The following is a 142,502-nucleotide window of genomic DNA, read 5'->3' as shown; positions in this document are numbered from 1 at the left end:
GGAATTCCGTGATCTCTCCTGAGGGAGAGAAACACCACCGTCGCGATTCTTCCTCGATTCTCATACTTCTGTGCTACGCTTTATTCCTCTCGATTTGCAGTCATCTCTGCTCCAATTACGGATCGACACCTGTGCGAGTCAGTCAGTCAGTCAGTCAGTCTTTAAGAACCACTCTTCCGATACTTGCAAAACACAAAAATACCAGTCAGAGTTGTTCTTAGATGAAGGAGAAGTACGTACCGGTTGGGGGGATGGAGGAGGGGGGACGACTTGGAAAAGTAATTATGAAATCCGCTCGAATAAATTTATGTCCCGTTGGAGGGTCGAATTTAGGGAGTCAAGCAGAGACTTTTTCTTCATTTCTTTTTATCTCTTTCCCTCTCTCTTCGAGTTTACTTCTTCACGTTTGAGAATCACTGGCGAGATAAATATGGGCTCTATCGAGTAAAGATAATGTGTTCTGTAACGGGTAATTTGCCGTCTCTTCCCCTCATTCTTTTCTCATCTCCCATCTTGAAAACTTTGGCATCTTCTTCTTTCTTTTTTTGTTACTCAAGCATCCGATATATCCGCGAACGATATGTTACTTTACGTTTGGGAAAATGAAACGACGGATTTGAATGTCGCAGAATGAAAAGCTTGTTTTATTCGTAGCACGAGAGGATAATGAAGAAATTTAATGAGGGTCTGCGAACGTCGTTGCGAAGCTTCGAAGATGAGCGCGTGCCAAACCGGTTTCAATCTCCTTTTTTTTTGTTTAAAGTCTTCTCGCTCAATCTCGCTCAATCTCTCTCTCTCTCTCTGTCTTTCTCTTACTTCGTTTCAGAGCCGTGATTCATGAGATCCCTCTCGGTTACCCAACGGCCTGTAACATTGCCACCTTATGGCAACGACTTCGCGTCTGGAGTACGAAAGTCCATTTGGAAATAACGCTTCTCTTGCTTTTTTGACGCTTTCTCGGCGGAGAAATTCCTTTTAGCTTGACAACAAAAAATTCCATATGCCATGCCATATGATGAAATAAATCATTAATCGCAAGAAATCCATTAAAATTGATTATACATGTTTAAATAATATTTCGTCGCATATTACGAAACCCGTCATCACAATTTGGCAAATTTTATAAATCGTAAATATTATTTGAACGAATGAACGAACTTATGTTTTAATATATTCGTCAATACGATGAGTTACAGTCGAAAAAACATACAATGAATTCCCCCATAAATCTTGTGTTAACCGAAACGTGGTCGTCATGAATGAATACAAATAGATACATTCCCGAGGTATTTAAATACGTATTCTTAAACGCATTGAAAATATTCGGCTAATCCAATAACAAACGGTGTCAGCGTACCTAAGTATTCGTATGATGTCAAATGAACATCGGCGTACCAGCGAGATCCAATTATTGTGTGGAAGGGTCGGGCTTCTCGATGTTGCAACGGCTTGCAATGCACCCCGCAACGAGAAACACGCAGGAGACACTCTAAGCCTATTACACTGCTATGATAATATTTCGATCCTGGTTTTCCTGTTTGTCCTACTCTGTCCATTCATTCAACCACCACCACCATCTTCTCCCTTATTCGTGAGCTTAAACGCTTGCGGATAAAACTGTCAACGAGTTTATTTTCTCCTTTGATATTTCGATCGTTTTATTTTTCCTATCGTTCAAACAAAACAAAATAAAATAAAATAAAATAAATCTTGCGTTGTTCAGGAAGTCGTAAAAATAAATGAAATTTCGAGAAGAGAAGAAGGGTGACTAAGAGTACCTCTACCTTACGAAAGAGAAAAAAGAAAATAAAACATCGAAAATAGGGAGGCGTATATTCGCGAATAGATGCACTTGTAACACAGCACGAAACAGAATCCACCGAGGAAGGAAGGCTGCTAAAGTACCATCGCTGGTAGATCGTAGAAACGAACGGAGAAGGGTCCTGCCAAAAGAGGGCCCTGACATATGTGACGCTTATGTGCCATCCCCCCCTTAGTTCTTTTTCTTTCTTTCCTTCTATATATTTTTTTTTCTTTCGAGAAAGAACTTCGAACATGTGGGCTGAACCGAAGTACCTAGATGTAGAATTTCTATGACCGAGTTTGTTTGTATTCGCGAACGATTCGTGAAGTAGCACGCTTGATTATTTTTCGTCTTTTCTATCAAAACACCATGACTCGGTGATGATCCTTCTTATACTTGTAGAATCTTAAAACGACTTAAGCAGGAGAGCGAATCACCGCGTCCAATTGATTTCAATAGAATCGAATCTTTTGTACGATTTGCTACCTAAAAATTAACGTTTTACCGCAATACCAAAGATATTCACTACACACCATCGTCTTTTGAAATACGACGAACGAGTTTTTTCGGATGGAATGCTGACGCACGATATTGCTAGAAAAATATCATTAATAAAAATGATCTACATTCGAGTCGTACGATCATGTTCGTTTATACTTGGAGCATTTGGCACGACAATACAGCCTGATCAGCACATCCGTGTACGATTATAATGATAATGCGAAGAGGGGTAAGGCGGGGGCGCGAGCAGAGCAAACCCTCCACACCCTCAGGGATGGTGCTCGAGTTTTTCGGTCCAAGTTTTTCCTACGCAGATGCGCTACCCGAGCTGGGCCCATTTATTAGCACGACCATTCTGACCCTCTTCTTTCTCTCTTTTTCTCTTTACTCCTGCGCTCCCATTCAAAAGGGCTGGACAACAGGTTGCCGCGTCAACGTCATTAGCCGTTGCGTTTTTGTTCCTCCGGTCCTTTGGGGTTTACCTCGATGCCGATAAGAGAACCAGCTCGTTAATCCTTTCCACTTTTCGAGATAAGCTACAATCCGTGATTTTCGCAAGAAAGAAACATGCTTCTTTCCTAAAACGAATTCGACGATATCGTCAACTCAACGGTTCGATAATTGAACGCCAAATTTAAAAGCAAAAGTCGTTAGATCTTCCAACGACAATTCTTATCGATATATAAATATTACAATTTGAAATTTAACTCCGCGGAGTATATATGTATATCGTAATAGTGACATATCATATTACATTAAAAGCAATTAAAATTTAATACAGAGTATCATGAAATTTTCAATGAGAATATTATGTTTAACGTCGCTCAACATTCTAACGGTATTCGAAATGATGCGATAAACGAAATGAAAATCCACGATAGTGTCAAGCCACCGTAGGAAAGTTTGATGCATTTTCTAGCGTCTTCGGGCAAACCGCTTCATGATTTATTCTCAACATACGGAAAGGCATGGATACCTATAGGAAAGAAAATAGGGATCGAGGACGCGTCTGTTTCCATAAACCAAATTATTTTTATATCCGGGGATCTACGTTCGCGTGAATTAGTTATAAGTCAGAACGGTCACTCGACTGACCACGCAACTACTCTACGATCCCCTTTCTATATGATGTATACCTAGCTATCTAATATAAGTGGATATAGGCTATACGTAGTTATGCGTTTTCCATTTCCAATCGTTCCCTTTGTACAGTAATACGAAAGATTTGGTTTCTTTCATATCGAAGAATCTAATATAATTTATCTTTCTGATCTACACCCCTCTCGTATTTATTGTCCTCCTCGAACACGCGTACACAAGTTTTTTATTATATTTTTATAATATTTTTGCAATGAAATAAAAGTATCGCAAATCACTGAAAATGAAATCGTAAGATTATTTCAATCAACAAAAATGAGTTGTCCACGTTGTAACGTTAATTGTAAGCACGAGAGAAATGATTGTGCTGGCAGCATATTCGGGGGTGGTTTTATCGAAGATTCGCGGAGGGTCGCTCGTGGCGTTGGCCGTTAACCGATCATTTTGGGGATGGACAGAGGGAATTCAGCTAGTTAGCCAAAGCTTAACGATGCGTCCAGGTCGAGAGATCGTTCCAGAGAGTGGCGATAGAACAGTACAGGGTAGAAAGGTACTCCGGTTAGGAATAGGATACCCTCGAGAGCCCTACAACTGGCCAAGAGCTGCTTGCTTCGACTACCAGCCTGTGACTTTCGAAGAAAAAAAAGAAAAGTTCACCCAAAATATATAACTTTTCTTGTGAAAAATGATTATCGTCTTTGATACACGTGCCGATATATATCGATCCCGTATATTATATTTAAGTCGAATTTAGGTTAGGGACACATTTATGTTCAATCATTCGCCATACATTTTTCAAATATGATTGGATGGATATGTGAGTGCTATTGTAATAATAATAATAATAATAATAACAAAAAAAGAAAAAAAAAATATATATATATAAGTAGCCAGTTTAAATAATTACTAAAATATAAGTTATTAAAAATTCATGAAAAAAATGGATTTACGATTACCAGTGATTTGGTAAGAAACGTCTGCGACACCGTACATGATTTATATTGTTTAATTCGTAGAGAAATGTCTTTTCGTGACCGTTGATCTCTAACTTATATTTAACACGATTAAAGGATCAGTTTCTCTTAATGTAACCGGACTCGCGTGCACGCTCGTGTAACTTTTCGCATGGTCGATAAAGGAAAGTTTGCGCGAGTGGAAGACGTCGATGCTGGTGTTTCTGCAACGGAGGGAGGTGAACGAGGAGGTGGAAAGACGAAGGTGGAGAAGCTTCCAACATCGTCGTCGTCGTCGTCGTCGTCGTCGTCGTCGTCGTCGTCGTCGTCGGCAAGACGTGTATTCGCTGGATTGCGGCCTCGTTCGAGAAATCTCTTGGGAGGACGCCATCTTGTTCTTCTATGTAGGTACCCACTGCCCGCCAACCCGATGTCCTGCCACCCCTTTTGCATAAACTTACAGACGGACGATGACGTCAAACAGCAAAGAAGACTTCTCTTTTTCCTTTGAATATCGATTCTCTTTCTTCTACCTTCTCATATCGTATCGTTTCGAGAAAAAAGGTCAGATTTTTCACGCTTACGGAGAAATATCGAACCGTTGATTTATAAAGCTCGTATACGACTAAGACAGAAGATATTTATATAAAATCTATAATAAATATTACGCGACAAACCCCCCCCCCTCCCCCTCGTAGATATTATATTTGATCGCGTTAAATATAATTAAAACGCAAATGAAATATCTATTTCCGTAACGATTCACGATGATATCGATATTAATCGTCGTAACGGTCGATTAGTTTAAAGTTATCAAATAGAGATTTATCAAATGCGAGGAGAGCGGAAACATAGATGGCATGAACGTAAATTCGGTGCATTGGTAATGCTTAATTTACCAGATGATACCGATAAATGCACTCTTCTTCCGGTGACCGCCATACCGGGCAACGGCATGCACATTTTATCGGCTTTAATTGGGCGCCACCGCATATTCCCGGTTAATTAATACGAAAAATTGCCAATGTTAATAACGCATGCATTACGCGCTTGAAACGGTTCGCTCGTAGTTGGTGTGTTCGCGAATACATAAGCGATAGTTCAATGTGTGCAGGGTCACCTGACCTGCCGTTCATACGGAGAGAACGATATTAGCGTATTTTGTTATAATTATCGAGCAGTCGTTCTACGGTAAACGCAACCGCGACTCTCATTCCAAACAACCAACGCAATTATCATATTCACCATTTCTCCCACCCCCCCCATTCATTCATTTTCGTCGACTTTTCTTTGGAAATCTCGTAATTAATCTTTTTTTTCTTTTTAATAAATCGAAAAGAAACACCCCAATGACCGTTGCGATCGAATCCGAAACGTTAACGATCCTAGAATTGAAAAAAACATTACTTTCTCAGAAGCGGAACGACGTACAGATCGACGACTCGATCGAACCGCGCAAAATCACTTCTTCCGTTTGAGAACCCCACCGGGGGCGAGTAAATAACGAATTGAAAATCAATGGTATTACGAGATTATGCGTTTATTGGTACAGAGCTAGCGGAGTTATCGAAGCCCAGAGCAGTAATATCGAGTAATTGCGTAAACGCACCCGCGCTCCCCCCGACCCTTTGGCCCATCCCCCTTCTACCCTTCTCTTATACTTCCTATCATTTACTAACTCTATCTGTAAATTCGAAATTTAACGCGGAACACGTTGAAAATAATTAATATTTTGCGTGCTAGTTATTATTATTTACATTGTATATTTAATACCTATCATATATTTTAATTGATCTTTTTACTTTTTACTTTTCTTCCGCTTGTATTTCTTTTTTTCATTTTTTCTTCTCTAATCAAATACAACATCATACAATCTTTCAAATATTTTGCTTTTCGTAACGCGATATAATCGACGTTTAAGCTTCGAACGTTATTTGCACTATAAACTATCAGCGGACATTGGCGTGGCAATATCTCGGTGTTCCCAGCGGGCAATCAAACCACCGGTTTCCAACGAAAGGACAATGCATCACGGTCTCGTCCAACGACGTTCTCGCAATATTAGGTAGAACGGGGATGTGTGTATTTCGCACATTAACGTGTTTGCAGAGGACTGCTTCCATAGCCAGGGCACCGACACATTGCGTGCAATATCCACTGTTTGTTTCACGGCTGGCTTAATTCTGACGCCTCTGCTATTCTTGTTTTCTCACTGCAAATTCATTGTTATATCTATTTATATTATTTCGTAGGGAAAACTCTAGAAAAATTTAACAAGATTTCATCGCGATCACGAATATATATATATATATATTCTCGCGTTAGAATTTTGGAAAATAAAATAAAACGTCGTCGTAGATAAGAAGTGAAATTTTTCTAACAGAGATCGAAATTGGTTCATCCTTCGTTACGTCGTTATAATTTCGTTAGATCATAAAGTTACTTTTTATCGTTCCTCCAACACCCTTTACTACATCAATTCGACGCGAGTTCTCTCTTACTCTCTTTCACTTTTTTCCCTTTCTTCTCATCCTTGAAGATTTCGACCCTCTTCCTTTTTCCTTATACACACACACGCATCCCCAACTTGATTGTTCAGCTTTTATTATCTCTCTTGTGGTCTTCTTCATCTTGCTTGAGAAAACGGTTTAGCGTCTTAGCGCGAACAAAAAAAAACGAAAGGGAGCGAGAGAGTGAAAGAGGAAAGGAACCCTCTTCTCGGTTCTTCAAAAATAAAAAGATAAAAAGAACAATGTAAACAGAAAGTTTGTTCCCTAGTCTTATATACATACGTGCTATATGTTTTCGTCGCGTTCGCGAAATGGAATTAGCAAGCGGTTTAGTTCGTCGTGCTCGCGAAATACGGGCTTGCATTTTTACGGTAGTAATAATACGCCTGGAAACCTACTACGATCGGGCTTGTAATGCAGCCCTGGGGGCCTGTGTGATATAATACATTTGCTTTGCATACAGGACACACAACGTGAGAAAGAGAGAGGAAACGTTTGCGTTAGAGGAAAGGTGTGTACGAGCGTATACGCGCGTGTACGTGTATGCACGTGCGAAAGAGAGAAGGAGAGGATCGTATGGTGAGGAACGACAGGTTGAACGTCCAGAGTGGGAGAAAAAGAGGAAGAGAGAGAGAGAGAGAGGGAGGGAAAGGGAGACACATCACGAGAACGGAAGAGGACGGTGTGTATAGCTACAAGCTCGCGTGCTTGCATTTGGTAACAAGGTACAAATACGCCGAAATACAGGGAACACGGGTGAGGAGGGAAAGCCATCGGTACTGTTTGCTCGTACCTATCGAGGCGATACTCTAGCAATTATGTCTGTTTATTGTCAAGTGTTCATCCGTTATTGAAACATCAACGCGATATTTTTCCCAATTGAAATTATTACGATAAATACCCAATGAAATCAATATCTTGTAAATATCTTCTGTTCCCCGTTACGAGATATTCACTGACGCGTCGTTTGGTAGTCTTGAAAAGAATGTCTTGCATACGAACGAACACCCTAAACCCTCGAAAGCGTCGGAAATAAAATGGAATCGTAAAACTCGGACTTAGGAGGGACAAATCGTTGTTTTCAAACAAACGTCTCGGTCGTTCGGAACGATCCATCTTAGAAAATTGTTCACTGAACATTCCTTCCGCCAGGTGCCATTTAAATGACGCGCTCGCGCGCACATGAACAGCAGGAACAGCAGCAGCAGCAGCAGCAGCAACCACCATAGTATCTCTCTCTCTCTCTTGGTAAAGAAAGGGGGAGAGTAATGGCGCTCGATCGAGTTAGCGCGAACAATGGTACTTGTTACGAAGGCAACGAGACGTCACCGAACGTGAATTAGCGTGCGGCAGTCGATCTCGATCGAAAGGGGGTCCTTCGGGATGTTATACGAACAGGAAAGAACGGGCTGGTTTCGCGAAAAAAGGGCTGGAATTCTTCTTGCGCAACCATGTACGCACGAGTTTGGGCCGAGACCCACATGTTTCCTGGTTTCGAAATGAATGCACCGAATCTTATAAATTAACTCGACGTCTACGAACTAACCAACGTGATATATATTTATCGCGGAGAAAAATCTTTAACCTAAGCCTACGCGCAGAATTATGAATCATTCTTTCAAAATAGATTATGTAACCCGAGAAGATTCGCGAGATTTATGAGGGATTAACGTCGGAATATGACGAACACGGCCCATCTACGGGCTCTCCTCTAATTATCGTTCGGCGAAGAGGATTGACCGGATTAGATCGCCCTACTGTTCTTCTCCTATCGAAAGTCGAGAGTCGTTAATGTTCTCCCCGTTCGGATCTGACTAGTCTACCGGAAATATATATTTTCATTTTACTTATATTATTTTTCTTTGTTTCTCGTTATTTATTAAATGGCAATGACATTAAAAAATCCCATCGGCCCCTGGCGTTGGTATAATTCACCGTGCCGTCGGAGGGTCAATGTTCCGCGATCTTTCTGCAAGAATACAAAATAGAGAAAAACAAATATAAAGATAAAAAAAAAAGTAAAAAAAGAGAGATAGAAGATACGGTGAATCTGTGGGTCTGCGTCGACGGGTACTTAGTCGTCTCTGCACTGGTAGCCGCCTATCCATCGGCGTAGGAACACATGGCGTATGGTTACGGTGAGTGAGTGCGGAACCCTCTGTTTGGATTATGGACTCGTAGCTGCGTTGGTGTCTATAAACAGAGACTAAGGGGAGAGAGAGGCACGCTTTCGCGACCGCTATGACAGATTGAGAGAGAGGTATCGTCCTTTGGTGACCAACGAGGCGTCTCGACGCCTCTACCCCTTCCACCCCTCCTAGCACAAAGCTCGCACAAAGCCGTTCTTTATCCTGTTCCTCTTGTGTGTACCATTACCCTGCGCACCACCATCCCTTGTCATCTCTACCAAACCTCGTACGACATTCGATCTCTTCATCGTTTACGCAAGGTACCTTTACTGATAAAAGAGACAAGCCGATGATCGAACACCTGTCACAAATACGACCAATTCAATGCACAGGGTTAATTCGTTTAACGATTCGATTCGAGTACGCAAATAAAATCACTCGAATGAACAAAGAGACGACGAGTCTGCGATCCCATTTAATATTTTTATTCGATATCTTATGAAAAAAAAAAAGAAGAAAAAGAACGTTAAGCGAAATACAAGATAAAAATTGTTTTCGATATGCAGATACATTTCGCGGTATCCAAGTTTTTACGATGAGTTTGGCCGAAGTCGTAAGAGCATAATCAAAAGTAAGTATTGGGAAATGATATCACGTTTACGATATAACTGAAGGTAGAAAACGGCGAGAGTATGATATTTGTGATATTGTTACTGCTTACGGTCGTTCAGATACTAGAATGACAATGCCTCCAAACCAAAATGCACATTAGAGCCAGCTCTAACCGTCTACTCTTATTGAAACATCATCTATGCTTACCCACGTGAAAACGACCGACGGCATTCCACCATAAAGAGAATGACACTGTAATATCTGTTAGACTAGATCTTTCCTGTCCATTGTCTATACACTAAAAGCTAGGATTTCTCTTTCCCTCGCGATATATTATTCCATTTTGAATAAAATTCAATCATCTTACAGCATCTTTTTTTTAATAGAGAAAGAGAATGAGTATCGATACTCGAAACCAATCGATGTTTAATCACACTTGAAAAATTCTCAATGGTAAGATACACTTTCGAAACGACCACCACCACCAAAGCTGCCATCAAATCGTCAAATTCAAGGCACTTGTTTCAATTGGAAACAGATGCGAGATCACTCCCCTTCCCTTTCTCCTCTTATTCTTCAGTTTGTTCGTTTCCCCTCCCCCTTTATACTTTCTCGATGTCTCGCGGCTATCGTTCAAACTCCCATCCCAACTTTGGATAGATACGCGGGACATCCAAAGTTGTAAGGGCAACGAGCCACGCAGCGACCCATCATTGAAACTGAAAGAGAAAAAGAGATGGACAGTTAGATGGATAGATAGAGAGATAGACCGAAGAAGAGGGTGCTGATCAAGGAGAGGAGAAGAGACGAGAGGAGAGCGTCAGATTTTAGACCACAACAGATCGGACAAGTGCACGCACTCTCCATTATACCAACGTGCCTTCCGGTTGCTACTCCATACGCGTGCAACGAGCCGTGAAGACCTCGTCATATGTGCATTTCCTCTTACTTATGTGATACGCGATACTACTCACCCTCCCCTACCACTTTTATTAAAAATCTTCTACTTCTATCTTCGTATTACAATGGCGTCCATCCCTGGAATACGCTTAAATCCATTAATCATGTCGTAAATGTTTATTTAGGACTCATTTTGAAATTCGGTTTCGTTTCGGTTAGTTATTTTACCATTAATTAATGGGAAACTGATTTTAAAAGAGTATATAGAAATTTGTTTAAATAGAAGCTTTAATTTTCGAATAAAAGGGTAAAAATTTAAATTCGGTTAGACGAAAAGGGATAATAAATCTGACACCAATTATCAGGCGGAGAAAGTAAACTTTCTTTGTAGTCGAAGATATTGATCTTTCTCTAGAAATGGGATAAGAATGAAATGAAATGAATATAAATGAATGTAAATGAATATAGTAATAACACGCTATAACATCGGTTTAACAGTAAGAAACTTGTGTCGAACATCTTAAGACTTTGCTTCTTTGAGTTTTAGATACATCGTCCTTTTTCCCTCAAAGGTTTTTTCCTGAACAAATTTTAATGAATAAACGTATGTGTACTATAAGATTCCATTGCAGTGAAAGGATTTTCTTTTTTTCTTTTCGAAAAGAACTTTCGTGAAATCCAAGGAACAGCTGGGAAGGAGAGAAAGCAGAACAAAGAAAAAGAAAAAAATAAAGACGCTACTCTTTACAAGCTTGTCAACGATTGAAAAATCATATGATTAATGATTCTTAAAAGTCCAAATGACAACTAAATGAAAATCTTGTGTTGAAAGTAACCGGACATCATAGTTTCGAATGACCCTTTTTCGGTTAAAAAAAGAATAATCGAAATACCACTGACTCCCGTTGTCTCATGGTTCCATTCTAGGAAAAAAGAATTTCAACCGTGAAAAGTAGCCCTACAAAATTTTCCTGTGGTCCAATCCTTTTCGGTTTTCTAGGAGATATTCATGAATATAATAGAAAGGTTTCTATAAGTAAGATTAATGATGTTACTGCGGATTTGAAAGAAATACGGATTAATTCGTTTTCTTCCAAACAATTCTTTGTCGATACTTGTATTCTAAAAAATTCGAATTTAAAATGAAAATATGCTTCCTCTCGCCTTTATATTAATGGTTTATTTTTCTTTCATTTTCCTGTTATTGAACGAACACGCATCGTCGCCGTCGTCGTCGTCGTCCGTACCCCCTTCCTACCTACATTTTTAGGAATGTTGTGCACGATTGTGGTAGGGTACAGCAACCACCCGAATAAATCTCATCGCAATCTCGACTTTTAGCATATTTCCCCAATTAAAACCAACAGACGACACTTTACGAGCCGGGCTTTCCTTATACTTCGACCAGGTTCCCAAAGGTGCTTTCGTTTCATTCTACTCTTACCCTTTGCCCTTATATAGAAATTAAGATTATTTGTCTTATATATATATATACTACATAAAGAAAGTATTTCTTCTACTCTCACCGGAAATCTACATCTTTTTAAGAAGAAACTAACATCTCCCTTGAAAGAAATTTAACGATTTAGCCCTGTTACCAGTAATTATTATCAAAGATTTATTTATCGCATCGATGCTCTCTCTCTCTCTTTTCTCTCGCTAACATTTATTGCAAAAAATCGGTTTCTCCCCCGAGCGAGTTGCTACGAAAGATTTAATCTACTAAGACAAATAAAAACGAAGAAGGAATGGAAAGAGAGAGAGAGAGAAAAAATAAAGAAAATAAAGAAAAAGAAAAAAAGAATTGAGAGTAACGTTGCTGGACGACCATAAGGACACCTCGAAAGAATTTAAGAGACTGCCGGGAGGCATCCACCATATCGTCGCCATCATTAATTGGGCCAAGGAAAGCTGGTACGAATGCTTGAGAAAAAGAGACGAAACTAAAGGAAAGGGGAGAGAGAAAGGGAAAGAAAGAAAGGGAGGGAGAGAGAGAGATGTGGTGGATGAAGTGATCCACCGGTAGGAGGGTGAAGAAAGGAACAGAAGTGAGCGAGGTTTAGGGTAGATAGGGGCGAAAGTCAGTGCATAGCTCCTGTGGGGGCCACTAGCCGCCTTCGTGCCTTCGTCGCGACCTCAGGAACTCCTGTTGCCGACTCTGCTGAAAGCTGTACAACCCCAACCTTGCCCTGTTAGAAGAAAGGAGAAAGAACGGAACAGGCGTTGGCTACCTTCGTTTTATCTCGAAACGATGACTTTTCAAGAAACTTCATTCTAAAGCTAACACCTATTGAAGAATACCTGTATAAATAATCTTCGAGTGTAAAAGAGAAATCGATTCTTCATTATTGTGAATTTTATTCTAAATAATAGAATGTGAAACGCATTTTTGAGAGAATTTCTTATTTCTTATTTTGAATTTGTTATTGTGAGATAAAAAATGAACGGTTAGAAATTATTGGTCAATTATTTCGAATAATAAGATCCATAATCTAAGAATAGTTTTTTAAAATTGAATATACTTAACGAGAGATAATTCGCAACGCGTCGAAGAGGAGGAGGACACTCTCCTCCTGTATCATATTCTTCCTTTCTACTCTTGGTACACCGCGGGCGTTAAACTTTATTAATATCCTTATCAAAAACAGCGAGGCAGCTAACTGCGGTAGTTGTAGTTCGCGGATTCGAAAGTTCCACCTACGCTTCGGTGTGTTCGACGCTAGTTCCAGGGGTTTCTCCCGTGGGCACAGTGGCCAGCCGTCGGGTTTGCGAGTCCTTCAGGACTCGTCCGTATCTCTGGCAAACTATCGTTCGGGACGTGTACAAGAGGATAGCAGGGATAGTGGTCGACGTAGTTATACCTATACTTCTACTTGCTTTCCTGCACGTATTCTGCTTCGTCGGAGATGAGAGACTCGGATTAAACTTGTCCGAAGAAGTCTTGGATCTGGGAGTGTCCTGAAACCTGCAACGAATCCTTCCTATTCTCTTTCTTAAATCTAACTGAAAATTTTATTTAGACAAATAGATACTTGTATTATTTATCCAAAAAAAGTTTATACGTAAGAAACAATTATTAAATATCAACGTTTTTTAAGTAAATTTAACGTATGAACAATAAATTACGATCATTAGTTCAACGGTGCTTCCATCGTATTACAATTTTTTGTATAATTTATACGAGCAAACGATTTCAATATCCAGGTTTCAGGATCCACGATTATCGTATAATTCATACATTAATAAAATAAAAAGGATAAAAACTTTTCGAGATTATAAGAGACTACGAGACTGAAGGAAGTTTCGAGAAGAGGAGTGGACATTCCATGTTCGTACTTGATTAAGCTTAGGGACTGGATAGTGGTACGTTAGCATATTACTACCTTGGAGAACACGAAGAGCCTTTAAATCCTGTTACGTGCTCATAAACGAGCTGCTACAGTTCCTTCGCGTCGTGAGAGGTGTATTCGTCGATGTATTTTACTTTCGAAACACGAATATCTTTTTAAGCCGATACTTTAAGGATGAGTTACATATACTTCGATAAAATAGATATGAAATAGTGTTAACGATAAAATAGATAAGAATATTATCAGTAAATCGAATAATTTATATTAAAACGTTAAAAGAATATGCGATTTTATATTAATTATTATTAATTTCTCTGTTCTCGGTGACGTGCGTCCTCCTCGGCGACAAAGACAAGACTGATCGATCGAGCTAATGTTTATAACCGTCATATACGGTATACGTTAGCGCGGAAATATAAACAAAAGGTTATCGATCTAAACTAATCTCGTCTCAACGTATTTCAAAATGTAAATAATACATTATGGTATGATACTTGTTCGCATTGTTTTTTCATAACTTTTTATTCGACGTTTATTTTGTCAATCTTATCTTACGAATAACAAGTTTTTTGTTTCCTTTGGTCACGTATACCTAACAAAACTGATTAAAAATATTATTGTCGACATAAAAAAGATGGCATAATTTTGAGGAGAATTCGAGAATCGATTCGTAAAGGAAATCTACGCGAATGAAATTTGAAGGAAGATGACGTAGGGAGCGGGGGTAGTGATCCACCCTGGGCAAAGTTATGATGGTTTATGAATACCCCCGTAACGAATGCCACACTCTAGCCCCATGAACCCTGAATGAATGGTGCCCCGTTATGCTATAATACGAAACTATAACGCGTGATTTTCTATGCTGAAAATTGTTTTACGCCTATAAACAGGACCTGCTGTGACGCGACAGTTGGCCCGTAAAAATATAATAACGATCTTACTTTTATGAGCGTAAAATGTCGATTAAATGTCCTCTTTTTTAGCAATCGAGAGAGAGAGAGAGAGAACATTCGATCTACGAAGAAGTATATCGATTAAATGTATTACTAACAAAATCAGTAATTTTCATTCGTTTTTACCGAGCTTACTTGAAATGAAATGAAACCGATGTAAATGTTTTTATGCCATTTCCAGACAAAACTTCGATAATTTGAATAATCAAAAATGAATCCCTTTTTACGATACGTGCATTAAACAGTTGGTAGAACGGAACGTCGAAAGAGTCGAAAAGTTGAGATATAAAAAAGTAAAAGGAAAAAAAAGGGGAAAGTATATTCTTCGGAGAATGCGACCCACGCTAACACAATACTCACTAATGTCGAATCCTCCTCCAATAACGCATTCAGAGTGTCATGACGTATCGTTGACATAACTACGGGGGGTAGGCACGATAGGTAGCAATTTGTAAGAGGAGACCCCGCTGAGCGAGCGAACGGCACGGGCTCGCGTTTAGCCCAGGGCGCAATATGCTATGGCACTTGATTAAAACACCATGCTGCATTCTCCAGCGCGTAAAACACTGTTAAATGCTCGCAGGAAGGGACGACTCCTGCGAGGTTAATTTTCACGCTCGTTCAGGATTAAAAGTATAACCGATGAGAACGTTACGAATTAAGTTCACATTTTCAATCTTTTTTTACGTACGATTTATCAAAGATCTTTCCGATAAATTCAAATGAATCATTTTTCCTCTTTTTGTTTTTTTGTATTTTTCGGATAAATAACGGAATCAGTATAAACATTTTAGCGAGTGGAATGAATTTTACACTTGCCATAAGGTCGAAAGCATCGTGTAATATGATGTAGTACCCTTGATGTACGGTAGGTATGTATTCTATGAGTGGAGGGATCTGGCAAGATGTACCGACAGATGGAACTGTTAATAATTGATAGTCGCGCAGCACACCCTTCTCTCATAAATGCTACCTCGTACGGATGATGATTGTACGGTTGCGTTTGCCAGGATGAAGGAGGAACTCTGGTGTTTATTGTTAGTACGAAAGAAGAAATCGAAAGTTCTAGAGTAACGAAGAATCGTGTATAATTGGTCCAGAATTTTGTGCGTGTGCGTGTGTGCGAGCCTTCATTTAATTAATTAGAATAAGAGTAAGGAGAATAATACTCGATATATCTCGTTTGAGTAGAATAAGCCATTTCTTGGTTAAAAAATCATTTGTTTGATTCGAACGTATAAAACTGGATCTGGGAAAAAGTTGAAGAGTTGGAATCGTAAAGAGGGTTAAGATGATATTGCTCGCATTATCCCGAACATTTCCTCTGGTTTTGCGGTCGACGTGAGGTCGTTAGGTCAGGAGAGGAGTACGCACGAGCCACCCACCTCGTGGGTGGTTCAGAGGGGGAGAGGAGGGAACTTGAGGGTCCGGTACTGGGCCGAGGGCAGGACGACATAATGGACACATTAGTGCCTAGCCTCCAGTTTAATTAGTTTACATTACGGTGGCATCGTCACCACCGCGAAGGGGTTGCTTTGCACGAACGAGAAGGAACGTTGGCTAGCAAGAGAGAGAGAGAGATGGATAGAAAGTGAAGAGGAAGCGGAAGAGGAAGAGGAAGTGAGGGACTGGGCGCGCACCGTAGGGCCAAGGCAGCTTGATTAATCGGGAAAGTTTGATGCGAGTTGACGGAGACGCTAATCACGCCTCGTAACCGAATAATACTGCGCACTCTAGCTTGCAATATTCATGAAGTGTTAGGTATACATGAAGGCAAACGGAATTCATCATGAACGATGCCTCGTTAAATATTGTCGTGGAAGGAAACGACACTTGTATTTCAAATTTCGCGTCTACGTTTTCTATCCGCAATTAAATATCAGATTAACAATCATTTATTCTTTCAACAGTATATATATATATATATATATATTATATGTATCGTATTCGACGAAGACGTATTAATATTTTTTCGAGATAGGTACTCTATTCTCCGAGGAATCCACTTTTCTTCAAATTTACTAGAGAACGACGCGATGGCGTTCTTTCTCGAAAAGAAAAACCGCCGGAGAAGGAAGAAATTCTCGCATGGTATACATGCACACCCACGCATACTTTCTCGGTTGTACGAATTGAATTTTGTTGTCTCGTGGTAAACAAGCGGGTGGAAATAAAACGAATCGGAGATTGGGCGGTATTCTGACGACAGTGAGGAGGAGATGTTGAAGGAGGACCGGAGGGAGGAACGGGATGACCCGGTGGCACACGCGAGCAAGAGAGAAAGAGGCGCGGCATAGCTCATTTAATTACAAATTCCATTAAAATGAATACCAGTTCAGAAACAAACTCCACATATCTACATTAAGCCGCGGGGCAACATGTCTTAATTAGGTTAATATAAATATGAAATATGCAGAGCGAGTGTTGGTCCTGGCTCTCTCTTTCTCTTTCCATCTCGGTCTCTCTTGTCTCTACTTCTCTTTCTCTTTCTAACGTTCACGAGTAAAGGGTTCCACGCGCGAACCTACGTATGTATACGCAAACCCACGTACGGTTACGTTACGTTACGTTACGTAACGTTACTCTGGCATAAGCCGGAGCATACGTGTGCCACCACCTTACGACTCCTGGGGGGCGCCTTCATATTAACCCCTTGCATATTAAGCGCGCGATAACCGAATTCTCAAATATTAACGTTGATATCTCGGTAGGTTCGCGAGGCGTCGCCCATCTCGGCGGGTCCTTACGGAAGTGAACTCGACCGGCAAGACGGGGGTGTCCATCTTGAAAAGTGGATAACGCGGGACACGAATTGTCATACGTACGTACGGATGGATTACCGAATGTTTCTTTGTTTCTTTACTCGGTCAGATATTTTTTGATTCCGAGCCGATCGACAACAACGACGACGACGACGAGACCTTTAATCAAAAGCACCTGGAAAAAGGAAGAAAGAAACGAGAGAGAGTAAGTACACCAGAGGCGATAGTAAAAAAGCTAACGAAAAGAAAAAGAGAAAAAATTAGAAAAAAAATGATGAATGCAAACATTTCGACGAACGGTTATTTTTCAATATAACTACCGCGATGCAGAGTTGGTCAGGTCACCAGGGGAAATCTCGCCGAGTCTCTGAGACCGGACGATTTTATAAATATTGGATCGATTAAAAATTAACAATACGTTCGCCGTCGTCCAAGCCTTTCCTCTTTCTCCTCCACCGTCTGCTCCTCTCTAGCTGTCCTCGAACTCCTACTCGTGCGAAACTGCAAAAGTAACGACTTTATAAGTCACGAGGTTCGTGCTCCTGTACGTCTACCTGTACGTGTACCCAAAGACGCGTTTGTGTACGCGCGTACATGTGTTGCTGCCAAATACCACGGACACGTACGGAGAAAAGAGACGAAACGAATGAGAAAAGGATAATACTACGAAGGAAGAAGGAGAAAGAAAGAGAGGGGAAAGAGAGGGGAACGTGGGGAAAGATAGAAAGAGAAGAGGAAAAAAGAGGAGGGACGAGCGAGAAACGAAGAGGAACGCTCGTGCGTGGTCCCAGAGTCCCAGAGCCGATCCTGCCAAGTTATTTAAATTCAAATTCGAAATATCGTCGAGGGTTGCTAACATATTGTTTGTTTCGTTTGGGCCGTGGCGATAGTGAGAGAGGGTGAAGGCTATCTCGCGGTCGAAACCCTTCCTCTCCCTCCTCTTTCTTTATAACAGTTCGACAATCGACAAAAGCTCCAATTTTATTGCGAAAAGATTCTACGAATCTTGTTTCTTTTTTTCTTCGAATAAACGTCGCGTTACGTAAACGTACCAATGGTCTCCGTTCGTCCGCGTTGACGAACAAATTGTCCGTTTTAATTGATTCACTAATTTTCCGGAGAACAGCTAACTTGTAGGAATTCCCATATCTCTTTACCTTTCCGTATCACAATTAACTTCACTGGCTACGTTCAATTTGAGAAACGAAACGGATTTCTTCATTTCTCGTCTGCTTTCGCTGTCTTGTCTTCTATTTCCCTCTCTCTCTCTCTCTGTGCATTTGGTTCTCTCTCAAAGGTTCACCGGACCAGTCCAGAACTTATTTGCATACGTGAGCGAGGGCAATACGTAGGAGAGTGTTCTCACCTCGAATGTCGTGTTCGTGCACACGGTATTCCCTATCCCTTAACAATTTGCTACTAACATGCCGAGGAATTCCTCTCGCGAGCGTTCTCTAAGCTCCTCTATGCCTCTCCTACAGGTCCTTTCAAAGTTTCAAACCATCCGATCGAAAGACAAATTTATCTCTCGTGTTATTTATAATATATTATTAAGAAAAATAAAAGAAAGTAGGAGGGGAGGAAAATAAGGGGTTAGCGTTTTTGTAAAATGAAAAGGTTTCGGTCGTACGCGTCTCTGTCTTTCTCTCTTTCTCTGCGCGCGTCGCGAGAGTCGAAGCGGAAATAAATAAGAGTGAAAAAGTTTGGGGATAAAAATTAATAAATAGGGTGAACCCTTTCAGTATCGTCAAGTAAGTATCTCTACCCAGAGGGTATCCCCAATACGACGCGTCGGTGCGAGCAGGTAGGTGAACTATATGTTTGGATGGGTGGCTTTTTAAGCATTCGCGCTGCCACTTGTGCGGGTCAGTCTGCAAAAAGTCTTAATTAATGACCAGCCCTCTCCCCGAGGGTGTCCATGGGACAGTACGGAGGAGGGACGACGAGTCGAGCGAGAAGTAGCGAGAGATGACGGAGTGCCCTCCGAGGAGCGACCCTCGATGCAAACTCCTCGTATGAATATGTCTCCGCTAATTCAAACTTCGTCCCAGAGGTAGATGCTGCCTGTTTACGGGGAATATTAAAAACTTCAACGTCGTCGTCGTCGTCGTCGTCGTCTTTGTCGTCGTCGTCATCCTCCTTCTCCTCCTCCTCCTCCTCCTCCTCATAGTCTGCTACTTCAACGTACCTAACGAAGAAGAAGAAGAAGAAGAAGAAGGAAAAGATTTGTCTTATTTATCTATTTAACATCATTTCAAAATATTTTAGATAAAAATTCCTAATGATAATTGACACGAGTATTAATATTTTGATTCGATTAGGTGTTAGTTTTGTCCGTGTCATATCTCAGCTGATAGTCTTATCGCATGTTTTTTATCTTCAGTGTCGGCGAGATGCGGGATATATTTTATTTAGGCGATAATTGAAAATTCCGCGAGAAACGACCGATGGATTTGTCACCGAGGAAGGTTTTACGCCTTCTCTAAATTTCCCATAGAGTTTTTCCCCCTCCTCACACCATTTTACCAGAGTTACGTCTTTTGGTCGTTTCCTTCTACTTTCTTTGCCTCTCTCTCTCTCTCTCTCTCCTCTTCCTCCTCTTCTTCTTCTTCTTCTTCTCTTGTAGTCGTAACGTCTTGGGGTAAGAGAGATCGTCCGGTAAGATGGCAGTATCACAGCTTTATTGACCGCCCCACGACGACGTTTCCGTAAGTACGCACCGATCTGGAAAATCTACAGGGGCGAATCTAAATCCAGGGCGCTACCGAACAAATATTTCAACCTTACCACACAAGGTAAACTTCAAAAGAAAAAGATAGATACAAGAGGAACAAATATTTGAGTATATCCAAACTATCGTCACCCATGGAATTAGAAAAAAGAAAAGACAAATTGAAAATATCTTTTTCGTTTGTTACAAACGCGGAGTGGGAGGGATAAATGTCGACTAGTTCGGAACGGATGAAGAAGAAAAGATGCTTCTGATCCTTAGGTAAGTATGGACGAGCGTATAAGTGCGTGGGTGGTGAGAAACCTGCGCGGTCAGGGACGAGGAAGAAAGAAGCGTGGATTGAGGAGACCCCATGGAGTCGTGAAATCCATCAGACCGGGCCGCGACGAGCCCTGTTTGCCGGCGTTACTCACGTTGCTGTGGCGAAAACGGTATCGAGTCTCTTGAAAAGGGAAAGAAGAAAGGAAATAGTAGGGAGGGTAAAGGGCAAGACACGAAGCTGAAGGGCCAAGAATAAAATATCATCCACCGGTATGTCCCCTTTGAGAACGCAGTATCCTTTTCTACGCAGGTATCCTTTTTCCCGATACTTTCGTGTCATACTCCTGATCTTGACCATCTTTCCTAACTCGAACGAGATCGTTTTCATTGTTCGTCGAGGTAACGCATTGAAAAATTGATCGTTAGTTTTCCCCAGAATATCCAATCAAATGAAATTACCTTTATCTAATTCGATCAAAATACGTACGAGGAAACTAGAAATACGTATAAATAGATATACGTTGTAAGAAAAGTTATGATACGACTAACGGTTGAATCTTTTTCTCGAGTACGCGTTCGGAGATCGCAACGCCGTCAGGTCGGGTTGCGTGCTTCCTTAAATCTGAGAAATGAAATTATATCGTCGTAAAGGAGGACGTCGGGAGAGCCATCGCGAATATCGTCGACTTTCTCCGAATAAGAACGGCATTAGTCCGTGCATAATGTATGGGATTATGGCGACGAACGGTTGCTCGGTTGGTTGGTCGTAGCTACTCCTCGCGTACTACATGGTTCGCGCGATACCACTACTACTACTACCCACCTACTACGAACGGAGAAAACGAAGAAGGTAGAAGAGGAAGTAGAGGGGAAGTGGTAAGGGAGCTATACGAGAATGTTGGGAGTCGTAAAGCACTAGCTTACTAGAGCTTCTCCGACCGTTATAATAATTTACTTCGCGAAATTCGTTCTCGTATTCACCGGTGTTGGAAGACGGTTCCGTTTCTGACACTAGAAACGAAGAGTCGTCGTCGAGTCCGTTTTCGCGCGTCGAGGAAGAGAACGAAAGGGAGTAGGGCGAGTGCAAAAGGACAGGAATGAGAAAATGATAGAAGGGATAGTGGGTAAGAACGTTGTCGGCAGGGGAGGAAAAGAGGTATAGGAAAAGATGAAAGGATAAGGATAAGGTACTATAAGGCGAACGTCACCGAAGGATAAAAAAATGTGTTATTACTGGCACGGCAAAAATACCGATTTGATTTATCAAGCGGGAAATCCTATCATCTCCATGTTACAAGACTTTTCACTCCGGGTCTTTGATTAAAATGCGAGCTTAATCATCGCTCTCCGGGTGGCACCTGGGGACTCGGCTTGTCGCCTTCTACGCCGCGAAATATTCCTTCCCCCTCCCCACTCCTCTCCTCCGAACGTCTCTTGATTCTTTTCGTTGGGCCTCTGCTCTTTTTTTTCCCCGGCCTTTTCTCTTTCCCGCCGCAACCGTGCTCGTAGAAACTTCTTGTATCATCTCTACGACGTATGGGTAAATATGTGTGTGTGTGTGTGTGTGTGTACATCGGGAGCTTCGACGAAAGCTCGAAAAAACCAACGGAAGGATAATGCATGACGCGATCTTTTGTTGCTTTCTGAAAAAAGCCACAGCCGTCGTACCTTTCCTTGCTCTTTTTCTCATTCCCTTTCTCTCTCTCTCTCTCTCTGGCGTTTACTCTCGCTCTTCTTCTTTTTCCGCCTGTTTTAAGATATTAAAATGTGTCATCAGCTGATGTCTTCGTTACCACCGCCTAGTGATGGATCCTCCACGTCCATCCCGACCACCCCCGCGACGTCTTTTCACCTCGTTCTCCCCCCTCGTTCAACCTTAATTACGAGAATGTTGCTGCTCCGGTAGAAAGAGAGAGAACAAGGAAAAAGAAGAAGGGAAAAAAAGGAATACGAATTTTAATACATCTCGCGAAAAAGATATTTCACAAATGAAATTATCGAAAGTAAAACGTACGGTTTAAGTAAAATGAACGAATATTCTCTCGATATTACAAATTATTCGAATATTTATCTGTCCTAACGTGGTGGGTTAGGTGGTATCACGTTTACCGTGCTTTCGCGAAATCATTTTCGATTCAGCTTACGTTGTGTTAAAAGCGTCGGATGCAGTGATTGCCGTTTCCGCAATGCTCTCCCGGGTTACCCCCTCATTCCGAGCAGGGTATTTGCGGCTAAAGTTTTGACTTGCCTAAACGCGTTCGCTAACTTTCTACAGCAGATTACGCGTGGCGAATCTACCGGGAGGTTAACGACATGAAGAGAGGGAGAGAGGGAGGAGGAAAATGATCGATCCTATGGGTTGGAATGAAATCGTCTTAACTACAAAAAATCTTCGCAAACTACGATCCTGTTCGCGCGTTCGAATATAACAATAAAGGAAAAATCTTGACAAATGTTCGAAAATAAGAAAAGTATGCGAAAGAAATAAGACGATTCGAGCGAGAGACGTATCGTTTTTTCTTTTTTTGTCGAAACTCGCGAGGAGCGAACGATCGACGATCGTTGCTTTTCCAATTTTCGATAAATCATTTGGAGACGAGAGAGGACGACGACGATAGGCGTCAATAGAATCGCAGCGATCGCGGAGGCGTAAGGCATCGACGAGAACGTCGGATGGAAGGTAGTGGAAGAGGTTGCGTTGGAGGGTTGCGAAGGAGGAGATAGCTATAGGAGAGAGAGAGAGAGAGAGAGAGAGGTGGAAGGAGGCGAAGGAGGAAGGGAGAAGTAGCAAAGGGAAGGGGTGGTTCTCGAAGCTTCGTGAGGGGGTGGGAAGGCGAAGTAGTAGAAGAGAAGGGAAGGGGGATGGGGCTGCAATTTCCGCGGCTCGTGATTGGGGCAGCCTCCTCGGGGAGCAAAAACTCCATCTACAAATGAACAGCCGTGACAAGAGCCATAATTTCTCGGGGCTGAGCCGCAGTCACCGTAGTAGCTTCTGCCACCAGCAGCAACCTTCCTTTTCGCTTTTAATACGATCCTCTCTACGGGAGAAAAGCAGCATCGTTCGTTCCATCGTCGAAGCTACCGAATACGAATGCCGGCGAACCGAAAGATGCCTGCCCGAGAAATCAACACTTTTCATCGAACGTTAGCCCGGAAGTTATCGGTTTTGGATCCGATGATCTAGCTATAGTCTCTTAGGATTAGATCTCTTAGGGTCAGAGCTCGCGTCGAGGAACAAGCATAGAAAGTGTCAGGATGCATTACTTTGCAACGTAACTCTGTTTCTTTTTCAATAACGGATAAGTGCTGGCTTGTTTTTCCAAGCGCGTTGTTCTATTTTCATAGAGAGGTCTTGCCATCGAAATAGACGTCTAACGTCGCTATCGTTACGTCGACAATCTTCCAAATAAGTTTCCGCGAGCGTAGATCCTATCGTATTTCCTTTCCTTTCCTTTCTTTCTTCTTATTTTTACATTTTGAAGTATGTCTCTTAAATTCCTTCGAAAGCTTTCCTATTCTCGATTCGCGATACGGTAGAAGATATCGGTTTATTCGCGCGTTTCCACTTTCCTAGAGAATTTCACCGAAGCGTAATCCTACCACGTCCGTGGAAGCCGGCGAGCAGACCCTACGGATCACGTTGGAGGATGATATATGATACCGGCCGCGAAAAAATTAAACGTACATTTGATAAATAGAGTTGGCAGCAGTGACTATGCTCTCTCGCTCGACGAACGATGCGAGGTGGGAGAAAACGGAAGAGAAGAATTGAAAAGGTCGGTTAGAGTTCCACTGGAAGAGCGTGCAAGCGAGAAAGAATATGAGAGAGAGAGCGAGAAAGAATATGAGAGAGAGAGAGAGAGAGAAAATGAGATGAAAAGGGGTGAGGGGGTTTGTACCTACGGTGGTGGCTCGACCTATCGTACCTTTCGGTTTTCCTCCGAAAATACACCGTCTCATGGGAACACCCGTCCTCGATGCTTCCGCGCACGAGATCGTGCTAGTTCGATCGCGCTTTCCGTAAATCATTAAGCTCTCTTTGCGCGTTTCGTTGGGGCGCTTTGCCGAAGACTCAGCTTTCTCGCTTACGAGCTTAAGGTCCTCTCGAATTCGAACGACTCGTAGAGAAACCGTTCGGAAAGTTTCCTCGAGTATACTAGATCTGTGTGCCATTAGACTTTTCATTACAAACTAATGCGATATCAGCGTTGAATGCGCGAACGAGTACACGCGTATTCAAATACTTTTGCAATCATATATATGAACGGTACGAGTAAACGATAAAACAATCGTAAATTCATACTTGAAAAATAATTCTCCCAAAGGTCCTATCCCGATTTCTTGAAGCGTATTCTTTCGCTACCTTGCTAGAATGATTTTCAAAAAGGACACGCGCACTTGGCTATTTGTTGGCATCGAATAGACGTATAACTTCACCGCGACGATAAAACCCTGGACAAGGCATCTTAAATTCGTCGGATTGTACGGTGCGCAAGATGGTCGTTATATCGAGCCTTGTTTCTTCCTCCTTTATGACTTCTTCTTCACTGGTTTAGAACCCGTACGAACAGATGAAAGAAACAATTTCAGTTAGAGGAATTTATCGCTTTCCGCTCGATTTCCGAGTCATTTCGACGATTGTAAAAATTGAACATTGTTTTTCGGTGTCAATTTTTATTCGCGAGGTTTTATAAAGAAAAAGATCGAGAAAAAAGGAGAAGAAAACAAACATCTCTTCTTTTGTATAGGACAAAAGTCGTTAATAATCTTCCTCGAAGAAAAATCGAAGTAAGTTATTTTTCGACTAGGCGCGTATTTTCCCATAGGACGATTCAATTGCTTCGCGCGAAATCAAAGTGACAATCCTCGCGAAGACCATTCCAAGTTTTCGTCTTCTCCTATTTCTCCTTCGAAGAAGAGAGATACGGAAAGAGAGAGAGAGAGAGAGAGAGAGAGGGAAAGAGAAAGGCCAGTTTCCAAAGTCCGGCCCCGAAGGAGCTGACCTCCATTACGAGGGGTTAACCGCTCTGCCTTCTCACTTCCGGTAGACTTTGATTGGTTTCGCGATTCCATTAATCGCACGATACCATCCCTTACCATCATCTTTCGTAGCTTCCCTCTCTGATCGTCTACGGGAAATGTTCAAGCGTATTTTTATAAAAAAAAATCTTTCTATCATACGCGTGTAACGCCCACCTCCCACCGCCCCACTCTCTCTCACTCTCACTCTCTCTCGCGAATGACGTCAAAATTGAAACTCGATGCTAAAAGATAGAACGAGAGATCACCGGGAGAGAAAAGGGAGTTTGAAAAACTCTATGCTCTTTCCTCGTCGATATATCATTGAACTTCTAGCTTTTCTTTCCTTCAAGCTCCGAAAAAACAGCAACCGTATGAATTATTTTATTCGAAAGTTTTCCGAAGGCGTGCCATACGAACGAACTCTTCTTTCCTCGCGAGAAAGAAAAGCGACTCCTCTTCTTGTTTGTCCGTGTCTGTGTCTGTGTCTGTGTGCGTGCGTGGGTTGAACGTCCCGATTCCTCTTGCACGGCAGTGCTTCCTTTCGAAGCTTTTGGCGTAAAAGAGCGAGAGTATGGATCTGAAGCGTGCGAAGTATCATCTTCTCTTCGTGCATTCCGCATCTTCAAAGTATATGCAGATGGATAGATAGAAACTGTGTGACGTCGGTGTTCGCTTTTCCCACCTACTCTCCGGAGACGCCTCCTGCCTTAGTCGCGACCCTAAATAATGCAGGAGTATATTTTTCTATCGTCGAAGTATGGAACACGTAACACTTTTCTGTCTCGCACCTCGAGATGCGATTGTCACCCTGCCGGTTTACATTTCCCTCTCTTTCTTTTTCTCTCTCTCTCTCTCTCTTTCTTGTCAACGTCCTTCTTTATACCTATTTTTTTTCCTTTATCCAAATTGGTACAAATATATTATAATTCATTTACGAGAACGGGGAGAAAGAAAAACCACGCGCAAACTTTGTTTCCTCTCCTTCGCTCGTTCCCATCTTTTTCTTTTGTATTTTTTGTATTTTTCTTTTTTTTTTTTCGTCGAATAAAGTTCCGTACGGCTAAGGTTATAGTAATCTTAAGAGGAACTTTCGGAGAGGACTCGTAAGAAAAAGAACGAGACGAGAGAGAAGAAGCGCGATAAAACGAGGGGGGCAACGTTTGGCTGGGCGATATTAAAACGGTAGGAAGATAAATATCGTCTCGCTTTGGAACGTGAAAAAATCAGTATTAGAGTAAATGTATGCAAATAGCACACAAGAAAGAACAGAAGACAAACCACACAAAACAAACCAACCCAACAAGAAACAAACCACAAAACACAAACAAACGCAAAAAACACCAACAAACGAAACCACAACCAACAACCCCAAAAAGAACCCCCACCCCAACCCACAAACCACAAACCAAAGAACCACAACACACCCCACAAACCACCCAACAACCAAAAAGAAACACCAACACACAACCCAAACAACAACCACACCAAAAAAAGGAAAACCAAACCAACCAGCAAAAACAACAAACACAAAAGGACAACAACAACCCCAACACCAGAACACCCCCAACAGAACCACAGAGCCAAAAAACAAACCACCAAAAAAACACAAAACAAAACCCGAGATCGTTGAGTTAAACGGGCGTGGTTTGTCGTTGAAAACTGTATAACTAACAAGCAATAATAAACGCTTTGCATTGTAATATATCAAAACTGACAAATATACATATATATATATATTAAAGAAAAATAAAAATGTTCTATTTGACAGGAACCATCGTCTTTCTATTAAAATCTCAGCCATTTTCTTCGGCATTCTTAACGAATCTACACGAATTTTCGCGATTCTTGCAAACTTCTTAGAAGAAAAAGAAGGAAAAATAAAATGTCTTACGCTAACTTTCGAGTTAAAATCTGTCGTCGGGCAACGTAGAAATAAAGAAGAAGACGAGAAGTGTGGGTGTGTGTGTGTGTGTCTACGAGAGAGAGAGAGAGAGAATTTTCCATCGTATGGCTGCAGCATCGTAGAAATCGTAGAGCGCAGGTGCTGTGCAGGGGGTTGGAGCAGTACTCTACAATTAAGAGCGTAGTCCCTGCAAATTAAGAGTTAAGGTGCATAGGTGGCCCCGCGTCTAGGGTGGGGAGTCGGGGGTTGGTGGATTTCACGGGGGTTGCCAGCTGCGAAGGCGGCACCGGACACGCCCCTGGTGGCCGTACGCGCAACCACTGTGCGCCTTTCCTTGCGATATTCCACCTACATAGCTCTGAAAACCTAGTACACCCCTGCTCATCTTTCTCTCTCTTTCTCGCGTCTCTCCCCACTCTCGAGGTTGCATCGCCAAGACGATCGGGGGATGCACTCTGTTCAACGAGTAAGAAGAACCTTCCTGCAGTGGCAGACAACTCTACGTTTCTATCTCTAACATTACCATCTGATGTTTCTCGTCGTATCATCTTCTTAAGATTAATCCGTAAAATGAATCTTTCCGAATCTTAAGTAAAATCAAATATTTATCTATCGATATTGAAGATATATGAGAACATATTATATATTTTCTTTTGTTAAATCCAACGAGATCAATAGGGTACGTTAGCAAATACATTTATCTTATTTTTCAATGACAAGATCATTGACTATTACGATCAGAACTACTCATAGGCAACAGTTTGGTCTACTTATTAGCTCCTAGGTACGGAGGTTACACGAATCCAGTTGAAAACGGTCGCACGTGTCGTACGGAACGAGCACGCGTATGGTTCCCCGATGGTTTTAGGGCGAATTCATGGGGGTACGAGCACTGAACGGTAATTACGGGAGTCGGAAAGTCGTCAGCCTCGGTCATAACTTCGCGGATTCCCAAGGGAACGTCGTTGCAATTTGTCCGTGGGCACGGCCACGGAGAAAAGGACTGTTCGCGATTATTTGGGGTGCAGGATGCAGGATGCAAACAAACGCGGAGAGAAAGAGAAATAGAAGGAGCGAAGAAGAGGGCGAAGGGAAAGGGAAAGGGACGTCGAACAAATGACGTGCGTTCGTTCGCGTATCGATCTCTTTCCGTCGATCGTCGTTAAAGTTGGTCGTTCCTCTTCTCGTTACTCGTTTCGTTCGACGATACAAAAAGCGCGTCTCCCAATGCTCGTAACAGACGGGAGGAGATGCGAGGAGCTACGAAGAAATATCGTATCACGTTTAAATAAAAGTAACTACGGATTTAACGAGAATACCCAAACAATTGCGAATTCCTACATATTTATTATCTTCGATAGATCGTTGCGAGTATTATAATCAACGATATAATATTATATATCGGTCTATCTCGTATATTTCCCACTTTATTAGATCGTAACGAGATGTATATTTACCGGGGACACTACGTTAAATCATTCCGAAATTATATGAGTTTCTAACGCGCAGTTTATTACGCGCAATTAAATATTGACAAGAATTTATAGTAATGTCGTATTAACGCGAACGTTATTAACCGCGATCGCATTATTCTTCGTTTGATATCGCGTTAACGATCGCTACGCTAATCGTAATTTTGCATTAGTTTTATTTCATTTCCAATCCGAACCAGATTTTTTACCTCCCCGAGAGTCGCGTTCGTAATGTCTGATCAAAACTGAATCGTTGCAGAAATATTTCTATCGTATTTTTTCGGTAATAACAAACGAAAAAACTAACGAACGACGATCCACCCTTCCCCCTTTCACCCGTTCATGAAAAATCATACTCGTGCTTCTCGTCGAAGATATCCGCTCGTGGTCCATCAATTATTCAAGCGCAATCTCATTCGGTATGATAATCCGTGAGAGAAGAAAAATATTCATCCTGGCGGTTTTATCGTCGGTTTTCACGGAATTTCAGAGTTTCACGGATACCTTTCTTCATTTCTCTCTTTCTCTCTCTCTCTCTCTCCCATGGTAACTTTCACCTTCGAGAATCGAATCTCGATGGACCGAGTCGTTGGATAACGTGGATCTTTTTATGCGCGAGAGTTTTAACGTGTACTCGTCCTTCGAAAGAAAGAAGGGCCACGAGAAAGAGATATACCCAGAGAAAAGAAAAACAAGAAAGAAGAAGAGAGAGAGAGAGACCGATACAAAAAGTCATGTCTCCCTTTTTTTCCTTTTTATTTCCTTCTTGTTGTCTTTTTTTCTTTTTTTTTTTTTCTTGTTCTTTTTAGAGCAGCAAAGTTCGGCGCTGCCCTCGAGATAAGGGAAGCCATGGGATTACCGAAGGCGAAGGGAGAGATGATACTTTGGTAAGTCGGACACGGATAAATGATGGATCGTCGGCGTCGCACCGTAGAATGTAAAACCCGCGTAAATCTCAACCTCCCGCGACCTACCGACTTTGCACTTCGCACTACTTCCCGTCTACTTTAGCGACTTGTTTTATTTTTACGACCGTCATGGATATCGTATCACGCTACCAGCTACTTTCTCTCTAATCCTTAACGATCTTTTCTAGAATAACCTAAGCCTCGTTTAGAGATATCTATCCTTCGTATGTTTGCATTCCAAGGTAAACGAGAAAAATAGAACGACAACAACAGCAGCAGCAGAAGCAATGGAAAAATGATAAAAAGTAAACTACTAAGTTTTGTAAATTTGTTCGTTTTCCAACTCCATCCGAGACTCCGTCGTCTCTTGTCGCCATTTTAGAACAATCCAGGTGTTGGAAAGACCTTCCTTCGGGAAGCGATCGCAATGATCTCCCGTCTCTAGAGAATTTCCACGAGCAGAGAGAAAGAGAGTGGGTCGAGTGGGGAGGGTGGAACAGTTTGTTACCTGCACGGTAGTGCATCCTTTTCTCGTCTATTTCTTTCTTACCGTTGGACATTGCCTACGAGAGTCAAATATTTGGACGGTTTCGAGTCGAGTCATCTCACGGCGAGCAACAACACGTGAAAAATCGAACGAACGATGCTTTCACGCGTTTTCATTCTTCTCCACCTCCTCGTTCTTCCCCTTCTATCTTTTTTCCTCATCCTCTACAGCAGCGAGTTTTCCTACGACTGCGACTACGACGACTACGACGACGACGACGACGTTAGTGCGAAAAGGAACGGAAGAAGAGAGAAGAAGGAAAGAGAAGTATTGTGCGAATTCAGAGCTCCCTCATGGGACGTGCACTCCTCCGCCTTGCCAACAGCTGATTAATCGTCCTGCTTCCTCCCCAGAGGAAGACCGCGGAGACGCATCGAGTCGGCTTCTTTGTCGTTGCGAATGGCGTTTCGTGCTGACTATTTTTCGTTTACCGTTATAAGGAGCAGACCGCAACGTCTCGTCGAACATGGCGTTTCCCATAACACGCCTCTCGCCCTCTAACTTATATATTTCTCTCTCTCTCTTTCTTTTTCTCTTCTTCTTTAGGACTAAAAAGGAGACCCAAAAAGGGTACGCCCCGTCTTCCATGAAGATGCCAAAGAACGACCCCTAGTTGTGTTTGCGCCTCTTTTCAATCTTTGACTAATGATCTTAGTCCTTTACCCATCGATCCTGACACGTGAAGTCTTAAAGGAACTTTTATTCATTTTTATTTGACGAACCGTTTTACGCGTTTCTCTCGATAGACTAAAACTATATTTCGATTAAATTCCAAAAGTATATTCGTCCAGGTTTCTTCAAACCCTTTCCCCCTGCCCCTTCCATTACTATTCTCCCCAACTATCGCGTACTCGATTCGAACCTGCACTGCGGCACGCTCGGTGCAGAGCTTAATTTGTTTATCCGCGCGACAGAGACGGTGGTAGGAGAAAAGGCCATACGAATAAGGGGGTGAGTTGCAGGGTGATCCAATGTTTTATTTAAATACGTCGCTGCGACCCGACTCGCGGCCCCCATGGGTGTCCTGGACGGTAGCTGCCTACATTTAATACGGGAAGCGACAGACTCATTTTTATTTCTCAGTCCCATGGAAACCGACGTTGGAAAAGCCCTTCTTCCTTCCTCCCCACCCCCCTCCTCTCCGTTACCTATCCCTTCCAACGTTCTCGCACTATGACGATTTACGAGTTTCGTATAAATTTAGATCACCGGTTATAGGCGTTTCTGAACGTCAGCCAATCGGATTATACTTCGCTCCATATTACTACTACCACTACTACCATTACTATTACTTCTATATTACTACTCCTGTTTCTCCTTTTCGGCATAGTGAAAAAACTTGAGGTCAGCTTGTAATACTTGCGAGTAGCACATACATTTTTTGTATAATTCAAAGCTCGCCAGTTACATTTGTTCTCTCTCTCTCTTTCCGCTTAAGGGAGTTAAACAGTCGCGTTAGCGTTAAATCACGAGTGGTTAGCTCAACGAGGAATAATTAGACAGAGAAGGAGTATGAGGAAGAGAGAGAGAAAGAACGATATAGCAACTAGCTAGCAGCGTAGCTTTTGTACGACGCGTGATCACGTTAGGCTCGTTATTATCGGGCACTTCCTTTACGCCGAGCACAATGAGAGATTTTGAAAAGACTGCATGAATTCTGGATCCAAGCTGGGAGCTCGCGTCTGCCCCGCACGCCGTAATTCGAGTTAATTCCGCTGCAGGGAACAGGAGACTCGATTAAAAATCTCCGCTCATTGTCTTATGTTTGCCCTGGGTGCATATTCCGGCCCGAGCCAATTTTCTCTGCCAACTGACTCTCCTTTAAAATTCATAAAAATACGAATTTATATTTTCCTTTTTTCCTTTTCTCATTCTTCATCTTCTTTTTCTTATTCCCCTCTCTCTCTCTGCTATTCTTATTATTCTTAAATATCGAAAACAAATTGGCGAGAATAATTTTCGTCGAATCTAACGAATGAGATAGTTGCGATCGGTAATAAATAAATTCAAAGTTTACCGTAGAGGATAAGGAAGAAAAAGGATTGGAAAGAAGAACGAGAGGTGATCTTTGAATAAGGAACTCGTGAATTCGGACGATTCTTGGAAATACGTAAGGGATCCATTAAATTTTAATGATCCTGGACGAACGTGCGGAAGCATTAGATCGACGAGAGAAGGTAGGCAAATACGGTGGGAACTGTTTGTTCTGGTTTGAATCGGAGTCATATGTGTGGATCTCGAGGACCAAGAACGAAGTCCTTCCACTTTGTGACCTCCTCTCTCGGTTTCCTTCTCGAGCTTCCACTATTCCTCTTTCGTAAGCGCCGAACGCCGGTCCCTCAAGTTAAATAGTATAATGGCCAATTTTAAATGTCCTCGAGTATCTAAGATCCCTGTTTGCTCGTGTGTTCGAGGTGTGTTTGAACGGCAGCTCGTTTCGTAGAACTGAGAGTGGAAGAAAATGGTTGACAAACCCCATGGGCTTCTCTCTCGATCGTCCAACGTCTTGCATTTGCAGATATCTCGAAAGAGTCTTCCTTCACGTACGAGTGTGGCAAAAGAATGAAGGTTGCTTCGCGGGCATTATTGCATTGTCCAGTTTGATAGAATCCCAAAATCCTTCAGGTCCTGCGACGGAACGACGCGAGGTGCCTAGCAATGTGCCCTGCGGCCATTTTCCCTAGGGCACGCGGTAAGCCATCAAACTTTTAGCCGGACATTCCCTACCGTGGCCTCCATCTCGCGCCTCTTCTGCTTTCTTTTTCCTTGGAACGTGCCAGAGGAGTTCTGGCCGCTTCTCGAACTCGGCATGCTGCTGGTACTGTTACCGCTAGTGTTTTGTTGGACGAACCAACGTATACCCACCCAACCCTCTCTCCCCTTCCACCAACCTTCTCTCTTCTTCTTCTTCTCCAGGAAGACTGGCGGTGCTGTGATGAATATGTGCAAGGGGCGCTTATTGTTTCACTCACCAAATCATCCGTCGATGTCGCGCGGGAGTATGCCGCAAGTTTTATTCTTCTCCTAAGAGACCGGCACTTCGACCATCTTCCTCTCGCCCTCCAACCTTTCCTTCTTAGCCCAACGTCCGCCATTTCTCCGTCCTACCGTACCGTACCTAACATTTTCTCTTTCTTCTAACCAAAATAGAAACAAGAAAAACTGTGAATCCTCTTAAATCGTATCTCCGAGGATACATCAACCCCAGCCAACAAACGCGTACCAATAACATACATTTATTGGTATCACCGAAAAGGTTTACGCGAATTTTTCTTCGTTTGACAAATATCACATTCCTCTCGAGTTTCCAAGCGATTCGTTTCCAGACAAAAAAATGTATTTTCTTGTTGTTTTCAGCCCTGATGCGGGCTGGGGGAGGATTTTTTTCTACTGGCTTGCTTGTATAATATCCACACGGATTTATCCGTCGGCGAAATTCTGCCGATCAGGGATTCCACTATCTCGCGCTTCTTATTCCGCGCTATGTTTCGAGAAAGAAACAAGGGAACGGCCCGTATATGTTCGACTTTTTTACGAGGTAAGCTAAATGGAGGTCGGGAAGGGATGCTGAACTCGTTTCTCTAGCTCGCTCCGCCGCCGCCGCCACCCTCGTTCCAATTCGGTAACAATAATTTTGCAAATAGCACACGGAAGAAGCCGCTGCTAAATAATGAAGTATCCTGTCGTCCGTGAAGATTCAATTTGCGGCACCGGCTCGTAAGCAGGAACGTACGTACGTACGTACGTAGGTGTATTCCCTTGAAAAAGAAGCTGCGAGCGCCACTTTTTCTTTTCTTCCTTCTATTTCTTTTCCTCTCCCTCTTCCCTTTTTTATTCCCTTTTACTCCCCTACCGTTTCTTCTCTTTCTCTCTCTCTCTTTACCTCTCGGCAAATAATCTCGCGTTAGAGATGGAAAGAGAAAATGGTATTGTGTATATACCTGCGAACAAAAATCTTTCTTTCTTTTTCAAAGTTTTTCCCTATTTTCTTTTCTTTTTTTCTTTCGCAAACGATATTACAATAGGACGACGACGACGACGACGACGACTAGGAATTCGTGATTTTCAAGTAGATCAAAAAGGTTGAAAGTGGACGGCGTGTTTTATACGGTCATCCCGAACGAACCTGTCCGACGGTTGCCGTAAGATATTCAAACGCAATATTCAAATGCTGACCAGAATCCACAAATTCGATTTTCGTTGTATATAAATCAGAGAGAACGAGAGTATGAGAGAGAGAGATTGAGATAGAGAAAAAACACGTAGGTTTTTCTTTCGGTTCGGTACGTTGTCGAAAATAGAAAGATTCGATATGAAGCTTTCTCGAGGAACATACAAAATGCAAGGCCTATAAGTGAAAGCAATGTAAATAGCGCGGCACCTCGAGCGGCAATCTCGCGACGAAAATTGGCAATACTCTTGCCGCCAGGAGTTCGACTCTCGTGGGAAGTTACGTCACAAGGATTTAGTTTTCTCTTAGAGATAGCGGTGAAGGGTAACGCGCGTATCTCTTCCCGAGTATAAATGTTTAACCGTTTTTCTAACGGTGAAATATACCGTTCGCTAAAATAACGAATTGTTCGTTAAAATCCTAAATATCGATGAAACAATGCTAGGTAGGACGATCTTACGTCGGTCGGATCTTTTCGATAGAACAATTACGAGAATGATTATGAAATTTTGGAACATCGAACAACAGCGAGAAGTTGCGGATTGCCGCATGTTGGGAATGGCAGGGCTCGTCCGAAACGTGTTTACTCCCGGCAAAACTAATTGCGCGTGCACGATTTTATTAAATTTGTCCACAACGTTACCTCGTTTGCATTCGTTAATGAGTTTTCGGTCTGGCGGTCCGGGCCAGGAACGTAACGAGGTTGGGGACGCACCGGTGCTAGCGGGGAGGTGGAATTCGAGTCAGGTGGATGGAAAGTGGGGTGGGTTTCGAACGACAGAGCTGATGGTTATGCTACCGATGCCGTTGCTACTATCACTGTTGTCAGTGGTAGTGGTTAGGTAGGAGGACGGACACACTCGCGAACGTAGAATATATAACATCGGTTTTCACCTACCGAATTTGCATACATTTTTACGGCCCGTTAATTTCCATGCACCTATCCTCTACGCGAATTCTTCTTTTATTTATTTATTTATTCATTCATTCGTTCATTCTTCTTTTTGCCCATTCCTCCGTTGGCTTTGGTTATTCTCCTTTCTTTTATTGCGACATATCGAGATCTCGTGCATTCTACGGGACGCGAAATAAGTACACCGGGTGGATGTGATAGACCATCGTAGATCACTCTGCGGTCCGGCATCTCAAGGGTCGCATTATCCCCTCCTTCTTCTATCTTCCTCTTTCTCGTGCTATTCCGAAAAGGCACCGGCAACAACCCTTTTTGTCGGACCTTCTTCTACAAATTACCCTCCGCCTTTTCTTTTACCCCAAACGCTATAGAGTTTAATCGAGCTTCGTTGGAAAAAAGATGGGTGGCTAAGGTATGCGATCGAACAAGAAACACGCTTACTTTTCTCAACTTGGCCAACGTTAGGTAATCGTTGTGATATACTCGAGTCGAGTTGAATTACGAGAGAAATTTCTTAAATCAAGCTACCTACCTACCTACCGGTAGTAGCATCCTACCGGTGCCTTCCTTTATCGCGTAACCGTCGCGAAACTTTTCCAAGATCCTTCTCCTTTGAGTGGCGAGACGAAAAACTCGCTTGAAACACGGTTGTTCCCTATAATGTCGAGTCTTCGGTCGACGATACGGAATCCCAAGAGAACGAAAACCACTTGGAATATTTACGATAAATACGTATGCGTGCTTGCTCGTCTACCAACCGGATAACAAGGGGGTGCGGAGACTGATAAAGGACATTATTCAAATTTGTCTCATGTATAATCGGCTAGAATAAAGTGGAAGGTAAGGTGAGAGCGACGAAAAGATGAGCTTCGATATAGTTATAACCGTTTACTTTCAAAAAGAGAAAAAACCCTTAGATTTCGCCCTTTAACATCTTTCATCAAGATGTAGGTAACGTCAGAAGGAACGGAAAATCTAATACCCGCGAATATGAAAATGTGTTTACCCCGAAACCCTAAAGATTTGCTAAATATAGTTCGATGGAAAAATATCACGTAGAGAAAAAGGAACAAAAACCTATGGGAAAAAGATGCTCTTGTAAAAGTATTGCCATAGGAAATGGTAAAATGAGAACGAGAGTGAGAGAGAGAGTGAGAGAGATTTTTTGAGATAGGACGACGTAGGCGCAGAGATGACTCGAAGTCTAAGCAATATCACGGGGAGGTGGTTATCTTAATGGAGTCGTCGGTCGTCCAGTGCGATGCCCGTAAACCGAAGATCACGCACCAATGATTTTAATGAGATTCACAAACCGGAAAGGCTGTCTGAAGTGATGATACGGTGGCTACCGGGCACCACGGACCTTCTACGTTAGAATTCTCACTTTGGTTTCCTCCTGCCGCGTGATGAAACGGGAATTAATCTTACGTATAGCTAATATTTATAGACGCGTGCATACATATTTACGATACATAGGTATTATATACATTTATCTATAAATATTAAACAAAAGATTAGTTTAAATAAAGGAAATATTTCACTTGGCTCGCGAAATAACGAAACGTGTTCTTTGTATAAAAAGGAAACGAAGAAAGATTTCTGTAGTTAGAAAGGTATCTCGTAAACGAATTTCAGTCTGCTGCGTACCTTGGCTGTAGAACACGAGGGTAGTTGAGAAGGGATGGGAATGAAAGAGGAAGAGAAAGAGGAGGAGAAAGAGAAGGAGGAGAAACCGGTGGGATTGCGTTCGTGTCGGTTCTGAGTTTCGGACTTGGGAATTTCGGACGGTGGCTCGTTCGCGGGATACAAAGCGGTCTGCCGGACTTAACGTGATTAGCAGAGATACCCCGACAGCAGCTTCCTATTATCCGCGGTCCAGACGCCGCCGCACAACCAAATCCCCTTTCTCCTTTTTCGAATCCGTCAACCCCTTCGCCATTCTCTCGAGCTCCGCCATCGTCCTTGTCTATTCAATTCTTCGATCGTCCAATTGTCGACAGGCCACCTGAACTTTCTATCCCGATCGTCCAGTTTTCAAATCAAAAGTTAAAGATCATTTAAAAGCACCTTTACTCGTGATATTAATCGTACCGGGGTAAAAGCGGTCGACGGATTAAAAACACTTTGGGTCTTCTAAGCTGTTAGCGTGCACAGTCGGATGATCGAGATCAGTCGGCGGCACGCGAGTTTCAAATCAGAGAAGATACGAGAGAAAACGAACGTCGAAAACGGCCTGACGAAGAGACAGAGAGACAGAAAGAGAGAGAGAGAGAGAGAAAGATAGAGAAAGTAAGAGAGAGCAAGAGAGAGAGAGAGAGAGGGTGAACGCGGTAGGCAGGGTGAGAGTCCCTGTGAGTATGAAACTCAATTTGATTCCTGCTTCCCCGAGCTTCTCTCGTCGGAAACGGAGGTGCACGAGGCGGTGGGGAGCTTGCAGGGAGAAGAGGGTAGAGATGGAGGAAGAGAGGAGGAGGTTTGAGGGGTGTCGGTGGGGCAGCGCCACCCCAGAAAAGGGGGGTACTCCCAGGGGCGCGCGACTGACCCGACATCCTGCAGGATCCAGCCACTCATATTGCCAATTACCAACTCTACGACCCTCTCGCTCTTCGCTTGCTTCGGACTTCGGATGATTCCAGCCACTTCCAGGCTGTTCCACTTCCATTCGACGTTCCGTCCTTTCCCTTCTCCTCCTTCTCGCGAAACCAACCAAACGACAATCCTGCTACTATCTACCAAGCTGCTAACCGACTTAACAAAACTCCTAGTAACCACAGACTTCCTCCTGTCAGTTAATTAACTCCACTTCATTTCTTTCCTTAACTTTCCCAAACTTGTGGCATTATACCGTTCAACAAAGCATGCAAAATTCCTACGCGACGGAAAATAATATGACCTACATAAGATTATCTACTAATACGGTAATATCCCGCGACCGACACTTGCGTGCAACCACGCCCTTCGACGCAAAAACTGAATACTACGGCGAGCCAGCAGTTTGTTTTTTTTTTGTGCAAGCTGAAAATCACTTAGGTTTATTGAAACAGAAAATGCGCCGATGTATCGAGATAATCGTGAAATCTATTTGATACACGTTCCTTTCAATATATTCCCGGTTTATGCGTTATAAAGGAAAGATATCATGAATATACTTTGGAATGGAGGAAGGTGAGAATGGTGAGGTGAATGAGGAGAAGGAAAGTAAGAAGAGACTTTAACAAATATTGAAGTCTTCAAAAGTGTGTAGGGCGAGAGAATATGTGTGTGAGAGAGAGAAAGAGATAAACGTCACCCTCCTCAAACTTCTTTTCCTCCTGGCAGGAGGAAGGAAAGAAAGTTCGGAATTTAAACTTGTCTAAATGTTTATACTTTCCGCCCGATATTTTCACGAGACACCCTCTTTCTCGCCATCTTCTCTACGCGCGTGTCCTTCGAACACGATGCCAACTTTAGATATTTTTAGATATACAACGACTTCTTCCCTCGGACTTTCCGTTCCATTTTAGTTTCTCCCTCCCCTTTCCCCCAACTCTCTCATCGCTATTCCTTATTTTCTATACTACGGCATGCAGAAGCTATGCTTTGATGTTGTAACTGCGTGTTCGACTACTTGAGCTTCGATTCACGAAGAAAACGGCAAAGAGTATTATGCATGTATGCCGTGATTCAACGTCACGAGGAAGGGAACATTTTTCTTCTCACTCGAGTTTCCCTTTTCCATTTTTTCTTTTTTTTGTTGTTGTTGTTGTTGAAATGATCGCGCGACGGCTTTCAGTCTACTCGACTTCTTCCTATCAATATTTTCTTCGATTTTAATCTAAGCAATGTTAAAAAATAGTAAGGGGATGAAAATGTGTGAGATATCTCTCGATAGGGTTGATTAGTAAACCCCATTTGGGGTGAGCGTTAAAACAAGAATAAGGAAAACAACGGAACGGGTTAGTAATGCGTAGAGGTGACGTTAGTCGGGTGGTGGTGGTGGTGGTGGTGGCCTCGCACCGGAGTAAGATGTAATTTTCAATACCTCTGCCCGTAGTCTCTGGAGGCGCAAGGGGAGCCACAATTCTGGGGGTTTACCGTGTGCTGTCGACGTAAACTCTCCTCAGTCGCACCCCCGTCGGCCGAAGTCAGCCACGAAGAGCACCACTTATTCGAGCCCCCAGTGACTGTCAATACCGACTTCCGTCGCATCTCCGTCGGTGTTTCCAATGGTCGAGAGATGGTTTTACTTCTTTCCAAAGAAACTTCAATCTATCCGAAGATCCGAACAATTTTTCCAACCAACGTATGTGAACTTTTAGACGCGTTTATTTGTTTTATTAAACGAGAAAACAAATATATATATATATATATATATTTCTGTCATTTGATCTTGACGGGAAAATTAGATCGAAGAGATAAAACGTCGTCGATGATTAATATGCAGAGTGGAGAGCGTCGTACGGATTCTTGACTAATCGTGTAACAAGATGAAAAAAGTTCCAACTAATTAACCGGTATCAGAGCGATCGTACGAGTTTTTTTTTTTCAATTAACCTTAAATGTTATTCCTCGAAGATGGAAAAGGTGGAAAGATGGTAAAAGGAAAGAAGCACACCTAAGTTAACTCGAAACGATCTTACTTTATAATACCTAAGCTTGAATATTCGTAAGGAGAAGGTGAGAACCACATGTGGGAACCTTGATCGAAACCCAAGGGAAAGCTGAGAGTCACACTGATCTTGCTCTTTGTCGCGGGACCTATTGGAGTGCATCCTCCGGCTCTCTACACGCTATCCTTTCCCTTCTCACTTGCTCACCGTACCGAGCCACGCTCTTCCTAGGATCCTCTGGTGCCTTCCTTCCTTCCGGTGGAGTCGCGAGCTACATACCGTGGCTTTCTAAACCTCTCGAGAGGATACGTTGACTTCGATATTCCGTATCGAGTTACGCTCGTTTCCTCTACCAAACAGTTTGCAAGCGAGCGATACTGAGTATGTGCACGAGCCGGAGAGCGGATCATGAAATTATTACGAAAATGTTCTTTTTCCTTCTCTCTCTCCCTCTCTCTCTCTCTCTTTTCATTCAAAGTGTCTCTGAATATTAAACACCGAGATACTAGTTCGGCTAGTTTATTCAACGAACACGCCTCCGTGTTAAGTTACGTTTCGAAACGTTATTAATGTTACTTCTTCGTGACTTTAAACGACAATTTCATTTACAAGAAACAAGGCCATATCTCGGTGCGTGACGGTTATCCTGTATCCTTTATTTTTCTAGTTTAATTACAGAATAGTTCATTATTAACTAGACCGAACGATAATTAAGTTAATGAATGAATATATATATACGTATCATCAAAAAACTATACTTTAGTTAGCATACAAAGAACGTAACTAACTTTATTTGTCTAGAGATTTGTGATAAAAAGAATTCGGTAGAAAAGAGAAAAGAAGAAGAATAAAACGAGACTTTACTATCTAAAGATCTTTACATCGAAGATCGAGGCGATAATCGAGGAGAGCAGCTCGGATGAGAAATAAACGAGCCGCGAATCAAGGAAACTCCCAAAACGGCGCGAATTAGTATTCGTTTGATTTTCCCGTGGGAGATGAAAGTCGTCCTCTTCGTCGACTCGTTCTAGTCGTTCGTCTCAGGTACGGTACGGTACGGTACGGTACGGTACGGTACGGAGCGCAAAAACGTCTTCGGCTAGAAATGCGATCGTCATCTAATTGGAACTCGATATCGAGTAACGAGGGTTACAAACTTTTCCCGGTTTTCTGTCTGCCTCAGCTCCCCCCTCACTAACCCCCCCACCCATCCTCGGAGACTCATCCCTGGAGTCTTCTCTCGGTCACCTCTTCTCGTTTCTCCTTACGGGGGTCGCGTCCCCTTTTTCTCGACGAAGAAAATGTTGCTTGCGAGAGAAAAAGAGAAAAAGATAAAGAGCGAGAGAGTGAGAAGAGAGTGAGAAGGGTGGGAGGGAGGGAGGGAACGGATGAAAAATTGTTATCTTATTTATGTGCGCGAGATTAGACCGGTTGTGTAGGACGTTCCGCGGCACTAACAGGCGTCGGAATGATGAATGCTTTCTCGACGAAGCCTCCAAGAAACATACTTCTTTGAACGCGTATTACATGCATATACATTTATACACACGCATACAAATCTATTTCTCCTCCCGCGTGTACGTATTTATAATACAGGGATCCCTCCCCCCCCATTCGCCACCAAGTTTCTGCTATATCGTACAAATGAATTAATTAAGCGAGTGCATCGAGCGAATCGAACCGACGCTAAAACGTACGACCGGATTATAGAACAGGGTGAGTATAATGAAATCGCGAGTACGAGATGGGTGACACGATGGACCGATAAGACACGACTATCTCTATTACACATTTTCCCTGACCCATACTCGATGGTACTATTAACGTTTATAAACTTTCTCATCGGGTTTCTGACACCTGTAGACTGGGGCACGAGTAAACTACCCAACGTCACGCAAACTTTTTCGTTTTTAAGGGTTCCTTATTAATGTTTCTTCGAAAGGGGTGTAGTCTGGAATGGAAAGGAAATGAATCCATTATACGAGCTGTCAACGATCCGATGATAATCGGGCATCGAGCGTGTACGGACTTTGGATTAATCGTCAAAGAGAAGAACGGGAGAGGGAGAGGGAAAGAGAGAGAGAGAGAGAGGAGTTGTTGTTTCGGTTCTCGCGGCGAAGCCGAGGATACGGGAAATTACTCGTGAGCCATTACGAGCCGTGCTTCGTTTGCAGAGCTCCTCAACGATGCAGACAGCAGTGCATTCGACTGCAACCGGCCAGGAGTCCCCTGGAGGGATGCAACACCAACGAACGGCAAGAACGTTAGAGGAGAAATGGCAGCTTAGGTACGTACCGGCCGTTCCTGCTTTGGAAATCTCTGCGCGGAGATGCGATACGTCTAGAGGGTAGGTTGCAGACGTCACGTGAGGAAGAAACGAGAGAGAGAGAAGAGAAGAGAAGAGAAGAGAAGAGAAGAGAAGGAGGGTAAGGTCGCTGCTTCAGCCTCCGAGTATCCCACGAGGGCTCCGGTGTAATTAAGCGAGTGCACCCTCACATGTCTACGTACGTTCGCATCGCGTCTATCCATCTAACCGTGGCAGGGTTGTTCTCTTCGTCGAGTCTCTCTCTCTCTCTCTCTCTCGCATATGTACGAGTAACACGTAAGGGAAAGCAACTGAGAAAAAGAGGGGGAAAGAGAAAGACGGATAAGGTCGCAAAAAGCTTTGAAACCTCGAACGAGGTCGAACCACGTACGTACTTATATACGTAGTTTACCTACACATTTACTCGACTCGGCTGTTACTCTCTTACTCGTTTAACGGCACGCGCAGAAAAATCTCTGCTTCGCGATGTCCGCCGGGATCCGACGCCGCACGTTACGTTTTTCCGCGTCATTCGCGAACCTCTCGCCTTCTTCTTCTTCTTCTTCTTCTTCTTTTACTTATCATTATTATTATTTCCCTCTACGTTTTTCTTCCCTTTCTTTTTACTCCTTTCGTATCCGACGTTTTCTTCTCGCCGTCTTAACGATGAAAGAGAATGATCTGTAAACGGAATTCTTACGAAAATATCTGTATCGAACTCGTTTATAAAAACTTCACGAACTAAGAAGATAATCCGGATAAACCTTATAGTGAAGTGTTTGATATAGAAAGAAAATAGTAAAACAACTCGGAGTGGTGAATATTTGAGAGAGAGAGAGAAGTTCGATTGTAAGAATGACAATTGTTGGTAAAGATGAGCTTGAAAAAGGAAAGAAATACGCCGATTCAACGGTATCTTCTCCCGGAGGAACATCTTTCGGGCTCCTTTCGGTCGATTTCTGCGATCGTGGCTATTCCGAAGGTGCCGGACGGATATCGTGGAGGACCGCAAGCACGTTAGTGCGCACGGTATATGGTAATGGAGGGCCAATCATGCGGTAACTAGCCACCCTGGGGAAACGGTCAGGGCTGCCAAGCGGCGGTCAGTTCCCGTCAATGTGTCACTTACGTATCCGGAATACCGAGTTCCCTCTCTCTCTCCCTCTCTCTTTCATTCACTCCATCTCTGTCCTTCTCTAGCTCGTCCTATTCTGACAGAACGTTGCACCCCGAACGAGATGTTTCCCCTCGATCGCTCGAATCCGTCAGTTTCCTGTCCAGAACGTTCTGTCCGCGGCTCACGAAACCCAAATCGAAAAATCTTTATCGATCCATATAAATGAAATTGTTATCGAACTTATTTCCAATCGATATTATTCCTAACTCGAACTACGACGATGAGAGTCCGATTGGAAGTTGATATAGCAAGGAGAAGAATTTTTATAAGAAAAGTTTCATTTGGAGTAGTATAGTTTCTACGATGAATCGTTCGATCGGGCAGGAAACTGCGTTACAAGTTCGCATTAAGTTCGGGGAGAAGAATATAGAAGAAAAAGTCGAAGAAAAGGGAAAAGAGAAAAAGAAAGAGAAAGAGAATTAACCGATCGCGAGGGCTCGAGGATGAACGAAAAGCGTGCCGGGCAATTCTTGATACGGGAAGGTCGAAAGAGCGAGACTTGACGAAGGTTCGCACGGAACGAACCTACAGCCAATACCACCACCACCAGCGCGAGCAGCAAAACCAACAAGACCACCGGTAACTGTAGCACCATCATCGACAACACACTACCACTGGAATATCACTATCGGGAACGTCGCACCAACACACATTCATAGTCTATCACCGAGTGATACCACCTTCGCCATCCACCGAACGAACGAACGAACGAAGGGCTGCATGGATGATAGCCATGAGTGCGAGTGCGAGAGAGAAAGAAAGAGATAGGAGATACGGCGATAGAACGAGAGCAAAGGCAGGACGATAAATAACTACAGGATGAAAAAGGGGGCGCGGTGCCCTCCCGGGGCCCCTAAAGCTAGACTACAAACCCCTCGCCACCCCTTCGACTGGCATCCAGCACCGTATAAACCGCACACGCGGGCCCGACCCCGACAATTATACCCTCGCACGCGAAATGTTTTATTACCCACGATGTAGGAACTGGCTGTCGATGTATCAGTGCGCGTACGTGTCTGTGTATACATCTTTATACGTTACCCCATACGAGTATACGTGTAAGCGACTGCGCGTGTCCTGAACTTGGACGCGTCCGTCAACGAGAATATTTCCTCGGTATCCTGGCCCAGTTGTCTTCCACGTTATTTTCTAATAATTCTTCCCCATTTATCTTCTTCCCCGAGATCAATTATAAATCAGATATTCATTTGTCGCGTCCTACCCCATACAAACGGCGTACCTATCTACCTACGAGACGAGGGCTAATAACCGTTTGAACGGTTATGGCGGAGGAATCCTTAACGGTGGTCTGCACGGCCTTGAAGGATGTTCCAGATTGACAGTACACCGGGGGATTTTGTATTACCGTAACGCGTAAGGTAGAAACGAGGACGCCGCTCTTTCGTGCTAATTTTGTAATCCACTCTCGTGCTACCTGCTAACTGCTCACTAAATCGAGGATCCAATCTTCTCCTAAGTTCTCGCTGTCCATCCCGGCGACGCGTTTCACGGGAAACTTCGTCATTCGAACATCCAACTATCTCTGCGTACTTAACCTGAACATTTTCGTCGAATTATGTAATCGTTGAATCGTTTTAAACAATAAATCTGTCACATTTCAATTCGAACTAATCTCATCGTTGTTAACATTTGTCAACAATTCTTTCCCCCCTTTTCTTACGATGAACTACGTACACGCGTGTATCGCGCTTAACGTCTCTTAGATTATTTTTCTCCCGCGTGAGTTTAAGGAAAACGTCGCGTTGAAATTCCAACGTACCGTCGTGCTTCGCCTGCAAATTGACCGTTAATTAATTAAAAAGCAAGAAGGCTGACAGCGTAGCTATTTACCTCCCCTTTCCTGCATTCGCCCTCTCGAAACGAGTCAGCCCCTTAGTCTTCGGTTAATCGGATTAGATTAACTCGGTTAGCTCACGGCAGCTCGCCGTTATACCCTCATAGTTAGCGACTTGTTACGGAAGGAAAATCGACCGTCTTGACGAAAATTCAAACTTCAAAATACGCGTCACGTCGTTACGTCTGATATAACAATATTCCTACTTTATTTTCTTTCCCTATCCGTTATTATATCGTACAATCGTACATCGATAAAGCGCCAAAAGAAGTATAACTTCAAAAAGAAAAAAAAAAGCTATACAATCGAGAAGAAGAAAAAAAAATATCCGGAGGAGAGAATGCAACTTCGGATAGGGAAAGACTCGTTCGCTTATCGCTTCCTATCGGTGGTATCGATTTTTAAATTGCGTAATAAATAAAATTAGCAGAGAGAAGAGGGTGACTTCGGTGGTTGGTCGAGGGGTCGCCTTGTAACTTAATCAGAGCAACTTCCCTCGACTTAATAAAGCTGTCTCAATTTTCGCCTCATTAACAAAATACCTAGCAAGCTTTTTCATTCGATTTCTAACTTGGTGTACTTCGTCAAGAATATATATGTGTGTATGTGTATAGATATATATGTGTTTTTCCAGATATTCGATGAACCATGGGAAAGAAACGTCCTTGAAACTCTCATCGTTTCCGTCGTTAATACGTTTCCATCACTTTTTACCATGTCAGAAGTAAACACTAAATTCAGCGTAAAAGTGAATCAAAAACGTTTGAAATACTTCCCCTCGGGCAATACATTCTTTTCGTCCCCTTTTCCGTCGTTCATTTCCCTCTCTCTCTCTCTCTCTCTCTTTGCATACAACGTAATGTTCTACCTACTCCTCGTCCCCCGTTGTCCTCCTCTCGCTCGCAAACCTCCCTTTTCATTTTGAACGTAGGTAGAAACGTTTCATTATTTCCCGAAAAATGACTGGTGGTGCGTAGCGTAATCTGCCCGGTACATCGCGTTTCTCTCGCGAACGCGCGAAAAAATGCCATCGGTCGGTTCGATTTATTGCTCCTACCCATTGGCCGATGGATAAACGGTGATCGAAAAAAAATACGGCAAATCATTCGAACGTCGAATCATCTCTATAGTGACAAACGACAAAGGACGTAAATAGAAAAGGAAAAAAAAGAATTTGCAAAAATAAAAATACGTTTATAAAATCATATCTTCTTCGTCGATAAATTAATTATTAATTACGTTTAGTCGAATAATCAAGAGAGAGAGAGAGAAGGAAAAAATAGATAGACAGATAGATAGATAGATAGATAGATAGATAGATCGATAAGTAGACTTTGGGAGAGGAGGATATTTGAGAGGAACGTTGATTAGAGAAGGTGGAATTCTCGCAAGGAGGACTCGATTTAGCTCGACAGCCGGTTGATTAGTTACATGAGAGCGAGTAACATCGTTCTACCCTCTCTTCGATCTACACGACACATATCGTATAAGAGAGTGTACGTGTGTACACGTGTGAGAAACAGACGGAGAGAACGATAGGGAGGGAGGGAGAGAGAAAGAGAGAGAAACAGGGAGAAGTACACGTACGCATAGCATCGAACCGCGTCCATCAATGCTACGATGCATCGATGCATCGAGCGAAGTGCTCTTGCTAATTCTACGTCTAAACGTACCAACACGATATGCATTCATGTTGCATTATACGTGACGCGCTACCGTTTTGCTCGACCTACAACACCACGAAGCTTCCAAGTTCGATCCAAGGCATACCACCACCCAATCGACGATCGAGTTAAACGTCGTCTCCAGTGTTTCGTTGCCATAATTGCTAGTCTATTTTCATAGCTAAAATACTAATCAAGATCTACGTAGGTTAAATACGAACATGTGTGTTATCTCGAATAAATTGAACGGGTAATCGCGAAATGTTTGATATTTCGTTAATATTTTGATTTTTTAAACTATAGCCGACAGGAATAGGCAGGTAGGTAGGCAGGTAGGTACTTTTTGACTTTTCGGAACGCGTCGAGGAAAGTAATTATGAAACGCGGTGCGCGAGTAGAAGAAACGGTTGGTCGGATCGGCGAACGTTTCACGAAGCGCAGAAAGAACGAGTAGGAAGTAAAAGAAGGAAAAGGTTCGAGGGAACGAGAGAAGAAGGGGGGCCTCGGAGTTGATAAAGAAATAAAGAATCGTGAAAGTTCGCGTCGAACCTCGTGCTCCCACGAGACCTTATGACTTAAAGTCTCCTTACTCCGTTAATTCCGAACATTAACAAAAGTCTCGCTAAAACTCGCAGCCAACTTTGCCAAGTCTCTCGGGTACCGGCTGGACTTGTTAATGAAAAAAATACAATAAAACTCTCTCTTTCTTCTCTTCTCTTCTCTTCTTCCATTTCCTTCCCTTCGTCTTTTTCCTCTTCTTCTTCTTCTTCTTCTTCTTCTTCTTCATACTTTAACTTTGGAGTTTTCATTCCAACGGAAACCTCGTTCCTTGGCATCCAAGATTTTTCCCCCTGCCTCCCCTCACCTTTCCCAAAAAAATAATTCGTTCGGATTTTCTCGAAAAACTTCGTCATCTTTATAGAATATTTGTCAGTAGGTATATTATTATATTTTCGTTCTCGCGAGAGATAAAACGAGCGTATATCCGATACAAAGGTGATGGTGTAAACCGCTTTATACTTTCAGTTTCATAGTTACCCACCGACGGAGACCCCTACGTTTTTATTTATTCATTTATTCCAACGAGATGAACTTTACGGAGATTTTAATAGCACTCCGACTTCCATGCGAATCCGCGTAACTTGAGCATCCCCTTTATTTCTTTTTTCTTTTTTTGAAATTTTTCCACCCCGTCAACGAGAGGATCGACGAGCATTCCTCTATACCCAGTCGTCGAAGACAAATCCCCTTTTCGTGGAAATTAATTAGAGCACGTGTCGCGAAGTTACGACCTAGTAGTAGTAATCTAATTATACGAGACGCGTAATTATACGAAATAATAGATACGTTAATTCACGTCTGATCGTTTTAACAAAGTAATACGTTCCCCATAACGCGTGTTATATCAATCCGAAATAAACTATTACGAGCTTTATATAATCCAAAGTAAACGATAAGCTTCCGATTGCTCGGGAGAATCCAACGGATTCGAAATACCGCGTTCTCCAGGTGGATAACTCGGATACTCTCACGGCCGATTCGAAGAATTTTTCCCAACGGCCATTACTCACCGCCTCAACTACTTACCAATAATGGTTAACCGTAGCCAAGCCGAGCCAAGCAAAGCCAAGCCAAGCCAAGCGTTACTCTCTTTTCCACCTCCTTTTGGGCTAAACGCAGAACAAGGGAAAGTAGAACAACACTCGGAGGTGGAACGAAATATCGTCCTCTCTCTCTCTCTCTCTCTCGTTGGGAATAAATAAGAACTGTAATACACAAAAGAGAGAAAGAAGATGAAAAATAAGTTTTAAACGTTCTCGGAGAAGCAATATTTTTATGAAAATTCGAAAATCGATTCCAGGGTAAAGGTTCTTCGGTGGAATCAACTTCGAGAACGGATCGATAGTTGTTACTTGGCTCACCGATCGAGTTTCGATCCTTCTCCAGGGATAAGTAAAAAGCTGTAGACTTTGAGAAAAGAAAAGAAAAGAAAAGAAAAGAAAATAGAAGAGAAGAGTAGAGAAGAAAATAAGAAAGGAAAAGATAGAAGTGACCCAGGGGTGATGGCGCACACCTAGTTTTGATTCACCTCATGGCATTCTACCGGTAACGGGGCTGACGGCGCGTAATTGTTCTCTTGTCTGGTTCTCGCACGAAATCCAAACCCCTGCGCCGGTACCCCAGCGATTGCCTTCGCGCCAAGAATGCATAAACAGCCTCCTTTACCGATCCGCAATGCCGCAGAACAGAGTACTCCTCTTTCCGCTTTCGATAGCAACGTGCGAAGTGTTACTGAAAACTGCCAAGTCGCTCTGAAACCCATCGCAATGTCGAAATCGTGATACCGAAGATATCGGCCAGAAGATTAAACTTCCAATGACGTTAATGCCCATTATTCCCGTTAACACCCCCTCGTCGTTTAAAACTCGATCATTCGTCGACCGGAAATTTTAGAAAATCAAATTTATATAATAATACCTACTAAACTTATCGTTTTTCAATCGAATCGTTAACAAATTTCAATACGAACGCGCGATATTTGTCCCCCCGTGATAAAAAGAACAAATATTTTTCCGAACTTAATCAAAAATATATGCAAACTATTTGAAAAAGTACAAAAATGACACATTTGAAAAAAAAGATTATTCCAAACTACTAGTCAACTACTCGTCTTATCGACTAACAACGAAATTCAAATCCCACGATGATAAACTCGAGTCTCGTCGTTCTCCATAAATCGAACTCTAGGTCTAACGATTTCAAAACGTAAAACTTATCTTATCTTAGTATATCGTATTCCTGTCGTCCCGTTTCGCGCATAGATTTTCCGTTCCTGTCGGACGTTCTATTACTATCGAGGAAAGATCGATTTGTACGGATATTAGTGTTAGAGCAAATAATATCGCGATGATTTCTCCCTACATCGAAATGATTGGCACGAGTTCCCGTTAAGCTGGTAGAGTTATTCGCGTTTCCCCGATGCGCCAACGAAACTCTGACGTGTGACGCGCATGGAAGTCCTCCGAGACGCCTCATTCAATTAGTCACTCAGTTACTCGCATCACATCGCATTTATCCCGTCAGTCTACGAGAGAAAGAGAGAGAGATAAAGAGAGAAAATAAGGGAGTCAGAAGGAGGGGGAGAAGGGGGTGTACATTGCGAGAACTTGTCGCTGTTTCTCTGTGGTTCGCGAATTCGTGACACGAACTTTCGACTTCTGGGTTCAGACTTCTCTCCCACCCTCTCTCTCTCTCTCTCTTTTTCTTTTTCATAAGGACAAAGATACGTAGAAGTCATGTCATCCCGCGGAACGATTCCAGTTCTCCCTTCTTTCCTCTCCTCGAGATATTACTTCGGCTTCAGTCTAGCTAGCTCAACTTCGAAATAAGTTTATTTCGCTCGCCACCCCTATCCTCTCATCTAGCTAGCTAGCTAGCTAGCCAGAAGAGATTCTATAAAAGCTTAGGAGAAGAAAGGAACGAAGCAATCACGCGACGAGTAATAAGATTTTCCTTGGAAACGAAAGGAAAATGCGACGAAGACTACGATAACGTAAGATCTTTTCCTAATGTACTTGTTAGATACGACGAACAAATTACGTGTACCAGAGATGGATAGATAAGGGCAAAGATTGCGATGGAAAAGAGATTGAGAAAGAAAGAAAAAGAAAGAAAGAAAGAAAGAGAAGGAGAGACGAAGGGGGACAAGAAGCGGGTAGATTCTGCAAGGGGTGGGGGTGGGGTTGTAGCATGTACGCGGAAGTTGCGGCGAATTCGGTGGCTGGTCGCAAACTCGGCGAAAGGCCGAAACCGCCAACGCCGTCGAATTACTCGTGGGGTAGGTCCCATGGGGATGAACTTGTCCGCGACAATTTCAAACTTATTTTAACATTCATATAAGTCTCGCGCCCTAGCACAAGCCGTAGCCCAGCAGCACCGCCTCGGTTATACGCGTGTACGTGTATGGACGCGCGCGTGTATGCGTGCTAACGCGTGTGTCCCTTTCGTCGTGTAACTCGAGAAGCAACCCCTTCTCCTTCTCTTTCTCTTTCTATCTTTCTATATACCTGTCTATCCATCTATCCATCTATCTATCTATCTCGTTCACTTCTATCTTCCCCTCTCCCTCTCTTTTCCGTAAGAACGTGCAAGCATAAGGGTAACGAAGGATTTACATAAGATTATGCGTAAGCCTTCGTTGCCTTCTTCTCCTCCTCGAAAAGGGATCGTTGAGATAGCGAAGCGACGAAACGGCACTCAAGGGTGCGCTCGTCTTCGACTGATAATTAGAATAAAGTGAGTTTATATGACGCGTCGAGTGGCAGCACGTAAAGATGACGCCGACGTTCATGATAAAAGGGACGAGAGATCTTTCCGTGTCTCTCTTATTTCATACGTGATACTATCGCGCTTTTTCTTTTTTCTTTTTTTTTTTCTTTTTTTAAGAAATTTGGGAAGGGAAAATTCCCCTACGATAAATTTACCTACGTGGGATCGAAGAAAATATCGAAGGTACCATCGTAAAAATTCTAAGATGCTGTTGTAGTAAGTATTACGTACTTCTTCTTATTATTATTATTATTATACTTTTTCTTTTTCTTTTTCCTTTTCTTTTCTTTTCTTCTTCTTCGGACCCGAGAAATTTATTATTTTTCTCCAGAGCTCGTACACCTTGTTAAATCTCGCCTACACCGAAGATTATCCGTTTGGTATTCATAGTCTCCACGCAAAATTCTTCCTAGACCGCGATAAAGGTTTATACGAGCCATAAACTTAAGTCGAATATATTTTTTCTATGTTAATTTCAACCAATCTCTGTGCAGCGGTTTAACTTATAGACGGGGATGATTCCCTTTCTATGCCTAAGGCTTATTTCATTCGATATCTTTCTTTTTTTTACTTTGTATTTTAGTTCGATTATTCGATTATCTTATTGTTCTTTTATTTTTTTTTTAAATAATTTTTTGGGATTATTTTTAAATAAAATATTTGAACAAATTTGGATAACTTTGAATGATTCAAAGAAGATGTAATATACCTGTAGAGTAGATACAGTTCTATGAATAAACACCGAGGGCACTGATCGCAATTTCGAATAGTGCTGCCATCTCTCGTACAAATACCGAACTTTCCTTCTTGCAGAAAACTACTTTACCATCGGTAAATAATACGTACCGTGCACAGTCGGTAAGTTAGAAATCTTCAAATACCATAGTCTCCGTAGACTCAATCTTCTAATTGTTTAAATAAAAAAATCGATCAAAAGAAAATCGTGTATCGCGCATACCTGACAAATGTCAATTCTCTCGATTTCCTTAACCAAATTATTAAGTGATTTTAAATTCAAATTTAAATTCAAATTTCGAATAAAAAAATATTGTATTAAAAAAAGAATAGAACATGTTGCGTACGCGTTTAGGAACGTTTATTCGAAACGATGTCTCCAAAATTCAATCAATCAATTCGATTAATCTTCTTCATACGTCATCGTGTCACGAATTTAAAAGATTGACGAGGAGAAGAGACGACAAATCTTGCGATGTTCCTAAGATCGCTCTAGTGAGTGTGTTAAAGATTTTAATTTCATAACGTTAACTCTTCCCGCACGTAAGTTCGTGACTGTTAAACGGAAGATATTAACGAGCTCGATGAAAATAAAAAGGGATAATAAAAAAAAACCGTACGATTTACGATAAGATCTCGTAAGACTGACACGTTAAATAGAAGATATCTTTCGAATCAGTTTAGTTTCGCATGCAAACGAAAAAGTATATCGGTTATGCACTTTCGCATCGTGATGTAACCGCTACGTTTTCTCGACGCCTCGAGCCAGAAACTGTTAACGTTTCCCTTTATATAGCGATACTGCAAGAAAACGTATCCGAGGTACGCGCGAAAGTCATTACGAGGGAGGCAATTAATTACTTGCCTTTATCTAGCATTTGTAATCTAACGTGAAACGGTAAAAGTCAATATCGAATGAAAGAAAATCAAATGTAAACGAAAGAAAGATTACAAAAAAAAATAAAAAGAAAAAAAAAGGATGTCGTCGAAAGCGACCATTCTCGGATCTTACATTTGAAAAATCTGTAACAGTGTCGTATTATAACCAGATGATCGAAACGATACGAAATGTTTTTTAGAAACTCGTTCGATGTTTTATCCTGTCCCCTATAATAATCGAAATATTTCATTTGATTCCAGGTACTTTCGGGTTGCGGTAATCTAGACGGCACGGAAATATCCGAATGCATGTCGGCGACGTTTCACATATGCGAGAAAGGAATGATGCCAAAGTTTTACGCACCCGACATGGACATATGCGAGGTGATCGATCATTACACGAAAGAGCCCGATTGTAATTCTCCTCCTAGAAACGCATTAGTCGAATCTGCGAGATTAGCTCGTACTTGTATCCAACCGTTATGCGAATGCGAAGCTTGTCATCACGCTGGTTTGGTACTTCCTGGAGGATTCGGTGCCGTACGGACATTGTCAGTACTTCTTTTTTTTCCGTTTAACCATTATCTTATCATCTCCGCTCGTATTTTGATTATTTTATTTGATATTTCATATCATAGAAGCGATTTTGCTAGCAAAGGATGCGACTGTACGGTGATACCCGATTTAGAAAAATTGATTCGAGATTTTACCTGTGACAAAAAACCGATAGGTGCTATGTGCATCACGAGTGTTCTCGTTGCTCGAGTTTTACAAGGCGTTAAAATAACTCTCGGCAAAGATTGTAAGTATATCCTCGAAAAATTGCATGTTTCATCTGTTTAACGAATGAGTATTACGAAAAATGTAGGCTCCCAGGACGACTGGCCGTACGCGGAAGCGATTAACATAGCAAAACAGATGGGTGCGAAGGTGGAGATGAAGGATGTGAAGGGGGTTACGAGGTGTAAAAAGTACAACGTTTTCAGTACACCTGCATGGATGTACAAACATGGATCGTACGCGGAAATACATGCCGGCATCGGGAAACTCATCACGATGTTGAAGAAGTGCATTCGACAGTGAAAGTTTCCGAGTGATGGAAAGTTGCTCGATTCGGTCGACAGTTCAAATTTGTCCGTTTTCCTTTTCTTTTTCTTATCACGTTGTTCTTATCACGCATACATATTTCACGGTGTACAATGAACATAATAAAAGTAGAAGAGGAAGGGAAGAACGAGAGAGACACGAATTTTACGAATATATTATACATACATACGTACATTTTACGTTTCTATTTTTTTGTTGTTCTTATAGATTAATAAACCTAACGATAAAACTAATTACAATAGTCAACAACAAAATGAAATAACAATGCGTTAGAGATCCGCGCGGAATGATCGTGCAAATCAAATTCGCCGGGAATTTCGTCCTCGATGATGAAGAGGAAATCGTCGCATTCGTGATTTCCTGAAGTGTCATGCGATCGATCATACTTCAGATAATAATAATAATAATAATATCAAAGAAAGAAAGAAACAAATTTCTAGGAAGGTCCGGGAGAGTAAAAAAAGAAAAAAAATAATCTCATCAGCGAGAAAGATATTAATAATATTAATAATAATAATAATAATAATAATAATATTAATAATAATACTAATAATAATTCAAATTACTTTCGTAGATCAGAGACGATCGTAAGAGAATTGGGCAGTCTTTATTGGTTAAATCGTTTTATCATCTTCTTCTTTTCTTATTACTTTTTCTTATCATTTTTTTGCTTCTTTTTAACTTGAACGTCGATAAATCTAACGAATACTTACGGCCTATCGAAGGACCTATCAATACACTCTAACGTAAGATACGTTTAATAATATTACGACACAATTATCAACTAAGATCAAATAATCTCTAAATCTTAAATGAAACGAGGCAAACTTACGTCTAACTTATATTTAAGTACGATACTTAAAAGATAAAAGGATCAAACTTAGCGAATACCACGTATGACGTATGGGAAGACATTACAAAAAATCGAAACGAACAAAATTTCGTTCGTAAAAAAGAAACGAAAAGTGTATTTAGTTTTTACGTCGATCGTAGTATCCTTTTTCTTCTTTCTTTCTATTTTTCTTAACATTCCAACCAATCCCATATAAATTTTGACGATTAACAATAATATAAAAGTCTTATATAGATTATTTATTTTTTTTTCTAATTTTCTACCCGCAGTAATTCGAAAAAAAAACGCAACGATGATCGAGCCCGTAGGAAGACCGACTTGCCCGCGGTATCGAATACGATGCAGAATGCATTTCGTTGCATTTGTGCAGCGCCGTGGAAAGTGGATTGAGGTAACATGCAAATAAATCGCTGATGGTTTTTGCGCGGTAGGAGAGCAGTCACGAGCAGAACGACGATAAGTCGCGTGCGTCTGTCTGTCTGTCTGTCTGTCTGTCTAACCGTCCATTCGTCCGTCCGTTTGTCCTGGACTCGTGTATACTCTCGAAGCCCACGTTTTATCGAACGTTCGAAAGAGCGAAAGAGCTCGTGTCGTCGTTCTCCGTTTACTCGTTCACTCGTTCCGGTATTCAGGTGTACTCGAGCGTAACGAAAGTGCATGCGCCACTCTCGCACGATCAATTTGGCGCGTGCCCATGAATCGATAGGTGATGATGATGACGATGACGATGACGACGATGATGATGATAATAATCGTTAGCTTTCATCATTGGATGACACATCTCTCCAATAATATCACACGTATACGCAATATTACGATCATTCCTATTAATTATTTATATCTAATTAATGAATACCTAATACTTTAACTATTAATATAGTTATTATATTATTACGATATTACGTATATATCGTATCATCGATAACGATATTTATATCTTATACTTCCGACCCACTCTGTGTTGGATCCTTCGAGAAATGAGCTAATTTTTCTGAACAAACTTAAGAAGAAATTTCGCAGACCTCCTACAATCGAAAGAGTAATTGGCGGAGGGAGGGAGGGAGGACCTTAGTTATCGATCTTTCTCGAGGGCTAAATTATTTACGCGTAGGACGTTATCCCAAAGTTTGTCGTCCCTTCTCTAAACCGTAAACACTAATAAGTACGAACTCAGTTTTCAACTCAATGCTAAAAGCGGTTCGACCGATACGCGAGATCTTCTCGCCTTATCCTCGTCGTATTGTTTCATCTTGATCAATTTCCTCTTCCCTTTGCTGAGCTTCTTCCTAGGGATCTCGGTGGTCGCCGTTTCCATTACGTTCGATCGTTGTTCCTCTTCCTCCAACATTCTCAGAGTTTCGATGATGTTTCTAGGTTCCGTGATACGTCCCGTGGAACTACCGTTCTTGTTCGCGTATACCACCGAAAGATGAGAGAAACTCGACTTGGGTGGTGCAGTGATGTCCGCGAAATCGCGGAAGTTCGCGAAGAAGTCTCCTCCCCTGACCGGTTGAGGTTTAGGGTTCCTATAGTAATTGGCACGAGCGCGACCAGTCGTACCGTGATAGTAAGGATTATACAGAGTATCTTCAACTGCATACTCTTCGTTCTCTTTATCTTCGGGATAGTAAGTTCCACCCCGAATAACTCCGAAGTTTCCGGAACCCAAAAGAGGATGTTGCACCTCTTTGGACGACGCCGATGCCGATTGGTAGACTCCGCGATCGCGTTGGAAGTAACCCAAGAACCTGTTGGGTCTGTATCTTTGCTGTTGATCGTTCAATGGCAACCTGTGATTACTGAATAATTCAGCGAAAGATGGAAAGAAGTTTTGACTCTCGGTTTCCAAGCTTTTATCGGCATCCTGGGACGGTTGTTGAGCTCGTGGAGATAATTCGGTATTCTTCGTTTCCTGATCTTTCCCATTAATTTCTTCCGTACTCGTGTCATTCCACTTGTCATTTGTTTTCATGGTCGTCGTATCTAACTCGATCCTTTCCGTTGAACTTTCTTCGCGATCATCCGTCATCGTCTCTTCCGCACCATCGGTCTCCATATACATGTCGGAATCATCGCCGTCCGCATAATCCTCGCCGGTTTCCGACGCGGATGCTATGGAATCCTGCAACAGGAAGAAGAATTATTTCCTCATTACCTTGATTTTCTTTCCAGTTGGCATTTCTAACGATAAGAGTTCCTTACAAGTCAGAGAAAGTTCAACGAGTTAGAAAGCTTCATTTATAATACAAATACCTGTACTACTACTCGATACGAGATAAAACATATGAGTATTACTTTACCAAGAATAACTTGATTTTAATAACAAGAGTCCGACCGATTAGATTTTATCTGGATAAATTCTTAAGCAGTTAGTTTTAATCGATAAGAATAAACCGAAGGTCCGAGGGTTCAATCGCGGAGATCTAACGATCTGTCAAATGCATGGAATGCGAATATTTTCAGAATCGAAGGATGAGCGAAAAAAAGCACACCGACGATGCAAAGTTCAGCATCCGGGATTAGCTGATATACGTTTGATAAGAAAAAAAGTGAGAAAGCTAATGCAATTGCAAAGAACAATCTGTCAAATGCGTATAGAATGGGAATATTTTCAGAATGGAAGGATGAGGGAAAAGCACACCGACGATGCAAAGTTCAGCATCCGATCCGACTGGGCCGCGACGTCTTTCTTTGCCTTGACATTTAAGGCATCTTCGTGGCAGCGACCGCCTTCTTCGAAACTAGTTATCCCGTCGGTGCGACTCGCGAATGCGTTGGTGTGTAGGTGCCCACGTCTCTAACCAACCCACCACCATCGCAACTCGTTCTATTACAATCCCAGCCTCTCGCACGTGCGCGCGCGTGCGTGCATGCGTGCGTTCACGCGAGTCGACTTGCGACACATCGACGACACGCCTAGCATTGTTACCGATATATCTCTACATACCTAACTATCACGGGTCAATTATGTTACGATCTATACGTATTATTATTTACCACTCTCTAAATTATATTCCTAATTATTATTATTATTATACGTGGCTGTGATACGATCGAATCAAAATTCCGACAACAATTTTAATCGACGGTTAAACTAATGTTTTTCGTAATTATATTTATCGTTAGATGGAAAAAATATTTTATGAATTATGAAAAATATTTATATATAAATAATATAATAAATATAATAAAATAATAAATATAAATATATATTTATATATATATTTATGAAAAATATTTAATTAAAATAATATTTTAAATATTCTCTCGATTAAAATGTATAATATATAGATAAAAATTAGTTTCCATTAAAAGTAATACTATCTCTAACTCGCGTGTGTCTTAATTAATTATTATGCAAGTAGGAAAGACGAACGGAAGAAATGTGTATTGCAATATAGTTTGCTTGTTATACGTAATAAAGGACCAAGGATTTTACGATCTCCAAGTGAATCGGCTCGTTATAATTTTCCAACTTACAATCCGTTCATAATCTACCATTTTCGTTATCCTTATAGTCTCAACAGGAAAGTCCTTTCAAACGTAAAAACCACGAGTAACTCGTTAAATTATTCCGAAATGTGCGTTGTTCTCTTTACAGCTAATCGTAAATCATTCGTTCTCAACTTATCCTGCTTTTATAATGATTCTAATAATTGAGATCTTTAAAAAAAAAAAAAGAAATAATACATAAAACTATCGTCGTCATCGTCTAAGCAAATTAAACGATAGTATTATGCGCGATTAGATTGGCCATACTTTTACTTCTACTTATCTTATTCTTCGATAATTATTTCTTAGGACTGTTACGAGAGGACATCGAACAACAATAATAATAATAATAATAATAATAACAACGACACTGTTAACGATTTTCATAAAGACAGACGTCGAAAAGAAAAATTCAAATATATATAAGTAGAAAAGAAAAGAAAAAATATAAAAAGAAAGACAGAGGGACGATTACTCGCTTAACGAGCGTTTTAATGCAAAATAATAGGCAATTATTCGAAAGGTAGGAGTAAGAGACTTCTTGCAATAGTCGACACGAAACAGAACGAAGATAACTTTAAGAGAAATAAAGAATATAAAAAGATGCAAAAGGGAAAGGGAGGGGAGGAAGGGGGAGGGGGGAAAGAGAAAGAGAATGAGAAAACAAAACGTGTATACCTGTACACTTTGGAATATTACAAATGGCCGAGAGAACGGAGACGCGATCCTTGCCGAGCTTGAGAACGGAAGACGAATCGCGAAAGGGAATGGGAGAGAAGGAAACGTTATTATTACGCGATTACGGAGACGTAAATTAGTCTCGCACGGTGATCTCGCAAAACGTGCGTTACGACCTGAGGATAATATTATTAGCCTATTCTACGTTTGTGAGAGATGCGCACGCGCGCTGCCCTATTAGCATCGTCGTCATCGTCGTCATCGTCGTCTTCGTCGTCTTCGTCGTCGTCCATGTATTATATTATGGTATTTATGTATTATTTACTATTTTCTTTTTTCTTTTTACATTTATCTACTTACTGTGCGTTACTACTAATATAATTATAAGTTTAATAATAATTACATAATTTTAATTTTTGTTTTGTTTTATCTATACATTATATTGTACTGTATAGTTTATTACTGTATTATTTACTATATTACTATATTACTTTTTAACTTATATTACTGTTTATTACTGTATATAGTATTACTGTATAGTTTATTATATTATTTATATTAGTAATTACAGTATTGTAATTAATGGCCTTTAGGGAGCCTAGGCTCTAGGGTCAATAAAATATTATTAAATAAAAAAAATAAAAATAAAATATACCATAATGTATATTACTCATGGTCATTCCTCTCCTCTACTTCCAACTGACTCGGTATGAATTATATGTGAATTAAGGGCAATCAACTCGTCGAATAAATGATCGTTTGTAAGAACGACGAAGATAGAAACGAAGTTTTCTATACGTTATTAGTCCTTTCTATCTCGAACAGAGAAAAGATTCCCCCATTGAGATATATATATATAACTAATCCGTCTTTGATTCACCATTCCAGCCGTCTTGTCCAACGTTCGAAACGTTTCGTTTAAATAATGTTCGTAAGGAGTGCACGAACGTGCATTTTAAAATAAATGTAGGAGTAAAAATTCTTTAGTCCTTTTTCTTTTCTTTTCTTTTTTTTTTTTTTTCGAAAGTCGTCTCGTGTCGTTAATCAAAAGATACGGATCGTTGATCCCGTACAAAGTAGTTGCATGCACGTTAATAAATAATACTCATTTACGTACGTTATACTTATAAAATATAAATACATGAAAATGTTGTGTCGCGCCTTGTTTAATTCATTATTATGTGTGATTAATTAAACGTTAGATATAATGTTGGACGTATTTTCGTGGAGATTCTGTTCGTAGTCTTGGTATAGTTGTTATTATTGATAAGATCTAATAAAAAACTCTGATTCTCTTTCTGAACGCTTATTAAAGACCATGAATCCGGTCTTTTGGACGAGATTAACGTCACGTGAAATTATATCTGACGTAAACTTCGCGTATCGCGATAATGCGTCTCTTTTTATAAGTAAAAGAAAAGAGAAAAAAAAAAAGGAATGAAAAAAATATTAGATCAAATTTACGTTCTCGTTTTCTAGGTATTAAGAAATGTATACACGGTTGGTGCTCGATAATTATGGTCAAATTATAGTTCGACTAAATACTAATCGGCCGGCTAGTTTTATTCTATCCCGTTCGTTTTCATTCTAGTTTAAGATTTTCTGATATTTTTCGTCGTGTCTCGATAATGTCCTTGAATTTGAACTAGCTTTCACCATTTTTCTCACCTCGTGCACGACTGCGTCCTCGGGAACCGGTGCACCATCTGAAAAAGAGAACAAATATTAATAGTAATAATAGTATTCGATTTTGTATCGTTAAGAGACGAAATGCGATCTCTCGTATTAAATTAGATCGAAATTTACGATCGATTGGAACTCACCGAAGGTAATAGGGATTATTCATTTTCGTAAAGTATTCTCGAAGGTTTCTCCTGTCGTATGAATATATTTGTGTCTTTCGAAAGATAAACGAGAAAAAATGAAAAAAAAGAAAGGTAGATTGGTATTCGAAAAATTTCAAGTGTCTTAGACTCGGCGAATTAACGACTATCCTTGTATGCAAATTACTCAACCGGTCGTATTTATCATCACCGTGTTCCTTAACGTCTCTTTTAACGTTAAATTAAATATTTCAAGTTCGTTGAATAATTATTAGAAAGATATTTCGATGATAGGTGTCGTCCTTCGTGAACGAGGAAACGACTTAATTATATCTCCTAACAAAATAAACCAAAGAAAAAGAAGTATAACTTGAAAACCAGACCAACGACGACAACCACAATTTTATTTTTCGTATAAAATGAATAGGAACGCAAAACTTTTGAAAATGTAGTCGACTAGTCTCGAAATTAGGCCAATCACGATTGAAAAGAGAATGAAAACTACTTTCTATCGAAACGAAACATTGTACGAGACAACAAATTACCATGACGAGAAAGTCAAACTACTTTAGAAGCACGTGAATCGATTTCAATTAACTTTCGCGAAGGTCGAATGTCCTTAATTAATACGAACCTTTTTAACCGGGCACATTTTGTTTTCATTTTTAGAGAAAGTCAATTATTGAATATTACGTCGATGACCAAAAGTGAACGGCACGTGTGTGTGCGTGCGTGCGTGCGTGTATGTATGTGAAAAAGATTAAAAGGTCCCCTACGCGTAAATTACAAACACCTGCTGCTGCTAGCATCGTACAGAAACAACTGGGAAAGAAAAATCGCTCGTAACTTTGGAAAAACGTTAAGTACGATGGCTTTGTAATAGAATAAGAGATGGCTCCGAGCGATACGTCGAAGAGAAATAGTTTTTCTATAGTCTTCGGAGGTATAAAACCTATCGAGGATGTCGCACGTAGTATCACCGTAAAAGGAGATTCTAGTATTTTCCTGTATTTCCAAGAACCTCTACCTATTTGGCACGTATCAAACGTATTGTCGATGTCGAACACCCTCTCTCCTCTCTTCTCGTCTCGTCTCGTCTCACTTTTTCTCCATTTATTTCTTTTCTTTCTATCTCCTTTTTTCAAACGATCCTCTCGTCGAAGTCTTCGAGAACTCGACAAACTTAGCAAACACTTCCGACATTCTAACGCATACTTTTTACTATCTCAAAGCAGCGAGCATCGTCCTTACGCGAATGGAAATTTCGTGCATAGTTTGAACGCAATTAATATTTGTCCGTGTAATAGTTTTTTTTTACGTAAGGGAAGAAAGTGTCGCTAATGTAAGAAACAAGAAAGTCGCGAATAATTCTTCGATTTATGATCGATCCGTCCGAAGAATATAAATCTCGTCCCATTGCAAAACTTTCATAACTAAACGTGAATTGGTATTTTTAATGATAACCAACGACGATGATACGATTATCGTTGTTATCGAATAAAGAAACAACGCGAATATGAAATAGAAAAATGTTAGGATCGAGATTAGCGAGGTGCTTTATATTAAATAATAAAATTTGTTTGAGATAAAGGAACGTTCGTCGAGATAGATGAAAAATCGTTCGTAAAACGTTCTCTCGCGGATAAAAAAGTATTAGTTTAGTCTCTTATTATGGCCGAGATTCAATTAGAACGGTATTTCGATCGCAATGCTGGCCGTGGATGGTTCCGTGTGGAGCAAGACCTCCTCTTCGTCCTATGATTAATGAGAAAATGTGCCATTAACGAGATCGAGTTAATTACTACTCGTAAATGTTGCAAGTGAGATTCGGATTTCCCGCGACAGGAATTTAACTAGTTTAGTTCTCTTACGATTCCGATACGTATATATATAAATGCGTGTGCGCCTGTGTGCTGCCACGTGTATACTTTAAATCCGTTCTCTTGACCGCATCAAATGCATTCTATTTCCCAATTACGCGCGACACGGTGGTGAAAAGCAACGATAGGTAATAGTGTACGTACAATCGTGCGTTACTTACTTCTGCGTATGTTGCAAGCTTATTTTAAACAGACCTGTTCAAACTTCGTCAGACTGGAACGCTTCTGATCTTGCTTCTGGCCACGATCTTTCAGAAGAATTAAGAGCGCTGACGTTGCGATTTGAATTTGAAACTCTTACTTTATCTATTTTGCCTATTCGCTAGGAAATTTACATGCTCGAACGTTTCGACGTAAAGCGAACGACGAATATCTTGCAAAATCTTTTCCGAGATCTACACTTCGATAATCTCAACGTGTACGCATTAAATCTACTGACTTTGCGATCTAAATTTCAAGGAGATCAAACTCTATACGTAATATAATGTATTACCGAACGATTAATAAAGATGCCGACGTTCCAAGACATCTCTATCGTGGATCGTACCTACCAACAACATTCTCTATTTTCTAACAATCGAATAGTACGGCTAAGGGTGCAATTAGGGGAACAATCGCACGTTAATAGCGAGTCGTTGAACGAACAATGTGCAATATTCTCTCTCGCGTAACAGCAGAAACGCACGCGGATGCCTTTGCCGTGTCGTACGTCGACATTTCCATCGTACCTGCTATTATATGTTCGAAGTATTCGTTATTAAATGTTAATACAACGAGGACGTGACCCCGTTTCCCAATGACTTTTTATCTACGCCTCTTATGCACATTGACGCTTGTGCGAATGCACTTTTCTTTTATACAATAATAATCGAAAATGATACCAAGACAAGAAGAAGAACTTCCGTCATTTCAAAAGAAACCGGAGATGACGTATTAGCTTGCCCCATAAGTTCCTTCCCATATAAAAAGATATATACCATAGCTACACCAATGATAATCCAAGATCACCATTTCCTGCGTTCGATGAACACTGACATTTCATTTTTACTATAATACATTGGAACGTAATTTTACGTAAGCCCTATTCTTCTTCCTTTTTGCCTTAATCCTCTAATAAAGTTCTTCACATTTAATTGTTCCATCATTAAGGTATTGTCAATCTTTCTTTGATATTGACATAATAATTCTTTGCAATACCACGAGAAAGATTATTAAGATCGCGACGGATAAATCTACGAGTTCCTTTTTCAAACGCTCCGAGCTATGTACGAACGAAGAACGTCGAATACTTTATGACGTAAGTTATTAATTAGAAGCGTGACTTACAACCCACGACGATGAGTGAAACGCATGACGAACATTTTCATCGTCGCTCGAGAAGAAGCCGTTAATTGCTTGGAACTTAAGTTCGCGTAGAGATGAACAAAAAAAAACAAATTAATTCGGTGTCATTTAAAAATGATAAAACGCTTGATAAATATTCAACGATTATCGGGTATAAGGTAAAATAAAAATGAAACGTTATTACAAATATGCAGTAGCATTTTGTTTCAATGTTCTTTAAGAATGTCGAACAGAAAGATTGGTGTTCTACCATTACCAAAGAATCCACATAAATCTTTTAATGTTGTATGGAAAAAGAAAAAAAAAAAGAAGTATTGAACACCGTAAAAGTTAATCCCAATATATAATGTAGTTCCCATGGAACTAAACTTCAACAACAACGGTGGCAGCCGAATAAGTACAGAGAGCAAAATGTTTATGTCTTTATCTTCCTTAACGGACGCTGCGATATTATAAATAATTCATTAACAATCGCACAACACATATGCGATCCAAGACAGTCATCAAATGTGTTACATTCGTAACATATATAACCGAGGGCGATAAAAAAAGAAAAGAAATTTGTAAGCCACACAAATCCGTAACTTTCCCGCGTGGATTGGGCGGCACCGTAGGAGGCATTGAGAGAGAAAGAGAGAGAAAGAAATAGAAGAAGAAGAAGAAAAAAAATAAGAAGAAATAACAGAGAGAAAAGGGGGTAAGGCTGGCAAAGAAAAAAAAGAGGAAAAAAAAAGAAGAAAAAAGGTAGGTGGTCGGTAGGTGTACTACCGTGCCTTTCCCCGTTCCTAACTCGAGCTTCGTTTGAAATTGTAATGGGTAGTAGAAGTACGCGTACGACATAATCAAATCGCGTATCAGACCGGATTCTTAGCTCGGCCTAAGGAACGACGAGGAAGCGATTAGCATCGAACCCAAGTGGAGACCTCCTCCTCCTCCTCCTCCTCCTCCCTTTCCTTTTTTTCGCCCTCTGGTCAATCAACGAGAAAGAACGCTCGAATTACCGTACCGTGCTAACAAAACCGCAAGAAAATTTGTATGTTCGCGATCGTTTTTCAATCGTTTTCTACTTTCGATTTTTGAATCTATTTAATTTGATCTTTACCGTGTGTCTCGGCTCAACTCTATGGCGGTGGCATTCTCTTTCTCCCATTTGCATTACATTATACTCCAAATTTGATTGCGTAGGAGAAACCAATTGGATTTTATCCTGTTCTTCTTCTTTTTATTAAGAGTTCGTTCTGTTTCTGTCTCTATTATTTTTACCGAGGATAGGTGGGTTGCTAGCCTCACCCTTGTACCCTTTACAAAATATATAATGATACGAATACGTGGGATAATAAGTATGTAAGTAAGTAAATGAGTAAATATGTATTCAAGATCTTCATTAAGGTCTCGTAATACCAACCATTATATATATGTAAACTTTGTACGCATGTGCCGGTGCATTGAGTGATTGGCTGTTTGAATATGGAGTGAGAGTCTTGAAATCTGGCAAGAGCGTTTTAGAAGTTTAGTAGAAAAGTCTTGTAAATTAAATTTAATTAAAAACGCATTAAGATTGGAATCAATTAATAGAGAAACGGGAGCACGAACTTTTAATTGTTGATTCTCTTATTTTAGGTTAGTTGATCACGTGTAAATATTGTAAAGTTATTAACCTAACCTATTATGTTTTAATAAATATCTCATATTTTAGACGAATCTAATTGTAGTTCTTACTCTCAACAAAATTAAGGATAAAACAATATTATATATATTAGAGTACAGGTACGTATTTATATACCAACTTACCTACCACGTTGGTAAATAGGTTCCGTAAGTCGTGATACGTTTTCTAAAAAACATCAAGTTGGAGGTCTTTCTCCGGGGAATGCGAGATATCTACGGGAATAACATTTAATGAGAGAGTCTTCCGGCAAATCTCTCGATAGTATCTAACTCGATATATAACCATCGATTTCGAGGAAGTAACGTTTACGAACTAGCGCGAACTATCTCGTTAACTGGTTAAACGATTGATTTTACGGAATCTTACCAACCTCCTATTCTCTATTATATTATTCTCTTTCAACATTTACTAGACTAGATTGAATCGCACAGGATGTACATAATGGCGACGATAAGCCGTATTTAACGATCGATCGATCGATCGATCGATCTATCTATCTTTCTATCCATCTATCGATCCCATTGCAACGATTCAAACGTCGATACGTGTAAGCCACAACACTCGTTAAAATCATTTAAAAATCTCAAGCTGAAAGTTTATCCTTAGCTTCTCTATTTTACCTCGTGCACACACCTAAATCGATTGGTTAAATTTAAAGGGCACTTATCTCCTCGACTTGGTTCGTCCGTCACGGTTTTCTGCCTTGAAATTCATTCGATTTTTTTCTCATTTCGATTCAACTTAGACGAGAAACGTGTGGATCGTGAAAATAGAATCGATCGTTTCTTCGTTCTCGAAGATTTAAGACACTTGGCTTTCTTTCGAAAGAATCTCGCGCGTATCTTTATCGATTTATCCTTAAGGTTTGGGCAATCTTGAAAAATATCTGTTTAGTATTCTAACTTGATTCGGCAATATCAAAAGAGGAAGATTATTTTCTAATGTATTCGAAATCTATGATAAATATTTGGGAATATATTTTGAAACATTGATCAAATCAAAGAGAAAAAATATGTACAAATATAAATCGGATGATTTAACTTGGAATACAAGGTTTCTTGGGAATATAACAACGAGCGATTATAAGCAAATGGTGCATCGATGTTCGAAAATGAACCGTTAAGTAGGGAGTATCATGGGAATAAACTCGATAGAGAACGTGGGAGTTGGAAGCGTATGCCACACCTTTTTCTTTCATCGTTTGAAGATCGTAGTCGACTAGGGGGATGAGTAATCTCAATGGCTCCAAAGTAAAAGGAACGAGAAGTAGGAACGTCCCTCGAAAATATTTCATGAGAGTGAAAGCATTCGGCTGGCGATAATACGATACACCGTTGAACAACAACCTCCAATCGTATAACGGGGAATTCGCGCAAACACGAGGTAGCTTCGATCGGTTCATAAGGATCGTGACGACTTTAAACTTTCGTTTAATTTATTGCTCTACCATCGAGAATCCAAATAAGAAACTTTCTCTCTCCCAGTTTTTCTCTTTACGGGAGAGGAATCCAAAGAAAGAGATCTTCCAATACGCTTTTCCCTTTTTTATTCATCCTCATCTCTTCTACTTCTTCTTCTTCTTCTTCTAATTCTATCGTAAAGAATTTAAAAAAACAAACAATTCAATCAAAATTATATAAAAATAATATACGAACGCGTAATTCCCAACGGGGGGTGGGTTTTTCTTTTCTACGAATGAGAAAACCTTTCGAATCTCTATTTTCCAACACTGCTACTTATCGTAACGTACAAATTATTCCCTACGAGATATCCCGCGAAAGCTATCGATTTTCCAATTTGATATACCTGGTCATTCTAACGAATAAAAGTGAGTATACAAGCGTATAAATTAGGCGGGTGTGGTGCTACGACAAGGATAAAGTCTATGTGACTACGATTATTTCTGTAATGAAACTCGCTTTCTGTGAATGATCAATGGGTATTATCCATGGCAGTAAAGTTGATCGACACGAACGAACATGATTCAAATCTATCTATAATACTTATCACAGTCTAACACTCGCATTCGAGTTTTATCAATTATTTTCTTTCCTTATTCTTCTTCTTCTATTTCCCTTTAATTCCATACAATTATTTGACTCAACTTATTGACAATCCCGTTGTACGAAAAGATAAACGAAACTGGAGAGATGTATGTCGTATTAGAAAGTAAAATGCACATCTCTCTTTCTTAACACCTACGTAATCTTAATGGCCAATAAAACGGTTTATTATGTTCTTTCAAGAGGAAGATAATAATCAATGATTTATCAAAGCAAAAATGACTCCAACGCGACAAAGTTACCCGTTTATCTATAAACCACTTATACAATCCTCCGTTTGATTTTACTTTCACTTAAATAGGTAGACTAATTAATCGTTGCCTTCGTTAAAATCCGATAAAAATGATAAGATTCACGAATCTTGCCATAGGATACGTTTAATACAAGTACATAAGAATGTGTAACGACATAAATCTACATAAGGACGGAAGAAGTGGCACAAGTAACGAACCGAAACGAACGAACGATATTTAAAATCGATCGGGGTTGGATTAATTTATACGCTCGCGTGTTTACGGAAATTGTTTGAAAGAAATCGACAAGAAAAAAGAAAAAAAAAAAGCTGTGAAACTATAAAGAATGATAAATTTATTTTTCGAACAACGACTCGGTTCGAATGATTCTAATTTATGGTGTTCTATAGCCGGGACGCTAACATCCGCTTTCTAAATCCGTTTCACCAACGAGCTTGACAAAAATCACGATGACCGACACCGACGACATCCTGTAGATGAACAGATAACTCGATTCGTTTTGATTTTTGTTAAGAACAAAACAAAAGAAAAAATAAATCTAATAACAAAAAGAAATAAATTGTAATTGTTTTCCAAAAAATTCGACTAAAATATCGAAGCGTGACCGATGTGTATGTTTCTCTCGTGGACCGGGTTATTTATTGATTTAAACGAGGTAACATGTTTCTGGTCTGTCTCACTGGCTAAGATTGGCCTTGGCAATGTGGTTGGTATCCCGTGGTGGATACACTGGCTCTCTCGGTGTCGGTGGTTCGAGTTCGATGCCACTTTCACGATCGAAACTATATAATTATCTGGCGGTGCGATTCGATGAGAAACTCGTTTTCATGCGCTCGAATAACTAAAGGAGAAAGAAAGGGAAAGATAGACAGGAATAAAGAGAGAGAGAGAGAGAGTGTGTGTGAGAAAGACAAAAAAAACGACTACGATGACGACGACCCATCTCTCGGAAAGAACACGGAAGATTTTTGGTCGACGAGATTCAGGGTCAAGCTCGATTTTCAAGGCCTACTCTCGAAAGAAATAAAGAAAGATGATACGCTAGTTGGTATTTAACTCGACGATACTAATCGTTCTAATGTCGAGGAGAATTACCTCTTACTTGATCCTGTAATTTATCGCAGATTATCAAAGTTGACTATAACATGACTCAACGTCAAATTATCACCACCGTTCAACCTCTAAACGTTAAATTAGGTTGTAAAACAAGAGCAACGAATGATTACATCTATTTACAACATGCGTTTGGATGATCTAAGGTTCATACCACTCGTTACTCATCGATATTATCTCTTCTTCGTGATTAGGCGAACGTCAAGAACGTGTTAATTCAGACTCGAGAGAACTCGTTTTCTTCTCCTCCTCCTCCTTCTTCTTCTTCTTCTTCTTCTTATGCCAAACAGAACGCACGCAGGTATGTATATGCAGACAATTTCCTAGACGATTCGCTAATTAAACTAAACTTTTTGCTAACATGTGTAAAGTGCGTGCACCTTAGTGTCGAGTAATTGCTTGTTATTCAAATAAAGAGATTATTATTACGATCATTAATCGTAACTCCCGGTCCGGTAACAACACTAACGACGGCATTTTAATCGCCCACTATCCTCGATTTCCCGTTCGTTTATAATTTCGTTTCATTTCTTCCATGGTTTATCTAACAATCTTTTTATTTGAAAAACGTCGAACCTGTCGAAACGTTCTAATCGATCGTTGTCTTCCTCTCTCTCTCTCTCTCTCTCTTCCTTTCTACTTCCCGAGGTAATACTATAAATACTCTTTCGATAGCATCGTCGTTCGAGAGTCACTCGAGGACATCATTTACCACAGATCTTAGCAATTTTCTCGAAGAACATTGCAGCAGCTGTTGGTAATACGCGAACCCAGATGAGCGAACTACTTTCTCCTTTTCGTCGTGACGAGCTTAACTTCCGGGTCGAATGAGATCAAGATATTATGACGATGTATCCAGACCGTCAGAATTTGCGATTTTCTCTCCCTTCTTCTTTTATAATATTATTTTTTCATTCAATATACACAATTGGAACGTTTTGTCGCATTAAAACGTTACACTATTTGGATACTCGGACAAACTAATATAAAAAGAAAATTATTTTTAATGCAACTTTCAAGTAGCGTCACTCCCCACCACTTCCCTCCCCCCGTCGGGCTTAATTTGAAGCATGAACCAAGTGTAAGACCCGAGGGGTGAGCGATGCTACTTGAAAATTGCATTATGCCTAAATTTGCGTGTACGAGTACCACCTTAATTAACCGTATTTATTTTTTTTCTTGTTGCATCAATTTCATTCTATCGAAAAAAGTGGAAATACGCTAGAGACGAGTTATATTTTTAATCGGTAATTCAAATCAATTGACGAAGATCGAGCAAGATAATCGATACTTTCAATCGTTCGCGAGTATTCTTAAGAGACCACCACCTGGCACGATCGATTCAATATTCTATAGGAAGAAAAACCGTTAAGGTCGTTTCTCTTACATGATTCAGATCGGTATTCTCCGATCGGTATCGCATCGATGACAACTCGCAAGAAAAGATTACAAGGAGAACGAGGAAAGCAGGGACAGGAGAGCCAACTTGCACCAAGGTGCGCACCATCCTTGTTACAGTTTTCTTCCTGTCGTTTCGAGCTTCGCACATACGATCATCTGAAAAATGCATTATCCAATGCGAGAGCAAGGACACCTCGATCATTAACGTTCCTAACTAAACCAATTAGCTTCAACGCGAATGCTAAATCGCAACGCGTGTTTTCCATCTCTCTCTCTCTCTTTTCTTTTTTACTATCTTTCTTCATTTCTTTGACTGTACACCCTATTAATCAATGTCATACCGAACGATAACTCGAGACGAAGAGTTTCCAAGGAGACGATACGTTTCCTTTTCAAAAATACAATCTTTTATCATAGCATAAAACTTTCCACGAGGAATCTCAATGATCGCCATTTCTCATTGACCATCGTCCTCGATACCAACGAAGATAATAATCATTTCACAATTATGTAAAAGAAAGGATTCTACCGCTGTGTCATTAGAAAATATTATAAATTATGAAAGATTAATGTTAATCTTGCTTGATAGCTAAAGCGTATCGATATTAATGATAGAAATTGAAAGATGAGCTTTCATTTCGCATAGAGAAAACCTAAAACTTTCTGAAACTCTCTAGAATCGAATGAGATTTCATCTCGTTAATCTATGGTTGACTTGTTTTTCGTGCCGATCATCGGTGTTTCCAAAATTGCATTTTCTCGAATTCCATCGAGTAGTAACGGTAGCTAAAACCATAAAGCTACTTGTCGTGCCCCTGGCAGGGTCTTTTATTGCAACAACCTGTAGTCAGGTTGGTGTTCATCGAGTTGTCTACTTCGAAGAGGGAAGAGGACGAGGATACTGGTTTTCCAGTCTCGCCACATGGAAGTTCAATGGTCAGATCGGCATTAGACGGTGCAAGGCGGATTTAATGCGCTCCAATTCTTCTTACCAACACATAAAAGATTTACATCGACGATAGGAAACATCCTACGCGAACGAACCCGCCCGTTAATCCTTCATTTTCTTCCAACTAATTTACATTGTTAAACGTTTAAATGTCACACTGCGAATTCGACCAATGGAAAAACGATTCTCTTAGCCTTCGAATTGTTGTGAAATGACATCAGGACGTTGAATTTTTCCAAGTTTCGCGACGTAAATCTTCGAATTATGAAAGGAGTCTACGCGTTTGCCTCTTACAAACCAAAATCGTTTTACTTCGACATCAATCACTCGCTCCCATAACCGCGAAATCGTTTCGATAGTAATAATAATGATAATGATGATGATAATAATAACAATAATAGTAATAATAGTACCGTGAACATGGCAATACGCGTAGACCGCGAAACATTTTCTTTTTCTTGATTTTTTTTCTTTTTAGTATAGTGTGTCCTGCTGCATGATTTCAAGCGTAGAATATTGTGAAGTGGTGATATTTATGCAAATCGAGCATACCGTCTGTCCGTGTAGTTTACGAAATGGTTCTCGTCTTTTCTCGTTCAAAAGACAAAGCGATCGATAAAGGAGACTCGTTCGAACATATTTCATCCTTTCTTCGCGGACTTACTGTTTGCTGCCAGAGTATAAGGTACCGTTGCTCTCCCAAAGAAACACGCGTAAAAACTAAATAATTCATATACCTTAGTCGGCGGTAAGGAAATTATTGAAAGTACGATTGCTTTATGTTGTAACCAATGTACATACGCAAAACTCAACTTAACTATTAGCATAAGATGTAATACCTATTCAGATTTATGAAGAAATTAAGCGAACTCTGCCAAATAAATACATTAAGAGAAGATGCACGTTACATATGGCAAGATAAATGAAAACACATTTGTGTTAGACATCTTGTTCCGAGGACTAACGTAAAATGAATTTATTCGCTTTCACGTAACTGAAAGATCAAAGACTGTCTTAGAAAGTGCAAGAGTCACACGATATTTGAACACGCGGCGTTAACGAGTACGAACTTTAAATTAGTCCAAGAATAATGGAAGAGAAAATTCCCTTTCGATACGAGTGAAAGAAGAATACGAGTGGATCCGAGTGAAAGCGAACGAAAAATGATCTCCTTGGTTATCGCGTGAAAGAACGCTTTCTTTTTTCCTACTTACGTTTATTCCCCCCTATATAAACACGCGTGTTACATACGTGTTTGTGTGGGCTTATCGCGATCGTACGAAGAAATGCATACGTTGCTTTCGATAATATCGTAAGAATGGAAGAACTCTTCTATCTTCTTCTCACCTCGAAAGATACACGACGTGGATAATATTTATTTATAATTCATAAATTAAACAGTTTTTTCTCTCTTTTCTTCTTCTTCTTCTTCATTCTTTAGTTTAGGCAAGTTGCCTGTTTCGTAACGACGTTTTTCTGCAAAAAAATTGTTAAATTGTCGCACCATCTTATTTGTAGGCGCCCCGTACTTCTGCGGCCAATCAGTGACTTGTCCCGTGCAATTCTGACGACTCTTCTGTTGTCCATTCTGCTAATATCTTCGTTCCATTCTTTTTTTTTTACTTATTCCGAGGCAGAGTGTCGTTTCTATGAGCCGCAATTTTTTTTTTTCTTTTTTACGTTGGGTAGGGGGCTAACCTGATCCAACTTTCTCTCTTTTGAAAATGATTAATTCGTCGATAAATATATAAGATTTCTATTTTATTTGGAAATATTCCATTTAGACTTTCCACGATCGAAATTACTAAACGACGATCGCGGAGTTGACGAACTTGGGAAGAGGCAGGTGCATCTGTCACGGCCAAGGTAGCCATGGTCACTCTCTACTTTTCTTTCTCATCCATGGCAACGGGTTCTTCTCGGGTCTCGAACGTTTACGATGTATACGTATCCTCGTAGGATCTTACCAAATCACTTTCAAGCGGCACGTCACGACGTTTCTTCACATTTACCGTGATTTTCCATGAATGTAAACGTTCCCATTGAAAAAAAAAAAAAGAAAAATACTACGAAGAACATCGAAAGAGAAAGAAACATAAGGAGAGAGAGAGAGAGAGAAAGAGGGAGAGAGCGCTTCCTGATTGATATAACTTTCATGAGCTAATTTTTCCCTAAGGTTTCTTGCTCGTTGCTTTAACAACTTCCTTGCTTCGCGTTTATATCGAAAGGATGTTATATCTATAAATCCTTGAATAAAATTATCAAACTACACCGATAAATCTTTCTTAGAAAGAGAAAATACTTGAAAATCCTAGTTGCCGTTTGAAAATCATCGAGTATGAGGAATGAGAACGAGAATGAAATGAAATGAAATAATTCTATTCTATTTTAATAAGACGTTTACATATATTATGGGAATATTATAACGTTAGAATGAACCTATCGGATTTGTTTGAGAGATAAGAAATAAACTAGCGTTTACTTTTTACGGTTGGTTCTTTTCACTTTCATGAATATTTCTAACGGCGAAATAATATAATAGAATAAATGTTACACACCGGGGAATGATGTGTAATGCCTTTCATAATTAGTGAAATCGCGCTTACGCGATGATATTAAAAACTTATGGATAATCAGAAGTATTAATTATGCGCCATTAGGAGACCTCGAATGCTGCTAACTGTTTTTTGATATTAACAGGAAGAATATAAGAAAGAGGGATAAGGTATAGCTGACGTTGGTAATTCCATATCATTTAAAATCTCGATAATAGGTTTAACAAAATACTCGTAATCCGAGTTTAATGAAGCGGCTATAGAAAGCATAAGAGAGAGAGAGAGAGAGAGAAAAAGAAATATTAGAAACGAGCTTAATGACGCAAAACGATTATCGGCTTCGGTTCGTCTATCTATCGAATAATTACTTCCCTGTGAGAAAAAAAGTAGTCAATGTAGTAGCGCTATTAATCAAACTTATATACCTTTACGATGTTCTCTTTTTTCTTGTTCCTTTTTATTGCCACTATCGATCTTGTAATCGATAGATAGATCGGTAAATCGAAATAAAGCTACAAAAGATGGAGGAGTAATAATCTACGTACGGATGAGTAATCCTTTCTTGAACGAAGCCAAAGAGTGAAAGATATTCCGGTCTGACCAGAAAGAGAGACTCGGAGAAAGTGTTCGGCCTCTGGCTTTGGCCCTCCTCGATCTCATCCAACTCGTCCGTGACTATTTATCGCACCTCCGATCGTTTCAACTCAACTTTTATACTCGTATGCACCTATGCGTGTATGCAAGTATACGTGGAGGTAGACAGGAAATATATTCAACGAATCGACTTTTCCTCTTCCTCTTCTTTCAGATGATCTGCAAACGTTCCGAATAACGTACTACGATGAATCAAATTTGCATCGGTCATTTATCCTGTCCACTTGAACTTCCCCACTGTGTGTGTGTGTGTTCTTCTCTTCGACGATTTAACTTTCAATTTTTTGTCGTTGCTTTTTTAACTCGATCGTCGTTTCTACAAATCGTTCATGTAATAATAATCTCAAAACACAACTTTCTCTCTCTCTCTCTCTCTCTCTTTCTCATTTTATTCTTTTTTTTGTTATCTTAACCGTTTCGTTATAAATTATGGCGACTTGTTTGTTTCGAGATCGACCGGTAAAAAATGAAAATAAGTAATAAATCTTCTAGTCGGATAGAAGGTAGCAAAGTGGAAGCTCGGCCATAACAAACATATCAATTTGCAACGATCCTGTTACTCGCTTGTTACTCTTTCCGAATAGGGTACGCATTTTTAAAACTCTTTTGTTCTCCCGCATAGTTCTAGAAATCGTTTTTAAATGAGAATCAACAAAGTCGTTCGTTATATTATTCCAACGGTAATGCGGTTCTTAAATCGTTGCAACATTCTCAACACAAAATATGTACGATGACTAATTGCGTACTCTATTCAAAATTGTTAAAAACCCTTTTCACAAATTTCTATAATCTTGTATTAAGCTACGATTCAGCTATTTTCTTCCGGGTCACTCGGTTATTATTTTTCTATAATAATTATACCTAACTATATAGACAAAATTATCTTGGTTAAAAAAAAAAATCTAACATGCAACGCAACGAAATCACGTGTATTAGGATGTTGTAGTTTAAAACACCGATTCACTCTAATTCGCTCAAAGCTTTCACTCTTATTATAATAGAATCTTTGAACTCCTCCTTCCACCCTTCAATCCTAATTCACGGAACCAATTGGAATTTGTTACAGTCAATGTTTAAATCTATGCGCGGTGTTCTTTCGAAACCGATAATGTTACTTTTATAATAGATCGCTCGTCTCGAAATAGTTCTTTCCACGATTTAAGATTGACTTCCTGGTAATAAATTTTCTTTCGATTTTTAAATGTTCTTTCGAACGATCGGTTTTCATTGAATTCTTTCGGATATTTCTTTCTTTTTTCTTCTCTTTTTTTACGATGAAGGGCAAGTTCATTAATATACTATTCACATATACATATATACATGCATGTACATAAAAGTATACTACACGTTCAAGTACCGTTCATTCTTTCTCTCTCTCTCTCTCTTCTTCTTATTCCTAACGAAATATCGAACAACAAGATTCCACGAGAAGTCCGACGATTTCCTTGTTTCCTAACTACCGTGTTCGAGCGTGGAAAGAGAGTGATACCTCATCTGGTGATCGTTACAAATCACGCGTCCTTACTTAGGTAACTCAGTCGGAGAATGTTACATTGGCCATTTTCGTCGGTACGATTACGATCGCGAAGGTACGCGGATATTGGCATAGATCTTACGGAAAAGACGTTTAGATCGCAAGGCTGACTGACACGTTTTCAAGAAAATGACTCAGGAACCACGGAATATCGAATAAACTTCTTTCTTATCTTCCGCCAACCCTCCCCCCATTGCAATCGATCACATGATATAAACAATAAATGTAACAATTTCCAGATCGGATGATTTATAAATCCAATAAAATATAAGTCGTCTTCCTTGTTTGAAAAATACTCGATAAAATTGTTATGGTTATCCTTGCCATGAATTTAATATAATGCATATTTCATTTTCATCTCAACTAATTTGTCTTTTTTATTTAACCGTTTATACACATCCTTAATAGGTTCACGACTTGAAATATGTTTCTTTCCGTGCTTCTGTATATGCGTTTCAAATAAATAGAAAGAGTTTCAACTCACGCGATCTCGAAACGACAAAGAATTATTTGAAACATCGATAGGGTCGGTCGAACGTGCTTGGCTCGATCTCGATCTCGATCTCGATTGATCGAAAAGGCGATCGAACCTCGTACAGAATAGCAGTTACAAATAGCTCGTCATTTAACGTTGACCAACCAACCAACCGGCCTGAGAAAACGTTTCTCGCCTGATCCGTTCCTAAAGTTGACCGTCTAGTGATCCTGAATTCAGAAGCAAACGAATGCGCCGAAGGAACGAACGAGTTAGAAGACATGCCACGCGTTTCAAACTACGATAGAAAAGGATAGAAAAATAGACACGTGAGAAGGAACGTATTGCTTCATCGATTAGAATCGGCTTACTTAAAAAGGTTTAAGATATGAGGAACTGTCTTTTATCCGAGCTGCTACAACGTTCTCCGATAACTGCGATCTTTGTTTCCTACTTTACCCCCTGTTCCCTCTTCCTTTCCTACATTTTGTCTTTTTTTTAAAATCGTAAGATAAAATTATAAGAATACGATGGTAAAACTGTTGTTCGATAACTTAGAAATATTATGGAACGCGAGACACGTGTACGGAATTAAAGAATCGCGACTGTAGAGGGCACCCACTATTGGTTAACACGTGGTAAACTAGTTAGCCTGGCATTTGGGTGAGCACGCTTTCGAGAACAAAATTGGTGCTACTCGTAATTATGAAGTGTCCGTTGCATTTCGAAAGTACCCTCAGCCAATAAGGCGCTAAGCGAGTTGAAGGAAAAAGAAACAAGGCGATCCGTGTTAGCAACAAAATCGTTGCTACACCAATTTATTTTCGTAAGTGGTCCCTTAAGGAGGCTTCCGGAATCTCCTTATCTTTTAAATTAAACCAGAATTATTAGACGTGCTAAATCAACGTTTTCAACTGATTGCATTTTTTTCTATACAGATTAGAAAAAAAAATAAATAAATAAAAAATAACAAGCGAGAAAATCCTTTGCAAGGAAATTTAATTCCTTACGAATTACCTTCGTCACAAATTTAACCGTAACATCGAAATCAGCCTTGTTCCATTTGTCGTCTCGTATCTTTTTTTTGCATCTTCCGTCGTCCTTCTCGCATATTTATGTATCCGTTTAACGCGACATACCATTCTACGTTGATTTACACTCGTTTCCTTTCAAATCTGTTCGGACAAACTGAAATTATTTTGCATACGTCCGCGATCATATCGCTCGTAATCCGTGTATATATTTAAAGACAAAATATCGATCTCCGCGGAAGTATCGAGTTTGACTTATTTACGTTCTCGCGTATTAAATAAGTCGATAAATCGATGAACGTATATTGCCACGTAAATAATTGACTTCTCAATGTAACTGCGATCCATTGAAAATAAAAAGGAAAAAAAAAAGTCAAAAGAATTATTCCCGTCCTGTAGATGAAATATGCACCGATGCAGCAGAAACTGTTAACGAAATAATTTACATAGTGAATTTCCGAACGACGAACGATTCCCATTGGTTTTCAAATGACTCATGTGAATACTCGAATACATGTAATTAATATCTTTCTAATACGCGCGTGTAATCGAATCTAAATCAATCGACGCGTTATGTAAATTAACGAAATTAATAAACGATTAAAAAAATATACGTGTAAATGAACAAATTAATTGTAAGAAATACAACGTAACGATTGTCTTATTATATTGCGATTAATTCGATCGAATTTCCGTTCGCGTTTTGTCTGTTTTGAACGAATCGGTCGAGCGTAAGTAAACTCCCGTACGTAGATTAAACGTACACGTGCGTGAACGAGAGCACAGGTTGCAGATTTCGATCGAACGAGTAGAACTAACACGTGGAAAAAGGGTATAGGCTCGTTCGGCAACGTAATCGGTCTAAATTAATCTAAAGGAAATTCCGAAGCACATCGCGTGTGACTCGCATCGTTGCCACTGATAATCTAACGTAACTTGTGCAACGATTTATACTCGCTGCAAGTATCCAAAAAGGATGTATTTCGTGGCGCAATAATAATCGTATATACATACGTAATGTATCTCGAAGTCGAGATATGTATCCTATCAAAATAATAATCATTTCAGAGATACTTATAAAAATGAAACAATAATAATAATAATAATAATAATGGAAAATATGTCTTCATTAAAATATGCATGGAAGAAGTGGAAAGAAATTTACATTACGATCCGAAGGATCACTTAACCTAGATCTATCCGATCATATTCCTAGTTAAGGGTAAATCTCAAGAGCGAAAGGATCATTGCGCCACGATCGACATCAGCTTCCTGCGGTGGAAGTTCCAGCGCGCGTTACCTGCCAACGGGATCGGTAATCGTATCTTACTCGATATGGAGAACAAGCTCTTTGGTATGCAATTTAGGAAGGATATGTACGAGGTATAAATCGGTTTACTTTCAAAAGAGAATTGCCTTCAGTTTCAGTAGGCTTCAAAGCGACAGCCGAGCGTGAACGTGATGCGAAGCTTCCTACCTTGCTAAGAGCTACCTTGGTAGCTCTTTCTTTATCTCACCGTTGTGTTTTATGGAACGAACGGAGACTTTAGATGTTACAAATCCGATAAAGCGGAAAACGACGCTTTACCATTGCAAGTTGCAAGGTGACCAATTAGAGCCGAGCAAATTGCCGCTTTAGATAGTACCCCACCGACCTTTCGTGATTTCTAACGAATTAGAGGATACACTCTCTCGCCTCTTGGTTTACCACCTTTGATACTTCGAGATCTTCGATCTCCCCTTTCCGTATACGTTATTTTAATCCTTACCTGGGAATAGAAAAAGAGAAATGGTTATTAGAGTTCGATAGAATAATTGTAGGAGTAACTTACCGAATGAATCGCTCGAGTAAACTCTCTAAAGCGAATTTTATTCTTGTCAAAGGTCTAACGTTGTCTGTTATATTTCCGAACGATCGCTGCTCTGTTATTATTAAACGAACAACCAAAACGCGACACGCCTATTTTACACCGATTCTTACTCACACGTTTTAACAAAAGTCATGGCAAATTATTCGATCTATTGTTAACACGATTGTACGAACATTTTCAAATCCGTAGAAGTATGCGAGTTACTGAATAGGATAGAAAAGGATATTCACCTGTTCCTAGTTTTCTTTTTCATACGATCTGACCTCCATAGATAGATCGAATATTCCGAGAAGAACAGAGTAACAAGTAAGTAAGTAAGTATATAAGTACTTACTACGTATGGATGGCAACGAGCGGCACGAATTGCATATACGAGAGCGTTGCAATAGGAAAAGGCGCTCTTCTGCGCCGACACGAAAGCCGCTTATCGGAACGGAGCACACGAGACAACGACGTCAAGCGTCGTGTTGCAACACACAACACAACACAACACAACACAACCATAATATCCTTACGTTTTATTCTCGCGCTTTCGTTTTCAAAATAACGTTTACCATCGATGGTTTTTTCCTTTCTTTCGATCCTTACGACTGCCATTCGCGAAGACTATAATAATCGGGTAACGATCGAAGGATACATTGGAAAGGACTAACGCGTCTTCCTAAGTAATATTTATATAAAAAAGAAATAAATGCAAAAGAACTATGAAGAAGATAGACAACAAAATTTATTTGAATTACGATCGGTAGTTCCTCTCTCTCCTCGACATGTAAATTCTTTTTAAATGCAACGGTGTGTGTATTGCTTAAATTAGATAAATGTATGGTAAGAACGACACGGCAAGCTTCTTTTAATGAGCCTCCAAAGGTTAGACGGAGCACACGAACTTCTCCCTTGGGCAACAATAACACGGATCGTGAGGTTTCGAAACGCTCCTGTAATCACGGAAAAAGCCCTCGGAGCATTATTCTTTCTTTTTTTCTATTAAATAATTAACATCGGGATCGAGAATGCCTTTGGTTCTTCGGTGCAACGTCTTTTACGTCGATTATTACTTGAGTTTCTTTTCGGAATCTTCAATGCATCGTTCTGACGTATCGTTAAATACACCCATGACAGAACGAAAAATACAATTAATCTTATATCTTCTCGTATAAAGCAAGCATTATTAGAAATGATTACTATCGAGTCTAATCTGTTAATAATTTGAGAAACGTTTATAAGCAAATACTAACAGGAATATGTATGCGTGTGTATAAGTATACTATTAAAATTGTATTTGTCGATCCGTATGATTCACGAAAGCTCGATCGCGTTCTATTCGATCCCTCGAGGCAGCCTTTGTCTCGCACCTGTTGCTTCTCATGATACTGTTACGGCAGGTCATGGTTGTTGTTGTTGAGTAGGTATAATAATTCAGTTTGCGTACACCTAACGGATGGACGAAGATCCGACAACGCAATACATGCCCGTAGCGACGTGCGTACGCGTTTTACCACGATGGAATCGTTATTAGTAGAAAGCGTTTGAGTATAACAGGATTATACTTTATGGGATCGCATATTAAAATTGCTGAAACGATGTAATCTCGTTGGATGTTACTTTACATTTTAATTACATGTTCTAATATTCTTTTTCTTCTTTTCTTTTTTTATCATTTTAATATTTATGATGCAAGAAATATTATAATAAATGGTATAATTTTCATTCGACTCATTTACCTGTTCCCTTTTTATATCCTTGAAAGATATTTAAACGCGTAAGCGATAAATAATTTTTTTTTTAAAGATTCAGGAAAAAATAAATTTTATTTAATTAAATGAACGAGTTATATACGCGAGCACAGTTGACGTCAATGACGATTACTATCGAGAATAATGCCGAATCACAAGGCAAACATATTTTCACAGAGCAGGAAGCTCATAACCGGTGCAGATTAATTAATATCAATGAATCGATAAATCCGATTACTCGCATGAATAAACGGTGAAGTGTGCTTGTGAAATTCGACTAACGAGACAGCATCGTAGTTTTAACAATCGAAGTACTTCAATGAGTTTACAAGTTCGATATATGTATGTATTATATTTACGAAGGTAAGTATTTATGTATATATTTGTATCTTTCAAGAGATAGAAAGAGAAAGAAAGAGAAAGACCATCTAATCGATTTGAACGATTGCATTTAACGAGAGTAATAAATAATCGTGATTTAATCGTACGACGTTCGCATATGTAACTCGTCGCAATAAAATTGGATAAAAGTGACGACGATTACAAAAATGAATAAAAAAATAAATTTAAAAGTGATATTAAGGTCGTTAGAACGTCGCATCCGCGTTTATATATCTTCCATAACGATATCATTTGAATTATAAATTGGAAAGAACTTCGATAAATTCATTGAAATAAATTTCTTTGGGAATTTCGAATAAAGACTATCAAATTTAATAACGTCCATTTTACCGAATCGTTTTCGCAGTTTTATCGCGAATTCTATGATAAATCAAATCTTCGTGTAGACAGATTATCGTTAAGTACATCTTTTATCTTCGTTGGATCGATGACAATTTAACGGAGGATCAATTACACGGTCCGTGCAATAGTAGTGGAAGAAGCTTTCTCGCTCGTCAAAGAAACACTTTCTAATGGCGAAAGAGTGCATCATCGTAAACGACGTAAGTCCCAACAATTTGTCTCGATACGATCGACGTACATATATGATAAAGTTTCTAATCTCGCGTGAAAACCCTTCTGTCAGTGGAATTGTTAAATTGTAAAATAAACGAATATGTAACATTAGTTCGCAAAGATAGAGAGATAGAAAGGGAAAGAAATAAAGATCATTTTACAATGATAACGTGTAATAAGTATACTTTGTCTTATATAATATATAATAATAGTTGGTAGAATAGAAATAAAGAAACGGATTGATAATGACAGTTTGGAAAGTGCAAAGGTGAGATTTTCTTGGATGCTGCCTCGTAATTCGATCTTATTAAGGATAATTAAAGTAATTTTCACCAATCAACGCGAGAGAGCACACAGTACGTATTTATATTATATCTAATAGTTAAGATTGAATTTAATTTACGAACGTGCGCCGCGAACAAAATACGATCACCTGAGAGACCACCTAAGTTGTTTACAAGAGATTGTAAAAATATCATTCGAATTAATAAAAGTTTCTAACGACCGGCACGATTTCTCCGTAAAATTGGAATTAGTGGCGTACAAAGAAGAAACGCGAGGATCGCGAGAATTTGTGCAATCGTGATGGATAAAATATAAAACATATTTTTATATATATATAAATTAGACAATAAATTATCGTGAAAATAATAATATCGCGTTTTGAGCAAGATCGAAATTTTAATTGTCTTTGAGCTAACTAATGAATGATTATTATCGTTATATCGTTAGAAAATAGTCGATTCTTTGTTATTGCAGGGTGCAATACGTTTTATCGCTCCTAAACAAATATTTTCTATCGTTTAGCAACGTTAAGATTTCTTCATGTTAGTCGGCCTTCGCATTCACGGATATACCGTTAAACCGTTCAACTTGTCTAAGTCTAATTACTAATTGGTTTCAAGTGTATACATTAATCTTTGTTTTATTTAACCTACGAGTCGATTCATTTGTCATCCTATTTGCAGTTCTCGTGCCGACACATCGCTGTATTTTAACGTTGTCTAAATCTTAAGCCTATCTCTCGAAAGATACGCTTCGTTGCTTTTTTTCTTCTCTCTCTTTCCATTTTAATTTTTTTATTGTTTACAACATCCAAAGTGAAAGAGAAAGTAATAATTGTAAAGTTATAAACGAACGATTTATAACAGAGGCTCTCAAACTTTTTTCAAATCAAATGTTTAAATTAAAATATAGTTTTTGTCGAACATTCATTTAAATATTTGATGCAAACGATATACTATCAAAAATAATCTAATGTACCATTAATAGTACAAGTATCATAATTTGAGAAACGATGATCTATACGATTTTCCATCTTGAGTTTCACTTAGATACCCCTTCCTGGACCACTAATCGCTGTTTTTAGACGTTCGTTCTTGGTTGTGAAATTTCATGAACGAGTACGTCTCTTTATCTATCTTCTATCGAAAACGAGACGCAAGAGAGCAACTTCTTCTTCTTCTTCTTCGAAGCGTAGATACACGAAACTTGAAATATCCATGACACAATTTCCTGATCGTTTCCTCATATGACGACATTCGTTTGCTCTCGTTTTAAAACTAAACGTAGTCCCTTATAAATATACGACTAACGAAACACAGACATATAACATCATTTAAAAGACTCGTTTCGTCGTCCTATGCTACATTAAACTTTCTAAAAGCGTCCTCCTCTCGACGATCTTAAAAATAAATTTCATCTAAAATATCACGAGAATACTCCAAAAAAGGGGAATGAATAAATCGTATCAAAATGAAATCGCGATGAAATTGAAAAAATATACAATTTTCTGAAATACTTTTGATTGGAAACGTGCTAGCGTGGATAATCAATTTCGCGTTTACTTTTCATTTTAATATACTTCCAACAACAAATTATGCATAATACACCGAGCGATAATCGATCGAATAAGAGCCGTCATTATCTCTCTGCCTTCGTTGATAAGTAAGAGAAAGTTAAATCCCGAGGCAAAGAGGATCGTGAGAGACTTTCGAGAATTTATTCTTTTTTATTTTTTCGATTTTTATTTTTTTTTGTATGAACTTCTTCAATTAGAAATGAAACAAACGTATTCGCCAATAATAATGCTCTATTTCTAATCTGGTAACGTTGAACAATGCTGAATAATCACTTTGGTTGCGCATGGATTCATCTTGCTTTTATATCTCACGATATTGTGCGTAACAGAATAATAGTTAGAAGAGATAGAGAAAGTTATCTTTTCGTTCTTCCTGAAAGCTTAATAATTCGAAACCGCAGACCAGGAAAAGTACAAGGATTGCTAATGAAATATTACTTTCAACGAAAATATGAAACTAATTATACGTGTTATTAAATCAAATATCTTGGATATGTAAAATGATATCAAAAAAACTAATAGGATTTTATTCTTGGATGTTGAATTGTTCCTATCACTTTTTTCGGATAAACGTGTGGAGGATGAATCGAGTCTTCCACTTCTTGGTCGACTGTTCCGACCAATGAAATATCCAGAACCCTCGGTCAATTTTCTTACGAATGTCTATTTTATTTAACATGAAGGTACTTGATCCCACATACTCGTATATCCGTATACACATACACAAACATATGATATGCAAGTCGAAAAAGAGAAAGTATGTAATCCTCGAAGAGAGCACGTATTCTCGATTTTTTAAAGTAAAAGATGATGAGAATTATGAAATTGTCGTATCTCTCTGTCGCCTCCTAGATTACTTTCTTAGAATACTATTTACGTATGCGTAGACAATCTCATCTGTAATAATATTCTGTCATTTCTTCCTCTTCCTATAAATTAAAAAAAAAAAAAAAAAACGAAGAAAAAATATAATTAAAAAAAATAAATTTTCATTCAATTAAATTCTACAGATAAAAAATAAATAAGGACTTTCTTTCATTGATTTTCTCTTACAGCAACCTCATATGGAAAACTTATCTCTCGAGATATACTATATAACTCGGGAGATGGTAATTATACAGGTGTCAGTCAACCTATCGACAAGGAGCTGCAAGATCACGATTGAGAGATCAAACGAAGTACGGTAGCTCTACTCGTTCCAACTGAAAAGATATTTGCTATGAAAGAGGAGAAGAATGTGGAAAAGGTGGGGGGAGGGGGGTGAAGAAGAGGTGAAACATCGAAAGAGGTTGATACTCGTTCGATCTCGATACGTTCGGAATCGTTTGGAAACTAAAAAAAAAAATGAACTTTCTCCGAAAACGTCGATCGATTCCACTCCCATAACGAAACATGGTGACAGCTTGCTTACTTGCTTGAATGCTTGCTTGCTTGCTTGCTTGCTTGCTCGTGATTAGCCAATCATCGAGGCGACACGAAACTTTGGTTTAGCAATTGCGACTCGTGACACGATTTTGTCTGCACGATCGGACGAAACGAGAATTTAGAAGACGACAGCGACGATGATGCAGAACCGATGATCGTCTTGCATCTGTTTAGAAGGTTTATGTTTGCGTATATTTGTGAGTGCCTTTGTGGATTAGATATAGAAAGGAAAATGAAAAGATAACCGTATCTAATAGCGTATTTCGTCGCTTCATGCTGTAATTAATTCTCGCGTGATCATTGTTAAAACGATCCAGCTGGCGAATCTTTTATAAATGCCGGCAAATAGATCGACTTGCAATGGTGATAGATCGACGAATAGATCTTACGAGTATTTCTCGCACGTGTGTGGATGTAACGATTCGCGAATAGTTACAGGATATCACTTTTCTTACGAACATTATCCTCCATGAATTACATGGTTTGCGAGACGAGGCGTGGGTAGTATTACGAATGTACGTTGTTGAAATATGACTGACAGAAGTGTTGCTTCGAGAAAGAGATTGGCGAGTAAACCAAGCGGAAAGAGGATGATTAGAGACGTCACCTTATTTGTAACACGTCCAAATTATTCCTTTCATTGGATTTATCTAATTTGTTATTTATCATAGCGACACATTGTCCCGATTTCATGCTAAACCGTGATTGACGTAGTTTACTTGTTCCCTGACAGTTCCTAATTCGATCGAATGAAAAAAAATGAACACGTTTTCACGGAATAATTGCGGCAAACAAAAGGACCAAAGCAAATCTTCCATTTTTCTAAACGAAGAGAAAGAAGGCCCGTTAGAAAGCGTTAAACGCGATCGTTCGGAAATCGTATCACGGTTCAATTTAATTAAGGATTTAGAAAAGAACAAAGTCCGAACTTAATAGTTTCTCAATCGTGACGAACGACTAATCGCGAGAAAGATATTGTAAGAGTTCATTTTGAAATACATTTTCGCGAGACACATTTCCCCGTTTATTTGTCCAACAGATTTTAATAATATACACAAATATAAAATAAAAAAACTATCCCTTGATCTTCCTCAAAAACGAATAAAGTAAAAAATGAATGAAATAAAAAAAAAGAAACCGACGAAAGGTAATATTTATTTTCAATAATAAAAAGACTCGGTGATCCGCGACAGTTCTCTCTCTCTCTCTCTCTCTCTCTCTCGAAGAAAGTAAAAGCGCCGTTGTCTAAGGAGATTAAAAGAGCAGATAGCGTGGCATCGTAAAAAGATTTTTACGCCGTTGTTAACGCTCTTGGCTTTCCAACTGTAACGCGGGAAAAATAATTTTCTCGGCCGATGATGGAGAATAAGACCGCGTGCGGACACCTTAGAAACAAGACGTAAGAAAAATTTTATTGCTTACGACCGAAACGTTGAATTCTACCTAGAACGAAGGTTTCGCGCGACGCTCGTACCGACTAGCCTTATACTTATAATTACAAACGCCATTGTTGTCCATCGACGATAATTTCGTAGTACGGCGTTACCGCAACGTTACGACAGGCTAACACGAATAGACCGAAAGCAGGGCTTGCAGCACAAGCATTACTAGTCTATCATTAGACACCGAGTTCGTTCTTTAGCGAAGTACGATGTAATCGGCCTTCTTATACCACACGTTGCCTTATAATTGGACAGAAGGAATATTTAAAGTCTAATTGCGTTTGGATTTCGATTCCAAATATCTCCTATAGACGGGTAGATAAAAAGATAGATAGACAGGTGATATAAACGAAATATTTCTTCGAGAGTTCTCGCGATCTCGATCTTTCTCCACCCTGTCAACCATTTTCCCTATTTTTCTTTCTTTTTTTTTCTTCTACGTTGATTAATATCGATTGTTCATTATAAATCTCACGAGTTTGCGTTAATTAAAGGTACGAGTGTTATTTTTCACTGGACTTTTCGTTTGCCCCCAAATGAAGTACTACGCGTGCCAATGTTCCATTCGCATGAAACCTTCCCTGGACTCTTCTCTCTCCCTGACTGTCTGTCTGTCTGTTTATCTGTCCGTCTGTCTATACGTACGGTAATTGATGTAATTATCTATAAGGCATTGGCACATATCTACTTACCAGTCGGTCCTAAGAAATATCAACGATAAAGCTCTAGCTGCACGTGCGTTCGATACGCCACGTCTTTTCAACTTTACATTCGTATTAATTAATGTCCAATGTCCGTGCATTGTGGCATGTCCATCACGAGGATTTATGCGTCACCTATTTCCCCCTACTATTTATTACACCATGATTTTATTCGAAAGGTACACCTACCTTTTCAAGGAGTAATGAACTCGCTAAGAAAATATTCAAGTAAGTACGCATGTAAGTACCTACTCTCAGAGTTCCTAATTTTTCTTTAATCGTCTAGGATAATTCACGAAAGATAATGATCGCTTAAATTACGACTGAGATTGCACCGAATGAGATTTTCCGCCTTTCGGCTCTCAGGAGCAATCTCGAAATCGTTAAAAAATACATTCAATTTCCTCTACAACAATTTTTCCCCCGATTGACTTTATATTCTAATCACTTTTAATGACCACTTTCGACAACGCACAGACGCAACGAACGAGAAGATCGATTTTATCGTCGTCATCCTACCATCTGCTTTCTGTGATCGCAACGATGAGATTAAAGATTCTCTCGAGAATGAGAAGAAGAAGAAGAAGAAGAAGAGGACAACTGAAAGATTTAATAGGAATTTCTCGGTTTCCATCTGGCTTTCGTGCTTTTTCTTTACGAATCACCCACGAAAAGTAACACGCGTTGAAATGAACAACCTTTTCTATGCTCTTTTAATTAATCTCACAAATCAAGAAAAAATATATATTCATATATACGGCTTCTTTAAAACAACGAGACATTATTTTTTCGCATAATACTAATATGGCGGTTGTAAATGCAACGAAGGAATTGCATCCGGGTCGGGATACCGGGCGCGTTTCTTGCGGACGAAGTAAACGCACAGTTGTAAGAGTTAAACGCGAACTAACGGGAAATAAACTAATAACAACCAACGGGCAACCGTTTCATTCTCTCTCTTTCAATTTTATTTTAACCGGATGTAAGATTCTTCATATTTAACTGCCGCAAATGATTTCCTAGGAGTAAAATTAATCGGAATATTTGCGACGGGAGAAAAAAAGTCTTACGAGATGCAAACGGATTTCTTGCTATGAAATAAATATATGGGTACTTATGTTACATACTTACGTATGCGTACATTCGAAGGTTTCACCGAAGAATCAGCAGATCGTACCGAACAGATACGCGCAAAAATTCTTTCTTATTTTTTCCACGACTAAAGGTCAAATGCTTTTGCGTGACCCGGCCGAGAAAGCGACCAACGAATCTGACGCGAGACTATGAAAGCGTTATTTATGCACGACAATAGAATTCCTTTCGTACGAGGGTCAAAATAAACGAAAGAGGAAAAAGAGAGATATAAAAATATGAAGGGGAAAAAATTTTACGAGCGGGTTACATCGTCGCGTTCTACTCCCGCGAGATCTCGCATGCTTGTTCTCGACGATATCCGCAACATACCCACCCGGAAATCGAACGCTTCTTATCGTTTTCTTGTATCTCAGGTGAAACCACATAAACACACGATAGGTTGCTGCCGTCTATTCTTCTCGAACGAGAATTCATTGTATTAAAAAGAAAGAGAAAAAGAACAAAAACTTTAGAATTATTTTCAAACGTCCCATAAACTTGTAGAAATCGATCGACTATGCCGAAATTTCTTGCAATTTAGAAGTTACGAAATTTAAAGTTGAGCGACAGTGATCGAGAAAATGAATAATTATGAAATAACTTCGATAAGATATATTATATTTTATGGACTGCCAATCATCTCACGGTCCATAAAAAGGAAGTCTCTTAGACTCTAAGAGAAATTTCAAGGGGGAATAAGATTTTTATTACACACCAGTACGGACGAATACAACAGGAACGATTTACGCGTTCGTCCAATAGAGAAATGCCGACTGGTACAGCACTTAAAGGAAAATAAGGGAATGGTCGTTAAGATTTATCACCGAATTGCTCTAACAGGAGGGAATCGCTCGATGATATCTCTATGGTTAGCAATTAAAAGTAAGTCTAACCGAGCGTGCTACTAGTTTGCGTGAAAAAACGTCATTTTATATAGTTTAGTATCTCGATTTCTATGACTTTTATTGTAACCGTACAAATGTAATATAGTTTTATAGAAAGTATTAATCAATATATTTTTTTTCTTATTTTTCCGTTAACAAATATTTCTCATTTTTTTCATTATTCAATCCTTCTCAGTGTTACGACCTCTATCGTAGATTGCAATTTCACATTTCAAGTTTTAAAGAACATACCAATACGTCCACGCAACAATCATTAATCTAACGAGTCTTATGCAAACAGTAGTACTACGTCCAGCTGCGATATCCCTTCTCGTATAAGACTTACTCCATATGTAATGTGCATTCGCATTCTCGAACTATGACATGTTAATCAACGTAGGCTCCATTTCTAGAAGGTAAATCCGTTTGGATGTAAGCGCCACACGGCTCTCTCGTCTCCATTCGAAGGGTCTCATTAAGCTCCCTGTCTCGATCGGATACGTGATCGCTCTAAGGGAATTACTCGTTAATTGATTTTACCTTTGGAAGGGGACGTACGAAATTAGAGATAAATCTTGCTTACCGAGAGGATAATTATGATTATTTTTTTCCGGAATACGATTTATGCGTAAACTTTCGAAGCCTCGATAAGAACGAAGTGAAAGAATGAGAGAAAAAAGAAAAGAAAAAGAAAAAGAAAAGAGTCAATATTGATGTATCATTTTCAAACCGAACCGATACTATTATTTCTATCTTTTATGATCGCGTGGCATACGAGCATGGCACGTACGGAAAACGTAATTGCAAAACGATCATGCTCGAATTCAAAATGAGTTAGATACATGTTTTTGCAAAATACGAAAGCCGAGTTTTATAGAATCTCACGTAGCCGAGTAAAATTAGAGGATTGATATCGGATTAGTTGGCGATTAAATAATCCGTGTCGACGTAGTTAAATCTTGGCACACGTTCGCCGAACCCTTCACCGTAACGTGCAGGAGCGCACGCGTTTACGCACACGCACACCCGACGTGTCGCACGTGATCGATCGATCACGTGCCTCCGATCTGGGACGTTTGCTGCCAATTGAAAAAGGATTGGTGCCGGGTCTCCCATTCCGTTCCCTGGTAGGGTACCTTCGCTCACCGGTGGGCGTTCTTTTCCTCTTGTCGAGTTCCAGTCAACGTATCTATCCATCTGTAAGCGTTGGACGTGCCGACGATTGCTTAAACTTCGTTCCGATACCGAAATGGTCCCTGACTCCCGAGTTTAGAACGCTTTAGAAAAAAAAAAAACTTGTCCTGCAAAGCACGAACTTGCCGTTGAGAAATAATCCGCGGTTACTCTTGAGATATGACGTTACACGCGCGTTACTTTTATCCTGAACATTGTTTTTAGCTTTATTTTTCTTCTAACAAAACTAAAAGTTTATCGTTAGAATATTCAATTCCAAGATACAAACCCATTATTAGATTCTATGGGTTCTAGTATTCGTATCATTTTCGAAAATCACCGTCGTGAACCATTCCAACGAACGATAACGCGGCCTACTCGTTAATACAAAAATAAAATAAAAAAAGGTGAAATTTCGATTGCTGGTCAAGAATTTGCGAAACTATCGGCATTATATATTCGACGAACTACGATTTTACGAGATAAATTGTTGCGTTCGGTTGCTGCTATCGTTGCCACGACTTATTCCTCAATACGAAGTTTTACGATAGGCTTCGATTTCAAACTAACAGAACCAAACTATTTACGCATGACTTTTTATCCATAAAAAAAAAAAAAGACTTCCATCGATCCCACTGTATTTTGATCGTTAACAAACTTTCGTCTGAAAAAACAATAGTTCAATCGCTTCGTTGCCATGCCGAAATTACTTTCGAAAGAAATGTTACGAGGTTGGCAAATCGGAAAAAAGTCACCGTGATCGATAAAAGAGAATTCGCATTATTTCTTTTCTTTTTTATTCTTACTACTTTCCGTTTGAACAAACGCGATTACGTTTCTCTAACCAAGAATATCGTCACGCGCTGTTGCGAGTTAGAGTACTTGCACCAGAGAATTTATTCTTAAGTTGATTAACATGGTCGGGGATTTGAAGTCATTGAATTTAATATCATCGAGTACCTACTACGTGTGGGTGGGTTGATTTATATTCGTTCTACTATCAAAGCGGCTACCATTTAATACACTGTTCTGTAAATAATACGGTGTTTGTAATTGTTATTAATTTAGTGTCATATTCGAATGAATTTTAAAAAATGGTCTCAAGTATTTCACATTTAATCAATCAAATATTTGTTGAAATGTGTACAATTTTGATTTACCTAACAAATAGATTTATTGTATGTTAATATTACTTGATTTGATTGCTATTAAAAATTGTCAAAGATTTCATTTGCATTTCGATTTAAAATGCACCTTTAAAACGTGACAATACAATCGACTTAGAGACACAGCACAAGACAGATGGAATATCGTTTAAAAATTTTTTCTTTATAGCTCGAACAGTTGAGATCATTGTCTAATCCGACGTGGGCTTTGATAAAGAACGTTGAAATTCTTCCTGAACAGTACTGACTCTTTTTGATCTCTCCGATCGAGACGAGGATCGTCAAGCGTATCGATCGATAGTCGATCGAGCAAGGAGACTGGAGATAGATAACTGAGAGTACATAAATCTCTTAGATAGTTTTTACGGTTCCCTAGCGAAGGTAGTAATAACGAACAATGCAACGAGCATAACATTCCGTATACTCGCACGACTCAAAAATCGAGATACAAAAGTTTCTTCCATCTAAGGTCCACGAGTCTCACGTAAATCTTAGAACAAATAATGTTAGTTCTTTATTTCTCCAAAATCGGAGATTCTTGGAAATCTTGGAATCGTATTGAAAAGTCATGAATCGCGTGGGTAGTCGTAAATATCGATCATTAGATTCAACATAACGAGGTGGTATTATCCTACGAGCCAATTAAAAGGTGCTTGGAAAACAAAGATAAACATGCACGACGTTATTTCTTTCTATACGCGTGTATCCTCATTGTATCTATCTCTTTTTATCGTGATCGAAAGAAACGCGAAGAGGAGTCCCGTAAGAAGAATCAACATCTGATCGTTAGCGTAAAGGAGAAAGAAAATATGGAAAAGGAATATAAAAGAGGAAAGGTGGAAGGTGTTCAAATCGCGATGACTTTTACAGAGGGTCGTATCGAAACGAGTCACGAATAGTTAACTCGAAGAAATATTCGATTCAAGGACTTGGCTAACCCAAGACGGAACGTTTAAAGTTCACAACGCTCTCGAAATAACTCGGCACCGATGCAACGACCCCGAGTACCGTACCAACTTTTTTTTTTTTATTTTATATATATACTACGTGTATATTCTTCTTCATGGTAACGGCATTAAGTCGACAGTGTCTTTTTAAGAGGCTACGCGAGTTCTTTCTTTTCTCTTTTTCTTCTAATATCGCACGAATTTGCGTTATACCGGTCGTTAACTATCACCGCCATGTGCTACCTCGACTTTCCTGCCAATTAGTTGTTAGAATTAACCTGAGAGAAAGATTACACGGGTCACAAACAATCTCGGACGATACCGCGATGTTTATTACGAGTTTTCTTTAACTTCTTCTTTTTCTACTCATTTATTTTCTCCCTCCCCCCGTCCCCCCTTTTGTAACTCTTATTAATTAGTGACAGAAGAATGATGAGTTCACTCTTGACGACATAATTAAGACGAGGCACAGATCGTTACGGTCTACTTCGGAAGAACTCTAACGAGCTAGAAGATTAGAATCCATTTTTTTCCTCCGCCTATTTCTTTCTTCCCCCCCTCCCTCTCCCTTTCTAGTTGTTTTATTTTCGTTTTACTTTTTTTGTTCTTTTCTTTGCTCTTCGTCGATACTCTTGAAGATGCTTATCCGCGTTGATCGTTTTGCAAGCCGTTATAAATTCTCGATGATACTTTATTGCGCGACAGGCTTTAGACACACTTGAAACCGGAGCCTATATCCACGTGTAATTACAAGAGAGTACTATGTGTAGCAATGTTTGCGAGACTTGCTCAACTCTTCGTCGTTTCCCACTGATCTTCCACGCGATTCCTCTACAACGATTTATTCGATTCTTTTTTTCTATAATCTATATTTCCTCCCACTACGTCTATGTTTCTTTCTTAAATAACGCGACCGTACGAAAGGGAAAATAAATCAATTTAAAAATGTAACTTTTACAGCAATGCTAGTAGAGTAATTATACGTTTGGCTAATCGAAATCGGAACATGTATCAATGCTTTTAAGAAAGTGCCGATTCATCGAAGTAATAACGAAGAAAATAATGAAAAGTTCGTATTGAATGGTATAAAGATAAAATCGATAGAAAAATAATGAAAGAGTTTAAGAATAAAGTTTTACAAAAGCGAACAAATCTAATACGGTCTAACGCATTCGAAGCACCACCTTCTGTTCGAATTTACGATCGGTCGCGACCAGGAGAGCAAATAAAAGCGTGGCCACGGTGGCAAACGCGCCTGGAACGTTCTCCGTCTACCTGTGTAATAAATAAGCAACGTAAGGGTAAAAATACGATTGCCAGGAGCGCGACGCTGCTACGTTACGTGCTTGCTTGCGAAACAACGATTTTAGTTTTTCCTTTTGAGACGAGGAAACTTCTTTTTTTTCTTATCGGCGCTTTATTCTACTCCGCGAAAAAAAACTACAGGGTATAATATCTCTCGTTACTCTTAAAGGGTGGATTGATTGGATCTACAGACAAAAATATATAAAATATATCTAGAAAAAAAAAAATAATTTACATAAATAAAATTGTTTTCTTATGTAACACAAACATATGGTATTATTTCAAAATATAACTAAAGAAAATTCTCATAATTATTACTCGCGTATCATAATGCACCCGATATATCTGTACATTTAGATAAATACATTTGTAGAGTGTACGATTGCTTTGATTAGATATCATACATATGTACCTTATTTGCGTACGCACTCCCCCACGTAATACTTACGCTCCAATCGTTTACGCTTCATTTACTAGCAGATATTGTGCTCCAACCGAAAGGTCGTAAGCCCTGTTAGGAATTCTTCTATTAACTTTTCAACGCATTCATTTTCATGATCGAGACGAAAATGATTTGCCAAGAGAGGAAACATCTCGTTACTAGGAGTGAAGTTTATTTCGATAATAAATTATAACGATCATATTTACCCACGTAGTCGGAAAACGATTATCGAACATCGCGATAACGAGATCTTTTTTAATTACAACGAATGCGCGAGCTTAAGACTTCTGTAAATCATCGATTTCTATCCACATTCCGAATTTTTCTATTACGTAAAATATACGAGCAAGAGTTCGCGACACCTGAACTGACATAATTTATTGATACGCTTCGAGAAGTTTTTTCTCAATGCTTAGTTTTTCTCAACCTAGGACGACATCGTCTTGTAATTCTAGGATAGAAATCCTACGAAGGTTTGAACGTTTCTCTACGGAGAGGAGAAAATGAAAGAGAAGGAGAGAGAAAGAAGAAATAATTCTATCAATTGGCAATATCCACTGGGCTTTTACTTTCTAAGGACCTTCGAATGATTTAAAACGTATTTGAACTATGATCGCAATAAAATATTTATCGACGTGCATTCATATATAAGATCGGGCTAACGCTTTTCATAAATGACATGCATAATCCACTTGGCAATTTAAAAAAAATGTCTCTATTTATTTTCTTCCTCGAGAAACGATCTAATAAAATATTAGCAAGACCATGGCCTTGTTACTAAAAAAATTTGGTTTGATCTAGGCAAGTAGAGCTTTTAGATAACAACGCGTAGCGGAATGCTACGATATTTTACGAATACCTAACGTAACAAAATATTTGTACAGTTTTGTTAACAAATGCGATAAGTACGTTTAAGAATAACAACGTCTCTTTCTCTTTCTATTGCAAAATCGAGAAGAGAGAAAGAAAGAGAGTAAGAAATATTGCATTGTTCCTAATAAAAAAATAAAAAAAAAAAGGCCCCGTTCGAGTTTCTTCTTCTGGGTGATTTTTCTTGTCTCTTACAAGCGACACTCTCGCCTCTCACATATTTTCCTTTACCTCTCACCATCGAAATGCGCGACGCCTTAACCGCGGACAAAAAACAATGTGTACCAAGCTCGATCGTTTCTAACATTCTTCTTTTCTCTTTCCTTCCATACGTCCGAGTTAATTGAGAAATAAGAAACGATTTTCCAGCACTTAAAAGGTATTACGTATGAAAGTGTACACTTGTTCGCCAACGTCGTTGACCTAGAAATAATTCGTTCTTTACAAAAAAAAAAAACAATGAAAAAAATAGATATTCCCCATCACCACCACCACCATCACCATCAATTGCTGTTGCCACGTATGCCTTTCAATACACGCTATTAATCTCATTGAAAATCATCAGCAAAGAAAACCGACGACTATCCCTAGTAATAATACTAATTAAACAAGTACGGACATCGACCACGAACGATCGTAACTGTCGTGAAACGAAGCACGATTTGTCCGCTAGCACAGCTTTAAACCGAATAGGTTAAAGTATTCGCGTTCGATCGTTCTACCACTCGAATTATTTTATACGATTGCTATCGGTTAACCGAAGATTTATTTGCGGTTTATTTATTTATAAGCTAATCTAACGGCCATATTAACGTAAAATTAATAAATATTTATTGGCAGACGCGATCTATCGATGGAAACATTTGATTTATAAGCGTAATTATCAGTAATATAAGAACAACCGTGAACTGATCTATAGTTTCATTGATTAATCAAAAGCAAAACACACGAATAGTTTGATAAAACTAACTACGAAGTGATATGGTGTGAAGGGTAGAAAATTGTCGTAAAATATTTCTTCATGTTTCCGACGTTACGATAGGACATTAACGCGGTTTATGTTTGCTCGTCTATTCTCATTAATTAAATACCGGTATAATAAGTAAGCTCGTAAAATGATTTCTTCTTCTTGAAAAATTCCTTCGAAAGAGCTTACGTATAGATCTGCATTTAAAATCCAATTAAATTCGTTCACGCGCATAAAAAAGGTACACTTTCAACAAATTAAATGTCTGATTTCGAATCTCGAACTTTCCTCTTCCATTAAAGTTGTTTTCGTAAGTGGAATCATCCGGACACACCCACGATCGCCAGCTTATAAATTCGGTAACTTTTAGCGACCACGCTATTTATCCTTTCACCATGGAATGTCGTTTTACAAGATGTCCCCGAGAGAAAGAAATAAATAGAGAGAACGAGAGAGAAGGGAAGAAGAGAACAAGAATGAGAATCCCTTCGTCTCGTGACCGTAAGAGAATGAGAAATAACGTGGGTGCGAATTTTTCGAATACTTAACAGCTTGCTCATTGTCGTCTTCGACTCTTTGTTCGGGCTGAACACGATGGCATCCTTGCATTCAAGGATGACTGGAACATCGAACTCTTCGAACATCGCTAAAAACAACGATGCATTTCCTTCTTTCTTTCTCTCTCTCTCCTTTCTATCTATGTTCAAAAATGGTTTCAAAGAGAACGTTAGATCATTTATAAAAGTTAAAACATCTTTCAGTAACTTCCGCTCATATAATCGGACCAACATCAAACCCGACCGATTAAGAAAAGAAGTTAGTAACATAAGGTGAAAATTCTATATATCGGGAAGTTCTTTGATGGCGAACGAGGTTCTCGTCTTATACGAGAAGACGAACAAGGTATGATCCTCCACGTAATCTCTCAATTTCACTCTTATAGTGCGAGGAAAACGATGCGTTTTTTTATTTCCTCACTCTCTTTCTCATATCATGTTGGACATCGCGTTCTCACCACCGAAAATGGTTAAAACTGTCTTAGAAAACTTGTCGTTGAAATCGACGTAACATGACGCTCGCTAATATAGGTATATAATTATAATTACGATCGTTTTCACCTATGGTGGTGGATAAGAATAACATATCTATTTGTCTCTCTCTCTCTTTCTTTCTTTCTTTCTTTCTCTTTTTCAAATAAATCAATTGTCGTTTCGGGAAAGAACGAAAGATCGACTCGGAAATAGCGTTAGAACTCTTACTGCTTTTAGACGATCGACAGGGAATAAGACCGCATTCCGATTGTTGAACACACCAACGTCGGCTTTTCTAAGCGCTCAATAAACGTAATTACTTATTAGGCGTGGTGTTAGACCGACCTAGAAAACGAACTCGACCGACACTACGAACAACAGACGCTTCCTAATACTTCTGATTCGTCTTTTTCTACATCAAAAAGTATATACTACTGAAAACTAGAAATAAAAATAACAAAATATCATTTGAATTTATTCTATATAATTTTCTAATTATTCTCAATATTATATTTATAATTGAACAGCACAAATGTATAATAGTATGTATATATGCAACTATAGTACTTACAAATTGAAAACAAGAAAATTGTTAATAATCAAATATTAATCTCTACTCTATACTATAATAATATTATACCGAACGAAAACCGTAAGTATAATAAATATTTCTATGTAGACAAATATATGTCACAGCAATCACGGTCATGTTTTATAGTTGAAGATTTATGAGAGTATAAAAAGGAGAAGGAAGGGAAAAAAAAAAGAAATAAAACAATAAAAAGGTAAAGGAAAAAGTAAGAAATCTTTTGCGGCTAGTCGGAAAAGGAAGGAAACACTTAGCGTTCCGCGGTTAACCCGTCGCGACGTTATCGCGTTCCCTTTCGAACTATAGAACACAAGCAAAGGCCGGTGGCTTGCATGAGCACGTGACCACGTTGCACCGCGCGTCACGTGCATCGAACGGTGCACCGGCCGCCACGCTCTCGAGCACGTGAATTCTGTATAATGGTGTGTGAGGGGGAAGGTGCTTTTATGGCGCGAATTCAACTCACTTAGCCGACCAATCGCGTATATACGATCAGAGTATACTGACTAACATTTACGAACATTCTCACCTCGAAGTCGTCGTAAAATATTCCTAAAAAAAAAAAAAAAAGCCTAATCTAAAACTACCGGACAGTAGTAGAACGTTAAGATTGAGGTTGATCTAACGTCGGAAGCCGCTAGGAATCTAAGACACGTTCACTGAAACGTGAGAGAAAGAGAAAGAAAGATAGCTTCGTTGTCCCACATACGTCCATTGGATTTCTTGACTCCCGAGGGTAGGAACAACCACGTGGATTACGTGGATGCATGATAGATCATGTAATACATCAGTTATCTCGTAATAATATCTTATTCCTTTTACCGCGCGCGATATACGAAAATCATTAGAGTTCGTAGCGTAGCCTAAGTCTATTTAATTACTAAAAATGCTCGACTCGATTTGCCATTTCTTATCCGTGAATTTCAAACTTAGGTATTTCATTCTCAATACGTATTACGGAGCACGAGGGTTAAATTCTCGCGAGAATATATACGGATATAATAAATGTATGTGTATATGTGACTATAGCACTTTCAATTTAGGAACAATTTTCTTTTTAATGAGAAAATACGAGCGTAGATTTTTAAAATATTGCATTAGTATCATTGTTACCAACGTTGACAAGATATAATACGCGTTATGCGCGTTTTCTCTCTTTTTTCTCTTTTTTCGAGTAAGAAAAAAGTAAAAAAAGAGCCGAATGAAAGAAAGAGCATTGCCTTTGGCAATTTATTGGAGAACATTAGATAATATATGGTTCATAATTGGTCGGAAAGAATGTTTCTGTTTATGAAATAATCGAAAAAGTTTATTAAACCGGACGTATCTGACCATTTCACCCCCATCTTTCTATCTTTCTCTTTCTAACAAATTTAGAAACAACGAGATTGATCAGCGTACAAAACGTGATACGATTTAACGACTCGACAACTGTTAATTGCTTGACTCGGATCTGGATTCGAATCTCCAGGGGGTTACTTTCTGCTCTTATGCTGTCGCGTTTGCCACCAATTAACATACGCCCCACGTACTCTAATAACACTTTGGACGCTCGAAACTGTCGCTCAAAAGTTGACGTTTGAATCAATACGATTCCCACGACGATAGCATTAGCACGAATTTTTCCTATTTTTTTTTTTTTTTCGTTTGCTTTCTTCTATATCGAATACTCCCAAGAGAATTATCTACGACAAACGAACGAGCCACGAAAAATCTGGACGCGGACAGGAAGACCGGTGGTCACGTTTCTATCCTTTCTATTCTCTCGTAAAAACAATGCCTGCTCGGTTGGGTTAATTAACGAGAATTTCTATGAATTCCATCTAACTTGAATTTACAAAGTGGGTACGAAAAACCGGCGAAACTCGATCATTGCTAAGATACTGAAACTGGCTAATAAATATGGAATTAATATGAGATTTTTTTGTATAAATAATTAGATACGGGTCTCATTAGAAAAAGCAAAGTTTCGAAAATATGAATCAACATTTTACGGGATTCTCCTGAAATGGTCTTTTCGTATCTAATTAGTTCAAACCCTTAAAGTATTTCGATTGGAATAACTTCGTTAAGAGATAATGAACGTTTCACAGAATTTCGTATTACATTCCGCATTGCTCGATCGAAAAAGATATCCATGAGGGTAAAATCTTGAAATAAATATATGGACGAATGTCGTAAAACGTATTTCACGCCCTCATAATTATCGAAGTCGCTACGTAAAACCAGTTAATTAAAGATCACGTGCGAGAACGAGGAATAAAATCAGTGTCAATGACGAAGAGATAGCTCGAGTAATGTTGGTACGATCTTTTCTTGGCTACGCTATGATGAGAATCGCTATATTTAAACATTGCAATATTCTCCTATCATTTCTCACACTTTCTCCGAAGCGAAGATCGATGAACCAGCAGCATTCGAGAGTTCTTCGTATGCGTCGTTTTTGTATGAGTCGATCTACGCTCGTTCAGTGTCAATGACATCGATCATGCTACGTGTAAAAATAATCATAAACGAAGTTAAGAAGATAAAATAATTGCATAGTTCACAAATGAAATATACTTAAAATATTATACCATAAATTTGAAAGTTACGTATTAATTTTCTAGACATGATATATTAAACACGAAAATGTTAGACGTACAAATGAGTTTACCGTGGCCTTTAAAAACCATATCACGGATGTATAGCAGATAAAAAAGACGATCTTTGTTGTTAATTGACAAGATGAGATAGTCTCGTGATTTCAGACGGTCGGCCGAGTCAGCAAACACGTGACTTTACCTTCTTCGATGGCATTAATCTGTACGAGGAAAGATTTAACAACGTTAGTATCTTTCTTTCTTATTTTCTCTGTCTATCTGTCTTTATCTTTCTTGTTCATAGCTCTCTCCAATCGGATACAACGCGACCTTAAAAACAGCACGTGCAAAAGCACGTGTACTCACGTGCCACACGTGATTCCAGTATTCTCACTTGACTAAGAAACTAAACAGTTATTAATATTATTATTATTTTCTCCATTATTACTCCATATCGTCGTCACCAAGTCAGTTATTCGCACCTTCCAGCCAATGTACTACTAAAATAGTATATCCTTCCTTAACGTCGACATTTCTTTGGTGCGAGCGATTGTAGGAGGAAGATTGTTCGAGTTCTACGCGTGTGCTAACTCACGAGTTTCCTTCGCCTATCATCTCGTACGTTCACGTGCTGCGCTCAAAAGACCTTCACATTTCTCCGTAGCTCCGATCACGATGGAACCATTATCTTCCTTTGAGAAAGTAAGTACAACAGAGTTGAATAGCAGCAGCAATGAACAGCGAAACGCGAACGAGCGAACGTTGGAAGAATTTTTTGAAATATGAGAAGGTTAATCATAATTTCCTTTTTTTTTTTTATCTATATTTTTAAAGTGGTAATATCGTTGTTGCAACGTCGTAAATAAATGAAGGAGATTATTTTCCCTTTAAATATTATTTTTTCTTATTTTTTATATCAAAGAATCTATCGATCGAGGAAATCTAACAAACAGTTGATCCGATGAGTCTACCAATTTCGATGTTATGAGTTGGTAATAGATTCTACTTCTCCGTAAGGATTTTTAACCTTCCTCGATGACGGTGCAATCAGAGCAATTAGAGGCACTGCACCGAGATGGATTCCTCATTACCGTGAATTACCGACGATCAATGGTATCCTGATTCAAGCCTATCCTAGAAGAAATTCTTCCCTTTCGATGTTCGATCCGATATCAGTCGTGTACATATACGGAGAAATGTGAGCTCCATTGCATTAATAAATAGATGTTGCAAGAAAGATTTTAAGAAACATGATTAAAAAAAAAAGAAAAACAAGAAAAAAGTGCATACCTACACGCATTACGTTTAAATTTTTCAATCTCGATCTTTGAGATCGTAAGGAACTTTCGCTAATTATTCATTAACTAACGTGAAATGAAATATTCGCAAGGTGTGGCTAAGGAAAGTGAAAGAACACTGTTGGTTTCATCAATTGCTAAGATTGCAAAGATCATACCGAGGGTTTAAAACGTGATATCTACGAGATAGTTAAACTACTGCAGTTTTGAATACTGACACGTTTCGCGTTAGAGAAGTTACGTTCTCTGTGATTACTAAAATTATCCATTTGGTAAAAGGAAGCGTTCTACTTTCGTTGAAGTAAAGAAATTGACGGAAGATTTTTCACGTGCAAAAAAAAATAAAAAAAAAATAGAAAATATTCGTTTAAAAAGAAGATGAATTTTTATTAACCGCACATAATTATTACCTTGAAAAATCCTTGTAATTAATAAAGACGCGACATAGACGATCAATCGTAAATATAATTTACCAATTGACGAATCGTAAATCCTGACAAAACAAGCCGTTCGTTAGACTTCGAACTATAGAAGCACGTTGTGCAAGTTGTAGCCGTGAACTTTAAATCATCGACAGTGTATGACTTAAGAATCGATGCTGGTAAACGACCCAATGCCGATCGTGCGTTTTCATTAACCCGAGAAAACGAATAACTAAATATTTGTACAATTCATTTTACGAATGTCATTTTTACGTGTTTATTGATCGATAAATAAAATAATTTATGCTCCATCTTCTTTCTTTTTATACGACTACGAAATGTCTTTATCGCGAAAATTTTATTTCCATTTCGAACTATGCAATAATTGTACAAATAAAAAAGAAAAGAAAGAACAAAGACATAATCGCGAAAATATTTAACAAATATGTTTCTTTTTCAATTACAAATAACGATGCATCCTTCGCCTACCTGGCATAAGTCTCTCCTGCGGAGGATATCCCAACACTCCTGTCCCAAGGATCAAAGCGACGATCAAAGTCCTTGAAAGGATAGTCTTCATGATGACACACCTGATCTAAGCTAGCCTAATCACAAAAATCGCGCGTGAATGAATGACACGAGTGCACGTCCGATGTTTCTTTGATTAGGAATTTGTCTTTTTTTCTTTTTACGAATCACGTTATTTTTCTTTTTTTTTCACGAATATGATTGTTAATTAATCTAAGTATGTCTCGTGGAATCCACGGCAGAGCTCCTGTCGCTGTCGGACTGTGCGGTAGTCTGGAGGGTCGACTGGCGCTTTCACCGGTTTTATACGGCGCGCAGGAAAGCACTTCTTCTGGAAGGGGGATTCCATGGAACTGTGAGCATCACAAAACCCACCATCGCCTACTATACAAACGATACTACTGCAATTATCTATTGTCATTGTCAAAAGAAGTTATACAAATGCTAAATGCGTTGGTATTAGTTTTCTCAACGTTTCTTCAATCTCCTGCTCTATCATTTATATAAATCAAGAAAAATAGATAGAAAGAAAGAGAGATTTATTTTAAATACCTCGAATAATGTTAAAGATTATGTGGAAATATTATCGTAGAAAATAAACGAAATATTTGAAATTATTGAAACGTTTCAGTATTCGCAAACAACCTCCACTCATGCATAATTTCACGGAAGACGTGGAAATAACTTTCTACGATGCCTTTTACAGTACAGCTCGTTCAACAATAATGAGAGTACGTTTAACTTCAGATTTTAGGGATGGGCCACGGAACAATGGTTCTTCTATTGCATTAAAATATCATAGGAAATGTCAAGAACAATTTATTGGGTTGGCAACTAAATGAGTATGGTTATTTTAATAAAAATCTACAGGTCGTCGGATGGAGACCTCTCTTTCTCTCTCTTTCTTTTTATCTATCTATCTCTTTGTATAAATAAGTATTTACACGTAAATATATATAAATATATAAAAAAAAATATTAAAATAAATTAATTTTTCTGTTGGCAACTAAGCGAGGGTGTTTTCTTCAACGAAAACCTATTAACAAACGGCTGCTTGTTAAAGTTTCTTTGCTTATTTGTACGAACACGTATATATTCGTCGTAAATAAAGTATAATAAAGATTATACCGCTACGCATCTACAATATACCTACTCGTTTATGGACACTTCCTTTCTCCTTTCATCGAACGAACAATGAAGTTGTCATCGATCTATTATCAAACCCCTACTACTTTACGAGTATTTACCAGTACCCCGTTAAAACTACTATCATGTTCTCTTACAAAAGAGCAGTAGCGTTGTAACTCGCGTATCGTAGCGATCCGCCGATAAGATATCCACAATTTATTAGAAATATGCATGATAAAAGCAACCGACGCTTTGGTGAAAGAAAAAAATAAAAAAAATACTAGTTACATTGCACGGAGAATAATTTATAACGTATTTGACGCAACTAACTAGATAGTTCCTATCGACTTATCGTACTCGCCTTATCGGTGGCAATATGGATCGATATACACAATCATGCATGAATTACGATTGAAGTTGGGCTGTTCAAGGCCAGAAATCAAACCGGTCTCTGCAAAAACGATAGAAAAAAGAAGCTAGAACCTTAATCATTTTTTTGAGATTTGATTTAATCGAATCAAGAAATTTTTTTCAATAAAGAAATTCTGTTATAGTGCAACATATACTTTTTGATTCTTACTATATGTGATACAAAACTGAACAAATTTGAGAACCGCTGGGTAAGATTATTAAAATATTCGCGTGGTAAACTCGTAAGTACTCGAATACTTGACGTTTCTTGAACGCTTAAACTTAGGAACCATAATAGAATATCGAAGAGAGTGACGTTTGGCCAGGAGAGTCCATTCGAATCACTGTCCGCGCCTCGTTCGCTATCCAAGATGAAACATTATTGCACTCGAGATCATTATCCTCGCTCCTTGGACATAATTCGTTCGTCGCGTTTCGTAAGAACTTCTCAGCGATCCTCCCGAGTCGACTCGCTCGAATACGTTTTGCGTTGCTTAACGGGTGGCTATAGGACTACTATGGTTGCCAGCGGTCTCTCTAACTCGTAAAAGTCGCGCTCTACGTTCGTTCTTTGGGTCATTTTCGTGCTCTCCTGTAATAACGTTAAGAATATTTCAACGTTTCGAGACTAACGAGAAAAGTAAAGAGAACAAGAGATGGTGATAAAGATAAAGACAGTCGAGATCAGTGAATGAATATTTCCTCTTTCGGATTAATCGATGAAAATGTGTTCCTATCCGAGAGAAAACGATGAACGATCCTTCGCACCGAAGAGTACGCGTACTTTTTAATTGTATCATTAATTATTGGCCGGACGTAAGATACCCACGTTGCTACCTTCTTCGTCATTCTTTCGATCAAACCGGTCTGATCGGAAGTCTATCCACCGTAAATTGTTAAGGAGAAGGTGGACTCCTTGTCCTTTTAAATATTTAACAAATTCCGTCATATGATAATGGAATGAATTCTACGATTTATCCGTATGGTAGCGTTCTTCGATCTTTCCCTCCTACTTCCTTTCCTAAATGAAATTGAAAGAGGACGAATGAACGATTTAATAAACTACTATCAGATTAGAAACTTTGAACTGTTCAATCTCGAATGAATACGCGAACGAAACGTGAGAACACGATCAAACTGTTGCACGTTTTAATGACAATTTATGATATAATGACTTACGTTAGTCTATAAAAAATCTGACCTTTCAATTAAAAATTAACCGTATGCATAGCTATCATAAATCTTTGAAACTTTTCGATTACATGAATTTATCGACAAATATAAATCAGGTCGAGTAAGTGTGGCCTTTGATTATATTTTTTAAACTCGTATATATTTTAAGAGGTACGTTATTATTATTATTATTATTATTATTCATGGTGGCGTTCACCGATCTTTTAAATCTTTCGAGAATCCTATCGAGAGAATAAAATCGACTATAGTGGGATGTGTAAGCTGGAACTGGTCGTGTTCGTAGACAGGACACGATGAAAAATGCGATGATCTTACTGATGCAACAACGATACGATCACGTCGTATGTTAGATCAATCTCGTTCAATCTAACAACACACCCACAACTATCATTCTATGTGGTTACACTCGATTAAATAGCAGAGTATACTTAATAACGAGTAAGGTGTACTCTTCATCCATTATCATGCTGAACGAGTATGCAAAACAATATTTCACGAAAGATCCTGATGATCGCGATACAGAGAGATCGATTTCACGGGGAAAGTAACTACGTTGTTCATTTTTATGCGATGATTTTTTCTTCTCAAGGCTCCCAGTACAAGACGCCGCAAACGACAACAGATTGCTAAGAAATCGTGAGATCTCCTTGCTCCCCATAGAGACAAGTTATCTTATGCAAATGAAAAGTGAATCGAGTACAAACTTTACGATCGCAATATGTGCTTGACCTCGAACGAACGACGTCCACGATTGTATCTTCAATTGAGAGAAGTTAAGATCATCGTTTTAATACATAAATTCAAACATCTTTTGGAAAGGTAAAGGAAACACTTAAGAATATGTTTCTAAGCTTATGTTAGATCTTAGATCGTAATCTGTAATAGAAAGAAACGAAAGAAAGGAAAAACGAATAACTATGATTATAGACTTGTAAAATAATATTTCGTTAATTAAGAAATAATAATAATTGATTTAGAAAGTTTGATCTAATCTCTTGTAATCTTGCATCGTAATATATTCGTTCCTTCATTCTTTCTTTCTCTAATTCTCTGTGTCTTCTTCTTGTTATAGCTTGGAGCATAAACACGAAGCATACTCGATGCCGACGCATTAATCTCAGGTGGTGCAAACATCCTTAATAATTAGCACTATCACGGGAAATGACGAAATCCTCGAGATCCTAGCACTATCCTTCTTCCCATTCTTTCCTTATATTTTTCCTTTTTAATTACGAACGCGAGCTACGATCATCTTTCGCAAGATACGTTTGTATGAGTGTCAAAAGGCTTGACCCTGATCTTAATTAACTCGAGAAAAAAGAAAACAAAAAATGGAGCGAGTTACAAAGAAAGGTAGCGTTATAAAAAATTACAATTTATATTTGAAGACTTGAACGAGATTAAGCTCGTTATCCGTTTCATGCCCATTCCTATCGAGACGCGTTTCTCCCAAGATTATAGAATAATCTTCACCGATTGTAACTATGCTCGCGCGATCGATTATGAAGGACGACCTAACCGAGTTTCCTTCGTTACTTCTATTTCATTCGACGTCACTATCGATACTATTGATTTTTCGCGCGAACGATAATTCACATCGAATCACAATAAAATACCTATAAGTCGGAAAACAATCGTTGTTCTCTTGAATAATGTATGAAAAAAGATAACGTGAAAAGCAATCTGAACGTCGAGTTACATCGAGAGAGATCAATTTGCCATTTATTTCAGCGCGAAACGTACAAATGTCTTTACGGAGCTATTTTATTACGATCGTTAGGGCCATTAGCGATACGAACATTTAATTCACCAATGCTGCTCGGATTCCACGTATTAAGTATATATATATACAGTCCTTGCAATCTACGTTATCGTCACGATGAAGTAGCCGTGAATGCTCGTTAAACATTTCGTTACGCTAATAATAAGAAAATAAAAATCAATTGTCTTCATAGAGAAACGAACGTTATTATTTAACTTGAAACTTTCAGTCCGAATCGTCGTCGTTGTTCCGGCAATCGTCGTAGTTCGAAAGTACTCGCTAAACAACCTAAATACGTAAATACTAACTCTCGAATTCGATTCCAATGATATGACAAAAATCATCGATCGAGACGCTTTCTATTTTCGTCAACGTTTTTAGATTCAATCAATTTTTTGTTCCGTTTCTTTGCTATTTTCAAATCAATCTTGAACTAGTTTCTGTGGTTATTACCGATGTATGTCCGATTTCTTTCTTGCGATAATACAAATTCGTATTCGTAGGAATAAATTGTAAAGTATTGCACTTAAATCCGTTGAGTAAGTTTCGATTGAATCTCCATATCAATCCTAGGTATAAATAGGCGAAATAGTATAAAGTTATGCGAACGCGTATACACCTTCGATCGATAACATTTTATTAAGATATTTTCTGCATCACTTTCGCAAATTCGATTCGCGAAACGATCGCGAAAGACTTCTTTGTGCTGCAAAGCCTTTAGTGTTTCTTTCGTAACGGTTTCGTAAGTCGTGAGACCATCTACTAGAAGGCACCTGCGGTAGTTCTTATTTCTACCGGACCGAGATGAAGTGCGTCTCCTTAATGTCTAATGCTCTTTAATTTGCGGAAAGCGTGAAGCTGTAATTTCATGCGCTTCGTGTTCTGCTTAAGAAGAAGAAAGATAAATAAATAAAGAAAGAGACAGAGAAAGAGAATTATACGTTCATCTTTTTCCTTCATCTTTTAGTATACCCCATTCCTCGATTAGCTATAGATATCGATTATGAGCCTACTCGCGCTTATGATACATGTTTCGTGATGAATATACATATGCATGTACTTCTCTACGATCAAGAAGATCAAACGATCTCGTACGGTTCTTTAAAAACGTATCTAACGAAAATTTCCGACATTTACCTTTACGAACGTACTCACTTTTACACGTATCGCGAAACTAAGTGAATGAAAAAAGAAAGGAAGAAAAAAACTGGAACGATAAATCGACGGGAATTTTTGCTCACGCGATTATACCGAGACATGTATATGTTCATATAGAACAAAAGTATGTTTTTATTGTTCTGTTCATGTAACGAAATTGCGATTGCTTCGATGTTAGGTACACACGCGCTATCGTGTGAAAGTGCGAACGGTATTTTTACTTGTCGAATTTATCGCGCATACGTCTCTATTAAAGCCTCACCCATAATATTCAGACTTTTACGGATTTTTTACGAATTTTTTACGGATTACGTTAATTTGTGTTTTCACATCCATGAAAGTGCAGTGTCAAAAAAACCGTACGACGTCATTCATCGCGTGTCAATTGTAAAAAACAATAATAATAAAAAAAAAAAAAAAAAAACCATAAAAACGTAATAAGAAGAGTCGACATATTCATAAATAATTTATTTCTATAAATCGATTATCGTTCGTGACTTACAATATTTTTCTTTCATTAAACATAGATCTTTGATCGATGAACGAAATAAATCAAACTTCCCGTCTATTCTCGATCGTGAGATCGAACGCTTTTAGTATTTAAATCGATCCATATAATATATGCATATTCTATAAATCTTATCGAGCATCGACCCGGAAGAACTTAAACGATAACCAGCTTCAATCCTGTATAAATACATATATGAACTATCTCATTAATTATTCAGGAGAGACCTTGCAACGAGATTCCTTTCCGCTGAGACCTAACACCGTTTGTTTCCGGATCCTCCATTAACGCATTTCAAGATCAACTTCTCGTGGGTGGGTGGACGTAATAAATCGTAAGTTAATGCGTGGGTGCGGTCGCGTATTTGTAATATCGTTGACAGAAGCGTGTCGAGTCTTTTATATTTGCTCTCTCACTCGAGTCCACTCAATTCGATCGAAAGACCGATCGGATTTTTATTCGATGACGATCGTAACGACAAATAAATAGACGCAAAAAGACAAAAAATAATAAATAAAAATATACTATTATGCGCGAGTTTATGTGGTATTGCAGTAATGAAAAGTAAGAAGTAAATGCAGTTGCTTCGTGAATCGCATTACTTTTTTTTTCTTTCTCTCTCTCTCTCTCTCTGTTTTGTTTCTGTCCGTTTCTTTTCTATAATCATATGCAATCCTTCTCCACGACAATGATTCATTAATCATGCAGGGGTTATCGGAGTCACGAATCGTTCTTGCTATTGGCTTTACACCCTCCCACCCCTACTTACTCCCCTCTTCTTTCCTCCTCCTCTTGCAAGAACAACATTTTTTTACGATTACCTTTGTCTCGAGCTTTTATTTGTATGCAAATACGATATTTATAGCCCATTTAAATTTGTAAAAAGAAATAATAAAAATAAAAAGTATAAATTTAAGTATTTTTAGATAAGAGGCTGATTCGAACAAGCGAATTCAATAACGCGAAACGTACCGCGACGTATTCGTCAATTTTTTGAAAATTTCTTTCCTCAACTTTTGATCGCACTTTTTCTCTCACTCTTTCTTTCTCGATTCCCTCTTTTACACTTCGAGCATATCGATCGCGTGTCTTGATAGTATTTCCGCACGATGTTAATGATCGTTACCGGTCGCTTATAGCTCGTAAATTATGTTTGTAATCGGACGATCGAATTCGAACGAAGGATTGGAAAATAAATCTTATGGATTTATATATAAAAAAAAATAAAAAAAATAAAAAAACACTCGATTTTCTACATTTATTCGACGAGTATCGAAAAATAAAGAAAATAATAAACGTTGGTAGCCGATCTTCTTATTATTAAAACACGTTCAACATCATAAAGATCATCGATTACATTAATTAAATGCAACATGATTGATTATTCATTTATTCCTGGCGATAAAAGACTTGAAATTTATTTAACATATTTATAATCTAATAATTACTTTACTTTGTATCGATTGCTCAATCCTTGTGAATTTTTTTAATCTTCTTTCTTTAATTTGTAAAAACTATTATGAAAAATATGAAAAAAAAAATTGATCGATTAGTGGAAAATCAATTGAACGTCCAACGCGTTAAATCATAAAGGCTTTCTCACACTCATTAGAACAAATCGATGTTTCGAATTGATTAATTATATTACTTTTTTATTTTTATTTTTTTTTTATTTTTTTTTAATCACCGTAGCATCATGGCAATTGTTAGACCACAACTCGCGGAGTTGCGCGATGCGCTTGTTATTAATGATCGTGTCAAGGAAGCGACACGATTTCACGGTTGTTCTACCACAAGTCATGCACGTTTGCCTTGGACGATTCATAAAGTCGATTGAACTCGACGCAATAAGTAAGTATTATCGCGATAGGTTTGTATACTTTCGTGTTACCTGTCGTTCGAGTCATCGTGAATTATTCAAATAATATAACATTTATTTCAACATTGAAAAACTACTCGTACCTGTGTTATTACATTAACAACGTTAACTTTAAGTTTAGCAAAACTGAATTTAATTATTTCTCGATACCTCGTGCAAGATATTAAACGTGAATTCTTCGTATACGTGTATACGTCGAACCTATTAAAAAATCTCGATGCAAGTGCAACTTTAAATCATGTTTTACTTAGACACATTGAAACGTTCTTTGACCCCCTCCCAGTTTTAATTTTTTTCCAAATTAAATTAGATCCGATCGTGTGGGCGGTTTTCTCGTGCTACGATTGGAAGGTAAAATCATATAACCAATGCTTGCACGAAACGATCTTATCGCGGGCAAATACAACGATATTCGACTACGAAAAATAAAAATCTAATATCAAGAATACTAAACACATGCTACGTGGACGAATTATCGTAGCAGACCAAACGTGCACATGTCGTTGGTGGACTGTTACGTATAAAGTAAAAAAATAAAAATAAAATAAAAAAATAAAAATAAATGAGATTACAGTTAAGATGATGCCAATGATTTTAATGATTGGGGTAGCTCAGTATAAACACTGTAAAAACAATATTAATCTTAACTTGATGGCGATGCTTCTGACTTAAATTGGTTATGGTAGAAATATAATACTAACTCCTGACTTCTCTAGATAATCGTACCTTTCAGTATATTACGATCTCAGTATGCTGACTCGCGGCGATCAAGCGTAATTATTCCTTTTGTAGGTGTAACAATAAACATCTATGCGCCAACTATACATAGTAGATGCCCGAGGTGTGGGCGAATAACGACCCACAAGCCCATAAACGATTACCGATGAACGATTAAGCAGCATTCCTCGTCGTCCGCTTGACTATCTCCTTTCTTCAGATCGAATTCTGACGATAGCAAATACATCATATCATACTCGCAACCTATCTATCTGTTCTACGATTTATTTCAGTCAACTATCTCTAAACTGTTTTCCGAACTACCTAACGAGTATAAATTATTATCGTATTCAGAGATTAGAGAAATCATTAAATTCGAAACAAATTAATTATTTTAATTATTTTAATATTAATTTAATCATTTGAAATTTTATACCGAATTTAATCTAGAAACTAGAAAAAACAAATTAAAAAGATTCCATTTCTATCGTGATAAAAGTATAATTAAATCATTTATATTCCAATTCCTCAATTAAGAAACCATAATTTCTAATTCTTCCATTTAAGATACGTTAATTTAATCGGAGTTTTATTTGAAATCGAAATAAATTTGATACCTAACTAATTAATGAGTCTAACCAAAGGTCTACGTTATAAATTGAATTTCGTCTAACTAAGTAACAACCTATCGAATTATTCTACGCCAAGGGGTTCTATTTAGAGTCGAATTGCGAAACTTTAGTTGTATCTAACTCGAAGAAAAGTATAATATAATAAGGGGTAAAATAACGTTGCTTTCGATGAACGATCATTACCGGCGCCATGAATCTCGCCTTCTATCGTAACTCCTGCTGCCAATTAATACCGATTACCGTTCGAAAAGTCACGTTGTTTTACTCGTTAAACTCTCTTTCTTTCTCTTTCTCTCTTTATTTCCCTGTTTCTCGTCAGAATGGACAGATCGACATTTTCTAAGATAATAACGCGTGTTCGCGATTTCAACACGCTTTTACATAAAACAATGTCCTTCTCTGAAGCCTCTAACTATGATAACGACGTATACCATGAAATGGTAAGCTCAATGGAAAATCAATGATTCTAACTGCAAAATGAACATGCTACGGTGTTCCTGTTAACGATACGAAGAGCGTTGACACCTCCATTACCGAGAAAGAGAGAAATCTGATAAAAATTACTTAGATCTTATGGTTTTACCGCACGCCTACACACATACATCCACACATACATACACGATCGTTAAAGCAAAAGTCGGGTGTCCACATGGATTGATCTGTGATCGATATACCACCACCAGCGTTGCTCGCTATCCGCAACCAAAAGACCCGACATTCCGCGTGTTCGATCTACCGTGATAGATCATTACTTTGCCTATTAATCCCCCTCTGTTCTACAACGGAAATTACTGTTTAGTTTTACCCAAAGACGAAGAAAAATAATTTTTAGAGCGTTAATGAATATAATATACATGAGTAATATAGATTTTCCATGAAAGTATACATGCAATACGTTAGAAAATATAATAATAAAATATTCGAAATAGAATTTGAAATGGAGACACATTGTATTATATCATAATAAAAAAAATAAAAAAATAAAACCTGAAACAGATAAAATCAAGCATTAGATATATTATGAAAAAAATTTTTTAAATCTTTGATACATTCAACAAATATTAAAAATTACGGTATTTTTGTTTGAATAATATTATTAATTATATGTTATTTCTTTGAGCTTATGTAAGTGCCTTCAGAAATGCATGAATACATTATTTTTAAGAAAAGTCTTTTAAAGCGTGCTGTTCCATAGATGGTTAATCCAACGATGATCACCTGTAACAAAAAGCAAACTATATTAGTCATACAATCAAGTGATAGAATAGCCTGACATATAGATCGTCCAATTTGCAGATGCACTTTTCAACTGAATTCTCTATTTATTTTTATCAAATCTCTATGTAAATTAAATTTAAACGCGTGATTTTACATTTACATAAAATAAATAAAAATAAAAAAATAGTAAAAGTAAAAATACTAAATTACTAAAAAAAAAAAATTTCTATTATTTATTGTAAAATACTCTTAAACTGCATTATATAAAAAAGAAAAATAGCAAATTTAATAAAATACGAACACAGTGAAAAATTTTAAAGAAGGAACAAGAAAAGAGAAATTACTTTAATATTTACCGAACGTTATTTAGGCTTCAAAATTTAATAATACAAAAATTTTAATATTTTTGACTCTAACTAAACACATATGCATCTTTATGACGATTTTGATGGACACATATTTGGTGTCCCAAGGAGATGGAATGGTCCATCATCTCCAATTACAACTACAAATTAATGACGAGCAAGAAAATAATATAATAAAATATAAAATATGACTAGAGAGCTATTCTCGAAAAGTTCGAACTTGCTGTTTGAACCCTTGAAAATAACTCAAAAGTCTATGTAGTTGCCCTCTTCAGCCACAATTAAGTGGGGGCCTCTTCGGCATAAGCCTCTTCGGCATTTAGCCTCTTCTTTCTTCATTCCCTGAAAACTGCATTGGACATTTTCTACGAGCGGGAGAGATAAGATCTTTCGTACTACTTTTGCAAATTAACTCGTATTATGTTAAAATTCTAATTCTCAATTATTAAAAAATTAATTTACATTTTCTGTTCAATAGTAAAGCTCGTGAACTATCAATGAGCTTAGAGTTCAATGATATATACACGAGCACAATTAAACGAATGTCCAAGCAGACAATTATCGATGACCTAATAACACGTCGCACTTTTAATGTCAAAAAATAAAATAGAATTGAAATAAATAAAGCAATCAATGTTATGCATTTTCTTGCAATATTTTCATTTCATTCATTCGTTATATTGAATTATATCAAATATTTTTAATTGAGAAAATCGCGACTGTGCGAAGTGCTAATATCATAATACTTAAAACTAAGTATCAAATGGATCAAAGTATTTGCGAATTTGTTCGACTCTTTCTCGTTCGAGATAGAATCGAAATAGAAATAGATCTTTCAAATCGTTGCAAATTCCTTTGAATCTCATGATACATAATAAAGATTACAGAAGAGTTACAAAATAAATTTACAAATATGATGAATGAAAAATGAATGAATAAAAAAAAATTTTTGTAACAATTCTGTATAAGCCAGGAGGCGAAATTTCCACTCCGGAGTGGAAGCAAACCTCGTGCCTTTCCTGGATCCTACCTACTTAAAATTAAAGTTTTCACATTCGCTCAAAGAAGTATGCTACCTGTCTGCCAATTACCCGTATTTAAAAAGAGCAAATACACATACGTACCCACCCACTCACTCCACGATTCTCTCACATACCACCAGGGTGCAAAAGCCTAAACTAGAGAGCATGCCCCGGGGCACCTCCGACACCCTAGTTCAAACGCGTGTTTTCTAAACTTATGGGAGTACGTACCAATGCTGTAATCGACTGCCAAGGCTAATGATTATTGCAAATATAACTAAAGCAAAAATACTGGTACATACTAGTATATATCAGCATACTAATATAATACAAGTATTGTCAAATTTCCACAAGAAAATGTGGGAACTCTACTATTCAAAACGATTTTATATATAACAAAAAAAAATGAAAAAAATTTAATATAAATAGAAAAATACAACCATGTGTATTTTCATATCACACCTAACTCTAGGTGTGCTATACTAAGTATTACTTTAAGTATTAAATAATTCATTAATTAAAACTATCACGAAACGATGTACAGTACACTACCTAATACGCACATACAAGTGTAAAGTACATCGTGCAATCACTAGCACAATGACAGCCGCCAATAGGGGAAAAAAACTTAAAACTAAACCCATACTAACCGTTTCTCACCCATACGAGTAGCACCTGGGCACACGCATAGATGAGAACGCAGAAAGTATAGGGGGGAGAAACGGGAGATTAGTACATTAGAAGCTGAAAAGCCTGATCTAAAAAATATGATTAAATACACATATATACATAACATATAAATATACATTTTTATAAAAATTCATCTAAGCGATTAAGGACTCTACAATTTATTTAATAAATAATGACTTTGAATATCTTTTAATATCTTTTAATATATTTCAAAACCTCGGACGACTCCTTTCATTAAGTTGGCTGTTCTAATAAAAGAACTGGGCTTTGAGCCACCACTTAACTGCTAGAATCTATCCGTCGCGAATGAGTTTGTCTTCTTGCTCATTTATTTATAATATCGAAGTATCGATATATCAAAATTAATCGCGATTAGATAAACTAAGTACGAAGCAATGCATGTAAGACATTTATTACATGCTTTTCTGGACAAAAACGAGTAAATAAATGCTCGATTTCACCACTACTAACCACGAACAAAACACGTAATAAAAAAGAAAGTGCATTTATTAATTGCAATATTAATTAAATGAATCTAACCGGTGAGACAAGAAAACCTATCCTGAACTAATATAAAATATACAATACAATATACAATATAATATACAATTTTCATGAGTAACTCCTAGAAAGGAATTACTCATGTGCTCGTCACTAATTTATTGGAATAATTACAACCAGTAACTCGTGCCGATTAGGACCTTTCATCCTCGACATGATTGAGCACCGGAGGGACTTTAAATTTTAACTCACGGCATAAGAAGTTCTACGATGGCTCCAAAACACTCCTACTTCGCAGCAAGTATTGTAGAATGCGAGTATCGAAGATCCATCGAAGATCCATCGAAGATCCATCAAAGATCCATCGTAGATCCATCGAAGATCCACCGAAGATCCATCGAAGATCCATCGAAGATCCATCGAAGATCCATTAAAGATCCATCGAAGAATTCATTCCACATCTTTGATAAGGTAGAAAGTCCGTCGTCATATCTGTAAAATAAAATAGAACAAAACGATAAGTTATCTGCAATATAATCTAAAATTATATAAAATAAAATCGAATAAAATGTTAATAAAAATAGATACTTACAATGCATTCCAATGGGATGAAGCTCGATTGCACCATGGCGATGCACCTCGCGTGAATCTAATAACACGTTAATAACGAAAATAAGAAACTATAGATGAGTTTCTTATCGCGAAACCGAAATTTTATTATACGGCGAACAACACTGATTCTAATTCGCGTATGATTTTAATTTATTATGCGCCCGATCACTGATTCTACAACTGCTTCCAAAGACTGCTTTGCACACAGTCAATGCAAGTAAAAAAATCTTCATTGATGCACTGATTCTAATACGCGAACAGTCTGTGCGACTGTTTAAAGATAAAAATACAACTTTACTCGAACAAAGTCTAATGCAACTACTGCTTTGGTCGCAGTCAATTTAATATAAAAAAATTCTAATACAATCGCGTAACACGAGCGTATTGCAATTAACGAACGAACGTGCTTCTAATCCGTGATTTTAATTATATTTAATCGATTGCAACACTCCCGTATATTGCTTCGCGAACGATTACAATCTGAAACAGAAATAAAAAACAATACTATTAATATCATTACTATTACTGAAAACCATTAAAATGTTTGTGGAATTATGAGATACAAAAAAAAACTTACTTCGAATCTTCAACGATGAATGCACGATGGGTCTCCTACCCTTAGGATGACGATGACAATGCACTAACACTGATTCTACAACTGCATTACATGCAGTTAATTCAATTAACACTAGATTAATGGACTAACAATAAACCAATTTGACTCATATCAAATTTCTTTGCTACATATGCTACATATATATAAAATTTTAATATTATTTTTTTAAAATATACGTTGATTTTTAATACCATAATGAAATATATGTAAATATTAATTCCTCCCCTCTACCCATTTCTTCATGCAAACAATTTTTGTAAGTTTTTAAAAAATAGTAAATGAAACAATAATGAAAAAATCTAGTGTTAAACGAATTTCCAAATGAATTTAATTAATAAATTGTAACACTATTCCAACGATGATCTGAAACAAAAATAAAAACAAGATTATATAGACCATTGATATAAAAACATTATTATAATTATTGAGAAAATGTTTTATATAAAAATTGACTTACATTTATTCTTCAATGATGAATGCACGATGGGTATCCTACCCTTAGGATGACGATGAGCACACGTTTAAACCGAATAAAAGAAACTTACGGAGTTTCTTAACCGAGCAAACGAAACTTTTACATACGGCGTACAACACTGACTTTACTTTCCGATTCTTTTATATTTTATTTTATCGATGCAACACACGAGTACTTCATTGCCTACGCGCTCGATTGCAATGATGTTCTGAAACAGAAAAAGAAAAAGAGCAATTTATATCATCTTCTCAATAAAAAACCATTGAAATTATCATAGAAATGTTTGATAGGAAAATATACTTACTTTTAGTCTTCATTGATGACTGCAGGATGGGTATCCTACCCTTAGGATGACGATGAATAAAATAAAATTAAATAAAACTCTGAAAAGCTGAAACATACTAAAAATTATATTACATACAATTAAATATTACAATATTTCCTGAAATCATTCCTGAAGGCATTGCACACTTTCAAAGATATTTTATCATAAAGAATCAATAGAAATTCAAGCAATATTAATTGCCTTAATCTCACTACTTGTATAATATTACATACAAAGTATGTAATGTTATTTAAAATATTAATTGAAAATTTTTTAAGATATAATATATAACTCAATAAAGAGTAATCTAAAAAATAAAACTTTTTTATACTATTCTATCTAATGAGAAACTTATTAAAGTATTTAATGTTAGAATGTAGAAGTATTAAACGTTAGACAACGTTAGAAATAAAATCAATAAATAGTTTAATACGTCACGTTCGTTAGATCTTTACTCGTTGAAGGACGGAAGGGGAATGGAGATCTCTCTGCGTATATCTCGTAGAGGTATCGAATGCTCGGTGCTCGACTGTTTACGTTTTGTTTTCGGTTGTCTTTCTTCTGTTATCACCTCGAGAAATTCCTACAAATACACATACACATTCATAGTTGCTTGTAGGTGAATGTTTTGTTTTCTTTCTCTCTCTCTCTCTCTCTCATTCTCTTTCCAACTCTTTTTATACATTTCTATATGGGTTAAAAAAAGAAGAACGCTTACCTCGATGAATATGAAGATAAAAAAGAGTAAACACAATTGTTAGACTGAGTATATGTATTCATGCTGGGCTCTGCTTATGCTCTGTAACCTAAAAAAAGAAAGAAAAGATTACATTAGTACAATATAAAGAAAATCAAATACATGAGTGTATGTGTACGAGTGGTTAACCTAACTTATGTATATATGCCTGTATGTGTGTGTGTATTTATTTAATACGAAATATTATCTTTGAAGACATAATTATGAAAGATAATTAATTAGAGCATCATTAGAGAAGGTAGTAAGTATCGATACCATGAAAAAAGCTGGAAATTAGAAGAGATATTGTTAAGTAACATTGGTGAGATTTGGCGGCACATCGAGATATATCGATGTTACATTCTCACAGATATCTATCGAACTTTTCAATATTTCGTTTTGAAAACACTCACGTATAAAAATCTTGCTTATAGCTATCGTTTGATATATAATAGAAAGATGTAAAATACTTTTCCATTACCTGAGTTAAACGGGATAACGCAGAACGTTGGAACATATACAGCTGATAGAAAATGGCGTTTCCTCTACCTTTCCCCTGCGTCTCCCCTTGAGTTGCTACTGCGTTGCCTTTGCTGCGCATCTGCTGCGCGCGGTAGTATGCGCGGTAGTCCACTTTCAAAAAAAGGAGCGAAATCCGTTGACCAATGGCTACTTGAGATTTTGCATTTTTTCCATCTATTATAGAAAAATATCGAATAGTTAAAAATAGTATATAGGAACATAAAAATTGTCGAAATATATACTTTATTAATCCTAACAATCAAAATTGATCATTATAAATCGATATCTATAGAAATGATGCCGTAAAACAAGATATATATAATTACGTAGAAAAATGCATACCAATGTACATGGAATTTTTTTCTACGCAAATACTTTTTATCCTCGACATTATCGTAATCTTTCGATTATATCATTTGGAAGTCATTTGCTAGAAGAATCTTTTAGTACATAGGAAAATTATTTACGTTAGAAAATATTTTTTAATTACCTAAGATTAACGGGACGACGAAGTATCCGTGCGATCTCCACGACGGCCCAAAACGAAAAGAGCGCTGATTCGCTAATTATCTTTGGTCTTCCATTTTTGGCGTAAAGTGACCAATCAGAAATTCCCAATTACCATATAGAAATGTATTTCACGCACACATACATAACTCGCCTTTCTTCACGACCACTCTAGTCAAGCTTGATATGATAATTTATTTATTAAATAAATAAAAATTTATGCTATTATTCTATTTAATGTACACGTATCTCGTTAATATTTAAAAATAACGAAAAGAATAAAAGCAATATGCACTATAAACCTTATCACACCGCACAGAAAAACATACATAATTTATTTATTACATAAATTAAATATCAATTTTTTATGAATTATTATAATTATCTAATTATTAATCCAATTAATAATTATTGTTATCTAATTTATTTTTCTATTAGGTGTATACGTTCCTTGTTAATATTTAAAAAATAACGAGTAAAATAAAGACAATATACACTAAAAACTAAATCACATTGCAACGTTCTGATTTAAACATTCCTTCAATTTTTATGTAAATGTTTAAACTAATATGCATTTGTTTTAACGTCCCTATGCAATGATGACTTTGGATAATAAAATTTGTATCCACAAAAATATCACATTAAAATTATTTTATATTCAAAGTATGTTAATAAGTATGTAATGTTTAAACCAGTACATATGTGTTTAAACAATCTGAAATATAAAGAGATTGCATTAGAATATTAAAATAATATTTAAATAATCGATAGGAATGTCTATTGTTGTCTAAAAGATCGGAATATATGATCTATGTACCGTCCCCTTCGAAATCGATCGTTGAAATGAGACGTTGTCCTCTATGAAAGTACTTTTATTAAATGTTGTTTATAAGACTTTCCAAACAATGCGCATGTGTATAAAGGGTGTCATACATCTAATACATAATCTTTAAGATTAAAACGTTATGATTTTCATATTTTTATCTATTTTAAGTAATTATTATAATGCTTCTGCGCAGTGGTGACTTCGAGGGTAAAATTTAGCTGCAATATAAGAAAAGTGCATTAGTGCATTAAAATAATTGTTAACTTATATTAATTGTTACATTTCTCTAAACAATTATACAACCAATCTATTGAAACAATTAATAAACAATATACAAATGGAAAATGTGAATTATTAAAGTTTACCATTATGACAGAAGAAAGCTGAGGTGTTTGCTCATTTAAATACCAAAAAAATTACCAGGATTCATTTTAAAATCTTGTAAACTCTTCTTTTATGTATGTACTTGATACACAAAACAATAAGAAAGCCTAATTGATGCTGTGCTTTTCCAAATCTTAAAATTTTTGCAAATCTGAAAATTATAAGACTGTATTAGTAAAGTATCAAGTTATCCTTGTTAATATTTAAAAAATAATGTGTAGAATAAAGATAGTATACACTAAAAACTTTATCACACTGCACAGAAATACATACAAAATTTATTTATTTAATAAATCAAAAATAATTTTATTTTCCTATATTAGGTGTAAACGTTCCTTTATAATATTTAAAAAATAAGATATAAAATAAGGAGGTTATACACTAGAAACCACACAGAAAAACAGAATCGTATAGAAAAGAAACCTCGTTGCAGATATTTTAAAAACAATTGACATACATCATTATAGCCATCCTTCAAGAATTAAAATAACAAGAGTTTTTCTATATCAATACAGAGTATGGGAATTTATACTTTCATGGTTGGCATGAGAGATGTCAATTGTTTTGTTTCAATTTATTTTAATTCTTTAAGGATGGCTATAGTGCTTTATATCATTTGTTTTAAAGATTTCTATAACGTGGTTTCTTTTCTATATAATTGTGTTTTCAGTGCAATGTTATAAAGTTTTTAGTGTATATTGTCCTTATTCTACACACTATTTTGTGAATATCAACAAGGAACGTGTTACACGTATACAAAACACTCATATATTGAATTTTCTTTATATTATACCAATGCTATGTTACTTTATACTTTTTTTTTAGGTTTTCAAACATTGGTAGAAAACAGCATGAATGCATATACTCAGTCTCAGTCTGATGGTGTTTACTTTTTTATCTAATTAATAATTGTGTTTACTTTTTATATTGATATCAGTTGTGGTAAGTATATCTCTTTTCTTTTATAACATAAAGAAGAGTAATATAAAAAGTATAAGAAGGGAAAGAGAGAGGGAGAGTGACATCTTATTCAAATATCATACATATAAATATATAGACTCGTTCAATTTGCTTGATACTTTACTAAAACAATCATATGATTTTCAGATTTGCAAGTATTTGAAGATTTGAAAAAGCACAGCATCTATTAGGCTTTCTTATTGTTTTGTGTATCAAGTACATACATAAAGAAGAGTTTACAAGATTTTAAAATGAATCCAGGCAATTTTTATATAATACTTAAACGTGCAAACACCTCAGCTTTCTTCTATCATAATGGTATACTTCAATAATTCACATTTTACATTAGTATATTGTTTATTAATTGTTTGAATATATTAGTTGTATAATTGTTTAGAGAAATGTACTTTATTTTTTCATTTACATATACGTGTACATTACGTATACATTAACAATTATTTTAATGCACTAATGCACTTTTCTTATATTGCAGCTAAATTTTACCCTCGAAGTCACCACTGCGCAGAAGCATTATAATAATTACTTAAAATAGATAAAAATATGAAAATCATAACGTTTTAATCTTAAAGATTATGTATTAGATGTATGACACCCTTTATACACATGCGCATTGTTTGGAAGGTCTTATAAACAACATTTAATAAAAGTACTTTCATAGAGGACAACGTCTCATTTCAACGATCGATTTCGAAGGGGACGGTACATAGATCATATATTCCGATCTTTTAGACAACAATAGACATTCCTATCGATTATTTAAATATTATTTTAATATTCTAATGCAATCTCTTTATATTTCAGATTGTTTAAACACATATGTACTGGTTTAAACATTACATACTTATTAACATACTTTGAATATAAAATAATTTTAATGTGATATTTTTCTGGATAAAAATTTTATTATCCAAAGTCATCATTGCATAGGGACGTAAAAACAAACGTATATTAGTTTAAACAATTACATAAAATTGAAATAATGTTTAAATCAGAACGTTACAATCTTAAATTTTTACAAATTTAAAAGACAAATAGGAATCATATTACATAAGGGATTCTTTTCTTTTACAAATTGTATTGCCAAGCCTCGTACCAGGTAATAAAAAAAATTATTGTTAATCGACTTACTAGAAAATATTGTGAACTTGTATTAACTAATTTCTTTTTTGTAGAGATTCCATGGGAATCATTTTGAAAATAGAATGCAGCAGCAGTTTAAAGAATCTTTTAAAAGGCAAACATAAATTTCTTTTATTGGGAATAAACCAATATTATAATATTTTCTAAAAAAATATTTATTCAAAGTATTAAAGATCTGATTCTTTCTGCATAGGTGTTCAATCAATGTACTGGAAAAGAGAGACTATGATTTTTCACTACGTTAAGAAGAATCCAACAACACTTTAATCATGAAAGATTTAGGAAGACACAGGTGAACGTGCTACGTTCTCACACTAGAAGGAAACCATGTACTATAATATTATATCAAAATAATTCAAGAAAGAAAGCATCCTGATTATTACAAATTTAAAAGACAAATAGGAATCATATTATATAAGGGATTCTTTTCTTTTACAAATTGTATTGCCAAGCCTCGTACTAGGTAATAAAAAAAATTATTGGTAATCGACTTACTAGAAAATTTTGAGGACTCGTATCAATGAATTTCTTTTTTGTAGAGATGCCATGGGAATCATTTTACAAATAGAATGCAGCAGCAGTATAAAGGATCTTTTAATAGGCAAACATAATTATCTTATATTGGGAATAAACCAATATTATAATAATTTCTTAAAAAATATTTATTCAAAGTATTAAAGATCTTATTCTTTCTGCATAGGTGATCATTCATTAAACTAGAAGAAAGGAAAGATAATTTTCAATTAGATAAGAAAAATCGAAAAACACTGTAATCATGAAAGATTTAGGAAGACACAGGTGAAAGTGTTTCGTTCTCACACTGGAAGGAAACCATGTACTATAATATTCTATCAAAAGAATTGAAGGGAACCATGTACTGTAATATTCTTTCAAAAGAATAGAAGAAGGAATGCATCATGGTTATTATAAATTTAAAAGTCAAATAGGAAATACATTGCATTAGGATATTCCTAACATATATAAAGTATATTATTTAGTATTGTACTTCGTAATTGAAAATACTATTATACATCGACTGGCAATAATTTATCTAAAGGAAACTATTCTTTTTGAATAATAAATTGTTAAAGAAGAAAGGCCATAGATAAGAAATATTGAAAAAATGTCTTAATTTCGTAAATCTAAAGGAGAAGAAAATAATGCTGTCAGAAAATTAAATTCTACTGATCATCAAAGTCTTTCACTTGCTTTTTAAGATTTAACTGTACTTGTGCTATATAATTTCTAATAAGGATCATTCATTATTTAATGGTACGTTGATAGAAAAGAAATACTAAAAACATTTCTAGTATTTTTTCTTATCTATACAACAGAGAATATACTGTAGATTTTTCAATTTTACATGAGATAGTGTAACAAACTAATAGTTTCATTTCCTTTGTAGGGTTTTTTGTGCAATTTCTTAAATGAAAAAGAGATTAAAGGAATATTCTAGTAGCACAAAATTTGGGTAGAAAAGAAGAAAACTGTAGTATCATGAAGAAACATATCACACTATTATGCCACATTGTGGTGGCATTACATAATATAAAATGTATTTGTTGTTTCGTTTAACGATTGCTAGATAAATCTTTTTTTAAATAATATGCTTATATATTTGATACCGGGTGTGATTTCATAAGTGAAGATACGAAATGAATTATTTACTACATATATCTATAATTTAAAGCGCAGAGTAGTGTTTTAATAGCTCAATAATGTAACAAATTCATTGTAATTTTTAAGACGATGTCATACCATGATTGTACATTTAATATTACTTATTAATATATATTTTCTAAAAATATTTGTGCATTAGCATATTTTATTTACATATACGTAAAGTATAATATAATTAATTTAACTATCATTAATGAATTAAAATAAAATTTAAATGTTTGGCGAATTTTATAGACTCCTTGGAATAATGTTAAGAGATAATAAAAAAAAAAAAAAAATGATAAAAAATATCACATTATTCTAATTTTCGTCACAGTAAAATATCTTATTTAGGTCACTATTGAGAAATATTAATATTCTAATTTTTTGTGAAAAAATGATTATTTATATTCTCTTCCTTTTTTTCTATATTCATAGAACTAATATTATAAAAGACTATAAATAATATTTAATAGCTTGGAAAAATATTAATGAATGTATTTATCGATATATATAATATATCTATATATACTGTGAAAGGCATTTAAATGCCACCCTCGAATCAAAATTTTGACGTTTTTCTGATTTCACATAGGAATCCATATGTTCCGGTATTTTAAATCCGGTATTTTAAATTTGTCGTGACGTCACAAAAATGAAAATTTGGTAATAGGATCACAGGATGATACAAGAGCTCTTCGAAGAGAGTAGGAAACGAGAGCGCTGATTGGTTGATAAATAGCCAATCAGCTTTCAATATTTGGCCTGGAAGAGCGCTGATTGGTTGATAAATAGCCAATCAGCTTTTAATATTTGGCCTAGAAGAGCGCTGATTGGTTGATAAATAGCCAATCAGCTTTCAATATTTGGCCTAGAAGAGCGCTGATTGGTTGATAAATAGCCAATCAGCTCCTAATGGTGCGCTGATTGGTTGATAAATAGCCAATCAGCTCTCAAGATATGGCCTAGAAGAGCGCTGATTGGTTGAAAATTGGCCAATCGGCTCTTAGTGGATTTCTGATTGGTTGATGCTGGGTCTATTATTAACCAATCAGCGCTCTCGTTTCCTACTCTCTTCGAAGAGCTCTTGTATCATCCTGTGATCCTATTACCAAATTTCATTTTTGTGACGTCACGACAAATTTAAAATACCGGATTTAAAATACCGGAACATATGGATTCCTATGTGAAATCAGAAAAACGTCAAAATTTTGATTCGAGGGTGGCATTTAAATGCCTTTCACAGTATATATAGATATATTATATATATCGATAAATACATTCATTAATATTTTTCCAAGCTATTAAATATTATTTATAGTCTTTTATAATATTAGTTCTATGAATATAGAAAAAAAGGAAGAGAATATAAATAATCATTTTTTCACAAAAAATTAGAATATTAATATTTCTCAATAGTGACCTAAATAAGATATTTTACTGTGACGAAAATTAGAATAATGTGATATTTTTTATCATTTTTTTTTTTTTTTAATTATCTCTTATTACATTATTCCAAGGAGTCTATAAAATTCGCCAAACATTTAAATTTTATTTTAATTCATTAATGATAGTTAAATTAATTATATTATACTTTACGTATATGTAAATAAAATATGCTAATGCACAAATATTTTTAGAAAATATATATTAATAAGTAATATTAAATGTACAATCATGGTATGACATCGTCTTAAAAATTACAATGAATTTGTTACATTATTGAGCTATTAAAACACTACTCTGCGCTTTAAATTATAGATATATATAGTAAATAATTCATTTCGTATCTTCACTTATGAAATCACACCCGGTATCAAATATATAAGCATATTATTTAAAAAAAGATTTATCTAGCAATCGTTAAACGAAACAACAAATACATTTTATATTATGTAATGCCACCACAATGTGGCATAATAGTGTGATATGTTTCTTCATGATACTACAGTTTTCTTCTTTTCTACCCAAATTTTGTGCTACTAGAATATTCCTTTAATCTCTTTTTCATTTAAGAAATTGCACAAAAAACCCTACAAAGGAAATGAAACTATTAGTTTGTTACACTATCTCATGTAAAATTGAAAAATCTACAGTATATTCTCTGTTGTATAGATAAGAAAAGATACTAGAAATGTTTTTAGTATTTCTTTTCTATCAACGTACCATTAAATAATGAATGATCCTTATTAGAAATTATATAGCACAAGTACAGTTAAATCTTAAAAAGCAAGTGAAAGACTTTGATGATCAGTAGAATTTAATTTTCTGACAGCATTATTTTCTTCTCCTTTAGATTTACGAAATTAAGACATTTTTTCAATATTTCTTATCTATGGCCTTTCTGCTTTAACAATTTATTATTCAAAAAAATAGTTTCCTTTAGATAAATTATTGCCAGTCGATGTATAATAGTATTTTCAATTACGAAGTACAATACTAAATAATATACTTTATATATGTTAGGAATATCCTAATGCAATGTATTTCCTATTTGACTTTTAAATTTATAATAACCATGATGCATTCCTTCTTCTATTCTTTTGAAAGAATATTACAGTACATGGTTTCCTTCAATTCTTTTGACAGAATATTATAGTACATGGTTTCCTTCCAGTGTGAGAACGGAACACTTTCACCTGTGTCTTCCTAAATCTTTCATGATTACAGTGTTTTTCGATTTTTCTTATCTAATTGAAAATTATCTTTCCTTTCTTCTAGTTTAATGAATGATCACCTATGCAGAAAGAATAAGATCTTTAATACTTTGAATAAATATTTTTTAAGAAATTATTATAATATTGGTTTATTCCCAATATAAGATAATTATGTTTGCCTATTAAAAGATCCTTTATACTGCTGCTGCATTCTATTTGTAAAATGATTCCCATGGCATCTCTACAAAAAAGAAATTCATTGATACGAGTCCTCAAAATTTTCTAGTAAGTCGATTACCAATAATTTTTTTTATTACCTAGTACGAGGCTTGGCAATACAATTTGTAAAAGAAAAGAATCCCTTATATAATATGATTCCTATTTGTCTTTTAAATTTGTAATTATCAGGATGCTTTCTTTCTTGAATTATTTTGATATAATATTATAGTACATGGTTTCCTTTCAGAGTGAGAACGGAAAACTTTCGACGTTGTTTCCTAAATCTTTCATGATTAAAGTCTTGTTGGATTCTTCTTAATTTAGTGAAAAATCATACGCTCTCTTTTCCAGTACATTGATTGAACACCTATGCAGAAAGAATCAGAACTTTAATACTTTGAATAAATATTTTTTAAGAAATCATTATAATATTGGTTTATTCCCAATACAAGATAATTATGTTTGTATTAAAAGATCCTTTAAACTGCTGCTGCATTCTATTTGTAAAATGATTCCCATGGCATCTCTACAAAAAAGAAATTAGTTAATACAAGTCCTCAATATTTTCTAGTGAGTCGATAACAATAATATCTTTCATTACCTGGTTACGAGGCTTGGCAATACAATTTGTATAAGAAAAGAATCCCTTATATAATATGATTCCTATTTGTCTTTTAAATTTGTAATAATCAGGATGCTTTCTTTCTTGAATTATTTTGATATAATATTATAGTACATAGTTTCCTTCCAGTGTTAGAACGTAGCACGTTCACCTGTGTCTTCCTAAATCTTTCATGATTACAGTGTTTTTCGATTTTTCATATCTAATTGAAAATTATTTTTTCTTTTCTTCTAGTTTAATGAATGATCACCTATGCAGAAAGAATAAGATCTTTAATACTTTGAATAAATATTTTTTAAGAAATTATTATAATATTGGTTTATTCCCAATACAAGATAATTATGTTTGAGTATTAAAAGATCCTTTAAACTGCTGCTGCATTCTATTTGTAAAATGATTCCCATGGCATCTCTACAAAAAAGAAATTCATTGATACGAGTCCTCAAAATTTTCTAGTAAGTCGATTACCAATAATTTTTTTTATTACCTAGTACGAGGCTTGGCAATACAATTTGTAAAAGAAAAGAATCCCTTATATAATATGATTCCTATTTGTCTTTTAAATTTGTAATAATCAGGATGCTTTCTTTCTTGAATTATTTTGATATAATATTATAGTACATGGTTTCCTTCCAGTGTGAGAACGTAGCACGTTCACCTGTGTCTTCCTAAATCTTTCATGATTAAAGTGTTGTTGGATTCTTCTTAACGTAGTGAAAAATCATAGTCTCTCTTTTCCAGTACATTGATTGAACACCTATGCAGAAAGAATCAGATCTTTAATACTTTGAATAAATATTTTTTTAGAAAATATTATAATATTGGTTTATTCCCAATAAAAGAAATTTATGTTTGCCTTTTAAAAGATCCTTTAAACTGCTGCTGCATTCTATTTTCAAAATGATTCCCATGGAATCTCTACAAAAAAGAAATTAGTTAATACAAGTCCACAATATTTTCTAGTGAGTCGATTAACAATAATATCTTTCATTACCTGGTACGAGGCTTGGCAATACAATTTGTATAAGAAAAGAATTCTTAATATAATATGATTCCTTTTTGTCTTTTAAATTTTTAGTAATCAGGATGCATTCATTCTTCAATTCTTTTGATAGTATATTATAATACATAGTTTCCTTCCAGGGTGAGAACAAAACCCTTTCCACACTGTCTTCCTAGATCTCTCACGATTACAGTGTAGTTGGATTTTGCTTATCGAATTGAAAATTATCTTTCCTTTCTTCCAGTTTAATGATTGATCACCTATGCAGAAAGAATAAGATCTTTTAAGAAATTATCTTTAATAAATTATTTTAAACTGCTGCTGCATTCTATTTGTAAAATGATTCCCATGGCATCTCTACAAAAAAGAAATTCGTTGATACAAGTCCTCAATATTTTCTAGTAAGTCGATTAACAATAATTTTTTTTATTACCTGGTACGAGGCTTGGCAATACAATTTGTAAAAGAAAAGAATCCCTTATGTAATATGATTCCTATTTGTCTTTTAAATTTGTAAAAATTTAAGATTGTAACGTTCTGATTTAAACATTATTTCAATTTTATGTAATTGTTTAAACTAATATACGTTTGTTTTTACGTCCCTATGCAATGATGACTTTGGATAATAAAATTTTTATCCAGAAAAATATCACATTAAAATTATTTTATATTCAAAGTATGTTAATAAGTATGTAATGTTTAAACCAGTACATATGTGTTTAAACAATCTGAAATATAAAGAGATTGCATTAGAATATTAAAATAATTTTAAATAATCGATAGGAATGTCTATTGTTGTCTAAAAGATCGGAATATATGATCTATGTACCGTCCCCTTCGAAATCGATCGTTGAAATGAGACGTTGTCCTCTATGAAAGTACTTTTATTAAATGTTGTTTATAAGACTTCCAAACAATGCGCATGTGTATAAAGGGTGTCATACATCTAATACATAATCTTTAAGATTAAAACGTTATGATTTTCATATTTTTATCTATTTTAAGTAATTATTATAATGCTTCTGCGCAGTGGTGACTTCGAGGGTAAAATTTAGCTGCAATATAAGAAAAGTGCATTAGTGCATTAAAATAATTGTTAATGTATACGTAATGTACACGTATATGTAAATGAAAAAATAAAGTACATTTCTCTAAACAATTATACAACTAATATATTCAAACAATTAATAAACAATATACTAATGTAAAATGTGAATTATTGAAGTATACCATTATGATAGAAGAAAGCTGAGGTGTTTGCACGTTTAAGTATTATATAAAAATTGCCTGGATTCATTTTAAAATCTTGTAAACTCTTCTTTTATGTATGTACTTGATACACAAAACAATAAGAAAGCCTAATAGATGCTGTGCTTTTTCAAATCTTCAAATACTTGCAAATCTGAAAATCATATGATTGTTTTAGTAAAGTATCAAGCAAATTGAACGAGTCTATATATTTATATGTATGATATTTGAATAAGATGTCACTCTCCCTCTCTCTTTTCCCTTCTTATACTTTTTATATTACTCTTCTTTATGTTATAAAAGAAAAGAGATATACTTACCACAACTGATATCAATATAAAAAAGTAAACACAATTATTAATTAGATAAAAAAGTAAACACCATCAGACTGAGACTGAGTATATGCATTCATGCTGTTTTCTACCAATGTTTGAAAACCTAAAAAAAAGTATAAAGTAACATAGCATTGGTATAATATAAAGAAAATTCAATATATGAGTGTTTTGTATACGTGTAACACGTTCCTTGTTGATATTCACAAAATAGTGTGTAGAATAAGGACAATATACACTAAAAACTTTATAACATTGCACTGAAAACACAATTATATAGAAAAGAAACCACGTTATAGAAATCTTTAAAACAAATGATATAAAGCACTATAGCCATCCTTAAAGAATTAAAATAAATTGAAACAAAACAATTGACATCTCTCATGCCAACCATGAAAGTATAAATTCCCATACTCTGTATTGATATAGAAAAACTCTTGTTATTTTAATTCTTGAAGGATGGCTATAATGATGTATGTCAATTGTTTTTAAAATATCTGCAACGAGGTTTCTTTTCTATACGATTCTGTTTTTCTGTGTGGTTTCTAGTGTATAACCTCCTTATTTTATCTTATTTTTTAAATATTATAAAGGAACGTAATATAGGAAAATAAATTATTTTTGATTTATTAAATAAATAAATTTTGTATGTATTTCTGTGCAGTGTGATAAAGTTTTTAGTGTATACTATCTTTATTCTACACATTATTTTTAAATATTAACAAGGATAACTTGATACTTTACTAATACAGTCTTATATTTTCAGATTTGCAAAAATTTTAAGATTTGGAAAAGCACAGCATCAATTAGGCTTTCTTATTGTTTTGTGTATCAAGTACATACATAAAAGAAGAGTTTACAAGATTTTAAAATGAATCCTGGTAATTTTTTTGGTATTTAAATGAGCAAACACCTCAGCTTTCTTCTGTCATAATGGTAAACTTTAATAATTCACATTTTCCATTTGTATATTGTTTATTAATTGTTTCAATAGATTGGTTGTATAATTGTTTAGAGAAATGTAACAATTAATATAAGTTAACAATTATTTTAATGCACTAATGCACTTTTCTTATATTGCAGCTAAATTTTACCCTCGAAGTCACCACTGCGCAGAAGCATTATAATATTACTTAAAATAGATAAAAATATGAAAATCATAACGTTTTAATCTTAAAGATTATGTATTAGATGTATGACACCCTTTATACACATGCGCATTGTTTGGAAAGTCTTATAAACAACATTTAATAAAAGTACTTTCATAGAGGACAACGTCTCATTTCAACGATCGATTTCGAAGGGGACGGTACATAGATCATATATTCCGATCTTTTAGACAACAATAGACATTCCTATCGATTATTTAAATATTATTTTAATATTCTAATGCAATCTCTTTATATTTCAGATTGTTTAAACACATATGTACTGGTTTAACACTTACATACTTATTAACATACTTTGAATATAAAATAATTTTAATGTGATATTTTTGTGGATACAAATTTTATTATCCAAAGTCATCATTGCACAGGGACGTTTAAAACAAATGCATATTAGTTTAAACATTTACTAAAAATTGAAGGAATGTTTAAATCAGAACGTTGCCAATGTGATTTAGTTTTTAGTGTATATTGTCTTTATTTTACTCGTTATTTTTTAAATATTAACAAGGAACGTATACACCTAATAGAAAAATAAATTAGATAACAATAATTATTAATTGGATTAATAATTAGATAATTATAATAATTCAAAATGATATTTAATTTATGTCATAATCAATTATGTAGTTTTTCTGTGCGGTGTTGATAAGGTTTATAGGCATATTGCTTTTATTCTTTTCGTTATTTTTAAATACTAACGAGATCGTACAGTAAATAGAAAATAGCATAAATTTTTATTTATTTAATAAATAAATTATCAATCAGCTTGACTAGAGTGGTCGTGAAGAAAGGCGAGTTATGTATGTGTGCGTGAAATACATTTCTATATGGTAATTGGGAATTTCTGATTGGTCACTTTACGCCAAAAATGGAAGACCCAAAGATAATTAGCGAATCAGCGCTTATTTATTTATAAATAAATTATCTTATCTAGCTTGACTAGCGTGGTCATGAAGAAAGCCGAGTTACGTACGTGTAACACAAGCTTGTGTGCGTGAAATTCTATGTGGTAATTGGGAATTTTTGATTGGTCACTTATCTGCAATAATTATCAGCCAATCAGGGCTCTTTGCTCATCATTCTTCTTTCTTTTCGCGACGTCGGTGCTGGAGATCGGACGGATGCTACGTCGTCCCGCTAATCTCAGGTAATTAAAAAATATTTTCTAACGTAAATAATTTGCCTATGTACTAATAGATTCTTCTAGCAAATGACTTCCAAATGATATAATCGAAAGATTACGATAATGTCGAGGATAAAAAGTATTTACGTAGAAAAAAATTCCATGTACATTGGTATGCATTTTTCTAGGCAATATATATATATCTTATTTTACGGCATCATTTCTATAGATATCGACTTATAATGATCGATTTTTATTGTTAGGATTAATAAAGTATATATTTCGATAATTGTTATGTTCCTACATCCTATTTTTAACTATTCGATATTTTTCTATAATAGATGTAAAAAATGCAAAATCTCAAGTAGCCATTGGTCAACGGATTTCGCTACTTTTTTTGAAAGTGGACTACCGCGCATACTACCGCGCGCAGCAGATGCGCAGCAGAGGAAACGCAGTGGCAATAGAAGGGGTTGCAGGGGAAAGGTAGAGGAAACGCCATTTTCTGTCAGCTGTATATGTTCCAACGTTCTGCGTTATCCCGTTTAACTCAGGTAATGGAAAAGTATTTTACATCTTTCTATTATATATCAAACGATAGCTATAAGCAAGATTTTATACGTGAGTGTTTCAAACGATAGCTATAAGCAAGATTTTTATACGTGAGTGTTTTCAAAACGAATATTTTGAAAGTTCGATAGATATCTGTGAGAATGTAACATCGATATATCTCGATGTGCCGCCAAATCTCACCAATGTTACTTAACAATATTTCTTCTAATTTCCAGCTTTTTTCATGGTATCGATATTTCTACCATCTCTAATATGCTCTAATTAATTATTTTTCATAATTATGTATTCAAAGATATTTCGTATTAAATTCGATTCCTGTAACACATACACCCACATACAGGCATATATGCTAAGTATAGGTAGCTCGTACACATACACTTATATTTGATTTTCTTTATGTTATACTAATGTAATCTTTTTTTTTCCTTTTTTAGGTACCGAGCATTAGGAGTCCAGCGGAATACATATACTCAGTCTAACAATTGTGTTTACTCTTTTTTATCTTCATATTCATCGAGGTAAGCGTTATTCTTTTTTTTAAACCATACAGAAATGTATACAAAGAGTGAGAACGAAAGTGAGAGAGGGAGAGAGAGAGAGAAAAAAGAAAACAAAATATTCTATCTACGGGCAATAACGAATGTGTACGTATATTCCAGGAATTTCTCGAAGTGAGAACAGAAGAAACGAAGACAGCCGAAAACAAAACGAAGACAGCCGAACGTTCGACATGAAGGACGCGATTACGTGTTCATTCCAGATCATTCCTTCAACGAGCTAACAATAAGATCTAACGACGTGACGTATTAAACTATTATATATATATAACGTTATCGATTTTTATTAACAATTTTTACTGATATTAAATACTTTATATGTAATTTTATACAAGTAGTGAGATAAAGGCAATTAATATTGCTTGAATTTATATTGATTCTTTATGATAAAATATCTTTAAAAGTGTGCAATGCCTTCAGGAATGATTCACAGGATATATTGTTCTATAATCTTTTTAGTATGTTTCAGCTTTTCAGAGTTTTATTTAATTTTATTTTATTCATCGTCATCCTAAGGGTAGGATACCCATCCTGCAGTCATCAATGAAGACTAAAAGTAAGTATATTTTCCTATAAACTTTCTATGATAACTTTAATGGTTTTTTATTATAACGATGATATTAATTGTTCTTTTTCTTTTTCTGTTTCAGAACATCATTGCAATCGAGCGCGTAGGCAATGAGGTACTCGTGTGTTGCATCGTAAAAAAAAATAAAAGAATCGGAAAGTAAAGTCAGTGTTGATCGTCGCATGTTAAAGTTTCGTTTGCTCGGTTAAGAAACTCCGTAAGTTTCTTTTATTCGGTTTAAACGTGTGCTCATCGTCATCCTAAGGGTAGGATACCCATCGTGCATTCATCATGAAGAATAAACGTAAGTCAATTTTTATTTTAAACACTTTCTCAATAATTATAATAATTTTTTTACTTACAACAATGATTTATAATTTTGTTTTTATTTCTGTTTCAGATCATCATGGGAATATATCAGTGTTGGAAGTGTTTGTGAATTGTGTTGTGAAGTGTTGCAAGTGTTCGTGCATTGCTATCGTGCGCGAAGCAATATACGGGAGTGTTGTATCGTTAAATATAATTAAAATCACGGATTAGAAGCACGTTCGTTCGTTATTTCAATTCCGTCGCGTTCGCGAACTATTTTTGAAATTTATATATTAAATTAACTGCGACCAATGCAGTAATTGCATTAGAGTTTGTTCGAGTAAAGTTGTATTTTTATCTTTAAACAGTCGCACAGACTGTTCGCGTATTAGAATCAGTGCATCAATGAAGATTTTTCTACTTGCATTGACTGTGTGCAAAGCAGTCTTTGAATTAGTTGTTAGAATCAGTGATCGGGCGTAAAACAAAAAATCAAACGCGAATTAGAATCAGTGTTGTTCGCGTATAATAAAATTTCGGTTTCGCGATAAGAAACTCATCTATAGTTTCTTATTTTCGTTTATACCGCGTTTTTAGATTCACGCGAGGTGCATCGCCATGGTGCAATTGAATTTCATCCCATTGGAATGCATTGTAAGTATCTATTTTATTTACATTTTATTCGATTTTATTTTATATGATTTTGGATTATATTGCAGATAACTTATCGTTTGTTCTATTTTATTTACAGATAGACGGATTTCTACCTTTGCAAAGATGTGGAATGAATTCTTCGATGGATCTTCGATGGATCTTCGTGGATCTTCGATGGATCTTCGGTGGATCTTCGATGGATCTTCGATGGATCTTCGTGGATCTCTTCATATCGAGGATCTTCGATCGCCAGACACATACTTGCTGCGAAGTAGGAGTGTTTTGGAGCCATCGTAGAACTTCTTATGCCGTGAGTTAAAATTTAAAGTCCCTCCGGTGCTCAATCATGCGAGGATGAAAGGTCCCTAATCGGCACGAGTTACTGGTTGTAATTATCCCAATAAATTAGTGACGAGCACATGAGTAATTCCTTTCTAGGAGTTACTCATGAAAATTGTATATTATATTGTATTGTATTGTATGTTTTATTAGTTCAGGATAGGTTTTCTTGTCTCATCGATTAAATCATTTAATTAACAGTGCAATTAATTAATGCACTTTCTTTTTTATTACTTGTTTTGTTCGTTAGTAGTGGCGAAATCGAGCATTAATTTACTCGGTTTCGTTCAGAAAAGCATGTAATAAATGTCTTACATGCATTGCTCCGTACTTAGTTTATCTAATCGCGATTAATTTTGATATATCGATACTTCGATATTATAAATAAATGAGCAAGAAGACAAACTCATTCGCGACGGATAGATTCTAGCAGTTAAGTGGTGGCTCAAAGCCCAGTTCTTTTATTAGAACAGCCAACTTAATGAAAGGAGTCGTCCGAGGTTTTTAAATATATTAAAATATATTAAAAGATATTAAAAGATATTAAAAGTTAATATTATCAAATAAATTGTAGAGTCTTTAGCCGCTTAGATAAATTTCTATAAAATGTATTTATGTCTTATGTATATATGTGTTTTAATCATATTTTTTAGATCAGGATTTTCAGCTTCTAATGTACTAATCTCCCGTTTCTCCCCCCTATACTTTCTGCGTTCTCATCTATGCCTGTGCCCAGGTGCTACTCGTATAGGTGAGAAACAATTAGTATAGGTTTAGTTTTTAAGTTTTTCCCCCTATTGGCGGCTGTCATTGTGCTAGTGATTGCACGGTGTACGTTGCACCTGTGTGTGCGTTTAGGTGTGTGCATTGTACATCGTTTCGCGACACGTAATACCGCGCTTATTATTTTTTAAGTTATTGAATAAAAATAACTTGTAAGTCCGTGTACGATACGAATTTTTTTTTTTTTAACAATCGTTTTGCATAGTAGAGTTACCGCATTTATTTGTGGAAACTTTGATATACTCGTATATTACTAGTATGCATATATACTAGTGTATACTTGTATTTTTGCTGTAGTTTTTTATGCAATAATCACTAGCCTTGGCAGACGATTACAGCAATCAGTACGTATACCCTTTAGCATATAAGTTTAGAAAACGTGGTTGAACTAGGGTGTCGGAGGTGCCCCGGGGCATGCTCTCTAGTTTAGGCTTTTGCACCCTGGTGGTATGTGAGAGAATCGTGGAGTGAGTGGGTGGGTATGCATGTATGTTTGTTCTTTTTAAATACGGGTAATTGGCGGGCAGGTACATACTTCTCTGAGCGAATGTGAAAACTTTAATTTTAAGTAGGTAGGACCCAGGAAAGGCACTAGGCTTACTTTCACTCCGGAGTGGAAATTCCGCCTCCTGGTTTATACAGAATTGTTGCAAAATTTTATCATCTCATTCATTATGCTTGTTTTGTAAATTTATTTGTGACTCTTCTGTAATCTTGAGTATGTATCATAATTTATAGAGGCATTTGCAACCACTTGGAAGATTCATTTCTTTTTCGATTCTATCTCGAACGAGATGGAGTCGAATCAAATTGGCAAAGCCTTTGATGAATATGATACTTAGTTTTAAGTATTATGAGATTAGCACTTCGCACAATAGCGATTTTCTCTTGTAATGAAAAATATTTGATATAGTTCAATATAACAAATGAATGAATGAAAATATTGCAAGAAATGCATTACATTTGTTGCATTATTAAATTTCAATTGAATTTGTTATTTGATATTAAAGTGCGACGTGTTATTAGGTCATCGAGGGAAATTATCTGCTTGGACGTTTGATTAATTGTGCTCGTGTAATATTATGCAATGAACTCTAAGTTCATCCATGGTTATACGAGCTTGAATATATTAACATTAAATATAAATTAATTTTTTCATAATTCCATATTAGAATCATAACGAAATAAAAGTTAATTTGCAAAAAAGATATGAGATATCTTATCTTTCTTGCACGTTGAAAATGTCCAATGCAGTTTTCAGGGATGAAGAAAGAAGAGGCTAAGGCCGAAGAGGCCCCCACTTAATTGTGGCTGAAGAGGGCAACTACATAGACTATTAAGTTATTTTCAAAGGTTCAACAATAAGTTCGAACTTTTCGAAAATAGCTCTTTAGTCATATTTTATATTCTATTGTATTATTTATTTGCTCGTCATTAATTTGTAATTGTAATTGGAGATGATGGACCATTCCATCTCCTTGGCACATCAAATCTGTGTGCCATATCGTCCAAAAGATGCATATGTGTTTAGTTAGAGTCAGAAATATTAAAATTTTTGTATTATTAAATTTTGAAGCTTAAATAACGTTCGGTAAATATTACAGTAATTTCTCTTTTCTTGTTTCGTCTTTTAAATTTTTCACTTTGATCGTATTTTATTAAATTTGCAATTTTTCTTTTCTATATAATGCAGTTTAAAAGTATTTCATAATAATTAATAGATATTATTTTTTTTAGTAACTTAGTATTCTTATTTTTCCTATTTCTTTATTTTTATTTATTTTATATAAATGTAAAATCACGCGTTTAAATTTAATTTTATTGCAACGGTAATTAGAGATTTGATAAAAAGTAAATAAAGGATTCAATTGAAAAGTGCATCTGCGAATTGGACCACTTATATGTTAGGCTATTGTATCACTTGACTGTATGACTAATATAGTTTGCTTTTTGTTACAGGTGATCATCGTTGGATTTATCATCAAACCTTCTGGATTCTTTTTTATTTGAGTGGCTTAAATTGCTTCATTTTAAAATATATATATAAATGCATTTCTGAAGGCACACACATTTTTATATATTAAAAATTAAATATAATTATATAAAATTCTATATTACAATATAACTATACTATATATACTATCAAAGTATATGTCATATATTATCATATACTATCAAAGAATATTGCATTTTTTATAGTATAGCTTATAGATAATCGTTCTTGTACTTTTATTACGATTTAAAAAGATCGAAACCTTAGTATCGAATAAATCGATAGTTCATGGCTTGCTTGCGCGTTCAAACGGTAGGTTGACGTAAACTATTATGGATCCTGATTTATTAACGAATGTAATATCCGAATCTACGATAAGTTCGCCAGAAATGGATCTCAGTATAAATCCTGAAAGACAAAGATTTCCCTTTTGCATCGTTTGGACTCCACTGCCTATTATTACGTGAGTTGTTTTTAAATGCCAACTTAACCTCAAATATCGCTGTCAAATATTTAACTTTGAGTTACTATGTCTCTGACATTTGATCGTGTTCTCTTTCTTTGATTGAAATATTTATTAATGTTGGATTAATTTAATAATCAATTTTAATAATCAATTGATGAGAATTTTATTTATTGGTAAACATAGCGGTATTAATAATTAATGTATCGGTTAGGTCACCGAATGAAATATTTGTTACGTTAGGAAATATATTGAATTTTAATTATCAATTTACTCATAGTTATTTAATACCATTTATTGGTCACATGGGAATTTGCACATCGACTGGTGTAATAAGGGATTTCGCTGGCCCGTATCATGTATCAGAAGATCAAATGGCATTTGGTAAACCTATTAAATATTGGCAGCTTCAGTACACAAAAGCCAAAGGCGGTGTACAAGGATGGGATATGGCTGTATCGGAAGCAAGTGAAATTTATAAAGCCAGGATGGTAAATTTATAAATTCATAGTCATTACTATAGGTTTTTGTATTGAATTATGCTTAATCAATCTTTTAGCATAATTTATTTCTCGATAACTGTCACTCGCATGTTGCGACAGCTTTAAATTTAATGGCTTACGATAACTCTACAAAATGGAACATGGTTAAATTAGCCGCTCTTATGTTTATAAAAGGAAAATATGTTAAGTGAGTATTTTGATAGCATTTAGCGTTGATAGCTATTAATTGTAGAAACTTTGCAGCTCATAAATTTTAATGAATTATTTTCGTTATTACAGTTTTTATGGTTTTCTCAAAAACTGGTTGCCATTTTTTATACTTGTCATCATCGTGGTGACACTTGATTTATTTTTGGAATTATAATTAGTACAATTCATTTCAGTGACGCATGTGGATAAATAAATGTGGATAATAATAAATGTCAGCGATTTTGTTATGTATTACATTTTATAAGAATTTCAGAATATTAAGTAAGAGTATGTAAATCTTTTGTTACATGTCTAGTATACTTATTAATCTCAAACTACATAAAGAAGTTATATGTAAATATGTATTTAAACTATTTATAAGCGAACAAGTTTCATGACTGTTATATTTTAAATACTAAAATGTTAATATTTAAAACTTTTATCATAATATTTTGATTTTATCTTATATTAATGTTAATAATTAAATTCTTTGCAATAAGCTAATAGTTTATTTTAAAATATTTTTAAAATTTTTTACATGTATTTGATTACATTAATTAATGGCATTTAATCATTATCAACAATGATAAAGATACAATTTGTAAACAATATTTACATTGACACACTTGCCATTTATACAACTAATAAGAATAAAATCAAGAATATATCCTTGTGCTCTATTTGTGTCATGTATTCATTTACAAGTTTGTTCCTGAGCATATGAGGAAATATAAGTATTATATATTGCAAGCGTGACAATATAAATATACTTAAAAACACATAATTAGTATGCGAATGGTCTTTCATAAATATTTCTTAAAATATATATTATCATTGTTAAAAAATATTTTAATTATATTTAATAGAGCCATACGCTTGGAACTATGGAATATATCTAAATTCACAAAAAAATATTTCATTCATGTTACATAGATGCAATAAATATAAAAAAGAAAGAAAATGAAAGAAGAAAAAAAAGAAAGATAATAAAATCTAATTATTATAAAGCAATTACTTTCAAGTTAAAGTGTATTTTAAAAAATAATATTTAAATACTAGAATTCAGTATAACGTATGCATAAGAAATAAAATACATTACGCTATCTTAGACATGAAGACATACATGAGAACGAAATCACTTTTTACCTCTGAATGTAATATTTGGATAACATTTATAAACTACTCGTCGCTAGTGCTATTCATTTCTGAAATGACACTCTTCTCGTGTGAAAAATCATAATCTAAATTTTGCTCTTCTATTCGTTGAATAAAAGATAAAATTTCATTAGCACGCAACCTATCAATTTCAAAATCATTATCTGTATTACTTTCCAATTGTTTACATAATTTAAATGGTACTCCGCTTAAATAATGTTGCGTATCCCCTTGTTGATTATTTGTAGTCGAATCTGTAGGCAGCGTAGAATAAGTTGAAACGCCACCAATTAATGGATATAGGCCACCACTAGGATAAGGTGTTCCATCCTGAGCATTTGGAGGCATAGGATATGGTGTTTTCTCAATATTTTCAAATTCATTTTCTATGGTGGTGGACGTGAGATCCTCTGTTGACTCAACCGGTGATTCCTTTTGAGGTTTCTTTTTACCAAAAAACCAAGACATTTTCTGCAAATAATTTTAATCGGTTTTGATAAAAAAAAGAAAAGTAATTAATCACTGTAAACGATACTGATAAGAGATGTAATATATAATCGAGATATCGAGAATAGAATATTTTTACACAAATATTTTATTTAACGTCAATCGTTATTGCAACACAATTGCATTCAATATTAACATCAAACTATTATACTACGTTTATCTTGCAGAAAAATGATAAGCTGTACAGTAAAAAGAAAAAATGTAAAATACATTACTCACGTGCTAGAACAAAAAGGAAACGAATAATTAAGAAAAAGGAACACAATCTGAAGTATCGTCCTTAAAAACTGACCATACTTTCCTTAGTGGGGTAATTCCCGTGTAAAAAAAAA

General features: G+C 37.1%; 4 protein-coding genes and 3 long non-coding RNA genes across 7 annotated transcripts; 3 read left to right on the top strand and 4 right to left on the bottom strand.

The window, feature by feature from the left end:
- Positions 1-20,192: 20,192 nt before the first annotated feature.
- On the bottom strand, positions 20,193-44,768 carry LOC122518009. Its single transcript, XR_006303957.1, has 2 exons — positions 44,444-44,768; positions 20,193-20,305 (listed from the first exon to the last, which is right to left on the bottom strand). It is a non-coding gene; the product is annotated as an uncharacterized LOC122518009 (long non-coding RNA).
- A 6,072-nt stretch (positions 44,769-50,840) lies between these two features.
- On the top strand, positions 50,841-54,274 carry LOC122517915 (glutamine amidotransferase-like class 1 domain-containing protein 3A, mitochondrial). Its single transcript, XM_043636533.1, has 4 exons — positions 50,841-50,951; positions 53,295-53,584; positions 53,672-53,835; positions 53,902-54,274. Exons 1-4 carry the CDS (start codon positions 50,841-50,843, stop codon positions 54,114-54,116), a joined length of 780 nt encoding a protein of 259 aa, XP_043492468.1. The 3' UTR covers positions 54,117-54,274.
- Positions 54,275-54,790: 516 nt separating this feature from the next.
- On the bottom strand, positions 54,791-103,749 carry LOC122518012. The gene is made up of 3 exons (XM_043636655.1): positions 103,198-103,749; positions 60,832-60,869; positions 54,791-57,115 (listed from the first exon to the last, which is right to left on the bottom strand). The coding sequence occupies exons 1-3, from the start codon at positions 103,286-103,288 to the stop codon at positions 56,171-56,173; spliced, it is 1,074 nt and encodes a 357-aa protein (XP_043492590.1). The 5' UTR covers positions 103,289-103,749; the 3' UTR covers positions 54,791-56,170.
- Positions 103,750-124,654: 20,905 nt separating this feature from the next.
- Positions 124,655-125,352, top strand: LOC122517965. Its single transcript, XR_006303946.1, has 2 exons — positions 124,655-124,817; positions 124,951-125,352. It is a non-coding gene; the product is annotated as an uncharacterized LOC122517965 (long non-coding RNA).
- Positions 125,353-126,948: 1,596 nt separating this feature from the next.
- On the bottom strand, positions 126,949-127,534 carry LOC122517972. The gene is made up of 2 exons (XR_006303950.1): positions 127,371-127,534; positions 126,949-127,237 (listed from the first exon to the last, which is right to left on the bottom strand). It is a non-coding gene; the product is annotated as an uncharacterized LOC122517972 (long non-coding RNA).
- Positions 127,535-139,636: 12,102 nt separating this feature from the next.
- Positions 139,637-141,188, top strand: LOC122518004 (transmembrane protein 222). Its single transcript, XM_043636646.1, has 4 exons — positions 139,637-139,816; positions 140,097-140,307; positions 140,376-140,506; positions 140,599-141,188. Exons 1-4 carry the CDS (start codon positions 139,686-139,688, stop codon positions 140,681-140,683), a joined length of 558 nt encoding a protein of 185 aa, XP_043492581.1. The 5' UTR covers positions 139,637-139,685; the 3' UTR covers positions 140,684-141,188.
- Positions 141,189-141,581: 393 nt separating this feature from the next.
- Positions 141,582-142,496, bottom strand: LOC122518005. The gene is made up of 2 exons (XM_043636648.1): positions 142,390-142,496; positions 141,582-142,134 (listed from the first exon to the last, which is right to left on the bottom strand). Exon 2 carries the CDS (start codon positions 142,129-142,131, stop codon positions 141,688-141,690), a length of 444 nt encoding a protein of 147 aa, XP_043492583.1. The 5' UTR covers positions 142,132-142,134; positions 142,390-142,496; the 3' UTR covers positions 141,582-141,687.
- Positions 142,497-142,502: the final 6 nt, after the last annotated feature.

This window comes from Polistes fuscatus, unplaced genomic scaffold (genome assembly GCF_010416935.1).
Source record: "Polistes fuscatus isolate 324 unplaced genomic scaffold, CU_Pfus_HIC Scaffold22, whole genome shotgun sequence".
Taxonomy (NCBI): domain Eukaryota; kingdom Metazoa; phylum Arthropoda; class Insecta; order Hymenoptera; family Vespidae; genus Polistes; species Polistes fuscatus.
The sequence above is the reverse complement of the archived record's forward strand: the minus strand, read 5'-3'. Positions and strand labels throughout refer to the sequence as shown.

What these genes read in the sequence shown, in the direction of transcription:
- LOC122518005 (XM_043636648.1), bottom strand. Translation starts at nt 142,131, where the DNA reads ATGTCTTGGTTTTTTGGTAAAAAGAAACCTCAAAAGGAATCACCGGTT.
- LOC122518012 (XM_043636655.1), bottom strand. Translation starts at nt 103,288, where the DNA reads ATGAAGACTATCCTTTCAAGGACTTTGATCGTCGCTTTGATCCTTGGG. An exon ending in GCAGGAGAGACTTATGCCAG is followed by an intron (nt 60,870 to 103,197) that starts GTAGGCGAAGGA and finishes TCTCTTTTTCAG; the next exon opens with ATGGTGCACCGGTTCCCGAG. An exon ending in AGGACGCAGTCGTGCACGAG is followed by an intron (nt 57,116 to 60,831) that starts GTGAGAAAAATG and finishes TTCCTGTTGCAG; the next exon opens with GATTCCATAGCATCCGCGTC.
- LOC122518004 (XM_043636646.1), top strand. Translation starts at nt 139,686, where the DNA reads ATGGATCCTGATTTATTAACGAATGTAATATCCGAATCTACGATAAGT. An exon ending in AAATTTATAAAGCCAGGATG is followed by an intron (nt 140,308 to 140,375) that starts GTAAATTTATAA and finishes TCAATCTTTTAG; the next exon opens with CATAATTTATTTCTCGATAA. An exon ending in ATAAAAGGAAAATATGTTAA is followed by an intron (nt 140,507 to 140,598) that starts GTGAGTATTTTG and finishes TCGTTATTACAG; the next exon opens with TTTTTATGGTTTTCTCAAAA.
- LOC122517915 (XM_043636533.1), top strand. Translation starts at nt 50,841, where the DNA reads ATGTACGCGGAAGTTGCGGCGAATTCGGTGGCTGGTCGCAAACTCGGC. An exon ending in GGTCCCATGGGGATGAACTT is followed by an intron (nt 50,952 to 53,294) that starts GTCCGCGACAAT and finishes ATTTGATTCCAG; the next exon opens with GTACTTTCGGGTTGCGGTAA. An exon ending in TTCGGTGCCGTACGGACATT is followed by an intron (nt 53,585 to 53,671) that starts GTCAGTACTTCT and finishes TTCATATCATAG; the next exon opens with AAGCGATTTTGCTAGCAAAG.